The 134,477-nt window shown below is 30.1% G+C and overlaps 13 protein-coding genes and 1 long non-coding RNA gene across 20 annotated transcripts; 5 read left to right on the plus strand and 9 right to left on the minus strand.

Moving 5' to 3' along the window:
* The first annotated feature begins 11,296 nt into the window (after positions 1-11,296).
* On the plus strand, positions 11,297-12,239 carry LOC146883447 (uncharacterized). The gene is made up of 2 exons (XR_014984576.1): positions 11,297-11,639; positions 11,780-12,239. It is a non-coding gene; the product is annotated as an uncharacterized LOC146883447 (long non-coding RNA).
* Positions 12,240-17,555: 5,316 nt separating this feature from the next.
* LOC146883448 (putative defensin-like protein 179) lies at positions 17,556-18,278 on the minus strand. Its single transcript, XM_085666312.1, has 2 exons — positions 18,104-18,278; positions 17,556-17,822 (listed from the first exon to the last, which is right to left on the minus strand). Exons 1-2 carry the CDS (start codon positions 18,162-18,164, stop codon positions 17,617-17,619), a joined length of 267 nt encoding a protein of 88 aa, XP_085522438.1. The 5' UTR covers positions 18,165-18,278; the 3' UTR covers positions 17,556-17,616.
* A 6,591-nt stretch (positions 18,279-24,869) lies between these two features.
* LOC146883449 (uncharacterized) lies at positions 24,870-29,386 on the minus strand. Its single transcript, XM_085666315.1, has 3 exons — positions 29,381-29,386; positions 27,114-27,483; positions 24,870-26,938 (listed from the first exon to the last, which is right to left on the minus strand). Exons 1-3 carry the CDS (start codon positions 29,384-29,386, stop codon positions 24,870-24,872), a joined length of 2,445 nt encoding a protein of 814 aa, XP_085522441.1.
* Positions 29,387-30,747: 1,361 nt separating this feature from the next.
* On the minus strand, positions 30,748-36,607 carry LOC114196009 (glycosyltransferase BC10-like). Of its 2 annotated transcripts, none has more exons than XM_028086487.2 (11): positions 36,287-36,607; positions 34,676-35,191; positions 33,757-33,855; positions 32,889-32,989; positions 32,747-32,818; positions 32,526-32,616; positions 32,099-32,179; positions 31,748-31,807; positions 31,552-31,674; positions 31,321-31,359; positions 30,748-31,236 (listed from the first exon to the last, which is right to left on the minus strand). In XM_028086487.2, exons 2-11 carry the CDS (start codon positions 35,057-35,059, stop codon positions 31,108-31,110), a joined length of 1,179 nt encoding a protein of 392 aa, XP_027942288.1. In that variant the 5' UTR covers positions 35,060-35,191; positions 36,287-36,607; the 3' UTR covers positions 30,748-31,107. The 2 variants fall into 2 exon arrangements, with proteins under 2 accessions (XP_027942288.1, XP_085522243.1); XM_085666117.1 differs by lacking the exon at positions 36,287-36,607 and adding an exon at positions 35,267-35,949.
* A 2,698-nt stretch (positions 36,608-39,305) lies between these two features.
* On the plus strand, positions 39,306-40,725 carry LOC114163144 (aspartic proteinase CDR1-like). The gene has a single exon (XM_028047263.2). It carries the CDS (start codon positions 39,306-39,308, stop codon positions 40,641-40,643), a length of 1,338 nt encoding a protein of 445 aa, XP_027903064.1. The 3' UTR covers positions 40,644-40,725.
* A 541-nt stretch (positions 40,726-41,266) lies between these two features.
* Positions 41,267-48,324, minus strand: LOC114163142 (Pentatricopeptide repeat (PPR) superfamily protein). Of its 3 annotated transcripts, none has more exons than XM_028047262.2 (4): positions 44,846-48,324; positions 43,648-43,797; positions 41,704-41,866; positions 41,267-41,511 (listed from the first exon to the last, which is right to left on the minus strand). In XM_028047262.2, exon 1 carries the CDS (start codon positions 48,128-48,130, stop codon positions 44,936-44,938), a length of 3,195 nt encoding a protein of 1,064 aa, XP_027903063.2. In that variant the 5' UTR covers positions 48,131-48,324; the 3' UTR covers positions 41,267-41,511; positions 41,704-41,866; positions 43,648-43,797; positions 44,846-44,935. The 3 variants fall into 3 exon arrangements, with proteins under 3 accessions (XP_027903063.2, XP_027903062.2, XP_027903061.2); XM_028047261.2 differs by having other exon boundaries at positions 41,267-41,527; XM_028047260.2 differs by having other exon boundaries at positions 41,267-41,866.
* Positions 48,325-50,545: 2,221 nt separating this feature from the next.
* On the minus strand, positions 50,546-53,427 carry LOC146883450 (uncharacterized). The gene is made up of 2 exons (XM_085666317.1): positions 53,370-53,427; positions 50,546-51,213 (listed from the first exon to the last, which is right to left on the minus strand). The coding sequence occupies exons 1-2, from the start codon at positions 53,425-53,427 to the stop codon at positions 50,546-50,548; spliced, it is 726 nt and encodes a 241-aa protein (XP_085522443.1).
* Positions 53,428-55,241: 1,814 nt separating this feature from the next.
* On the plus strand, positions 55,242-56,408 carry LOC114162769 (uncharacterized). Its single transcript, XM_028046744.2, has one exon. It carries the CDS (start codon positions 55,636-55,638, stop codon positions 56,146-56,148), a length of 513 nt encoding a protein of 170 aa, XP_027902545.1. The 5' UTR covers positions 55,242-55,635; the 3' UTR covers positions 56,149-56,408.
* A 2,757-nt stretch (positions 56,409-59,165) lies between these two features.
* LOC114162286 (oxysterol-binding protein-related protein 4C-like) lies at positions 59,166-63,368 on the minus strand. 3 transcript variants are annotated; one of them, XM_085667169.1, is made up of 8 exons: positions 63,182-63,366; positions 62,860-62,911; positions 62,124-62,285; positions 61,333-61,578; positions 61,008-61,104; positions 60,004-60,298; positions 59,591-59,693; positions 59,166-59,477 (listed from the first exon to the last, which is right to left on the minus strand). In XM_085667169.1, the coding sequence occupies exons 3-8, from the start codon at positions 62,277-62,279 to the stop codon at positions 59,229-59,231; spliced, it is 1,146 nt and encodes a 381-aa protein (XP_085523295.1). In that variant the 5' UTR covers positions 62,280-62,285; positions 62,860-62,911; positions 63,182-63,366; the 3' UTR covers positions 59,166-59,228. The 3 variants fall into 3 exon arrangements, with proteins under 3 accessions (XP_085523295.1, XP_085523294.1, XP_085523293.1); XM_085667168.1 differs by lacking the exon at positions 62,860-62,911 and having other exon boundaries at positions 63,182-63,368; XM_085667167.1 differs by lacking the exons at positions 62,860-62,911; positions 63,182-63,366 and having other exon boundaries at positions 62,124-62,294.
* A 9,185-nt stretch (positions 63,369-72,553) lies between these two features.
* LOC114163235 (subtilisin-like protease SBT2.6) lies at positions 72,554-79,495 on the minus strand. The gene is made up of 11 exons (XM_028047415.2): positions 79,230-79,495; positions 78,861-79,098; positions 78,142-78,286; positions 77,635-78,029; positions 77,341-77,436; positions 77,193-77,265; positions 76,593-76,878; positions 75,461-75,786; positions 75,000-75,267; positions 73,883-74,164; positions 72,554-73,192 (listed from the first exon to the last, which is right to left on the minus strand). Exons 2-11 carry the CDS (start codon positions 79,043-79,045, stop codon positions 72,783-72,785), a joined length of 2,466 nt encoding a protein of 821 aa, XP_027903216.2. The 5' UTR covers positions 79,046-79,098; positions 79,230-79,495; the 3' UTR covers positions 72,554-72,782.
* Positions 79,496-92,518: 13,023 nt separating this feature from the next.
* Positions 92,519-96,262, minus strand: LOC114164448 (DNA binding / DNA-directed RNA polymerase). Its single transcript, XM_028049123.2, has 5 exons — positions 96,156-96,262; positions 95,518-95,932; positions 95,290-95,430; positions 93,767-94,081; positions 92,519-93,108 (listed from the first exon to the last, which is right to left on the minus strand). The coding sequence occupies exons 2-5, from the start codon at positions 95,926-95,928 to the stop codon at positions 92,692-92,694; spliced, it is 1,284 nt and encodes a 427-aa protein (XP_027904924.2). The 5' UTR covers positions 95,929-95,932; positions 96,156-96,262; the 3' UTR covers positions 92,519-92,691.
* A 15,026-nt stretch (positions 96,263-111,288) lies between these two features.
* Positions 111,289-116,001, plus strand: LOC114163133 (uncharacterized). Its single transcript, XM_028047249.2, has 5 exons — positions 111,289-111,981; positions 112,300-112,403; positions 112,898-113,074; positions 113,545-115,604; positions 115,734-116,001. The coding sequence occupies exons 1-5, from the start codon at positions 111,776-111,778 to the stop codon at positions 115,833-115,835; spliced, it is 2,649 nt and encodes an 882-aa protein (XP_027903050.2). The 5' UTR covers positions 111,289-111,775; the 3' UTR covers positions 115,836-116,001.
* A 2,859-nt stretch (positions 116,002-118,860) lies between these two features.
* Positions 118,861-122,914, minus strand: LOC114195882 (uncharacterized). Of its 2 annotated transcripts, none has more exons than XM_028086310.2 (5): positions 122,754-122,914; positions 122,040-122,257; positions 119,990-120,223; positions 119,616-119,764; positions 118,861-119,344 (listed from the first exon to the last, which is right to left on the minus strand). In XM_028086310.2, exons 1-5 carry the CDS (start codon positions 122,841-122,843, stop codon positions 119,151-119,153), a joined length of 885 nt encoding a protein of 294 aa, XP_027942111.2. In that variant the 5' UTR covers positions 122,844-122,914; the 3' UTR covers positions 118,861-119,150. The 2 variants fall into 2 exon arrangements, with proteins under 2 accessions (XP_027942111.2, XP_027942110.2); XM_028086309.2 differs by having other exon boundaries at positions 119,990-120,226.
* A 3,386-nt stretch (positions 122,915-126,300) lies between these two features.
* Positions 126,301-128,727, plus strand: LOC114164403 (uncharacterized). Its single transcript, XM_028049072.2, has 3 exons — positions 126,301-126,742; positions 127,935-128,094; positions 128,304-128,727. Exons 1-2 carry the CDS (start codon positions 126,379-126,381, stop codon positions 128,063-128,065), a joined length of 495 nt encoding a protein of 164 aa, XP_027904873.2. The 5' UTR covers positions 126,301-126,378; the 3' UTR covers positions 128,066-128,094; positions 128,304-128,727.
* Positions 128,728-134,477: the final 5,750 nt, after the last annotated feature.

Genomic DNA, 134,477 nt, shown 5'->3' on the forward strand with positions numbered 1-134,477 from the left:
AAATCTTATCACACACTCTTATGATCCACATATTTGGGAGAAGTGATATCAAATTCTCATTGACAATGCCATAACACAAACATGGGTACTATGATTGCACTCTCTTATATTATTCTATTCCCACAACAACAGTACAAATGAGTCAATCAACAAACAGTTTTGAAAAATTAGTGTGGGCAAAGTCAACTTTGGCTTGTTCCTTGCCAATTCATTCACAAAGCTACAAGTAGCATCAAGAATAATGATTCTAGATAACAAAAACGATTTTGGACAAGGAAGAATTTCGGCCTTTGACATTCTCTTCTTATAAATGTAACAAGAGCATAGAGTGAGTTTGAAATATGTAAGTGTAGATAGAAGAGAGTGTGAGTGAAGTTTAATATTGTGTGCTCAAATGACTTGCATGAGGAGGTAGAGAGAGTACGATTTGAGCCAAGGATGACTTGCCGGCATATGGAAAAGCTTGATCTTTCCCAAAACATTGCCGGCGAGATATTCAGGTTCATTTTTACTCTCTCTACTCTCATACGAGTCTTTATAAAGAGCTTGATTTTCTTGTTGCATCATTTCAATTGTTTGTGGCTTGTTCAAATGTATATTATGTATGTATATCGGATCATTTAGGTGAGCCTTTCTGTTTTCTTTCTTCTTTTATAAGGAGAGGATATATGTACTTTCTCTTGCATATCACTATGAAGTGTATTTGTTCATATCTAGACGTCTTTGCTGAGTTTCTATTTTTCTTTTTTTCTGCTGAGCTTCTATTTTTATTTTTTCTGGATAAGCTCAATTACATCACAGAGAAAGACTAATTACAGCAATGCAGTACACTTTTACAAGAAACATCGGTACGATGATGGTTTTGGTGAGGGAAGTGAAGGTGGTCATGAAAATTTTTTTAGGATAGGCCATTTACTTTTGTGTCTATATATAACACACCTCATGTAATATTTTATACACGCTCAATAATATACAATTTTCTTCTTTCTATTTGTTTTCTATAAATTTATGTTAACATTGTCCCGCATAAAATAAACTCCTGCAAACTTATAATATTAACTTCAAAGTCCTTCACATACCTTGGTCATACTATAACACATGCTTTAGTTATGTTTCCAAATATTTTTATTCTTTCAAAATAATTTTTGTGTTGTATTCAAATCATCAAAATGAATTCTAATAACATCACAATTTAAATGACACTAACATTTAAAATTAAATTTATGTTTTCTTAGAATATAAAAATTATGAAGACGATAATGGAATGTTTATAAAAAAGTATAAAAATAATGTGAATATGAATATTATACAAGTATTATGTTATCATCAAATCTTAAATTCTATTCCAAGTCCATATCCTAATAATATCCTTAGGGTCACTAAAACTATACCATATATTGTGTCACTGTACTATGTACACTTGTCTTTTCATTATAGCTTATGATTATTAATCACTATAGTATATATAACTAATTGGTTTTGAAGCAAAGAAACTCCTTCATTACCGAAATATAGCATTAAGTAGATATATAACTACTTCCACACAAGTTATCAGAATCCATTGATAAGAGCCTCTCTATCTTCTCATTTGTATATCTAATATGTTTAATCAAAATTGTTATAAGGTTCCATGCAGTCAAAGTTAAAACAGCAAAACACTTTTTACCAATCTAACAACAAATACGATGGAATAGGTTTCAGATTATTCTAAAGTAATTTAAGAACTGAAGTTTTATATTAATTCAACTTTATAAAATTGAAATGGGGATTTTTATATTTATATATTATAAATTTGTCTGATTTTTAGTTGGTATAAAATTTTTAATTTCACATAAACCTTTATAAATAAAATAATATAGTAAATATTTTGACTCTTTGTTTTATTTGGTTTTAAAATCTAAATTAAATCTTTAAAATCATGTAATCAACTAATGTATTTAAATTAAATATCTATTTACAAAATCCCACTCTAAAGTAAATTATATTATATATATATATATATATATATATATATATATATATATATATATATATATATATGTAGAAATTAAAAAAATAAATAGCTTCCGTCAATGATTTTACATCGGAAAAGATGGAAAAATGATTTTTTATTATTATATTTTGACAACTTTCTCTTATAACTTCAGGTGTCATTTTCTAAGTGGTTTTTCATTTTCTCATTTTTTTATTCTTAATATTCCAAAATCACTTAAAAAATCACACCTCCTGTTATAAAAAAAAGTTGTCAAAATTTAATAGTCAAAATAAAATAAATGGTTTATGAAAATTCTAAAGCAGATCAGAACATATCACAGTAATAGAGAATCTGCATGATGAACTTAGAGCATAATATAAGAGGGACATGATATATATATATATATATATATATATATATATATATATATATATATATATATATATATATATATATATATATATATATATATATATATATATATATATATATATATATATATATATATATCTAGAATAGAAGCAATGAAATTTATACAAATCTTATCAGATACTCTTCTGATCTACTACAATTATGAGAACAAATTCACATCACAACGCCATTCACATAACTACTGTCTCGTTGTCTTCCCTTACACATTATTCTATTCCCACAACAATTATTCAACAATCAGGAAAACAGTTTTGGCCTTTCGGAAGGAAAATAAGCCAAAGTCAACTTTTGCTTCTTCCTGGCTAATAATTTTCAAAGCTACACGTACCAGATTTCAAATTGACTCCATACAATAACAACAGTTTGGATAAGAAACAAGGGTCAATTTCTAGTACATAAAAGTACTTTTTGGGATGTTTCTTTCTCATGCTTATAAATACCCAGGCTACCAACAAAATGTTGTTTGAAGTGTGGATTTGGAAGAGAAGTGTTGTTTGCTCAAAATTCTTGCATGGAGAGATAAGAGAGTGGTTCTGAGCCAAGGATGACTTGCTGGCTAAATTAATAACTATGATTTTGCTGGCGAGACATCTTGGCTCACCGGTGCTCTTTTTTCTTCCATATAAGACCTGTAAAAGAGCTTTCTTCATTAAAACAATAATGTGTCTGGTTGAAATATACTATATTAGCTATACCTAAACAATGTGACTTATAATCATATTTTAAAATGTGGTTGCAGTTTTTTCATCAACTTTTATATATTTGGATGGTTGAGTAATCGAGGGATATTACAGAATGTCCGATAAAGTTTACTAGAATAGACTTTATCTTGATTCTGATATCATGTTAGAAGTGGGTTTTAAGTCTAACTCAACCCTACAAAATCGACTTGTAAAATGAGAGGTTTGCACCTCATTTATATATTATGTGATTATCTTATTTCTAGTCCATGTAGGACTTCCAACACTGTCTTTGGTTCTCTGAGGATATATAACCATTTGATCCACTTGAATTCAGAGAGACCGGGCATGATTGAAACTATTCTACGAATGTATCAGCAGTTTAATGCTTTGTATGGAGAATATGAGCCATGTGAAATGAATATCATTTCATAAATTTGACTGCAAAATTGGTGATCTGTGTCTGCATGATTCTGCAACATAAATTATTCTGAGTTCATATCAAATAGTATTCATTAAACATTAAAAGAGTGGTTCACTGTTAATGAGACAAAAAATAAATAACTGAGAAAATGCACATTAAATAAGCACCAAAAATTATTTCAATTTAGTACACACAGTGTTTTAAAATTTAATTTCTCAGAAAAACAAAATCATGTTAGTTCACTTGGCAACATGCTCCATATGTATTTTGTATTACGTACTGTTTTGCTAATTGAAAAAATAATAACATTAGGATGCTGCCCAAAGTTCATCTTTGACCTCTTATTTCTGTTTTAAATTCCTATTTCTCCATAATGGAACTGCACTTTAAAATTGATGAATAAATCAATAGCTCAAAAATAAAACTTTAAAACTAGTTTCATATATGTGCTTATTATATACACTTTTAGTTATAAATAAGAGTTTTTTTTCTAATTTTTGAATTAAACATGATTTTAATCCTAAATTATAATTCAAAATTGAAATTTATTCATAAATTTGATATATTAATTTTAAAATTTTAAAAATAAATAATTTTTTTAACATATTAAACATGTTATATATTAACTAGCAAAAACAGGCACTGTCGCGTCGGTGTATCCACATTTTTTAATTTTTATAAGATCAATAATATTTATTTTTAAAATATATATAATAAATTTTAAAATAATTATTAAATAAAATAACGGTTAAAAATTATTTTAAAACAACGGTCATTAAAAAAACGGTTAAAAAATAATTATAAAATAAATAATTTTTAAAATAATAATTAAGGATAAAATTGAAAAATAAAAAGTGTATAAAAAAGAGAAATCATTTTATATATCGTTATAGATATTTGAATTATTTATATATTCTTGTTCGAATAAAATTTTAAACTATTCACCTCATTTCAAATAAACGATTACATTTTTCATTAGCTACGTGAGACTATATCCACGTCAAATAAAGTACAATAACACGTTTTCATCAAAATAATCTATTTTCCAATTTAAGTGTAACTGTTAATTTATCTTATCAAATAAAATATAACTCTTACTGCTAAAGCGTAAAAAATAAAATTTAATTGATAAATTTTATTTAAATTTTGAAATTATCGTATAAATATTTTGCAAAACTTTAAATTTAAATGATGAGTCTTCTTGGTATCACAAAATGCTGTGTAATCCTACCCTTAGGAAAAGAAAAGTATAAAACAACTTTTTCTTTTACTTTTTTTTTCCTATATAAAGAGCATTATTCTTTGAATACAGATATCTGTTCTCAATTGACAATGACAAATCAATTGACTATGGAGAATTGAAGAGGGTGTTACAGAAAATTCGTAATGAATATCATATTATAGCACAGTGAATCAGATTTTCTTTATGAGGCCAGCAATGGTGGTGTAACAAAAGTTTTTTGTAGTATAAAGTGATATTTTTGGGATGGATAAGATGCCATAAATGTTATTTACATCGGCATTTTGTGCCTGTAACCTTAAATTTAATATCTGAGTTATAAAAATCACTGCTTTAACCTTTTTTCTCTGGGCAAGATATTATTAAGTGACCTAATACAAGTAATCAACACTGTAATTTAGGTTTAAATATATATATTTGTTCGATATTTTTTTGTTTTTATTTAATTTGTTTTTTATTTTCGTTTTGTGTTCAATTATATTTTCATTTTTGTTATATTTTAGTCAATTTAATTATTTTACTAACGGTATTTAAATAGTTAACGTTTTTGAACAGTATATATCACATGTCAACTCTTCGTTTTTTTTATTTTTATTTTTTTTAATTTTATTTATTTTTTAAAATTTTTTAATTTCAAAAAAATTGTCCATGTGTCAATTTATAATTGTGTCACGTGTCAGTTTGTAGTTGTATTGTTTATTTTTGTTCAATTTAGTCTCAATATTAGTTATTTTTGTTCAATTTAGTCCCAATATTCGTTATTTTTGTTCAATTAAGTCCCTATATTCGTTATTTTTGTTCAATTCAGTCTCTATATTCGTTATTTTTGACCTTTTTTTTTGAAGTCAGTCATTCAATGCAAGAATTGCTTAGATACCTGTAAGTGAAGCTTATTTGAGTCGTGTAATAAATGTCCTAGCTAAACTAATTGACTGACGGTCGATGAGAAATTTCAGCTTCGGAATCTCGATTAATAGAATCTCGCACTCCCGGTATTATTTCAAGACGTTCGGTATATGAGCCTCTCCAAACATGACTTATTACTATTGATTCGATGATCCCCACAGGACGGGGCCAACGAGAATTAATTATTGGAGATAGAGGCAGTAGCCACATATACAATTCTCAATCAACAGGGACAAAGTGTAAACATCCCATTGAATAACAAACAAAATATTAATTAGTAAGTTTAAAAAAATTGTTCAAAAAGTAATATACAGTTCCCCATTCATTTGTTCATTCTCCACTTATGTTAAAATCTGATTTGATCTTTTTTTTTCAAGCCAGTCACCTAGTACAAGAAATAAGGGTTGATTTTTATAACTTATAATCAAATTAGTGGTAGCACTAAAAAGAGAAAACAACAAGTCAAATATAAAATAGTTTCTTTCTTAAAATCTCTCTTTCAAGTAATACTTTCTTGACAAAACAATCCTAATTAACGAGGAAAAAATTATTGCATAACTTAAAAATAATTTCTAATGAATTACTATAATATAATTTTAAAACCTAACAATCATAGAATCTTTTATGAACAAATATTAGATTAAAATAATCTAACATAAAAGAAATGAAATTTATACACGGATCTCTATCATACCGTCATGGAAGTGAATTAAGAGAAAGTCTTATGAGATACTCTTATAATCAACTAAAATTCTGAGATCAAATTCACATGTGACAATGTCGTTACACAGACATGGGTTGCCACCAATCACCACAGCCATCTCCATGCCATGGCTTCTCATATATTATTCTATTCCCATAACTATTATTAACCAATCACCAATAGTTTATAAGGAAAAATTGGCCAAAGTCAACGCTTCTTCTTCCTGGCCAATCTTAAAGCTACATGTAGCAGATTCCAAATTCATTCCAAAACAATTACAAAGGTTCGGATAGGAAACAAGGGTCAATTTCTAGTACCTACAACTTTGATATTTTGCCTTTTTTGTGCCTATAAGTATACACACTCTATCAAACGGTTTGAAATGTGGTAGTGTTATTTGCTCAAATGTCTTGCATGAAGAGGTAAAGGGAGTATTTTTGAGCCAAGGATGACTTGCCGGCACACAATTATGTTTTCATCTTAGAATATTGTCGGCGAGACATCTTGGTTCACTTATGTTCTCTTTCCTCTCATATAAGACTTCCAAATGAGTTTGAACATGAAATATGTAATTATAACATGTTTTTCTTGAAATATTACATTAGGTATTGTTGTATATGAATGTTATTACTTGATCTAGCTATCTATATAAATAATTATCACTACAAAAATATTTATTGCAAATTTCTTATAAAATTTTGCAAGAAAAAATCTTCTTCTTTTTTATTTTTTGTGTTTTAATTGACAGATAATTTATTAGTGGATAATTATTTCTTACAAAATTATAAAGATATCATATATCTTTTGGTTTTAATTTTATTGACAGAGATATCATATATTTTATTTTTCTTTATTATTATCAGATATTTTGTAATATGAAAGTTCTCTTTGAGTTGCTTGTGAGTATTTGAGACTTCTCATGATTTATACATATCTAACATAGTATTAGAGTCATAGGTAAAAAGTCTATCCTAGCAAGATCTATGTTTCTTGGACATATAATTCTAACCGCTATCTCGGGTCGCTATCGGACCATCATTTCTAGTTCTACGTACGGGATGTATATACCTTAGCGTGAGAAGAGTGTGTTGGAAGTTCCACATAAGACAATTTCATAATATATAAGTGAGACACAAACCTCATTTTACAAGTTTGTTTTATGAGATTAAGTTAGACTTAAAATCCACTTTTTATTTCGGTATCAGAACTAATTGTCTTCTGCATTTTCTCCTTTATTTTTTCTCTTATATCATAGAATATTGTATATCTAACAAAGTTACTCAAATTTAAATAAAATTGTATTATTTGTTTAACCAACCTTTATACTCTAATTATCCTATATCAAATTGTCTCCCTCTTACACAAAGATGTTAATTTGTTGTAATCCTTCCTTCATTTTAAATTTAGTACATAATGTCATAGTTAGATCATTCATGAACATTTTCAACATGCCGGAAAACTTCTTAAAAGCACGTCATGGATAGGGATGGCAACGGGACGGGGCGGAGACGGGTTTCACTATCCCATACCTATTCCCGTAAAAAAAATTCATCATCATTTCCATCCCCAAACCCAACGGTTATCAAACTTTTATCTCATCCTCATCCCTACCGGGTAACAGGTATAATCTTGTACCCATACCCGTACCCGTTTTCTTAATACTTTAATATTAATTTTAATTAATTTTTATAAAATAATAAAAAATTACGGTAAAGGAAACATAATATTATCAAATATTCAATATTAGGAGTATGGTTGTTTCTTCGATATCAAATATTTTGAAATAAATTATAATTGTTTACATTTTAGATTAGAATACCAAATAAAATTTAATGAGAACCAAAACATTTTTGCAAACATTAATGAAACCTAGTTGATAAATTTTAAAAATATTTTTTTTAAAATATAAAAGGAAAAAAATATTTAAATTAAAATATATTTGAAATGTTTGTTTACTTCAATTTTTTAAATTATAATGAATCTATTTTTTATACACTAATAAAAGTTATAATACATCACTTGATTAAAATGACACAAAGAACAAATAATAAATATAATAATAAAATTTTAATATAGATCTTGTATCTTTTGAACCACAATATATGTTGGATGGTGGTAAAAAAATATTAATGACAATTACATTAAATTTTTATATTGTAGTAAATAAAAATTATTTATACAATTATAGTGAAAAACTTAAAGTATGATTGTAATGAGTTAGAAAATAAAAAATAATTAGATAAAATTTATCGAAATAGTATTCTACATGATGAAAATAAACAAAAAATAAAAATATTAAAAAATTAACAAATGTGTGTCTTATAAACAATTTGGAGACTATTGGAAGGAATCACACAAAGGAAAACAAATATATAATTAAAAGTATGATAAGATGAAAAATATCTTAGAGATCTAAGAACACTTTTCAAATATCAACATATATACTCAATGGTTGATAAAAAAATGATGCGAAAAACAAATAGTAAACATAATAAAATTTTACCACAGATCTTGTATCTTTTAAACTCCAATATATGTTGGATGGGGATAAAAAAATATTCATGACAATTACATTAAATTTTTATATGGTAGTAAATAAAAATTATTTATACAATTATATTGAAAATATTAAAGTATGATTGTAATGAGTTAGAAAATAAAAAATAATTAGATAAAATTTATCGAAATAGTATTCTATATGATGAAAATAAACAAAAATAAAAATATTAAAAAATTAACAAATATGTGTCTTATAAACAATTTGGAGACTATCGGAAGGAATTGTACAAAGAAAAACAAATGTATAATTAAGGTTATGATAAGACGAAAAACATTTTAGAGATCTAAGAAAACTTTTCAAATATCAACATATATACTCAATGGTTGAGAAATAACAATTTTTTTAACGAAATAAAAGAGTTCTTCAAATGAAACAAAAATTAATAATAATAAGTAAAGATTTTTTTTTATATTACCTAGTAAATGAAATGTTTATGCTATTAAACACTTAAATTGAGAGTATTAAACATTCTCGGGTGAAAGGAAAATATACAATAAATAGAAATATTAAAAATTAATAGAAATATTCAAATGTTAGACATAAATTTTTTTTAATTGACATACATCATTTTAACAAAATTACATAAAGGTTATGATAAGATAAAAAAATATATTAGAAATGCGAATGAGTTTAATGGCAAACAAAATATTTAGAAAAAATAAGAAATAGAAAGAATATATATATATATATATATATATATATATATATATATATATATATATATATATATATATATATATATATAGAGGGTTACTTAATTAATTGTGAATATTTTAATAATTTAAATGAGAATGGAGATATGGCGGGGACGGGTATTATGACGGGATATATTCATCCACATTCCCATACCCAATTGAAAAAATCGGAAATTCTCCATACCCATACTCATACCCAGTCAATGCGGAAATTTTCCGTCAAAACGGGGACGGGTTTAGACAATACTCACGGGACGGGTTTATTTGCCATCTCTAGTCGTGCATCATATTTAAAACATAAAACACACAGATAGAATAACATTTACAACAATATCACTAATCAAACTTTTTAAAAGCAAGTAATCCATTTTATTTAAAGGAAAGCACAGAAATATAAACATAACATTTGATAAACCCTCCACTGACCACCAAATATGCTTATGAAATGCATGAAATAATAGTTTTTTTTTGTCAGTAGAAAAAAATTGAAATATAGAAAGCACTTTCAACACATACAAAGTGAAAAAAAAATTACATTAAAAACAATAAAACAGAGCCTCTTATAAAAGAGTAAACCAATGAAACAAATCAAATAAATTACAGGCATATTTGTCTAAAACTCAGTTAATAAAATAAATTACATGATAAATATTTTTTTGTGGTAGTAATTCTGTATATTTTCACTATTCAATGCATTATTATGAATATAATATTACAAAGTCTGTCTCCATCAACGTAAAAGTAAACATAAAGGTACTCTTACCACACATAAAGAACAATACTGATTCGAGAATAGAACAATTTTTAGCAAACAATCAATCTTTAACACGTTAATCTCTCTTGACCAAAACATTGACAGATTGTTCGATGATGGGATTGACTTCTGTATCACTTCAACAGCTTGCAACTTCTGCTCAATTTTTTAATGGCTGAGACATTATTCCATTACTGTTCCAACATCTTCTTCTTAATTGGAAAATCTCGAAAGTCAAAGGTCGTGTCGTGTCCCATATCATATTCTTCTTTTTCAACCCTTTTCTGCACTATACACCAATTATATTATTCCTTAGCACCTTATGTACTAATAATTAAGATATCATGTGATAATTCATGTCTGACCTTTCATCAATATCAATAAAATACGAATCTAATTTACATATAAAAAATTAATATGACTTTCGATCTAAGATCTTAAAATAATGAATTTATGATCTTTTTTATAAATAATTCATGACTCAGATTTCACGTAACTCTATGTTGTGCCATAACAAAAAAGGGATGGCCATGTAGTGGCACAAATCCTCATTAATTACCCTCTTTTTTATGAAAGATGTTATTCCAAGAAAAAGAAATATAATTAGTCAATTGATTGAAACATGAATGGTTGGTGGAGAACCCCATCAATCTTGATTGTGCTAAAGTGGCCAACCCAAATGCCGAAGGAAGAAGGTCTTGGAAGAAAATGAGATACTTTTTTCAAATGGAATGTTTTTATCAAACAGATAGAATTGTTGGATTGCCCTTTCGGAGTAACACCTATCAATTTTCTCCAAAAGATTATTAAAGTCAAAATGATAATAATGTCCATTGCATGAAAGCATCAACTTTTGCCACTATAGGCCCTACCTTGAGCTTATAAAAGGACACTAACTGAGTAACTATATAGCAACACATAGCTTATGGATCCAAATTCATTAGCCAAGTGAAAACAAGTTTGGAGAAGTTGCTAAGTTTTTGTCTAAAAGTCTTTCATGGAGAGGTTGAAAGTGGAATGAAGCCAAGGATGACTTGCCGGCATTAATTTGCTACCAAACTAGCAATTTAGGTCGTTTCATTTGCTGGTTTTTCCGGCAGGTCATCCTACGGCTATATTTCACTTTTTTTCTCTCATGTCAGACTCTAATGACTTTCTTTTTTGTATAGTTTGAAGATGTTCTTTGATATTATTAGAATTTTATGTTGGAAAAAGATGTGCAAATTTGATTAAGCTGGCCAAAAGAGTCAAATATCTCCATGTTTCAGAAGTTTGTAACATATTCAACATTATAATGCTTTTCTTAATTAAAAGCATTGTTTTTATACTTTTTTTTTTGTGTATTTCACTATTAATTATATTACATATATATGAAGATTATTTGTGAAGAACTGTGTTATGTTCATGCAGGTCTTTTTGAGGTTTTCTGATGGCTATTATATACATCAGGGAGGGGAAGAGCACGAAGAGCACTTGTGTGTTGTAAACAGTGAAATCAATGTGTTAGACTTTGATATGTTGATGAAGTGAGTTTTCTGAGGGTGGTGCTACTCCTTTCTATGCACTTAAGGGTTTATTTCTAGGGTAGGAATGAACATTTCAATAGCATTTGATATCAGAAATCTGCCACATAATTTGGTATGATCCAATATTTTCAGGAAAATGGAAAGACATGTGATAGAGTGGAGATTTCTTACAAGGTGAAAATGCAGACATTTAGAACATAGTTTTACAATTTTTGATAATGTATGAAAGGCTTGTATTGTTTGGGGTCAGTGTTATTGGGAGTGCAGTTAGTAATTATGGGTTGCAGTTAGAAAAAGCCTGAAGAAAGTTATATATTAATGGGACCGCCATCATTTTTTACTTATTGTTAACTCTCTACTTCGATCATCATTAGATTATCTATAATGTAATGTGATATAATGATCTAATGGTGATTGAAGTAGTGAATTAAAAGTAGATCAAAAAATAAATTAAAATATCGTTATCCAAAATTATATATTATCGTGAACAATATCAATGTATCATTGAAGAATTTCACATTCTAATATTTATTTTTCTTCTCTCTTATTTCCTTTTATCTCATCCCATAACATAAAAAGGCTTATAAGTACTAAATTAATAAACTTATAAATAATTTAAGGTTGTTTTTCCAGAGGAAAAGAAAAAATATGAATGTAAATGAGCCAAAGAAAACATGTTCAAGTTATATTTAAGTTAAATTCAAATTTTAAAGTAGTTGTAAAAATAATAGGTCAACTTCTAAACACAGTTAAAATTATTAAGATATGTTCAGATGAAGTTGTCCTTTTTGTAGGATCATATTTTATCTAATGTTAATTAAATGTTCTTTTGCTAAAGATTTTAAAAGAAAAAATTGTTAATGTCTATAAGATTTTCTCACATATATTACTCCTCTTATTTTGTTTAAAGTTGGTCATAACATATTTCGTAATATAGGTGGGAGAAACTCTAAGTCAACCTTGACTGCGATAACTTTTTTTTTTCGTATTAATTTTAAAATATTTTAATTGACATTAGTCCAAAAAGATAAATAATCTTAGTTGATGTAAATCCTGAAAAATCTGTGTCCTTATCAAATTTGCTCAAAAAAGTTACATTATTAATTGAAAAATTGTTAGAAATATTTAATATAATTTAAAAATAAATAAATAATATAACTTTTAATGTCTTGATTTGTATCTTTATATTGAGAAAAACATTTTTTTCAATTTGTTCAGAATTTTCAGTCTAATATATTATTAATATAGATATTAATACAGGTGTTCCATGAGTTCCCATTTAAAAGATATGTCATTAACTCAATCGATTGATTTAAAAATTATAAATTTTGGAGTTAATATGTGTTAATAATAAAAAAAATTACAAAGATTTTGTTATTTTGTCCATAGAATTGCCAGAAGTGTTTCTAATTTTGTTCACAAAATTATACAAGAAGTTTGATAAGAGATTATTCAAACTATTTAATTTTGTAAAATATTAGAAATGAAAATTACGACTTTTTGTTTTAATAGAAGTAATGAATGTATATCTTTATAAATATATTTATTTTTTGTATTATTCCTTAAATAACATCTCCATAGTGTCAATCTATAATGGTATAGTGAAAAATAAAATAAAATATTTTATTTTAAGTGATAAATGTTATATTACATGCTTTAACTCGTCCAAAATATATATGGAGAAACTTTATACTCTATTTGTCATATTCTCACATTGAATTTCTTAAAAAATTTGATAAAATTTCTTAGGAGTTATAAAAGAAATCATATATATATATATATATATATATATATATATATATATATATATATATATATATATATATATATATATAAAATATGTCAAATTATGTGGTGTCTTGCAAAGACTCATATAAGAAGAAGAAAAACTTTTTGATTATTTATTTTGAAATGATTGAAACTTCTTACAATTATTATGAAATGTAGAGATATTTCCTTTAAAAAATAAATTGATTAAATTTGTCTGTGATATCTCTGGTATTGTTTTCTCGTTTAGTCATAATATTATTTGTAATTATTCTATAGTTGATATTCCTAAAATTTTTTGAGATTATTGAAGAAATATTATACGAAATTACTTTGGGGAAAATTTTCAAAAAACAAAATGTGCCATTTTTTCAAAGCACAAATACTCATTCCTTTCATCTGGTTTAAAAAAACAAATATATTCTCTCATTTCCTCCCCATTACATATTTCTACATATATTTTTTTGAAATATTCTATTCCCACCGATAAAAAGGAACTTTTTAGCATTGGGGCAGTGCCAGTTGACCGAAGAAAAAGAGGATGATGCTTTAATCACAGAAAATGTGTGTTTTTTAGCATTTGAAACTTCAAATCCATCATTCATATGTATTAAAAAAAGTTAAAACAAAGGAATTTGAGCTTAAACGTGATCATAAATCTAGGTTTGACTTGATTTGATATAAAGAAAAAGATAGAAACACAGAAATTGGGCTTTCAGAACCCTATGAGATGTTGGAAAGAGAAAAGAGATTAGGGTTTTGGTGAAAGAGTTTTTGATGCATAGGGTTCAAAGATGAACGAATCTGCAACAATGCTAGAAAGAAAGCTTGATTTTCTTCTTCTCATGTAACACTCTTCACACCTTATCACATTCATTTATACACTACACCAACATTTTTAGTAAGGTATATATATTATTTGAAGTTAATTTTATTATAAATTAGTAGTGTAAACACAGTGGTGATAACTTCTATGTATGCATTTTTTAAATTTAAATGATATTATATTAATAGATAATAATAATTTAATGTTATTAAGTTAATACATAAAATAAATATATATTTATTAAAAGTGAAATGAAAAGAATAAAAAAAATAATTGTTGATGATTAAATAAAAGGAAAAAAGATAAACAGTTTTATAGAAAATAGATGAAAGTAACAGTTAATTTTAAAAAGTTTAATAATTATATTATAAAGAGTATAATTGTATTATGAAATGTATACACAAAATAGGAAAAAAAAATTATATATTATTATAGATAAATTATTATGTTCTTCTCGTTCTTATTATTAACTAATGAACGAGTCTTATTCATGCCAGTAGATTTTATCAATGTAGAATGTCATTTGATTTAATAGTATCATATATACGAATTTTATGTTATACTATCATAAATTTAAATTTCGTTGCCATTACTTTTTTATAATTATTTTAACGTAAGAATAACTTCTTAATAAATATAAATTCAGAAAAAATTACACATTTGATATACATATAATTTTATTATTATTAATTTATTAAATTCATTATTTATATTATATTTAATTTATAAATTAAATATATTAATATTATATTTCAGTTCATTATTTATATTTAATAAATTACATTAATGTTTAATTAATAATTTAGTTTTTATATTTAAGTTTATAATCATTATTTTTTTACTCAATTGGGTATCTTTATTTTTAAAATAGAGATAATTTGATTTCATTTATTAAGTGTTTAAATGAATTAGCAAGAGAGTCAACTTTTGTTCTATGATTTTATTTTATTTATCTTTTTTACTCTCTTCTTTCTAAACTATGGATTACAAAGTGAATCACAATCCAAGGGCGTTGATCTGCCCAAAACACGATGGGCTAAGTTAACATTTTCAGTCTATCAATCTATTTTAGTTTAGTCTGTCTACCCATCAAATTGGCGAGCAAAAAGTAGGAAAAAACACTACCATTAACACTAACATTCAATTGTCTGGATTATCATGTTGATAATATGTTATAAAATGAAGAAGAGAATAAGAAGAGAGAATACACACTAATTTTACCTACAGGAAAAATCTCTATTTATAAGATAAAAAGGCAAATGAAATGATACAATTACAATAATTAATACGAACAATTTAAATTACATTAATAATAATCAATTATGAGTTATTGTTAACAAGTGAATGGATATCCATTAATTTCAAAACAATCTTTTAATTTTAACTTATCTTACAAGACTAAAATTTCAGTCATTAAAATTGTAATTATAATAAAGTGAGTATTTGTTAAAAAAGATAAGAGAATGTGAATCATTGTTTAAGAAATAATTAATTTTATTAACTAAAATAATATAAATATATATAACTTAATTTTATAAAGAGAAAAATATTCTTTAAAATTTGTAAACAATAAAAATAATCATTTTAAAAATTCAATTAAATCTCAAATTGATCCTTTAATTATTATTTTTTTAAAATATTTTAGATCTTTAATATTATTTTTGGTTCGTTTTTTTTCTTAATTTAAATTTTTTTATATTTAATTATATTTTAATTTTTAATAACATTAAAATATAGTTATTTTATTATTTAATTATTTTTTAATTTTTATCCGTAAACGTTAAATAAAATATTATAACAATTATATAATATTTATGAGTATTCTTTAAAATAAAATTATATTACTTATGATCCAGTGAGACTTTATTTAATATTTAAAATAAAACTATATTACTTATGATTCAGTGAGATTTTATTTAATATCAAAGTTCATTATGAACTTTTATATATTTTAAGACGTATTAATTATTTTTAATCAATATTCTCGGCACACCAGTTACCAAGACGCAAAATAGTCAATAGTAAATTGTTTCAAAATCACATATTAATTGTTATTGTTAATCTGTGTTAAAAATTAAATTATTACAGACAATAGGGATAGAAGAAGCGTTGTACTAATAAATATATATTTAATGTTATGTTAAAAAGCTCCATGTACATTTAATTTATCTTTAACTAATATACCTGCTGTAACAGTCAGTGGAAAATATAATCATAGAGAGAAACAAAAAGTTTAAAATGTATTTTCAGTTCTAAATTGAGGCATTATTTTATTTTATTTTTTAATTAAAAAATTTCAGATTTTATAGGTCGATATCTCATAAAATGTTAATTTTAATTTTAGTTATTAAGTGTAGGGGTGTTAATAATATTGATGGTGTGACAAATAATGAACATGTTATGTCATAATGTCATGTTATTTGAGTTTAATTGACTGATATTATTTTTAAAATAATTATTAATTTTTTAGAATACCTTTTTAGTCTTTTAATTTGAACATATTTGTTTTTGGGGATTTCTAAATAAAATATTTCATTCTTTAGCTCTCCAAATTTGTAACCATCGTTTATCACATCATCAATATCTTTATTTTCTAATCCCAAAATGTTAAAAATAACATTTTTAAAACTGTAGAACAAACGGATAAAATGTTTGAATTGGTTGAAAAAAAACACAATATTACCCCTTAGAAAGAAGACAAAGCTTCATATTTAACAAAGTTTTTATCTGATTAACCTGTAATGATATTTTCAATAAGGTCAATATAAGTGCGTTCTAAATATTTTTCTTAATTTTTAATATATTTCGTACCTTCGAAAAAAAAAATATTGTCATCATTATAAATTTGTTTAAAAAAAAGTTAAATATATTTTAAACTTGGCAACTAAATATGTTTTAAGACAATAATTTTAATTAATGTGGAGTGAGAAACATTATTTATAATAATAATAAAAAAAACATAATAACACAATAAAAACATAATAAAAAAATAAAAAGAAACCCATTTAAACTAAAATCAATTCAATAACTCCCTGAATTTGTGCAAAAGAAGATTATAAGCAACCACTTTTGAAAAAAAAAAATAGACTTATTTAATAGACAGTGAATATGTAGATATAGAATTTGCCCTAATTTGGTTGACAAGCATATTTACATATACAAAAGTTGTAACCTTTAGCATAGAGTTTACAAGTCCCTACTCCATCTTTGTATTTTGCAGCACATTTTGAATTGCAGCATTCTTCACCACATTCCTCCTTGCAAAGTCCCTGAGAACCATTGCACTGCCTTATAGGATCATCATCATTTGAATCTTCTTTCACTTCTTTTTGCCCTATTATGCACACAAACAAATCAACAAAAATATTCATATCACTTCTTCACAATAATCATATATAATCCTAATTCAGGAAGAAAAACTATAAAGTTAATCTATCAGTAGAATCAGAAAGAAATACGCAAGAGATCGTGGATTCAATTCTCCTAATAATAAAAAATGGAAGATTGATTTAAGAAAGATGTGAAAAGTAAGATATGAGAAATTGTGGATTCAACTTCTCCATTAACGACGACTCACATTTTTTTATCAAAATAATAATTTAGAAAGAGACTAACCTGTAACTAGCATAACAAAAATGGTAAAGAGAAGAAAATGGAAGAAGATGTGCTTCACCATTCTGTGTTTTGGAGTCTCGAAATGATTTTGATGTGATATGCAGTGAAGATCATAGCGCTATAAATAAGAGTTTCTGTGCATTGACTCGAGGCTAGCGAGCAATATTATGATTGTTAAAAGCTGTCTTAATTAAGGTTTTGCTAAAACGTATATATAATATTAGAACTGTTAAAATGGATTGTTTTTAGAAGAAAAATATGAAAAATAAAAAATAAAACCGGTTATGATATGTAGTGCTGAAAAGTTTTAGAAAGGAGTAAGAATAGAGAGGATGTCACCAAATTACTTTATCCTGCAATTATACTTTCATACATGTCACGTGTTGACACGTATATGTATTTAATATTTTAAAATGTTTTACTCATATTTTTTAATGTAGTATTTAATTATATATATATATATATATATTAGTATTTTTATAATAGTAATAATGATTTATAAATTTTATATTAACAATTTTAATATGTATTATTTTAGTTTATATTTATACGATAATAATTATATATTTATTGTAATTTTAGACAATAGTGTACACTTTTTAATATATGTATATCGGTATCATATCTGATACCTTCATCATATTTTTTTTGTACATCATAACTAATTTAAAATCAGTTTCACTTTTGGAAAAACATCATTACATATTTATTTATCATAAATAAATATTTTGATTTATTTAAAGAGGTATTTAAAAACTACATGATGTTAGCAAAACTATTTTAATAAACTATAGAATAAAATTAATGTGCATTAAATTTTACTTTAAATATATTGAATGCTATTTATGAGTGTTAATTCACTAAAGTTTTCTTCTATTAAAAGGCAACTATAAATACTAAATAAATTAGTATTCCTAGAAGATAATGTCTTTGATTTAAAAAAAATGATAACAATAAACACCACATTTTATTTTTAATTATAAAAAAATTAAAATATTTTTTCAATTTCAAACTCTAATAATCCCTCCTTTCGTTTTTCTTATAAATGTCACATTTTTTTAAATACTTTTAGTTAGTTGTCATTTTTAGAGTTTATGTATATACTAATTAGTTTTTTGGTATTTAAAAATGTTCTGGTTCAGAAAAAATATTGGATAATTCTTCACCAAAACAAAAAGAAAGTTTTTATGACTTGTTTAGGCCAAAAAACTGTCGTCCCTTGACCATGGGAGTAACCTTCTTATTTATATCATAATTAGTTACAAAATATTAAATCCTAGATATACAAAATAAAATAATAACCAAAAGGAAATTATTTTCTGCTCCTAACATATCCCTAAATATAATAACAACCCAACAAAAAGGAAATTATCTTTCACTCCTAAAATATCTCCAAATATAATAACAACCTTATTAACTCCTACAAACACCACCAAGCCCAAAACTAACGGGATTAATATTCTCTCCCTCGGTGTTTTACCGAGCCGATACCAAAACCCACTTATTCTCTCGGTTTTTAACCGACTCAATCTTCTGGTCTAGTACATAGCTCTCCAAATTCTGCACGATCTCGCCCTTAAGATGAAGAGAGCAAAATTTGTCTTATCAATACTGCCCTTCACCACTTCCCGTAAAATCATCATTACTCCCTGCATTTACGCCTCCACGTGTAACTTATCTACCGTTACTCCCTGCATTTACGCCTCCACGTGTAATCTATCTAACGGTTACCCCTTCACTCCCTTTTTTGAATACCAAACGACGCTCGTTTCTCCCTTTCACTTTGCCCCATTAACTATTCTCGCACCTCTCACATTTGTCACACTCAAGCTTTTCGACTCCCCAACGTCTTGTTCAACCACCATTTCCTTCTTCCAGGTATTTCTTCTTTTCTCGTTCAAATTCCATACCTGCACTTTCTTGCCTCTTGTATTGGCTTCTTATACATTATCTTTGTTTTCTGCACTGTGTTTTAGCTTGAACTTGTTTTTCCCCTCTTTGATCGCCCCTAACTTATTTTGAGAAAACTTTTCCCTCGACATACCTTCAATCGCCCTCCATGAATGATCACTATAATGCCCTCTATTCCTGGGCCCCTCTGACCTTGCGGAGGGAAACCTCAACCATGACTACCCTTACTAGAGTTAGAGCTTTTAGACGCCACCAAACTTTATGTAAAAGCAATGAATCTGATGTAACCGTAATCGCCTGCGAGGGTGACGAACCTATCTGTAGGGATGGCAATTTATTCCCTATTTCCCCTCAAAAATTTACTTTTATGTACGTTACCTTATTTGAAAAACTAGGTTTGCGTCTTCCCTTTAACACCTTCGAAAAAGAACTCCTCACCATCCTGAATGTCTCTCCTTGCCAACTTCACCCTAACAGCTGGGCCTTCATTCGCGCCTTTCAGATTTTATGCACCCATTTCGGTATTACCCCTTCAAGCAACATGTTTCTCTATTTCTTCGAGTTACGAGCCCCTCACAAACAACTACTAGCATCTCTTAGTGGAGTTAGTGGCCGAGCTCTCCTAACCCTATACAACTCTTCTTACAAGGGTTTCAAAGGTATCTTCATAAAGATAGTCGCCCCCAACCATAGCCCTTCCCTTCTAGAAGGCTTCCCCTTGTATTGGTGCCAATCACCTAACCTCCAATCCCCTCGGCAATTAGAAGACCTGGATCCCTCTGAGAAAAAAAACTGCCTGATGCTGGAACAACTGAATGTTATTTTTTATACCCGAAAACTATTAGAGCTGGAATTCCGAGTGGTGGATCTAAAATTCCACATCGGTACTTACTTTACAACCGTCTTCTTACTATAACATGCTTAATACTGACTCTCTCCTTTTAACCGACTCTATTTATTTTTGCAGAGAACCTGATGGTGATGTCCCACGAAGATATGCTAAAACGAGCTCGCCAACTTAAAAAACAAAAAACCTCCACCCCTGGCGCAAGTCCTTCAGTTCCCCCTCCCCGTATTGAACTCCACGAAGAAACATCCGAGCCTGACCTTGAACCCCTAACCAGAAAATTCAGAGCCCGAGGCAAAAAGGTCCTCGAAGCCACCTCCCAACATTCAACCTCCCAAACTCAATTGGCTCCCCTCCATACCGCAGATGATACTGAGCTAAGCTTCTGGCACCCCCAATTCCTCAATTCCCAACATAGTCGAAAACACAACTACCTCCGCCACGACATCAACCTACTAAGAGCCCAAGATCTCCAAACTCTTCATGAAAGCATCTTAGCCGACCTCCACAAGGCCGAGGCATCTAGTCTCATGCTGATGGACCAATTTAACCTCCAATCCACTCAGAAATCCCTTGACCTAGAGCAGAAAGATCAAGCCTTGATACTTTCCAAAATCGAAACCTCCCGCTTGACCAATGAAGTCACAGAACTAACCAATCAAGTAAAAAGAAAGGATGAATTACTTGCAGATTTACAGCACCAGCTGAGAACCCTTGAAGCCGAGAAGGAAAGCTGGACTCTTAAAGAGAAGGATCTCCTCCACAATTCAGAACTTCTCAAAGATCAGATCGGTTCCTCCTTAAACATGAGATTCCAACTGGCCCTTGAGCAAGTCCGAGTCCTCTACCCAGATGCAGACTTGTCTCCAGCGGATATCTCCAAGTCGGTGATTGACGGACAACTGGTGGATACTGACGACTGAGACTTCTTGCTTAGTTATAGACTTATTTTGCTTGTATCGCCCTTCAAACTTATTTTACCACTTGCTACTTCTATTTCCTTATAATCTGTTCGAATATTATGCCCTATTTTACTATTACTTATTTTCCCTACAATCTATTAACTATCACTTACACTCTGCCACCACCTTCGATCGTGGTTTTAAACTGAACTCTCAAACCTGCGCTCGCAAACAAAAACTTCAAAGCAATTAATAACTCCAAAGCAAGTAATAACTCGCTTATAAATCGAGCTCTCAACCCTGCAAACATCAAAACTCCAAAGTAAGTAATAACTCGTTTATAAACCGAGCTCTCAATCCTGCAAACATCAAAACTCCAAAGCAAGTAATAACTTGTTTATAAACCGAGCTCTCAATCCTGCAAACATCAAAACTCCAAAGTAAATAATAACTCGTTTATAAACCGATCCCTCAATCCTGCAAACATCAAAACTCCAAAGCAAGTAATAACTCATTTATAAACCGAGCTCTCAATCCTGCAACATCAAAACTCCAAAGCAAATAATAACTCGTTTATAAACCGAGCTCTCAATCCTGTAAACATCAAAACTCCAAAGCAAATAATAACTTGTTTATAAATCGATCCCTCAATCCTGCAAACATCAAAACTCCAAAGCAAGTAATAACTCGTTTATAAACCGAGCTCTCAATCCTGCAACATCAAAACTCCAAAGCAAATAATAGCTCGTTTATAAACCGAGCTCTCAATCCTGCAAACATCAAAACTCCAAAGCAAATAATAACTTGTTTATAAACCGAGCTCTCAGGCGCGGAATAGAACTCATAGGTTCTTTTTAACCTCGAGCTCATAGGCTCGGAATAGAACTCATAGGTTCTTTTTAACCTCGAGCTCATAGGCTCGGAATAGAATTCATAGGTTCTTTTTAACCTCGAGCTCATAGGCTCGGAATAGAACTCATAGGTTCTTTTTAACCTCAAGCACATAGGCTCAGAATAGAACTCATAGGTTCTTTTTAACCTCGAGCTCATAGGCTCGGAATAGAACTCATAGGTTCTTTTTAACCTCGAGCTCATAGGCTCGGAATAGAACTCATAGGTTCTTTTTAACCTCGAGCACATAGGCTCGGAATAGAACTCATAGGTCTGAACAATACTTTATTATTAAAAAATCAGGAAGAAAAAAATATCTTTACAAAAAACAAAACAATTTAACCAAAATATCAACTAAAGTAAAAACGCAAATTAGTCGCATTCCATGTTCGTGAGATCTCCTTTCCCTCTAATGTTTCTAATTTATAAGCTCTTTCTCCTAATACTTGTTTAACACGATAAGGCCCAGTCCACTTCGGCGCTAACTTGCTATCCATCTGAATTAACTGTGCTTTCCTTAATACAAGATCTTGTGCCTTGTGCCTGAAAACCCCGAGGTACCACCTTAGTCTTGTAACTTCTCTCTAGCCTCCTTTTCATCGCTTCATTAGAAATCTGAGCCAAATCCCGAACCTCATCTATGACATCAAGGTTTGCTCGCAAGCCCACTTCAGAAATCTCCTCGTCGAACAACCGCACTCTTCCTGTGTAGACGTCTGGGGAGTGGTGTGGTATGCCCACAATACTCGATGTATCTCATTTGGCCATTCTCCCTTTGCTGCCACTAATCTTCGTTTCACACCCCTCAATATCACTTTATTGGCCGCTTCTGCTTGTCCATTCGTCTGAGGATGCTCCACCGAAGAGAAAACTTGTTTAATCCCAACCTCTTCACACAATCGCCTCACTTGTGAACATGCAAACTGAGTTCCATTGTCCGAAATAATTTGGCGTGGAACACCAAATCGACATATTATATTCTTCCAAATAAATTCTCGGACCCGACTACCCGAGATCACAGCAACTGGTTCGGCTTCAATCCACTTTGTAAAATACTCCACAACCACAATCAAAAACTTGAATTGTCTGACCCCTTTAGGGAACGGTCCCAGAATATCTATTCCCCAAGTGTGGAAAGGCCAAGGTGTATTAATAGAGTGCAGGACCTCCAGCGGAGCGCGACTCCAATCGGCATGTTTCTGACACGATTCACATTTCTTGACATACTTCACACAGTCATTCTTCATAGTGGGCCAAAAGAACCCTCCCCGAACTATCCGCAACATCAATGTTCTCCCCCCAACATGACTCCCGCAAATACCCTCATGAAGTTCGGCCATGAGCCGAGACGCCTCCCGCCTTCCTACACAAATCATCAAAGGTCTGGAAAATCCATACCTAAATAAATGACCATCTATCAGCGTATATCGACTTGAATTTTTTTTTATTTTCTGTGCCTCATTAGGATCCTCTGGCAATTTGTTATCTGCAAGATAGCTTCTTAAAGGTGCCATCCAAGATTCTTCAGTCGCCAAAATCTCCAAAACCTGATGCTTCTCTCGTGTATCCACCCGAGGAACTACCAACGTTTCTCTTATCACCGACTTATGTTGCCCCGGTCTCGAACAACTAGCCAACTTGGATAACAAATCGGCTCGGCAATTTTGTTCCCTTGGAACATGCACCAATTCAAAGAGAACAAAATTCTTCGCAAGAGATTGGACGACCTCCAAGTACTTGGCCAACTGCGGATCACGAGCTTGAATTCTCCAGTCACCTGACCTGCTACTAATGCGGAATCACTTTTGACCAACAGCCTAGTGTTACCCATCTCTTTAGCCAAAAGCATCCCCGCTATCAAAGCTTCATATTCTGCCTTATTGTTACTAGCTTTGAAAGCAAACCTCAACAATTGTTCAATTAATACTCCTTCTGGCCCTTCCAAAACTATACCAGCACCACTACCTCTTAAATTAGAGGCCCCATCCACTGATAGGATCCAAGTTATCTCCTTTACAGTCTAATCCGCAACGGGCGGCTTAGATAACTCCACCACAAAATCAGCCAAAAACTGAGCTTTGATCGGTCCTCGCGATTCATACTGTATCCCATACTCCGAGAGCTCTATTGCCCATTTAACCAACCTGCCCGATATATCAGGTTTTTGCAATATGTACCTGATCGGCAGATCCGTCATCACCTTGACACTGTGATTCTAAAAATAATGCCTCAAACGCCGAGCGGACACTACTACAGCCAACGCGGCTTTCTCTATAGTGGGATATCTCACCTCAGCACCATGAAGCACTTTACTTACGAAATACACCGGCTTATGCTCCCTATCGCTGTCTCGGACTAACACCGAGCTGACTGCATGCTCGGTCACCGAAATATACAACGTTAGATCAGCACCTTTTTCAGGCTTGCACAATACAGGTGGTTTGCTTAGATACTCTTTCAATTTTTGGAAAGCTTCTTCACATTGATCGGTCCATTGAAACCTTTCGTTTTTCTTCAAGCATTGGAAGTAGGGAAAACCCCGATCTCCACTTTTAGCAAGAAAACGGGACAAAGCCGCCATCCTCCCCGTCAGTCTTTGTACCTCTTTAACATTACTTGGACTCCTCATATTTATGATGGCCGCACATTTGTCGGGATTAGCTTCTATCCCTCTCTCGGTAAGCAAGAAACCCAGAAACTTTCCTGCTTTAACCCCAAAAACACACTTCTCGGGATTAAGCTTAAGTCTGTACTTGTTGATGGTAACAAATAATTCCTCCAAATCTCCCTTATGCTTCTCCTCTTCTACCGAAGTAACCACCATATCATCCACATATGCATGGACATTTCTTCCCAACATGGACGCCAGAATTCGGTCCATCAACCTTTGATAAGTGGCTCCCGCGTTTTTTAACCCAAATGGCATTACCCGATAACAGTAATTAGTTGTTCCTCCCATAAACGCTGTCTTATCTTCATCTGATGAGTGCATCTTGATCTGATTATAGCCTGAATAAGCATCCAAGAAACTTAGCAAAGCACAGCCCGACGCACTATCAACTAAGGCATCTATATTGGGCAAAGGATACGAATCCTTTGGGCAGGCATTATTCAAATCCGTGAAATCCACACACATCCTCCACTTTCCGTTGGACTTTTTCACCATCACCACATTTGCCAACCAAGTCGGATATTGTATCTCCCGTATATGAGCCGCTCCTAATAGCTTACATATCTCCTCGGTAGCTGCCTGGGCACGATCTCCGCTCAACCGTCTACGCTTTTGAACTTTAGGTTTGACCGAAAGGTCAATGTTAAGCTTGTGACATAAAAAATCGGGATCTATCCCCGTCATATCCGTTACACTCCAGGCAAACGAAGAAAGGTTTTTCTTCAGTACTTGTATGAGTTGTTGCTCTTGTTCTGAACTCAAATCCCCTCCAATTCTTAACTTCTTACCCTCTACAAGCACCTCTTTCACCTCTCTTACAGGTTGCGGTCTTCTTTCAGGGTGTACTAGTCTAGGATCTAACTCGGGATCTATGACCACCTCCGTTGTGCTTACTGAATATGCAACTTTCCTCCTTGACCTTAGACTGTCTTCATAACATTTGCGAGCAACCTCCTGATTCACGAATAAAGTGAGGACCTTCCCACCATCAGAATGAAACTTCATCTTCAGGTGCACCGTTGACACTACTGCTTCCAATTTATTGAGAGAAGGCCTTCCCAATAGTAAGTTGTATGATGAAGGAGCATTGACAACTATATACCATACGAATATAGTTTTTGCGTCTTCTTTGTCCCTAAAGGTCGTTCGAAGATCAACATACCCTTTAACCTCCACCTGATCTCCTGAGAAACTCACAAGCACTCCGTCAAAGGGCTTTAACTGGTCCATCGGTATTTGCAACCCTACGAAGGTGTTCCAAACCATCACATCGGCAGAACTCCCCTGATCAACCAGCACCCTATGAACATTCCTTCCCATCATAATCACAGACACGACTATGGGATCATCTTCATGTGGGACTACTCCTTTTAAATCATCGCTCGAAAATATTATAGCTGGAACTTTCTTCGGCTTGTCAATCTTGGCAGTAGTCATGACACTCCTTACATATCGCTTCCTAGCCGAGCTAGTCTGTCCTCCCCCCGCAAAACCTCCTACTATCATATTAAAATCCCCCAGGACGGGTGTCTCATGCAAATCGGGAACCGTGCGGGTTTTCGATGGTTTCGCATCTGCATCCAATTTCATGAATTTCTCCAGGAGTCCCCTGTCTGCCAAGATAAAAAGCTGATTATTTAAAGCATAACACGAATTTGTGTCATGACCTCTAGCCTAATGAAACTCACACCAAGCCTCCAGTCTACTGCCGAGTGTCCTCCCCGTGATATTATGATAGCGCAAATGCTTTGCTATTTCCGCATCCTCCAGTATTTGGGCGAGAGCCACCCTGAAACTCGGGATATTCTGAACTCCCTGTGAAAGGCGTGATTTTTGGAATTACGAAATTCTGTGGGATTGGCTCCTCCATGATCGAATCTGCTAGAGGACTAGCATCACCGACATCAGGGTTCAACCGACTGGCATATCGGAAACCAACCCTGGTGGCCTCCAATCGGTTTTGCATATCTTCGTTTGCCTTTCGTAGCTGTTCTTGTTGCCGCAGCGCCTCTTCTAATCGTTGATGTGTTTTTTCGGCCTCTTTCCGCAATCTTTCTCTCTCTCCCAAAGCTTCTTCCCGGAGAGCCTGTAAATCTTCCTCTGCCTTCTTACGAGTTTCTTCTCTCTCCCTTTCTAGTTGAACCTGATCAGCCTCTGCCTTCAGTCAGATTTCCTCATTCTGTCGTTGCAGCTCCAGAATGCTCTACATTATCTGCTGCCTGGTAGGCCCTTCACGCGCCATTCCTCTACCTCTATTCATCCTCGAGTTTGTCTCTCTTTTTCTTTTTCTTTTTGTGTGTGTTTATTATCCTAATGGGGTAAGGATCGAGTTTTACCGAACCCCACGGTGGGCGCCAATGTTCTGGTTCAGAAAAAATATTGGATAATTCTTCACCAAAACAAAAAGAAAGTTTTTATGACTTGCTTAGGCCAAAAAACTGTCGTCCCTTGACCATGGGAGTAACCTTCTTATTTATATCATAATTAGTTACAAAATATTAAATCCTAGATATACAAAATAAAATAATAACCAAAAGGAAATTATCTTCTACTCCTAACATATCCCTAAATATAATAACAACCCAACAAAAAGGAAATTATCTTCCACTCCTAAAATATCTCCAAATATAATAACAACCTTATTAACTCCTACAAACATCACCAAGCCCAAAACTAACGGGATTAATATTCTCTCCCTCGATGTTTTACCGAGCCGATACCAAAACCCACTTACTCTCTCGGTTTTTAACCGACTCAATCTTCTGGTCTAGTAAAAAAATATGATTATTTTTCTATTACTTATAATCTTAAACTAAAATCAATCACTCTCAATTTTAAAAAATTATATTTATATAAGTAACTTAGATTAATAGGTTTTATATGTGTATTAATTATTACTCTCCTATGTAAGAATGAACAAGGATCGAATAGATAGTGTTTATCTGTTATTCGATCTATACTAAAAAATATGTATTACTATTCTATTCTGTTATACGTCACCTGTTCGTTTAAAAAATATTTGTGAGTTTCTTTTAAAATTTTCTGACATAAATATTTAAAATAAAATTATTGTTTAATAAGTTTTTAAAATGAGATAAAAAATAATTCAAAAAAATATAAATTCAAATTTTATTATGATCAATTATGCATGTAGTTCGATTATAAATTAAAAAAAAATATTGCTGAAAAATTTATTATGATTAATTATCCATGAAAAATGAAATCAAATTAATTTTGAAACTAATTTGGATACAATTAAAATTTGTATATATTTATTGTATTTAATCATTTTAGATCAATGTAGCAGACTTAATTAATGATCATTCATTTCACAAAAAGATTATTGTAATTGAGAAATGTGACCAAGTTGTAGAAAGTTGAGCAACATAACACTCAATTTGTTGACTCTATATTTAGATTTTAGTTTTAATTACTGTTTCATTGGATAGATGAGTTGTAGAAAGTTGAGCAACATAACACTCAATTTGTTGACTCTATATTTAGATTTTAGTTTTAATTACTGTTTCATTGGATAGATGAGGAGGATGGATAAGAGATTAGAAAAGTTAAACATTAATATGTCAATCATAAACAATCTCCACAACTTGCTATATAAAATCTAAAATACAGCAATTACATGTACAACCTATAAGTGTAGAGGTACTAACAAAGTTAAACTGAATTAATTAAACACTAATCTTTTCTCTCACCCATAAATAAATAGATCAAACAAAACATAGCAGCATGCAATTAAACTGTAAAACAAAGTGAATTTGTAAGAACGGGGAAGAACCTGAGTAGAAATAATGATACAAGATGGTAGCACAAGGATAAGTGAGAAAACAAAAATAAAATAATATCCAAAATCATGAGTGAAAAAAAAGAGGAAAAATCATGGTGGAAAAACTAGATGGGTAGCACCTCTTCTTGGGAAATAATGACATCGAATTCAGCTTTGGATGACTCGATTACACCTTCGGCTCAAACTGACTTGGCTCAACCTTTAGTTATGGTTGACTCAAATCGACTATATGTTTAAGTCGACTTGAGTCTACCTCCATCATGAGCTAACTCAGTTCAACCTTCGTCTCGAGCCAACTCTACTCAACCCTTGCCTAGGGTGATTCGGCTAGACTTTTAGCTCGAACTAACTCGAATCAACCATCGGTTCGGTCTGACTTGACTCAACTATCAACCTGAACTAACTCAGCTCAACCATTAGGCTGGTCTACTCGGCTCAACCAGCGGTTTAGGTCGACTCGACCATTGGCCCAGGCCAACTCAACTTAACCTTCGTCTCGGGCTGACTAAGCTCAACCTTTATAAATGGAGTTAAAAGGAGTAAATTTTAGGGTTGAAAATATGTTTTTTTGTCCCTTAATATTCAATAAAAATTGTAATTAGTCTCTATTTGAAACTTTGGTGCAATTTAGTCTTAGAATTACATAAATTTAGTCTTTTTAACAAAATTTTGTTAAGTTTATTTGACATTTCAAACGTATTTCATGATTGTATTTGAGTTGTTTATACCATTCGACACATTTTTTACTTTAATGTTAGCTTGGAAACGTATTTGAAACATAAAAAACTTAACAAAATTTGATTAAATATATTCAGACATTTCTAAATATGAGGAACTAAATTGGTCTAAATTTTTAAAAATCAACTAATTTTAATTTTTACTAAACGTTAAGAAGTGAAAAACATATTAAATTCAAAATTTTAAATTTCTTATAATTTTGAGGGTATTTGAAATTCTTATATTTTTTTTCATTTGAAACTCCTTTCAAAATTCTTTAGATTTGAGTTTCTTTCTAATTACTTTATCTAAACAAATCATTTTAGTATAAAAAAATTTAAATTCTTCAAATAAAGAAATTACTCTTTTAAATTACATTGTTAAAACATAACATTAAACTTTTTATTGAAAAAAAAGTCATTTAAAAATAATTAAAAGAATAGAAAGGTATAAATTAATTAAAATAACTGCCCTTATTATATTTTTATTCTGATTATTGTTTTAACCATTTGTTATATATTGATTATTATTTCACTATATATATATATATATATATATATATATATATATATATATATATATATATATAAACAAGCTATACTCGTATAAAGTGGTTAAAATGAGAAATTTTATTTAAATACTTTTATAGAAAAGACTTGATATCTTGCAGGACATAAGATGCAAAATTTTAGTTATACAAACCAGAGATGTGGTCATCACAAGTTTCTTAGCTCATTGAATCAGGAAGTACAATTACAAGTATATAAAACTTTTACTTCTGAAGCTATATCAATAAGATTAAAATTACAGATCTTCATGCTAAATCTAAAACCCCTACTTTAACACCATAAGCCTCATCAAGTGGCTATGAAGATTGCATCAAGGAGTAAAGTGATGCATAAATTTCTAGAACGAATGGTAACATTTGTATTTTAACTAAACATTTTGCATTTGCAGAGTTTTACAAAGATGAGCAACCACAAAATGAGATGATTTGATTCCCCCAAAATCAGTCATGCAATGAGAAAACTTACACAACCCAAAATGAAAAATAAGGGGCAGAGGGGGATGAATCAAGCTATTGATCCCTATCCCTAAGGAAGCAACACTAAAATGTTAGCCACAGTGACTGTGATGCCAATAGACTTTGCACTCAGTGTAGATAAAAATGATGTAATTTACAACTGCTACCCTATGAGAGACCAAGAACTAGGTCGAAAGCAACAGCTACTCCGACCAAAGAATGGATCAAAAATTTCTGGCTCAAGGTGCTGAATAATTAGAAAAAAGCTGCAACAAAGTGCTCAGTGTTCCAGGATTGAATTTCCTAGCAAATAGATAACATGGCTTCTGAATCCCATTCCATAAGCAAGGCCAACTTTGTACTTGTCTCTGTAGCAATACGTGATAACTTGTTAAGTCACTCAATGCATTCTCAATAAATCAAGGATATGATGAAAGCTTTCAGATGCATACCTTCTCATCACTGGAGACATGCACACTAACATCAATGGACTGCGAGTATGATTATGGAGTAATGAATATTCATGATCTCAGTTAGAAAATATATTGAAAGAGCAGTTGAATGAAAAAAAACTATTCTTTGGATTTCAAGGAAAACATGGTTCATAAGATTGGATATTCTCTTTACATTCACATCACTGGTGACTTTCTGTATTGAAAAATAAATTTATCAGAGCACTATACCGTAATATTCTTCAAAAGCTCATATGAAACATCTCGAACCCTGTATGATTTTGGATGCCACTTTCTCTCAGACCAGTCAACATGAGTTGTTGACCAATTTGCAATTCCACCAGGATCAACAATCTAAAACAGAATCGTATTAGTTAACAGTTTGAAACTGTTAGAGCAGGCCAGGATTACAGATAGAAATTCTCACCTGGAAGAATGTAGGTAAGTAATGCTCATCGGCAATGCAATTTTTCCCTTCAAAACCAGGCTGTAATATCATAATATTCACGTTAATAATTGAGCACAGTCAAATACGGATCATGATGAGAAGGAAGGAACTTACGGCAGACTACATATGTTGTATTGAAAGAAATTTCATGTAAATCATATGCCAAAGGCAAATAATCAACAAGCGTGTATTTGACCCTAAAAGTGAAATACTTACACTTGTTTGGTCTGATGACCATGCCAGTTCAAAGCAAATTACTAAAATATTCAATAATGATAAATAAAAGAAATTGCTCAAAATTTTAATGCAAACAGTATATAAGAACTGCACCTGACAGTATGCCTTAAATTTTGAGTAATACAGGTTGTCAGCCATAACTATGACAGCATGCTGGCGCTTCATTGAAAACCACTGCATCAGGAATCTAACAATTAGCCAGAGACATCTAAACAGATGACATAATTGTGCTCCTCCACATCATGTGTGGAGATATTAAAGCACAATAGGATGCAAATAGGACTACAGAAAAGTAAAAAGAAAAAGGGGGCGATTTCAGGCAAGAACAAAGAATTCTTCTGTTATTGAGAATCTATTCACCCCTATGTTTTAAGCCAAAAGACTGAACTTGATGCTTTAGTAAGCCTATTGACATAAATCATGGCCAAATCCATTTATTCAATCAATATCCTTTGAAAAGGGAAATTGCAAAATACTATTTGAAATGCAGAATTTCCAGCATGCAGCTTATTTAATATACCTGTGCACCCTTTCTAAAGTTCTTCATCTCAATTTCAGGTAACATGCGTTTTGAATACCTGCCATTGCCATGAGGACCAGGATCCGTAAAGCTAACAAGAAAAAGAAAAGGTTGGGTCAGTTGAGGACACCAAATTGGTGGCAGAAAACAGAAATTAGAAGAACAACCCACTCTACAAATGAGCACACGGGTAGGTATACTCTATGTAAAGCATGACATACCAATCAACAAAGCTGACGTTTGTGTACATCAGATAATCAAAAATATAGTCAAAGGTATACAATGGCACACAGCTGCAAAACCAGTACGAAAGGGTTAGAAACTAAGAATATAACTAAAAGTTATATCATGGCACATATTTACCTATCAGAAAGTAAAACAAATTGCTGGTTATCAGGATCTTGTAAAGCATTCGCCAGTAGTCGTCGTTCTGCATTAACCATAGATATTTTACCCCACACCACCTGCAATAAAGTAACCAACTATTAACACAGCTGCTAACTACAAAACAAGATTATCAGAAACAACTGATAATTACACTAGCTACCATAATAGCCACTTTTAGAGCAGATAGTTTAACGTCAAATTAAATTCATAGCTTATTATAAAAAAATTTAAAAAAATCTAACTAATGAAAGTGAAATATGTTGCTAAGGCACCCTCAAAAATAGTAAGTCACAGAAGTAAAACTAGACTAAACTTCATAGCCTATATATAATGTTATGTTATCCTAGACTTCTAACATAATTCAAATAAGCAAATACATGTACATTATAGTCTATTAACAGGAAGTAAAGTGTGAAATTGGAAGCTTATGTTATCAATGCAAAATATTGTCATTTCAGACAACCAGGCTGACAGAGTCAACACTACATTCCTATGCATGTCTATTAAATAGTTATAGCATCAGTTAATCTCTCAAGTTGATAATAAGTCCAAAGGACATTTTGGTTTCATATATTTGGGTACTCCAAAGTAGGAGATTCGTTTTGATCACTACATTAACAAAAGCCGACTCATGTAAAGAGGGTAAGTTAAAGGAAACTGAAAAAGAAAAACAAGTAACAACATTAAACAACGATTTAAATTAAATACATAAAAATGAACAAAACAATTGATAGGTGATAGGAATCAGACAATCATGAGACTAGTCACACACATGGTCACTATGTATATCTTGATTAATAAAATAACAGATGATAGTAAACAGAACAAGACACTAGTTACACACCTGAGCACTTCGTATATCCCGATTAACAAAATAACGGCTCACGTGAATTGGTTTAGTCTTAGATGCATGCACATATACTGAGAATTTCCCTTCATGTCCCTACCAAAAAGGAGAAAAGTATTCTTCCAGGTGAGCACACACTGAATTAGCATGGTTCAGAAGCAAAGACAATTAACCAACAGAATTACAACTACAAACTATGACAATTCATTCTCCCATATGCATATATCAAGAATTTATGAACCAAGCATATTTTACATCTTGTGTAGTACATTTATTCAAAATTATTAGTTAAGGCCCAAACACTCAACCTAAATATAAACCCATTATTTACCGCATTCTGTTAGGACCAGAAAGACCATTAGCAAATTTCATGCAAAGCACTTGTTCAGTACTCAGTTAAGTGTACAACAAACCAGTGCCCTAGTTTGTCACCGTTCCAACAGAAGGAATAAATTTTCCAAATTCTATTAAATCGAGATATCCTGCTGCTTCTCCCTCATCCTAGCACTATTAAAACAAGAATAATAAAAGATGAACGAGTTTCATAATCAATGGAATTGTTAGCGCCATTGGAGAGAACAGCAGGTTATTTCTCTAACTCGTCAAAGTAAAGACTAAACTAAACATCGACTATACTATTACAGACTGCTATATTCTCAAGGATCATATGTTTTAGAAGTATCACAAATGTTTTAAAAAGAAAGTACTAAGTGTAATTTAGAAAGGAAAACACATTAGTTGATTTAGTAAGAGAGAAATAAGATCTTGCACATCCTAACTCATGTATAGCTTGACTGGCTCACATTTGTTTGTAAAAGAAATCATTTACAAATAAGATATGTGTACATGAACTAATACAATACATCAAAATAATAAAAATATAATCAGTTACAGATAACACGTAACAATTCCTTACTTGGAAAAATTTATCCCATAATCTTTCAAATGGTAGAGAACCAGGTGACAGAAACATGAAGGCGATTTTTGGATTCTTTGAAAGAACTACAGGTGTTTTCAAAATATCCCTAATAACAGCTCGTGATGCAATCTCTTCATCTGTGTATTCCCTTGCAGGAACTGGTGGAAGCCAATCAGTAATTGACCGGCAATTTCCAGAAGAAAAGATGTAACAAGCAGAACTGCTTTTTGGTGGGTAGATATAAGCACATACTAGAAACACGCACACGAATAAAACCAAGACAATAATCCACATTGGCTTCTTCATAGGAGGACGATGTCGTGACCCAGGCAGGATCTGCACATCGCCCATGCCTAGGCGCAAATCTTTTACTGTCTTCATCTATGCACTTGAGTCACAATTTTCACCACTTCCAACCAATTTCCTTTTCATTCATATTCCGCACCACTCTAAAATAATAAATCAAGATAAATGGCCAAAAAGAAGTCTTCAACAGGTTGATGCAGAAAAAATCTGAAATAAAAACAGAACAAAGATACATTAGCAAACAACTCGGCCAATTAAATCCACTAAGGTTCAGAAACCAACATCTGGGCCCGAAATAATATGCACAGTGCATGCTAAGATTCGCCACAGAACTGACTGCAACAGCTCAAAATATGATCAAAAGCAAACTTTTGACACATTTTTGAACCCCACATAGTATTTTACTGTCCAGTGAAAATAACTCGGTCACAAATTCCAAACTTGAAGAAACGGATGATGTCGAAATCAAAATATCTTAATATATGTTAAAGAGTAGACAATCCTAACTGAATAACCAAGAAATTGTGAGGAAGAGGAAGGAACTAATATGTGTAAGGTTGAGCACAAAGTCAAAAGCAATTTTCTTTAGCCACTTTAAAAGTGAAAACAGAAAATATTAACATAACCCACACACTCCAATCTGATCCCACAAAGTCCCAGTTCCTCAATCATAGGAGTGATTACGTAAATATACAACAAAACCCACGATCGGGTAGGAAAGGGATGTTTCTCTAAAAATCTAAAATCATAAAACAAATCTATTTCCATTCCACCACACCTTTCTAGTATAACCAAACACGATAATAACATTAAGGAATCAGAAAAAGACATCGTCCCAGAAAAAAAAAAAACACACGGCGTTAAAAGTATGAGCATTTATTACATCTAATAAGTTTACACAACCAATCAATTCAACGTTTTATTATTTCCAATTCAAAGGGACACTCCTACAAGTAATACAAAAGTATCCATCCACTCATACAAACACCACGTGAAAATTCAAACACAAAAACACATCGAAGAAAAAAGAAAACCTTACACGTTAAAATCGAATTATCTTGCAAAACACTACATGATTTCATTAATTAATTTACCACAAAAACACCAAAGAACCTTAGAGATTGAAACTGAATTATCCAGAAAAACACTACACAATCCCATTAATTAATTCACCAAAACAAAAACCATTCCCTTCACTCCTTCACTGTTTCCAAATCTTCCACACCCAACATCCCAAAACGCTTCAAAACAAAAACTTTCTCTCTCTCACGCAGTGAGAATGTAAAAAAAAAGTGTCGATACCTGCGACGTGAGGAAGACGAAAAAATTCACATCACACGTCAAACGAAAGATCGCAGAGAAAAATGAGCGTGAAAGATCTACCGCTGTAGACAGGTGAAAATCTCAAGGAACCATGCACGATCAGAAAGCACATACGCTAGAAGAGTAAGAAAGAAACACAGTGTGAGTGCCTCTATTTGGTTGTGATGGCTTCTTCAAAACGCTAATCGTTTCGCTTTCTTGCTTTCTTATGTTTCTGCGTTTTGCTTTTTCTCTCTGAAAAACCAAAAGGGTCCTTGCTTTGGTTTGGTTTGGCAGTGGCACACACTAAGACACAAAAAAACAAACAATACCTTGGTTTAGAAAAAGAATCATTAATTAATCAATACTACTTATAATACATATTTAAGGTAATTAGTGGAAAATTCATTAATGTGTTTGCAATTGAATGAGAAACTAAGTCATATACATCTCTGATAAATATGTAAATTAATTAAAAAGCAAGTGAAAACAGGAATATAAAGCATGAATAAATATCTTAAACTTAGAAAATTAGAATTAAAAAATAAACATCTTTAGAAAGTACTACTCTAAAAAAAAAACATTAAGGTGTGTGTTGCAATGGAGCAATGAGAAAGTTGGGGTTGACTAGGAATCATAAGGTCCTTCATCAATAATAGTGTGTTTTTCTTCACTTTAGTGTTTGTTGACAAAGAAATTTGGTATTTTTGTGGCGACTCTGTTGTCACATTTGCAGCTTTTGGAAATGAATTGCAGTTTCTGCTGCTTTATTCATCACTCATTACGAAAATCCAAGTTGGGGTGTCAAACTAAAAATGGAATATTAGCAATGAGAAAAGAAAAGAAAGAAGAAAGAAAAAATGTATAAGGAACTAAATTACATCTGTTAAATTTCACTTAATATTATACTGTTAATATATTTTTATTGATTTTCTTTTAAATGTATTGTTGGATTGAAAGCTCATTTCACATTATATTTATATATATATATATTAATTTAAAACCATTTGATATCTCAGAAAAAATTAGCATAGTGTATATATTTTTTAAAATGTATTAAAACATAAATGAGCTGAGGTTTTGCTTTTGCCGTTCAATTTGTATAATTTTAGTGTATATATTTTTTGAAGTATATTAAAATATAAATAAGCTGAGGTTTTGCTTTTATCGTTCAATTTGTATAATTCTGATATTGATGATGGCGATAATAAGGAATCATAGATTAGTCGTTAAATTGATAAAAATCTCGTTTTTTATACAAAGTTATTGATAGTCTAAAATTTCATGAAACTTTCCAATTTTTTTTAATTAGATTTTTTTAAAAAAATTCATATGGATTATATGTAATATTTTATATTAATTTAGAATAATTGGTATATCAAAATGTGGTTTTTGAAATTTATTAAAATATTATTTATAATTTAATGGTTAGATTAACGAAAAATTACCTATAAAGTTACTAATTATGTAATATGTAATAGTAAAAATTACAGCACACATATTATATGGTATAACTTTTATAAAATGTTACATTATTAAGTATCTTTCAATTAAATTATATTTTTGAAACTCATTAATTTTTTTTAATAAATTATATATACAAATTTCACATCAATGTAAATTATTTGATGTCTCATTTATGTTGATTAAAATTTATGTAATATATTTAAAAAAAATATATATTAAAACATAAATAATTTGATTACATATTATTGTTATTATATTTTTATAAAATTTAATATAAATAATTATAATAATATGAAATTATAATTTAAAAATTACAGGTATAAATCAATCTCATTATATAAAGTTATTTCCTTTGTAACATAGGTTAAAAGTTATGTTTATATTTATACAAGAGGAAAGTCAATTTTTAAACTCAAAGTCTTTATATTTTTATTATTTATAATAAGATTCGATAATTAATATTTATAATACAAAATTAGAGTCACTTTGTGTTTGTATTTCTTTCTCTAATTTCAGCATTATTATAAGCATATGTGTGGTGATTTTTTTACTCTAACTTTTATTTTATTTTTACATTAAATATGACTTATATTATTATACTAATCGTGTTTTTAGTTCCTTCAATCCTTCCTAGTTTTTATCCTATAAAATTTTCAAGGCTTTTATTTTTATTGTTTGCTCTGAGTTTTGGTTAAGAATTTACCAGGGCGAATGACTATATGAATATGATATATCTAAAACAATTAATAAAGAGATTGTTTTAACTATTTGTCTCATACATAATCTTTCATTATTTCAATCTTAATATTTGTTACAAGAAACCACTTATGGTGAGATGCTGTGATGAAAGATTATAATATTTTTATTGTATAACTATAACAATTAATAAAAGTAAGTTATTTTTGTAACTAATTTTCTATATACTTATTATAATTTTATTTTTCATGTTTTGTTATTTACTTTTTACTATAATAAGGGTTAATTATGAAAATGTGCAGTAGAAATGTAAGGATGGATTGAAGAGCTGTTAATGTATGTACTGAGGTGCAGGAAAATTTGCAGGGGTTATGTAAGTCAGTAGGGATTGAGGAGTTCTTCATGTTACAAGGGTTGGGGATAACCTTGCTAAAAAAAATAAAAAATGTTTTGGCTAAACAGAAAAAGAATCACCAGCAATTAGAAAGACACAGACATTTATCAGTTGATTTTCCCAAAATAAACATTATCAAATCATAACAAAAGTTGGTGCTCATTTTCTAGATTGATTCTTGGTAGAGAATGTAAATATGGTCCTAGTAGAAAAAAAAGACATACAACTTTCATGTGGCTGGTGCCTCTTAAGGGGGCAATTTACTTTTTCATTCCTTGTCATAAAATTTTCTTTTGTATATACAAATCATACCTTCCACCAGGTGAATCAATCAATATATATGTGTGTGTGCAAAGCCTAAAGGTTAGTTTATCACTATATATAACTATCTTGAATGTCTTGGAAGCAATATATAACTACAATCTACCTAACAAACTCAATAACAAAGAAGATCAATATTCAATGGCATTTGCATATGAACAATTTCTTCTTCTGTTGATGGCTTTTTCAACATGTTTCTCATCAACTAGCAGCAATTCATCTGTTAAACCTCAAAGACTGGTGTCCAGACTCATTCACCCTGGCTCAATTCACCATCCCCACTACAAGCCACATGCAACAGCACAAGACCGAATTCAACTTGATATCCAACACTCAGCAGCACGTTTAGCCTACATACAAGCAAGGATAGAAGGTTCTTTGGCCTCTAACAATGACTACAAAGCTAGTGTTTCTCCCTCTTTAACTGGTAGAACAATACTGGCCAATATCTCAATAGGCCAACCCCCTATCCCACAACTAGTTGTTATAGACACTGCCAGTGACATCTTCTGGATCATGTGCTCCCCTTGCACAAATTGTGACAACCATTTAGGTCCACTCTTTGACCCCTCAAAGTCTTCCACCTTTCTCCCACACTGTAAAGTACAATGTCTCTTCAAGGGTTGCAAATGTGACCCTGTTCCATTTTATGCCTCTTATGCAGATAGCTCCATGGCTTCAGGAACATATGGTCGTGATACTGTTGTGTTTGAGACAACTGATGAAGGTACCTCTCAGATAATAGATGTACTATTTGGATGTGGCCACTACATTGGATACAGTTCAGATCCAGGACACAATGGAATACTAGGACTAAACAGTGCAGCTGAATCTTTGGCAACAAAAATTGGTAGAAAGTTTTCTTACTGCATAGGCAACCTGGCTGACCCTCATTACAATTACAACCAACTAATATTAGGTGAAGGGGCAGATCTTGAAGGTTTTTCCACCCCTTTTGAAGTCCACAATGGCTTTTATTATGTCACCATGGAAGGCATAAGTATAGGGGAGAAAAGGCTTGACATAGCTCCAGGAACTTTTGAGATAAAAGAGAATGGCTCAGGAGGAGTCATCATCGACACAGGCAGCACTATCAGCTACCTAGTTGATGATGTGCATAAACTAATATACAAAGAAGTTAGAAATCTAATTGGTTGGTCCTTTAGAGGAGCAATGATTGAAAATTCCCCATGGATGTTGTGTTATTATGGTAGTATCAGCAAAGATCTAGCTGGGTTTCCAGTGGTTACATTCCATTTCGCTGAAGGAGCTGATTTGGCTTTGGATTCTGGAAGCTTTTTTAGCCAAATCAGTAATGACATATTCTGCATGACTATAGGTCCAGCCAGTAACATCGACATTAAAAGTAAGCCTTCAGTTGTTGGATTGTTAGCCCAACAGAGCTACAACGTGGGATATGACCTTGTTAATAAGTATGTTTACTTCCAAAGAATTGATTGTGAACTTCTTAGTGGTTGATGATTGTGAATGCAATTCACAAATCACAACTCTTGAACTTCAATTTGATCAAGTCCACAACAAAAACATTATTTGTACACTAACAAGGTAAAGTAAATAGCAATGCATTGCTCGCAAAGCATATATGGCTTTAATTATTTTTAATTTAGAAACAAGACATTATAACAACTCTTATATTCTGATCCTCCAAACTCAAATATAAGCAAAAACAAATTATTCACACTAAGACATGTTTAATAAATATCATTACTAAAAATCATATGATACATGTTCTTTCAATTTAACAAACACATACAGTAATTAGTCTCTAAACTTACTTTTATAACCAATATGATTTTCATAATCCGGCGACATATCTTATTAGTACACTTATCAAAAGAAACTTAATATATGCTATTTGTCAACACTATAAATTGTATGACATGTGCTCAACTTAACTATCATGTAAACTCGAGAACTCACACAAGTAATAGAAGAGACTTAAACTAAAACATTTTTACTCAGAAACAAAAAACAAATATTTACATTAAGTACTCAAAACAAAAATTAACCACATATTAAAACTATAAACCTTATTTAAGCCATAAATGAATAATGTAAGTAGTTTAGGTAGGTGACTGGACTGACAGAAGTAAATTTGAACTATATATGAATACATCATAATTGTTCTTACATAATATTAATTTTCAATCACCAACAAAAGAAAAATTCAAACCTTCCAATAATGTTATAGTTCTATTTTTGGTGACATTACACAATCATTCTTCCAGATAGGCATTTTTCAACGTCTAACTCCAGTTTTCTCCACAGTCCAGCCATCTCTGTCAAAGGCTCAAGACACAGCCAGTTTGCAATTACATGCAACTGGCTGAGAAATACTTAACCTTAATAGAAAAAACACTCAAGATCTATAAGGCCAGAGAGAATAAAGTAAAATTTAATGTCTACAAATCAAGCATCATTCAGTTGAAAGAGGGGAAGAAAGGCAGAAAATCAAAGAACAATAATCCAACTCAATATGCTTATTTATTATAACATGAACAGAAAGAAAAACACTTACATTCAATAGCCACAAAGAGAGGGAGTAAGACTTTGGTCGATCCAGGCTTAAAGCAGAAATTAGCATGCAGTTTATCCCCTTTCTTCAAGAATTACAACAACATTATTACAGCTCTTGTATTCTGAGTATTGTGTTAGCAGCCATCCGACGTGTATACCATGAGCTGTATATCATAAGAGTAGAACCAATCTCAGATGGAAAAAACACTACAAAATGGTGGAAACTCTGTTCAAATCGGTAATGTGTAATGTTCAACACATTGTAAAACCTTTACTGCTCTTGGCAGCTACAGAAAGTCATTTTATTTTCCATACAGTTTATAGTTAGTACACGCACACACACGCACACATACTGTTAGAAATATAAGAAATATCTTCAGATACTACCTTAGAATATTATATAGTATCTTAGATGATCTCTTAGGACTTGTTCGTCTTTTATATGTTGATTTATTTTCTTATTTAATTAGGATCTTTATAATTATAAGAATATCTTATTAGAATATCATTTATAGGCATATCATAATATTAGGTATGTAAAAATAAAATATCCTATAATTATTTGTATTTATCGTCATCAATCTGTATAAAATGGACTTTGCTGTGTAGTCCATATCCATACACAGTTTTTAGCATCTCTTCCATCTACATCTCTCTCTTTCATCTCTTCCATCCTTAAGTTTAAATCATTTGTCAAAAAATTGTCAGCACAACCCACAACCATCGTTCAAGTGTTGCTTCAAAACACATTACTTTTTGAAAATTTGAATTTAGTTGCCCCGAGGAGTTCACAGGTGTAGTTCATCAAAATGCTATGCTTCAAGAAAAATAAAGTTAAACAGTATTTTGTTTTTTTTTATCGTGAAAGATAAAAAAGAAAACCAGTTTTCTCTACATGTGTTCAAAATCCCAGAACATAACTTCCATGCATAACATTTTTACAGAGTAAACTGAGACGTGACTATATGTAATCTTAGTCAAAGGTTCATTTCTTCCAAGTCAAGCCAAGAACCTTTCAGATTCAAGGCTCTTAAAACAAATATATGAAAGGACAAGAAATTAGAAAGTATCATAATCAAAACAAGAATCTTCAAGTCAATGAAAATTGAAAAGTAGAATAAAATAACAATTCAGTTGGCAGTGTATCAGAAAACTTCAAAGTTTCTGTTTCACTCACCAAAATGCGGATTAGCCTTTCTTCCATCAGTTCAAAATTTATATACATTAAAAAGAAAGAAAACATAGAGATGCAACTTTTGAGTTTATGAAAAGAAAAAAGAAGTCTAGGCAGTGTGTATACAATGTGTCTTCTCTAATTTTTCCAGGTATTTGGGTTTCCTTGTCTGCTTTCCTTAACTAATAAAATTTTATTTCTTTTTCCTGTTTAACAAAGCCTATTTTATGAGGATGTTATGATTCTTGAGTCCATATAATTTATTTTATGAACAAAAGGTGACAAATAAACAACAGTTAGACAGAAAATGCAATCATGACATGAGATACTCTCACAAAAAGGTAGTTATCTTCTACTAGAAGAACTACTCAACACAAATTAAAGAAAAGTGTTTCAGCCTGTTCATTTTGAGCCTAAGAAAAAATATTTCTTTTAATGTTTTTGGTATACAAGTACTTTATTAGCCAGCATAAATGAAAACCACATATAATTGAAAACAGAAAACAAATAGAGTATGAAACTAATTTCATTACCTATCCAGTGTAAGTATATACAGTTTAATAAAGTGAAAAAAAAATGTAAAAATAAAATAAAAAAATTGTATAGTTGTAGGGAAAACCAAAGGAATTAAAAAAAAAAAAAGATTCAATTTTATCTTCAACAAGATGTACATTACCAGAATCATAGCTGCAGCTAAATCCCTTTACTGGAAAGAACTATAATTGAAGCAACAAACCCAAATTAGATGAGAAAGGTGTATATATATATTACCATTTCTATATTGGCTCAGTGTTGAGTCCAGCAGGTTCCTTGGTAATCACTTTATGGATGACAGTGCCGAACAGGAGCAAGGACAGACAGTAGTTCATCAACCATGTTACATAACTGCCTTTTCAAAAAGGATCCAGCATTGATCCAGTCCTGTGACTCAAAGCATGGCACAAATAATCAGAAATAAAATGGACATGTCAAATGTCAATAATACCTTGAATGAGTTTTCACTGTCCCGTGCGTCATAGTAAAGATTATGATAAGGTTATAAAAATTAAAAAAAAATATGATTATTTCTGCAATGTATTTTAGGCTGATATTGTTTCCCCTCCCATAGACATTTGTCCCTTTCAGATTGGTGATTGTAGCAAAAAGGAAGACAGAGGGCTACAAAATTACTTCTCTGGTTATAACTACAATGGAAACTGGAAATCTTATTCGTTTATACAATAGTAAGGAAATGTAAAGGAGAAAGAGACCATTGCCGGAAATTGCCTTTGGGTTGTGTAAAAACCTCGAACAGCAACCACCCTTCATAGTCCAGAACATTGAACATGACCGAAATTTCTCATTTTTTATTATTATACACACATTACTATTATGCATTATAGAAAGGTTTAACCCTTTAAGGAAAATCACAAAGGGTGCCACATTCATTGACTTCCAGGAACTGATTTACCTGAAGCACGGACACACAGATCAAGGTTGATGGTATGCTTTAAGGTTGAGGGCTAGGCAAGGAGAAAGAGTGAAAGGCAGCTTCTGGCAGCGAAAGCATGTATTGTATTGCAATACCGTAAACTAATACCCCCCATTTACTTAGTAACAAAATTAGATCCAGTATAAGTGCAGGCCCAAGTCTTTGGGGACTGGGAACAGCAGAGTCAAAACCAGATTGACCAAATAAAATTGAAAGACAAAGGGTAAAAGCACTCAAACCAATAGACACTAGCAATGACACGCAATAAATGTAGTAGTGCAGAGGACAATAAACATGATTACAAGAATGGAAATTGTAAAGAACATAGATGCCGTGCCAAAATTGTCTAACAAAGAAGTTAAGAATTTACACAATTTAAAAGGTGGCATTAAGCTTTCAGGTAAGTTTCAATAAATTATTTTAAGTACCAAAGAAATGGTAACCCATTATACATGTATAGACACTTTAGAAGCTTAACTATAATGAAAAATTATGTACCTGTAGGTGTCATCCGTGTGCTCTCTTTGCCAGCAGCACACGGGGAGCAGTTCAAGCACTAAAAGAATTCTCCTTATTTACCCCACACGTTCAGTTCATGGACTCTGTCAGATCAGAAAGCATTTCTTTCGCTGATTGATTTGCTTTCTGAAGTTCCCCTTTGGCACAAAGTGCAGCAATTCTAGAATAATAGAAGTCAAAACCATGTATCTGGGATCTTGTCATACAATCACTATTATGTGTTGCAAGATTATTTACATCTTTGTCATCACAAGATCCAAGATTCCAACCACTTCTGCAAGAGGAAGGTAGAATGCTTGAGCATTTTGAACCAAAATCCTTCCATTCATAAATCTTTTGTCGTTTATAAGTGGACAACTTTTGAACAGGAAAGAGTATACAGGCAATTTCATTGAGAACTGTAACAGCTTCTTGAACCCTTCCTTGCTCACACAAAGTGGCAAGGAAATCACTTATTGACTCACTATCAACCTCCTTGTTGACTATGTTTATCAATTCTGCCACATGCTTGGATTGGAGCATTTCTCTCAAGACACTCCTGGCTTCTTCCATCCTTCCCTTGGAACAAAGACCTCTTATCAAATATAAGAAGCCAAAAAAATCAGGTGATACAGATTTAATCTTGAACTTATAGTAGAATTCAAGGGCTCCTTGCATGTCACCCTTTTGGCAATAGCAATTAATTGCAGCACTTATCGTCAAACTGTCAGGCTCGATATATTTTGTCTCCATATCAATAAGAAGCTCAAATGCCTTTTCTAATCGTCCAAGCTTAGAAAATCCATCAAGTAATGAGTTGTAAACTTGTACTTTAGGCTGAAAGCCCTTGAGGACCATTTTCCTGAAAATATGCTCTGCATCTAGCAAAAACCCCTCTCTACATAGAGCATAAACTACTGTAGCGTAAGTTATTTCAGAGGGTACCAAATTAAGTTTCTCTAACGAATCCAACAGCCGAAATGCCTCAATAAGACATCCCTCATGGCACAATCCATTTATGATTGAATTATATATGACTATGTTCAAATTCATCCCCTTCCTTTCAAGAAAGGCACAGAGATCCAATGCTTTATTGAGATATCCACCCTTGCACAAACCATCAATAACAATGGCATAATCAACATATGTGACTGGTAAATTATCTTGAGTCTCTGTGACAAGCTTATATGCATCTAAAGATCTACCCTCCTTTATGAGAATCTTAAGAATAGAGGCAGGGAAAATGTCGGCAAAAGAGTTATCCACCATTTTTCCAAGATATTGAAGGGCACGGTTGACATCTTTCAGACAGAGGTAGCATGCAAGTATACTTTGTACCATTGGTTCAACTAGACCATATTCTTTCAGGAAGCTATTCAAAAGGGGCAGAATTTTCTCCCTGTTCCCATTACTAAGATACCCTCTCAAAATTGAGTAATAAGACTTGCCCGTGACAGGTTGACCTCTCTTTTTCAGCATCATGTACATATGATTTGCATCATCAAGTAATCCTCTTTGACATAATAAAAAGATAGAATCATTACATACTGCACTATATATGTCTGGTCCCAAACCATCCATTCTGTAAACAAAATCTAAAGCCTCTTTTGTATTGTTTTCTTCAAAAATTGTATTCATTAACATCCTAAATGTACCTATATTCAACTCGAGACCTGAGTTATGGAGTTCAAGAAATGCGTCAATGGCCATTTCTGCCATACCATTCTTGCAAAGGCCATTAATAATACTATTGTAGCACGCCTGTGACAAGATTGAAGTCTTTCTAAATTCATCAAATACCTCTAGTGCCTCGTCAAGTCTACCTATCTTGCAATACCCATCAATCATTGTGCAGTAAGTCACTGAATTTGGAACCAGGTCCATTTCAGACATTCCTCTGTAAAGTGCATAAACATCTTCAAAAGCCCCCATCATGAACAGTGCTTTGATCAGTACATTACACATGACAACATCCATAGCTATCCCAGCTTCTTCTATTCGCTTCTTTGTCTGCAAAATCCCGGGAATGTTCTCTTCTTCAGTATACCCATGCAAAAGTGTGCTGTATGTAATCACATCTGCAGCAACATTTTTCGATAACTCATCCGCCTCTACTGTCCTCCCATGCTTGGATAAACCATTCATAACAGCATTGTATGCAATAACACTAGGGCTGATCTCGCTCCTCTCCATTTCATCAAACAGACTAAACACCTTATTGAAATCCCCTCTCCTTCCAAACCCATCAATCAAAATCACATACACATATTCATCCATTTCAATTCCTAATTCTTTCATGATTTCGAAAACAGCAAACGCTTCCTCCACCTTACCCTTCTTACAATAAGCAGACATGATTGCACTGTAAGTGACTTTATTAGGTCTATGTCCTTCTTTTATCATCTTGGCCAAGAAAGTAAACGACTTCTCCACATCACCTAGCTTGGAGAACCCATCTATAAGCACAGTATAACTTACACAATCATGGTCTATACCCTTCTCCTCCATTTCCCTCATCCTCCTTAAAACCTCAACCAAAATCCTCTCCTCAACATACCCACAAGCCCAAGCACTATACAAAACAACATCCAATCCCAACCCTTCCTTTTCCATCCACTGCACCAAATCACATACTTCTCCAACCCTCCCCATCTTGCAAAGAGCCCCCACAAGAGCCGTGCAAGTCACCACATTGGGCCTAAACCCACCAAAATCAGTGACTCTCTTAAAAAAATCCACCCCAAGTTCCGGTTTTCCAACCCTACAAAACCCAGAAATCACGGAACTACACACAAAATCATCAAAAGGGTACCTGACTCCATCCTCAGCCATCAACTCCAGCACCTCAACGGCCATACCCATCAGCCCCTTTGAGCTCAATTCATGAACTATAAAACAAAAGGTGAAAGAAGAAGGTACTACAGCACGGTCCCTCACACAACGCCGCAAAACGGAGAGAGCTTTCTCAGGGTCGTGGCGTTGGGCACAGAGGCCTTGGATGAGGGTGTCCCACATGAAGGGGTGAGTGATTTTCAAGTGAGTGTGCATGAATTGTTCTGCTTGTTCGAATTTGTGGGATTTGAGGAGTGCCCATGTGAAGAGGGAGAGGGTTCGGGGGTTGGTGGGGGTGCTGTTGGTTTGCAGCTGAGAGAAGAAGTGGGTTATTAGGTTGAACTTTTGGAGGTGGAAGAGGAAAAGGAGGAAGCGGTTGATGGGTTTGGGAGTGGGGGTGAAGCCACGCTTGAGCAAGGTTTGGAGGGACAAGGGTCGTGGGTGGAACAACATAGAAGGGAAAAGACAATGCTTGGATTTCAAAAACAACGTAGTTGTTGTTCCAACATTGGATGAAAATTGAAATGCTACTTCCTTCGGTTAGATTCTCTTCGGTTCGAGACTGAATCGGAGCAGAGAGAGTGACATGATCAGAGAGGTGCTCCCTCCCACTTTAATTGGGCCTGGCCAATCACTGGATCCAAAATCGCTGCATGCAGTCCAACATGTACAATTGGGCTACATATACTCTTTGGGGGCTTCTCCCAACATCTCCAACCATCTCTCCTGTATCCAAAATTAAATTTATTTTTATATTTGTCCATGATAAAAAATAAAAGTTACTATCTCTTTTTCACCGCATACCCTTCCACCCCAAAACCGCCCTCAACCTCTGCACCCCAAAATGCCCTCACCCTCATTCTCGCACACAGTCTCCACAGACTCTTTTTCTCTGGAGCGTTCACACACTGTTCTTCTTCCTAGCATCTACGGCCTCCCTTTTCTTGTTTTCTCCTTTCGCGCAACTCCAGAGACCCTCATCTTCTCCATTTGCCCAGTTAAGTAATGTTATTATATTTTAATTGATTTTAGGAATGGTTGTTTGTATATTTTAAATGATTTTAGCAATAGATTACAAGATCTGTTTCATCAAAATTGAGAAACGGTCTTCGTTTTAAGAGTGCACCAAAACGGCTTTCCAAATTCATTTCAAACATGCGTGAAACGGAACACACATTCCGTTTAGTTTATTTTTTTTTTTGTCCGAAACGGAATATGAAATCCATTTCGCAGAAAGCTGAAACGGAATACACAATCAGTTTCTTTTTTCTTTCTTTTTTTTTACTGAAATGGATTTTATGTAATCCGTTTTGGTTTTTTTTAATGCATCATTCTGTTACTCCTTTTGTAATGCATCATTCTGTTACTCCAGAAAGGCCTTCAGGGGGTCATTAGGGTCAATATCAGCAATAAGTGGGAGATCAACCGGTATAGATTCCAGACTCAACCCTTCGTCTCTCAGCTTTTTTATTACTTCCTCAAAAACAACTTCATTGCCACTTTCAGTGAGATGCAAACCATCACTACATTTCAATCACCAAAACCAAACATATAATCACACGTCACTCTTCGCTTCATAATTGTACAAAACAAAAATCTAATACTTTTCTCAGACCTTAGATAATCTTTTTTCCGGTGTTGCATTTTGTTCCAGAGATCAACCACAGGTATTCCACATTCTCCGGCCACCGCAATGCATGCTCTAGCATACTCACCGGCTGCTTCATTTGTCCTCCCAGAAAGACCCTGTGGATTTTCTACATACGAATGTCTACAATAGATATATATAAATTAACTTATTCATGTTTAACCTCTATTCTATACTGTACTCTAACTAAATCATATAAACGGAGAAAATCAAATACTACCAGCGACAACATGAAGAACAAAGGACCAATAAAACATTACCTACAACGTAATTCCTCATCAATTGGAGGAGGAGTTATGAGGAGCACCAAAGTTGTGGGCCATCGCTTCTGGGCCATCGCTTCTGCATTTCAAAGGAAAACTTGTAGGGGGCTTCTCCCTACACCTCCAATAATATCTTCAGTACCGCCAAAACTAATTTTATTCCCATGTTTGCCCATGGTAAAAATGAAGAGTAACTGGATGTCTTTTTTTACCGCGTCTCTGCACCCCAAAAGCACACACTCTCGCCCTCTGCACCCCCAAAACGTACCCCAATAAAGTAAAGAGGAATCAGATTCCCTGCACCCCCAACAGAGAATCTTGACCTAGGTGCGCGTAACACTCTCGCCCTCTTCTCCCTGGTCTTCTCCCACGCAGACACAGTCTTCATCGTTCTTCTTCGTCTTCTCCCAGACAGCCTCCACACCATTGTTCTCCCCAGCCAGCATTATTTTCTCCTCCAAACCGTTCTTGTTTCGAAGCTGCGCAGCACCCTTTTCTCCTCCACGCAGCCTTCTTCTCCCCTTCTCCGGCAGGTCCCTTTTCTCCTTTGGCGGAAGTCCTCTTCTCCATCTTTTACAGGTAAGTAATGTTATTTTAATATTACTACAGTGCATGCATGTGTAACTAATTGATTTAATTGATTTTACCAATAGATTAGAAGATCGTGTTGGTTTGAATATTTATTTTCCAGATTTTCCACGAGCATGCCTGAAACGGAATTCAAACCCTTTTTTTTTAAGGAAACGGAATTTGGAATCCGTTTCCCACATAGCTGAAACGGAATTCCAAATCCGTTTCTGTATTTTTTTTTAAAGGAAACGGAATTTGGAATCCGTTTCCCAGAAAGCTGAAACGGAATTCCAAATCCGTTTCTGTTTTTTTTTTTTTTTATTGAAACGGAATATGTATTCCGTTTGGTGTTTTTTTTGGTTTTTCTGAAACTCGTTTTAGCGTGTTTTAAATTGGTTGGAGAGGTGGAGCGTGTTTTAAAGTGATTGGAGCTCGTTTCAAGGCTTCTTGAACCAGACCATCTTTATACAGACCATCGAGCATAGCCACAGCATTAGGGATAAGGTCAGTCTCCTTCATCTTCTTGAATATCTCATCAGCATCTTGTGGCACAGGCTCTTGAGCATTTGGATTGGAATCTGACCACTTTGCTTCTTCAGATTGCTTGCTTGCAGCAGCCTCTGACTGATTAACTGCTTTATCATCAAAAGCAAGCTTGAATTTGTCAAGGAAATTGTCTCCTGATTGCCCCAAATCCTTATTTGTTTCTGCCACATTCATGCCCTGAAATGCAAGATCAATTTTGGAAGATTTATTTGAGTTGTCCAAAGCACCAGGCGCACCATGGCTGTCATCAAATCTTGGAGGAAAGGAACCTCTACCAGATTCTCGGAAACGTGGAGGAGGCTGATTAATTGGCTTCCCACCTCTCAAAGGCCTACTTGGAATTGAATCTGACAATCCCTGTTCAACATTATATGCCTCATGGATTCGCTTGCCACCATTGTCTTCAAAACTTGAGTCCGACTGTTGACGAAGAAAATCATCACGTTCCCCAGTAGAATGTTTGCTTCTGCCACTAAAATCATCGGTAAAGCTAAAACGGAATTCAAACCCTTTTTTTTTTTAAGGAAACGGAATTTGGAATCCGTTTCCCACAGACCTGAAACGGAATTCCAAATCCGTTTCTGTATTTTTTTTTTTTAAAGGAAACGGAATTTGGAATCCGTTTCCCACAAAGCTGAAATGGAATTCCAAATCCGTTTCTTTTTTTTTTTATTGAAACGGAATATGTATTCCGTTTGGTGCTTTTTTTGGTTTTCCATTGGAGAGGTGGAGAGAAGAGTATTAATGATTGAATTTGAATTGGTAAAGGAACACATAGTGGGGTGTGTGCATGATTGATGGTTTAGGGTTTGTGCATGGGAGAGAGAGATTTGGGAGACGGAAGACACATTCCGTTTCATTTTTATTTATTTTTAGGGAAACGGATTGTGTACTCCGTGTCGGAGGAAGGTGAAGTCTATATATCAGAAACAGCATACAGTTTCCATTTCATAAATTTGTGAATACGATTCGGAAACGGCATACACTTTCCATTTCAAAAATTGTGAAAAGGATTCCTCTTCCCAGAGAAAAAGAAAATCCTTATTAAATTAACAAAGGTAGCATCCCAGAACCAGCTACGAACATGAGAGTAAGGTTTAAAATTAATGGGGTGGGGTGTAATTTTAGCATGGAAAAATCAAAATGCATGTGAAACGGATTACAGAATACGTTTCATAGTATTATGAAACGGAATCTGTATTCCGTTTCAAAAAAATTGCAATTTTTTTTATGAAACGGATTACAGATTCCGTTTCATAATACTGTGAAACGGATTCTGTAATCCGTTTCATAAAAAAATTTGCAAATTTTTTTATGAAACGGAATACAGATTCCGTTTCACAGGTTTATGAAACGGAATCTGTATTCCATTTCGCATACATTATGATTTTTTTATGAAACGGCTTTTGTATTTCACAGAAGCATGCAAACAGAAAAACAAAAAATTTAACCTGGAAGGCTAACCTGATGATGGAAACTACCACTTAGAGAAGATAACGGAGTTCCTTGCAACCACCTTCCTTCAAAGAACGACACAACCTTCGATCACAAGAAGCACAAAAGTAAAGACAGTGAGTGAAGAGAGTGAGTCAAAGAATAAATAACATTCCTTAAAAAAGAATAAAGGAAAGTCATACAAACCAGGACCACGAACCAGAGACAATGAAGGAATGACAGAGAAATTATAAGGGACCACGAAGCACAAAACTTTGAGGGACCACGAAGTACAGAGAATGAGAGAAAAATTTTAAATGAATGTCGGGGTGGAGAAGAAACGAAACGGAGCCGAAGAAATAACGTTTGGGGGTGCAGAAGTTGGTGACACAGTAAATGAAATTTACTGCGTCGAACGCACTTTCACCCACTCTCTCACTGCTAATCAATAAGGGTATAAGAGACATTTTGGGGGTACAGAAGAATCTTTTGGGGTGCAGGGAGAAGGCCCCAAACTTGTATTATTTATTCATGTTTCCAACATTGAATTGAAAAAAAAAAAAAATTAGGCAGGCTTATTTTGAAGTAATTTTGTTCCTTTAAAATTAGAGATGCATAAAGCAAAAACCCATAGGCACTCTCACACGTAATTTGGATTAAAAATGCCTCTTCTAGTTCAATGTGCTGAAAACACCTCTCATTTCTCGATTCTCATTCAATTCCGAAATCCTACACACACACACACACACACACACATATATATATATATATATATATATATATATATATATATATATATATAATATATTTAATCACATATTACAAAAAAGTACATGGAACTTGGTGAAACGGAATTCAAATTTCATTTCATATCTTTACGAAACGAATTACGTAATCCGTTTCAGAAAAAAATTGAAAATTTTTGGGAAACGGAATTCGTATTCCGTTTCCAAAAAATTTTCAATTTTTTTCCGAAGCGGATTACGTAATCCATTTCAAAATGGTGTGAAACGGATGCTAGCATGTGTTTCATAAAGATTTCATGTTGTTTGTTTGGGGTGCAGAGGAGTTGGCGATGCAGTAAATACCTACTTTCACCTGTATATTAATGAAAGACATAATAGTAAATTTTGGGATGGAGAAAAGGTCTTGGAGATGCAGGGAGAAGCGCATTTTGGAAGAATATTGCTTCCTACACCTCCCCAATTAGTAACTACACCTCAAAACTAACAGATAAAAGGACCAAAATACCCTTCCTCACTGATTCCCAACTTCATCTTTTCAACCATGACACTTTAATTCGATATTATCTTTAACTATTTATGTAGACAAAATTATTTTAACTAAGAAAAAAAAAATATTTTCAGCTCGCACAAGAATAATCATACGATACATATAAATAGAGAAAATTAAAAGGAAATAATATTTCCTAATTTTGAATGAGAAATCAAATATTATAAAATAACATCTCCAACTTTTTATTAATCCAAAACAAATTGGAAACTTTATCGTATCAAGTAACTTATAAAGTAATTAAACAAGTTTAAATCACATTGGAAGATACGTAGAAACTAAGAGACGTAGATCAAAAGCCAAAAACAAAAGGACAACCGTACATTATTATTTTTTATTATACATAAGAAATTATCTCAATTGTGCCAATAAACAAAAGAAAAAATAATCATTATGAAGATCTCTAATTTGTAGTACATAGAACGGATTTGGTAAATTGAATTACATAATTTAGATTAGTTTTTATTTTTGATTTTGAAATTAAGATGTTTATTACACATTATATCTGTTTAATTTATTTATTAATTCATTTATAATGTGTACAAGATAATATAAGTTTTAGTGTCTTACATGATACACACATTACTTCTTAATAAATTGATAAGTAAATAAATATTTAAAGTTAAGCTGTAAATGAGTGAAAGTAGACTAATTTATGAAGATTGTTTTATTAAATATGAACTTTTAATTAAGAGGTTTATATAAATTAATGTGTGACAAAGTTTTCTTCCTTGACACAAGTCATTGTCTCAAAATTTATCCATCAAGAAAAAGTCAGGATCAAGGAAAAGTCAAAGAAACCAAACCTTGCTTTTTCTTTTCTCTCTTAAAAGGAAATTAAATAACATTCAAAAAAAGTGAGAATCACTAATTTCAAGATAGCATTTCAATTTTCTATTTTACGTGATTATTAAAAATATTATTATAATTTACAACCACATTTTCTCAAAATATATTATATTTATAAAATAAATAAGAATAAGTCATGAATATCATAAATCATTATAATTTTATTTTTAAAAGACACACAAGAATATAAAAAAATAAATGATATTTAAACTGTTTTAGATCTTAACTTCTATAAAATTTATTCTTTAAAGTTAATATAAAGAATGAGAATAGAAAGAGATATTTAAATTATTCAAGATCTCAAGAACTCAACTTCTAAATAATACATAAGACTATTCGGTGCGGAAAGATAGTAAATCTTAGAACATAATACTTGTGGATCTTAATTTTTCTTAAATATTAACTTTTAACTCGTATTTAGATTCTTGTCATATATTTTTGAAACAGTCTAAAATTTTCTCCCAATAAATGCATGCACAATAAGATTATACACCACACAAATCAGAGAGCATGAACATGGCACAAAACAAAAGGTAGCACTCCAACATGAAGTTAAGTAGCATGAAACCAAAAGAGTCAGAGTCATGCACTGTAAAATCACAACGAAAAGTTAGCGTTTCCAACACTTCAGTCAAGACCTCGTGTTCTAAGTCCACTCTCTTCTGTTGAATTTATATTTCCCTCAAACAAAAGGGACCCACCAACACATTTTCTGAGAGCTATCATTGGTAATGCTCCTCACCCTAACCTCACGTACAAGATACATCCATTTCATCCAAATCTAAAATCAAAAACCAATGCTAATTATACCATTAAAGTCTTTTCATTCTTGAGTTTACTTCTCATTGCATGATTACAGTCACTAATTTGGCTCTGCTTTGAATGTTTCAACGCTTGAAGATAGCATTTTGCAGGTCTATCTGGTCAATTACCCCGTTTCATACGGTTGGGTTAGAAATTATGGTGTTTGAAAAAATGCCACTGAGAGTTTCTCACTTAAACTAACATGTATAAATGCCTTTATTGTCCACATGAGGCTTCAGCTTGTGTTTTCATGCAGAAGCACTTTTATTAAATGGCCACCCTTTTGAGTCCTTGAATGAAGTTGAAGATAAACACAAGGAATCAGTCAGAAAATTCACTGCTTAGGTTACCGATAACCGTCTATTTCATTTTATGAAAAGGCTGCTTAGGCAAAAAAATACTAGAAATTTATCCCTCCACGCATCAATAATCAAACCCCAGTTGTGTATACTATATAGTAAATTAACATTAGTCATACATAATAAGTACAAACTTAGTAGTTAGCTTTACCCTTTCATTCTTCATCATCATCTACCAAGAAAGAGTCACATATGGGAGCCTGTTTTTCTTCCAAACCATCCTCCACAACCAACAATGTCCGTTTGGTTCATCTCAGTGGATATGTGGAGGATTTTGAGAACCCAATTTCTGTGAGCCAACTCACTGGCACCTGTCCAAAGCACTTTGTTTGTACCTCACTTCAGCTTCTTTCACCTTGTTCAAAACCATTGAATGGAGACACAGAACTTCAACCTGGGAATGTCTACTTCATGCTACCGTACTCAATCCTTCAAGCTGATGTTTCTCCTGTGGATTTGGCTTCCCTTGCAAAGAGGCTCACTGCAATAGCAAAAACCAGCAAAGGGTCTTCTCTCAAAGATGGTCCTTTCTCAAGCCAACAAGGGTTGAACAATGTTTGGAATTCGCCTTCAAGGAGTCCTGGGAGGCTTGGTGTGGTTGAGCGAAGTCCGTGTAGAGTGCAGCCTTGGAAACCTATCTTGGACACCATCAGAGAGAAGTCTTTCAATCGGAGAAGTGAGTCAGATTTGCAAGAACATATTTGATGTTTGAAAGACCTTGAATTGAGGTAAAATTAGGAAGGAAGAAGACACATGTTAGGTGGTTTGATTATCTTTTGACAAGGGAAAAAATTGAAATTTGAGACAGTTACACTTGATATTTTCTTGTGTATAATTCTTCTTTGTATTTATGATCCAAATGATTAAGCACTTGATATTTCAGTTTGCAGAATTCATGAACAATCTTTGATTACTGAAAATGTGTCTTGCAATTAAAATTAATGGAGCAATCAGATGAAGAGAAATCTCTGGTAGTGGATTGCAAATTAGGATACAATACACAACACAACACAAACAATTTATAACTTTTTTAGCAACTGATACGATAATTTGGTTGTCTGATTGAAGGGAAAGAAAAAGGATCAAACTCAATTTTTGTTGATTCAGGTAGAAAAACTTGTATCATAGGCATAATTTCTTCCTTCTGAACACCAAATCCAATAAGGAGTGTGCAATATCAGATAGACTTTTCTTTGTTCTTTTTTTAATGATGACTTTGGCAAAAACTCTCACATGGCTACTTTTATAAAATAGTAGTTATAATGTAGTAGTGGGACTAGTGGCTAATATAAACAAAACGGCAAATTACAAGGTTACAAGGAGATGAAGGGGCCCACTTTTGAATAGGTAAAACAGTCCCAGACCACTTCTTTGCATTGAGACAGAATCAAATGTTAAGGAACATAAGTTTCTCACTCTCTCAATAGCTCCCTTTGTCTTTCCTCCACAGCTTTCTTTGATTCTCTTGTTTTTTTTCCCAGTCTTTTCTTTGGATGGCTTGGCTCAATTCACTACATATAAGAGCTGATTCAGTTGGCCACACACTCTGATTAAATATACACAACAAGATCTTGGGTTGAACTCAAGAACACCTGCCAACTCATGCATTTTGTTCTTGTTATTGAGCTGACATATGCATGAAAATAAAACCTCATGATTTCGCCTACTACTTTTCATTTTGAACTCTTTCATGTTTTAATTGGAACTAGAGCAATCAAAAGTTGGTTTGATTGGTTTAAAGTAACATTTCTTTTACAATAACGTGCTGGGATTTCTGCAAGAACTTAAAGTGTGCCATGAAAATACCTTCTTTAAGTGAGAATGAGAAGGATACATAAGCATTGGAAAGGGATACGGGAACCAAATGATTTCTATGTTTTCTTTCTCATCAGTTGCTTCAGGGCAGACAAACGAGGGTAGTGTGAAACCTGAAAACAAGTAAATTCAGAACAATACTCACTGAAAAGTATCTGTCCATTACACAAGACATGAGAGGCTTAAGCTTAAAGGTTATGAGAATGTAACGATTGATCAAATGTGATAATTTTGTGACCACATTGAGCTTGTAACAGAATGCAAAAGCATGTGCTGCTCTAGTAAGACATTATGATTTCCTTTGGAAACATGTGTCTCTCCAAGAGTGGGGTTGTAGGGGGCAACTCCAAAAAATTGCGGGATGTGGTGGATATGTGTTAGGAATCTAAGTGTGAGTCTAAGTTCCATATTGGCTAGAAATGAAAAAATAGAATACTATATAAAAATAAAGACCCATAAACTCATCGCCTTAAAGTTTTGGATTAAGAGTGGTGTCAATGTCTTATGTGGTTGGGCCTAGATCTCATTGGTGTTTGTATCTCCCCAACGATACCCCTCCTTACAAACTTAACAATATGCTTCATGCTACAACTCACATGAGTACTGCAAGTGGACTCTGTCCAGTGTAGCACCTTCTTAGCATGTCTGAAGTTGTGGAATATAGAGATTCACCATAGCACTGAATTGGGACTCTGGAAAGGTGAATATAGCTGAATATAGATTTATTTTTTATATATGATAAAATTTAAGATTTGGTATTGTATAAATTATTTTTTAGCTAATTTTAATAATTTCTCAACATGTATCTATGTATAATCTACATTTTTCACATGCTTTGGTCAGTGGTTACTTGTCTCTGAAGTGTTCTATTATGGCAGAAGGGAAATGACTCAGGTTCCAAGGCTATTGAAGAAGTGTTCCATCTTTTGGAAAGAGATGTCATTGATATGAAAGTGACGAGTAGTTCGTGAGCTAATGTGTTGAGGAATTCATATTTTTCTTTGAAATGGTCACAACAATTAATAATGGACCAAAATTTATAAACCACCCTATTTCTGAGTTCTCTTGGATGAACCTAAAAGAAGTGTTGAAAAGGATATAGTTCTTGTCAAAGAAAAATGATTTCATCTAGGATTATCTAATATCTATTGTTTTGGGATCGATGGAAAAACTTCATGCACATGTTATTCCTTAAAAAAACCCACTTTACAACTTATTTTTAATAATATAGAACTGTATTTATGAATATCTTAGCTTAAAAATAAAAATATAATTAAGATACTAATATATTGAAGTGTTAAATGGTTCTTTTTATTGGTAGGTGTAAAAACATAATTTCCCATTGCAGAAAACATAAAATTGTTATGAAAAAAAAAATATGTATAGAAAATAAAGTAATTATAAATTAATAATTAATCAATTACAAATCACTACTGGTGTGATTTTTAAACTATCTTCCATAAAATGTAACAAGTTTAGCATAAAAGGTGATTTGTTATTAAACACCATCATAAAACTTTACACTATACAAACAGAGTCTTTTTTTTAATGTGCAAACGACTAAAATTTGTTTGATTTGTCATAAATATTTCTTGAAAGATTTATATAAGTTTCTTGAGAATTTAAAAGTAATGTGATAGATTTTACAAAAATAAATATTCTTTATCATATTAAATTATCTAATAATAAGAAAATCATATTACTTTTATCTATTAATTATTTAAAAATTTGAAAAAAATATATATATATTCTTATCTCTTTCATTCGAACAATTCTCTGAAAAACTCAATTTAAAACATAGATAACTAACATTTTAAATCTTGGATTCCCAAAGATCTAATTTTTTTTTAATCAAATTCTCCCTTATCAGGTAACTTACTAGGCAAGAACTTAATTCAACAATTAAATTCTTCAATGAACATTCTCTTCTAAAATGTATTTCATTGCTTTTGAGTACGGAACAGTAACAATTATTGTGCTGTGATGGGGGCAGCTGGTACAGTCTTATGAATAGGTGAACACTCCCACCCTTCTTTGTTGTTAGATACTACAAAATGTTTAGAAACCCATGTTTCTCCTTTTGAGTCTCTTTCTCTCAAGAGCTTCCTTTGTCTTTCCTCAATTTCTAGCTTTGCTTCTCTTGCTTTCTCCCAGTCCTTCTTCACTATGGCTTCACTCAGTTCTCCCCAAACATGAGCTGATTCAGTTGGCCATACACTCTGATCAACATAAAATCTCATGTCACAATCAGGAAAACATGACACAAAACACAATCACTATTTGAACATAAAGTTTGATTATTTGATGTGCATACACATTGAGTTTTTAGTACCTCCGAATCCTTGAGTTTTGGTGTTTCTAGACCTGACAGAACTTCCTGTGCATCATATATTACTCTTACTTCCTTATTATTTGTATCCTTCAATTTTACAATCCTGCATAACAAAAGCCATAAGAACATGCACCTTGGTTGAAAAATACCATTCTTGAAAATAACACAGCCATGTAACTGCTGAATAAGTTAACCAATTGTTGAAAGTAATCGATTAGAAATAAAATCAATTTACAGTATATAAATGTATATAAATGGATGCAAATTTTACCGTACAAGTTTTGTAAATTTGAGTTAAACTTAAATTTCCTTCTTATATTGTTCTCTGCTACTATGCACTTTATGTGCTTATACTAGATACGATGTGAAAAACAAGTGAAAGTTCTAAGATGTGTTTAGAAGGAAAATAATACCTATCCCAATGACCATCAACTTCATACAAAACTTTTAGTGATGAAGAGTCAAGGATTTTTCCTTTGATCATTCTATGGTTCCCTCCAATTCCTAGAAAGGAACTACTTGATCTGTAGGATAACTCAGCCACTAGGCCTGTCTCTTGGCACCGGATGGTAACTGTGCCAGACCAATCAGCCGAAGCAACTGGAAAAATTTTAAGTAAAAGGTGAGGGCAATTCATTTCATATGTTTCACCATGATTGAGTAGCTTCAGCTGCCGTATACCATGCACTTTAGCTTCAATTGATCTGCCTGTATGTTTAATTTGCAGCACAGACATAAAAATGTGTAAGTCTTTGCTGTCAGAGGCTACATTTAGAACATGAAAGTTGAAACTGACTTGCTCAGGTATATGTCTAAATAATCTTTTCCCCCACAAATTAAAGCCAAAGCATGTTCCTCATCTTATTGATGAGATGTCAAACAAAAATGTTGAAATTTTAAGTTTGAGAAAGTTTGATTTTTTTTCTTTATTTTCTAAAAGTACTTGTTGAAAAGTTTATTCAATTTGGACCTTATTTTTATTATCCTTTGTGAAGAATTTAAGAAATCCAAGAATTCAAATTGTGATGCACATTTCTGGTTTTAAAATCAGAAAGATCTTTAAAAGATTAGATAAATACTGACACTGAGTTCCTAATAATTTTGTCAACATGGAAGTTTCCTTGGTACTAGATATTATCAATTGCAGTGTTTGATACAAAGGATTGCTAATAAGTGTGTCTAGAACACTGATTCTTAGATTTCCCCTGTTGATATCTGATTGATGATATGAAAAATATGTCCTCAGTAATGATTCTTTGTTGATTATCTGGTCACAGTTTTATTTAATCAATTAATCAGTGTCACAAATCTTTGCAGCACCAACCACACGTAGATGAAACTTTTTTTTGAGCAAACATTTGAAAGTTGATTTTTGAAATGGATAATAGTCTAGAAAAGGATGAATATAGTGAAATACCATTAAACTTTGGATCAGGCCGCTGGCACCATATCATTTCAATGTTTTCCTTCTCATCAGTTGCATGGAGAGCAGCTACTGGAGGGTGATGTGAAATCTGCATACAAAAAATAAACCAATAATGTGATTACATAGGAAGATATCAAGGAAAAAGTAACTAAGCCAAAATCCACGTTTCAAGTTTCAATAAACAAACAAAAAAGTATACAATTGATGGTTGATATCATCAAAAAGGTAAAAAACTGATGCAGAATTTATGAATAACATTACTTCATAAAAATTCAGAATGAGGCCATGTGGAAATGTGGAAATGAGAAGCATGTACCTGCTCCAATAACACATTAAGATTTCCCTTTGAAACATGGTGTGTCTCGCCAAGAATTGGATTATAAGGAGCAACCCCAAAATTCACAGGGCGAGTGGTAGATATGCTCCATGCTACAACAGATATGAACCTGTCAATTGGACTCTCTCCATTGTTGCACATGCTTAGCAAGTCTGATCCTGTGCAATACACTGATTCACCATAGCACTGAAGTTGTGACTTTGGTAAGTTGAATAGTGGTGGCAGCTACAATCATGGTAAAAGATTTTCATCATTCTCTATAACATGCTGGCTCAAATGACACCAGTTAATAGACCAATCAAATGTAATTCTTCCTAACCTTTCTTTAAAAAATGAGTTAACTTTCACAAAACCTATTAGTTGCCATGTGGGGACATTATTTGGTCCAGAGGGTGTGGCTCAGGCTCTTGTAAGCCATAAATGCACATAAACTTTAATATCACAAATTTATCAAATTTCCAATTTGATACATATGCACTTCCTATTAAACTATAATATTTAAATAGATAAAACCTTACCTTATAAATTGATTCTATAAGATGGAGTTAAAGTTAAACTAGAATGCTATTGGAGCTTATCAAACTCTATCCTAAATACATATCGTGTTAAGGACCATCGAGCTTCCTCTTTATTCTCATCATCGATGTGTCTAATCCTCATTATAAGCATAAGGGTATTTCGAATTGTGAAATTGGGTGAGACTTTCTGTTAAAAAAATTTAAGTTCATACCTGAAAGAAGAAAAAGACGTGAAAGAAAGTGAAGTAGTACCTGAAAGCGTGTGAGGTCAGAACCGGGGCGTACATTCTTGAATAAACTTAGTATTCGTTGCATAAGATTAGGGGCTTTATACGCGTCTGAATCAGATTCACTGTCTATTGTTAATGGCTTCGTCAGCACAATTTTCCTCTCGTTTTCCTCTTTCATCTTAACCTGCACCATTTTTTCACATTCTTATTTTCCACAACCCCGAAAGGGTTACAACAAATTGCCATAAACATGTGTTTGTTTGTGCATTGCACGAATATTCTTAGTTTATGCAAAGTAAAAGCAACGATGACCACAATGCAGTCTGGGCCTGCAAATTGCAAACACAGTCCAAATCTAAGTCTACAAAGTTTGACCCGACAACTAGTATTCTAAAATTTCGATTTTGTTTTATGGTAAGGTCTAAGGTGTAAACATTGTTCTGCAAACATATCGAACTTGTTTTTTGAGGTTTCGCAAAAGCAATAGAATTCTTGAGCCAATCAAAACACTCTCAACCAAAGGGTTGTTGCCAACTCGAAATTGACAGGTTCCAAGGCACTACTTTGCCCGTGAACTAAGGAACAATAAATTAAACAGTTTCAACTTTTTGTTTCCCTTTTTTCTCATTCACATGCATGCTTGAAAAGAGAATCATTATACTATTGTAAAATATATATTCTGTCCACACAAGCAACTGTTACATTAATTTTCCAAAACAAGAAACTGAGAATGTGTGATTAGCTGTAAAATTGCATGCCTCGGAATACCACTCATCTGACCCTTCAAACACTAAAACCACCTTCAGAATCCTAAAAGCAGAAACATCAGAGAGATTTTCACCCTTAGATCATTCACACTTGTGAAGAACAAAGAAACTAATCATGCAGAAAGTAGAAAGTATAATCTATGTCGGTTCTGAAACTGGTATAAGAAAACTTTATCTGGTGAAAAAAAAAACTTATGCAGAAAAGAAAACAAATGAAAAAAAAGGAAGGTAATCCATAGAAAAACATATATATAACAGAGAGAAACTTATGCTTATGAGAACACAAACTAAAGCAAGAGATTAGAGAACATACCATGTTTATGTTGAAGAAGAAAGGCTTAATTAGTGAAGAATAATGGCGAAAGGATGTGATGAGAAAGTGAGGGTAGATTTGAAGAATTGAGAAATGAGATGTTAAAGGAGAGTGTGAAGTGCTTTGGTTTTTGTGTAGAAATCAAGAAAAAAAAATGGTGTTTATAGAGAGAGCCAATGGAACATGGAATGGGTGGGGTGAGGTATATATATGTGTGCAAAGGTTGTTTTTTTTTTCTGTTTTTTATATATATATATAAAATGTTTGCAATATCAATTCACACATGATGCATACATTATTTGTCTTTACTTATTTTCCTTTTCTAGGATTTGTCTTTACTTTAAATACTTTATTTGGTTTTAACAATTATAACAATTATGCATCTTTTTAGTGAATTAGTTTAGTATATCCTCATAATTATTAATTTATCTAAGAGTAAAATGATGTTTTTGGAGAGTTTCTTAATGGGATTTATCATTGCCTTTTTAACAAAAAACACCACTAAAGATAATTTAGAAAATCAAGTTTGGTATCATGTGATTTGTGTCATGGTTTTCTTTCTCTTTTTTTTCTTTTTCTTGGTTTTTACATTTTTATATGGAGTGAGTGGTAACAATGGAAAGTGACATCAAATAAAATAAAAGAAAATTCTTGTAAATTGATGACAAGCTTGAGAAGGTGCAAATGATTGATCCATCATACACGGAGAAAAAAATAAAGAAAAAGAAAACTTTGGATGCATTTTATACGAAAAGTAGTGTAAAGTACTTTTATGAATATTTAAAACATGGAAAGTCAAAAGAATTCTACGCGTTATATTGTCATATATATCACGAAATGAACCTTCTAAGCTAATAATATTACGTGGGGAAAGAACTTTGACCTAAACACATGACTGAATAGTTAAAGCATATGAAATGAATTACGTTCTTAAAAAAAGTTAATAAATAAAAGAGAAAAATGAGAGTGTTTCTAGCAAACTTTTTTTTTAATAATTAGTAAGAATAATGAAAGAGATGTGGATGCAATTATATCAAACAAATAATGTTCATAAAGTTAAACTAAAATAAATGGTACTATTAATATTCGTTTTGCACACGTTGAGAATGTCAATATTAAAAATTAAGTGCACCATAGATATTAGTAGTAATACGTCAACAAACACGTCACAATATTTTGTGTACATATTATATTAGTTGATAAAGTCCTATTTCATTTGAAAATTTTAAAGCTTTTGGTAAATTTTCATTTTATTTTATCATATGAATTTAAAAGTTTCATTTTCTTGATTTTATTGTCTTTTGTGATGAGTATTTATTTAGGAAAGGTGTTATTGGAGATTCAACATTAATACAACAAAGTTCAAAAAAATCAACTTTAACTTTAAATTTTAGACAATAAATTTATGAGTCTTATTTTTTATAAAGTGTTCAATTTTTTTATATTTATCAAATATGAGACATAAACTCACAATTAAATTTTCAACAATCTTTTCTCAAACTTCTTTGAAAGTTGAATTTTTTTACATTTATACACTCCCTTCAAGTAAAAGCATTTCTATGTATACATAAATAATAACATTTTTATATCGTCATTATATTATAATAATAATAGAATACAGATGACAAAACAGGCCAACTTAATATGTTTTAACCTAATTTATCATTTGTTTGTCAAAGACAGGTCGACTGGGTTAGTCTGCTACAACAAAATAGATTAGAATTTATAACTCACTATGTTGAAAGGTGGGTTGGTCCTCCAATTTTTTTTTAATTTAATTCCTTAATTTTTAATATTTGTTTATATATTGAAAACATGTTTAATCATTAAATATTTTTTAGATTTTTAATTGACTAATTAATGTTTTTAATTGGATAAATTAAAATAATTATTACATTTTAAAATGTTATATTATAATTCATAATTAAAACATAATTGTAATTGTGATAATTTAAAATTTATATTAACATTGAATATTTGGTAGTTTCATGTTTCTTTTTTGTGATATTTATTTTATCAAAACTACTTAATTGATATGAGAATGGGACAAAATTACCCTTAGGATGACAATTGGTATAAATTTTTACTTCAGGGACAAGGATCGGATAATAAAACTCACCTTCGTCATTCTTAAATATAGAAAATTTAAATTTTGCATTACTTTTTTATTTTAATTTAAAAAATTAAAAAAAATGGATCAATCCGTCTTATGTGGCCTTTAATCTACTAATTGGATGGTTTAGGTGCATAGAAACATTAGAATGTCACTGAAAAAAAAAAATCATATAACTTTTCTTCTACATATAATCTTTGAGGGAAAACCACAAGAAGAAGGTAAGATTATGTTATTGCAAGTATTTTTTATTTTATTTTGAGAAATTCATAGAGAAATAGCAATACTTAGACTTGGGTCAAATTCACATAAAAAATAATATTATCTCTAATTTAGAATTTTAAGGTAATAAATTCATGCATCTTTTTCTTTATATGTTAGTCAAAAAAATTTATTTTTATTCAATGTATATCCCAAACTTATATTTAAATTTTAAAAAAAATATATAAATAAAATTGGGTGACTGGAATGAATGCCCAGTGGGTGTTTGAGAAAAGTCCTCAGAAAAATTAGTGAATATGTATATAGGACCACAAATGAACCACCCAATTTTTGCCATATTCGCATCATTTATGTCAGTGGTTCCAAATTAGTTTATTATATCTTGTGCAAGTAAATTGATGGTGATCCATTCATTTAGATATTAATCTTTATCATAGAACCTCGTGCACATAAATACTTCAACTTTCCCTTATCTTCAGCTCAACTTAATTCTATTTTTTTTTTCTCTTGCAAGTTAATGTTTCCCAGAAGGCATTTAATGAGAAAGAAAGACAATTTTATGGGGAAACAAAGATTTGAAATTCTAAATATAGATTCTTTTATAATTTGGATTCTCTACTAATGGCTTAATCAGTGTGATTTATATTTGTTTAATGAACAATCAATATGATTAAATATTAACAAAACAGTTAAAATATAGTTAATGGTTGGATTAGATTAGTATAAAATGAAACTTTAGAGGTGTGTTCGTAAAAGGATAATACTTCAGGTTACCCAAAAAAGTTTAATGCTTTAATGTAAAACAATGGTTTTATTAATTTGTTCCGGTCAACAAAGATTTTTTTTATTTTTATTAAAATGTGTAGTTTAAACATCTTATTTGAATGCGATGGAACTTATGATGGCCTAATATTTCAATTTGAATCATGTATATCTACTCTTGATATATATTTATATTTTAGGATATTTTATAAATTCAAATAATTAGAATTTATTAATAAAGTATCTAATTTATAAAGTTGTAGTACATTATAAAAAAAAATTGAATAATTTTAGTGACAATAAATAATTAGTCACTATACAATGATCAATTTAGATATCCATTTAAAAAAAATATTGGCAATTAAAATAGTTTCAAAAAAATATGATTGGTCTCTAAACTGATAATTAAAATAATTTTTATTATAAATTGGTTTCTACATTAGTCACTAAAATTAGATATCAAAGTTTTGACTACCAAAATAATTGATTTCTAAATTGGTCAATAACATTAATTACCAAGATTTTCACTACCAAAATAATTAGTCTCCAATAAAAAAATTGGTCTCTCTAACATTATTTAAGAGTTTTCTTATAGTGGTACTTTTATGATGACAATAATTTATATTTTTTATGTTTACAACTTTTGTACATACAATTTTAATTTGGATTTACACAATAACAATCATATATTTATTTATGTTTTTAAGAATTATTATGTATTTTTCAATATTCATATATCATGTATCTATCTCGTATCGTATCATATTATTTTTAAAATAAACATATTGACGTATCGAATATGTGTCATATCTGATACACGTATTGTATACGTTCATCATAGGATGGGACTAATATAAGATAGTTTTGTATAGAAAAATTACACAGAAATCAATTTAAACCAATGAAAAACCTTATTTCATTTGTTAAAAAATACGGAAGAAGTTCATCAAAAACATTTTAAAGTATTTTTATTATGTGATGATATACATTTTTTTTTATTTTCACTATATTACACTCTTTTAAGATATATTATTGTTTTAAAAAAAAATATAATATTTTAATAAATTTTAAAATGAAAAGGAAATAAAGTTTATAAATTAAAATTAGATGCCACATTAAAATCTTCGGTTTTAGATTTTTTTTTAATTTAAATATTATTTGTGAAATTTTGATCAAATCAAGATTTTGAGAAATTAGTGAATTAAAGAAAGTTTTAAATATTAAAGTTAGTTTTGGTAAGTAAAATTAATTTTATTTATAAGTTTTAGTTTTTCTTTTCTTTTCTTATTGGAGGTAAGGTTAAGAGTTCAAATTCTCTTATGAGTTTATGGAATTTTTCTATCTCTAAAATATACTAATTTTAATATTTTAATAAAGTTTTAAATATATTTTAAACTATGAAAACTCAAAGTATTTTGAAAGTATAAGATATAGAACACACAAAAAAATGTTTAGTTGAATCGATTGTTTTTGGATATCACTAAAGTTAAGTGTGGTTGATTTGATAAGATCCAAGGAAATACTAAATGGTACATGGATTATCTAAGCATTGTATTACATGTTCATACAAGATGTCACTTGGCACAAACATTTTAAACACTTAAGTATGTTAAGACAGATGTCTTGTATGTTTAAATTTAATTCTTAAATTTGATATGACACTATAAATTTTTCAAATTTACCAACTACCAGTTTAAATTTAATTCTTAAATTTGATATGACACTTTAAATTCTTTAAATTTACCAATCATCATGGGGACGCTTTTATCAAAGTTGTGCCAAAACTTACCATTGGCTTTAAACTCGAGTGATTTATATGTCAAAAAATAGTTTCAACACTGTAGTTTTACTGTTTTCTTTCTTTATAGTCTTTCTTTGATTTTTATTTAGAACATTAATGATGTGTTTGGATTTAGGGAAATATTGTTTAAGGCGACCGAAAAGCGAATGTCAATTGTATTTGGTTTAGCAAATTTGCATTGATTTGTGAGCGAGAATTTGCGAGTAACCCTCATCTGATGACACTTGCTGAAATGAAGAGAAATAGACGGAAAACCACGTCACTCAACTCAAATTACTTCTTTCTCCCTCTAATTTACTGTATTTATGGGTAACGTAAGTAAAGGAGGAAAGTGGTTTTGTGATTCAATTTGACTTGAAGAAAAGCTTAAAAAGAAAAGGTAATGAAGATGAAGTGTGATAATTGTTTCTTGAAATGAGAACGTCAATTCTCTCATGTAAAACATTAAAAAAAATACACAACCGAATGGGTTATGAGAGATAAGAGAATTAATTTTCTGATTCTTTGTACAAACATACATATACACACACACACACACACATATATATATATATATATATATATATATATATATATATATATATATATATAATAATTAATTATTAATAATAATAATTAACTATAATAAGAATGATAGTTAATTTTAATAATAATAATTGTTGACAAGGGAGCTTATCATCCTATTCATGTGGTGTTTTTCATGATGCTAGTCAAGAGTAGTGTCCTAGCTCTGTCACTAACACTTGTTTGAAATAATTCATGTATAGAATAGGATAGATCTTGAAATCAACCAATCTAATTGCTTTGAACACTAACATAATTGATTATGATAAGTTTGAAGTATGAAAATACTTTTCTATAACTCAATAGTTGATTAGCCTACTTATTTAATCGATTAAGTTATTCACTGGAGTCACTAGACTCAAAATCTAAACCTGATAATTGATTAGATTACTTCTCTAATCAATTAATCGTAGCAGCAGTGTCGCCTTTTTAAACCAACCTTGATTCACATTTTGAGATACAACTGTTTTTGAAATTTGAGGCAATTAAGATATTGAGAAAGAAGAATTCTTGAGTTCTTGGAGATCACACAACTAGGTTTTCTAAGATGGCTTGGCACTAGGATTGATTGTAATTTCTGCACACAAGGATCACAAGGATGTGATTTTATAGTGTCTTCACTATGTAGTTAATAATTGATTTCAATTGTACGTAGCATTGCAATTGGGGATAGTTCTTGATAAATGTATTAAGTTCTTAGTTCATTAGAATAAAAAAAATATTTAGGCGTACTTGTCCTTCTTTAAACTCTATTGAAATAGTGGAAATCTTTTAAGCTTGGGTTGCTTAGAAGAAAACTATATGTAGATTCAATTTGAATCGAACTAGTATAAAATTGTTGTTCTCTTATTTTTGCTTTTATTACTTTCCTTGACTAGTTTAAAGGTAATCCATGAAAGCATGCATCTTAGCATAATTTGTTAATCGATTAGAGTTTCTGTTAAAGGTTGAAAAACTAGTTCAAAATTGCTTAAAAGATTAAATTTTTGAAAAACCAATTCACTCCTCTTGGTGTGTGTGTATATTGGCTATATTTGTTTTAACAATAATAATTTTATTTTAATATAATTAACAATAATTTTATTTTATTTTCAATTGTTTTTATGACTAAGTGGAGAAATACTAATCTTTTACTTTTGTCAATTAAAATATTTTTTAATCTATTAAACTTATCACAATCATGTACTAATTTTCATAAACTTTTATTTCAAATCTCTTCATCTTTTCCTTAATTCAAACAACCTCACCACATTCACCTTTTTTTCTGTCAAATCCATTTTGAAATCCATACATACTTCAAAAGAATTTTCATTTCTCCTTTACTAGGTCGTCTCTAAATTTTGATAACATTGTATTGGGTATTTATTCTGAAACCTCTATACTTTCTTCCTGCACCTATATAAGTAAAGTGAAGTGGGCAAATTTGTTCTTATCTTTTTTCCTTCATCCCCTTCCTCCTCCAACACTGCACTGCCATACTTTCTTCCACCTCTACTAGCACCCATTTACCCCCTCCACCTCCACCCTATTTTCTTCTTTTACCTCCACCTCTACCTCTTGCAAAGTCCTTTCCACAACCAACATTCCCTTTTTCCTCCACCTCCACCAAAGTCATTTCCTCCACTTTCAGCAAAATCCTCACTCACTACAAGAAAATCCCTTAACAATGATCAATTATAGTGACAAAAAATAATTATTCACTATAGTGACCAATTAAAATACCAATTTATAAACAAAAAATTATTAGTAACTAAAATAGTTTCTAAATTGGTCACTATAGTAAATTGGTCTCTAAATGTTTCACTAATATTAGTTATCAAGGTTTTAACTACTAAGGGAATTGATATCTAAATTGGTCTCTAATAGTGACTAATTTAGAAACCATTCCTTTGGTAGTCAAAACCTTGATAATTAATGTTAGTAACCTATCCATTGATAAGTTGTGAGGAGTTCAACCACAGATAACCTCTTATTCATCTCATCAAATAGGTAGAAGATGCATTAGATTGTGAAATATTACCCTCTCATAGTGAAATATGTTTCCAATGCCAATAAAAGTAACCCATCCAATGGTATTTAACATTTAGAAAACTACCAAATAAAATATCTCCCAAGCAAAAATATCACAAGTTTCGTCTCGTCCCAGATCATCACAAGGTGACATATTCATTATAATTACCAATTTAGAGACTAATTTAAAAATTGTTCTAGTTCCAATAATTTTGAATTTATAAATTGGTATTTAAATTGATCATTATAGTAACTAATTATTTTTTTTCATTAAAATTTGTCATTGTTTAAGGATGTTCTTGTAGTCACTCATCTCTTTCTTCTATGTCCACATACCTCTTCCCCACTCTTCCTATTTTCACCTTTATTTTTGTATTCTAAATTTTGTATTCTAAATTGTACAATTTAAAATATAAAACTTGTATTCTGAATTGTATAATTCAAAATGTAAAATAAAAAATACATTACAGATCGTAGAATCCACAAATCCCGAATGTAAAATAAACAAATGTATTTTGGATTGTACAACTTAGAATATAAATTTTGTATTTCAAATTCTAAAATGTATTTTTTGTTTTGCTTTCTGGATTGTACATTATAAAATACAAATTTTACATTCCGGATGGCATATTTCAAAATATTTTCATATTGTATATTTCATAATTAAAAAAGAAAAAAGGGTAAAAATTAGAATTTTAAAGTGTATAGAGGTGCATGAAGAAACACCCACATTGGTATTTAGTTGGTGGATCCAAAATCTACTTAATGGATTATAGCTTGCTTGTGCTTTCTTTGGATCAAAGGTGGAAGAAAATGGTAACTGCTTCCTACATCCTATTAATTTCTTTCTGCACCCTTTCATTTTTTAATTCCATTTCTACCATTTTGTGTTTTATTTGAGGCTTTCTCTTTCTTGAGACCTTTGCTTGTCTCCGATGAACTGTTGGTGAGGTCCCATGGAGGAACATGAGGTGTTGTGGGAGGTGAATATGGATATTTTTCTAATGCATTTTGGGTTAAATGTCGAAGGTAACATAAAACGAATTCCAGAAGAAAAACTTCAGGAAAATATATATTATTTTCCAAATTATTGTTTCCGGAATTGTAGCATATATTTTCGAAAAATTAAATCCGTAAATTGAGTTGAATGTACTGTAGAAAGAAAATTACAGAATGGGTTTTTGTGAACCAGAAAGTAAAATCTCGAAGTGAAAGTGTGCATTCCGGAAATACAATTTCGGAAATTTTCATGATGTTCACTTTATTTTTTCCACTTCATAGTCCTCATGACATCAATATCCTTTATTCATGATTTTCCTCTATAAACAAGATGTGTACAATTTCTGAAAAGGCATGGTAACAATGTATCATCCATGATGACTTTTGATCAATCAATTTCTCAACGATATTTACACTGTAGTCCCACTTCCTCCTCTACAATGCACCAAAGGTGTGCAACTTGAGTTGAAGGCAGAAGCACACTGCGCACCCCTGGGTTGAAGCCACAACCAGACGCACATTACCAAGGAATAACCAGAGCAGCCGCAGGGTGAAGAAGGTGAGTGAAAAAATTAGCGTTAACTAAATAACCCATAAGGTTACTGTTAGAATTTCACATCAATGATGGGGTTAATGAAGAAATTTGAGAGGGTGCATGAAGCAATTCCCGAAGAAATTAGGGATGAAGTTTTTGGTTGGCGAGTTGGTAATGAACCACTCCCATGTTAAATATTATCTCCTCCTCAAAACTGAACCAAATTGTTTAAAAGAAACCAGCAAACATTAACACAGTACTGTCCCTTCATGACTTAGATGATATGTCATACTCTAACTATTTTCTTGAGTTGCAACCTGCTATAAGAAATTTGATATGAACAGAAGAAAAAGGGGGCAGATACACGTAAAACCTTCAGAAGAAGAAGCATTCCAATAAATAACAAGATGTTATTTGCAAAACTTTAAATGTGGAATAAAATAAACCAGGAGTGTTCCCCTTACACCTGCTTACCTTTACATCTATTCAACACCATATTATATTTTCTGAATAAATCTAAAGCCGTACATACCTTATTTCCACAAGTTACAAAGAATATTACACGCATAACTTTTCTTTGCTGACCAGACTAAAGCTATCTTGAGTATCCATTGGCAAGAACAGGGATCCTCACCTTGTGCCCTCTGCTTCCTTTCAATAACACCTCTCCAAAACTATAGGTTCCTGTCACTGAGCGAACAGTGAGTGTCACAGTAAACTTACGTGATGCACCTGCTCTAATGGTCATTGCTGGAGGATTCACGTCAATGGCAACTGCTGGTTGCATCCTGGCTGTGATCACGTAGGTTTCTTCGTCATCAGCAACATTCGTGACAGTGCGTGTGACAATTTGAGTTCTTACAAGATGGGAAATTGTAATGGATGGAGTGTTTAAATTTGATGGGTGGCCCAGGCTGTTGTTACATGGCGAGTTTGTGTAGTTCTTTATCTCATGAACATCAATGCCAGGTGTTGTGCACAAGAACCCTAGATAATCCTCATATCCTGCAAAATCAATGGAAAAATTACGTAAACAGTTCTTTGCTGTTTTTATTTTGTTGCTGTACATATTGATACTAAAACGGATTACAGGGACGCATTGTCTTTTTTAAATTTAAAATACATGCAGAAAACTGAAATGATAACTTCCGGACCTTCAGAAAGATATATTTAAGTACATATTTTAATAAGAGAAGATTCTAAAAAAAGTCTTGGTACAATATTTTCCCGCAATATCTTACAATAACTATGTATTTAAGTACATAGTTTAGTAAGAGAAGATTCCGAAAGAAGTCTTGGCACAACACTTTTCCATAAAGGAACAACAATATCTTAGAATAACTATTTGAATCCTTTTGTAAATGACTTCTCTTTAATGGTACCGTTTAATTACATCTCCTACCTCTCCGCTAATGCGATTGGTTGCAATTGCTGTCCTGGTCATTGAAACCTCAAAAAAACTTGACTTTATTGCCACAATGGCAGTTTTGAATCGCTTTTAAAAACTTGTTCGCATCGATTTAAGTAATTTGTTATAGAAAAAGGTTGCACCCAATGCCAATTTCTTGTCACAGAAATTCCTGAATTTTACTTTACCTTAAATTCTCACATACAAGTGAATTCAAGTTTATTGGTCAACTCAGAACACAAACGTGCCAGTAGAGGAGTACATTAGAGAGGGAGAGGTGAACAAACCTGCGTCAAAGACTAGGCCAGGGTCCAAGGCAGCTCTTGGATTAACGTGTCCACTCCCATAATCAAAAGGAGTGGCTCTGACCAGGTTCATAGCTTCTGATTCAGAATATTGCTGTGCTAGAATAGGATTTCCTGCTCTGTCTAGTGTTGTAGATGTTGTCATCAAGGCTGATTTAATGGCAGCAGGACTCCAATGTGGATGTTTTTGCTTTATAAGAGCAGCAATTCCAGCTATATGTGGTGCAGCCATACTGGTCCCAGATATCATGGCAAATCCCTCTCCTGCTCAAGAAAAAACTGCTTAAATAAATCAATTTCTATAATATATTGACGATATGTCTTATTTCATGTTTTTCTTCTCTTTCGTACTTAATAGTGCAACAATTCTTCCAAAAATGCTACGAAATCCTGCCACATGCGTAGGGTCCGAAATTCTTTCAAAGAAGTAGATCTATGAGAAAAATTGAAGACTCATTTTTCTGGATATTGCAGACTGCACCCATCTCCCTAATAAATTTTCCAGTGTCATATCACAAAACTAAGCATTGTTTAACTTCTAAAATAATTATATGCCGACTTATGATTAGATGATGATCTGAAACAAAAATTCTTAAAAAACACTAATTGACGCTTATTGAGAAAAATAATAAGCATTATTTAATTGTACCAACATTTAAAGATAAACTTTTTATTAAACTACTTTTTCTTAAAACTACGTCTCAGTAAAACTGAGTTATGGGAAATAAAATCTCAAATTATGAAAGGCATTTTAGGATAGGACAAGGGATAATGATATTTTAACAAACTTTTTTTTTACCCACTTTTAACTCACCACTCCGATCACTCTTCAATTATCTATTTTGATTTTTTTTAGAGGTATAATGTGATGATCTAAGAGTGATTGGAATAGTGAGTTAAAATTGAGTTAAAAAAAGTGGATCAAAATATCATTATCTTTTAGGATAGTCTCGCTAAATTATTTGAGATTTGTTTACACGTAAGACAAGAACTTTTTATATATTTGGATGAAAGGGAGTAATTGTTTGAATAAAGACAAAAAAATAAAAATAAAAATCCAACGACAGTTAAAAGGCAACTTAGTCAAACCATTACTTACCAACATAATTTGGCTCATCAGTTCCATTTAGAGACCAAGCAGCCCAAATCAAAGAACCCGGAGCTAATATATCTGGTTTGAGAAGATCTGCCTCTTGGAAGCTAAAGTCCTTTATATTTGGTCCTCTGGCAGAAAAAACTGCTACTTGTGGTGCAGATTTGTGGAGAATAGGCATCAAACCGTCCTCAATTTTACCTGTACCTGTGAAAGTCTTCACCCTTCCAGTCCAGTCTCTTGGTGTGGAAATATTATAATAATCTATCAGTTCCTGAAGATAAGATTTTGCATGTTCCAAATAATTATATATCGCACACTTTGTGATAAAAAAAAAGTAGTGATAAAAACATACAAAAAGGATATTAAGACAGTAGATGAAGTAGGCTGTGGAGTACATAATTGGGTACAAGAAAACAGATGGAAACAGTTAGCATTCATCATCCATCTATATGTGATTCAAGTACCTTTGATTTACTGGTATCTGTGATAAGAATCCCGGGAATGCCAACGGGGACCGGATCAAATTTTGCTCCAGGAGAAACATTTTCAACACACAGAACAAATCCAACTGCTCCAAGGGCCTTTGCTGTTTCTGAGACCTGTTTTATTGATGCAGAACCAACAACAAAATTGTAAGAATAGCCACAGAGAAGAATATTTCCCTTTATTAAGTTCTTGTTAAAAACTTCTGGCCTCTGACAATCAGTGGGGCTGTACTTCGTAACAGAAGAATCAAGAAGCGCATCATTTGCGGCAACCAATGTGTATGTTTGGTTTATACGTGTAGAAGCTGCAAAAGCCAATACCAACAAAAGTAAATGAATTGTGGACAACCATAAATATGCTTTGGCACATAAGCATGAAGTTTGTTGAACACTAAAATGACTAATTAATTGCTAGAAACAACTCATGAATTTGCATTCCCACCGGCTGACATTTATACCCTAATTAACTGAAAGAAACCTTACGAATTTAAGTCCATAATAGCGACTTGTAAAGAGTGCATTAAAGAGTATGTTACTATGATTTATCTTTTCACATAATAACTTATATAATCAAAATACTTGGACAACAAGAGATGAATAGGATTCAATAATTCTGTAATTTTTTTGATAAATTAAACATGAATAAGGGAATAACAATACTCATACTTTTTTCTTCAATATCTTTAAACCTATCACAACTTGATACAATTAAATCTAGTATATGCTTTTCGTCAATTATTGTAAAGAAAAATACAGAAGATTATTTGGCGAAGGCATTTATCCAAGGCTTTTCGTCAAAGTGATACACATGTACACTCAGAACTAACTGATTTTATTTGCAAAAGAAAAGATTATGACTCTTACTATCTTTTCCATTTTCTTCTTGTCACGTATGAGAACGATGCTAAAATAATCTATTGAGTAAAGAAGTAAAATGAAAAGAGACTACCTTTCCTTTACAATGTCGTTTTCTTTTTAACTTTTTTATTCTTTCCTTCACCAATTATAAGTTAGATTTACAGAACAATCATCAACAATGTGTCTCCAAACATCCGTCCATGATTAAGAAAATTACATCTTAAGAAAAATAGTAGGAAGTTTGAGAACTCACGTGACAATCCAATTCCAGCTAAGATTTTTCCATTTCCAAGGATCAAATGGTTTTTGTATCTACGATCATCAATTGCAGCAGCCACTGTTGCTATCCATGGACTGTATGAAACTAATGACTTGGGAAAAGGACCACCATTTCCAGCAGCCTGTGCGACAAACACACCAGCTTTCACAGCTCCAAGAAGTGTAGCATCAAAAGGATTCAAAAACGTAGTTTTGGTGTTTGATGGAGGACTATTTGGTCCAACTGATAGGCTAATTATATCCACCCCATCATGCACAGCCTGTTCACTTTCAAATTTAAATAATTAGACATCTTGAGATACAATGCTTAAAAGGTTAAGTGTATAAGTGATTGTTTAATTTTATGTTGAACTTCAATGTTGAGTTAGACTTTTTCATCCGAAAATAAGAAAACTGAGGAATCATTTCTTCACAAGCAATTTAGAACATTGCCTCAAGATTAGTGAAGTAAAACATAAGATATTTTCGTGCAGATTCTTCGAGCTAAAAAGAAATTTTTGTCATTAATTTGTTGCAAGGTCAACAGAACATTTGAGATAAAACAACATCATAAACATACAGCAAAGTTGCATACCTGATCAATTGCAGCAACTACATCTGCAACAAATCCTCCAAAAAGTCTATAAAGTGCTTTATACACAGCAATCCTGAAGACACAAAACATCAAGTAGTTCCCGGTTTTAAAGAAAAAGGTGATCAATTGGGGAGGCGTCATTCCTCACCTGGCACGGGGAGCCATTCCGCTTGCTTTCCCGAATTCATGCCCGTACATCCTCACTGGAATTCCATTTCTTCCGGCTGCAATAGAGGCTGTATGACTGCCAGATGAACATGCAAGAAGAATAGGGAATTGTTAAAAGAACAGCTGTTATCAAATTGGTATTATCCATTTCCTTTGTTTATGAGACACATAAATAGTTTTCTTTTAACCAAAGTACAGGATCCCTTATGAGAGCATCAGAAGAATTCCTACTTCCAACTGAAGAAATCAATAAAGAAGGGGAATAGGACCTGACCTCCCATGCCCATCTCCATCGAGAGGTGAATCAAAATCAATTGAAGGGTTAAATGCCCCCGCCGCTATTGCAGCTTGCGCAAAATGTTGTGCTCCGATAATTTTCCCATTACAAAAACTTCTTTTAGTTCCAGGATCAACCTCACATTTTCCTTTATATCTCGAAACAGGCCCATAGGGTTCAGTGTTATAAGTGGTAAAGCTTGGATGGTGAGGGTAGATTCCAGAGTCCACAAATCCAATCACAATGTCTTCTCCAGCCCTCTCATAGCCACCACCTGTTGGCCACACCCCAGTTGGAAGCCCCAAAAATTGTGGGGTATGTGTCGTGAGCCTCTTCACCTTCCAGTCCCTCTCAACAGATTTAACCCCAGGAGCATGTCGAAGAGTTTCTGCCTACTAATATAAGAGGATAGGCAACACATGCTCAGATGAAGCTCAAAAACTCAACATATGATTATTAACATATAAACCACATGGTAAAAAAGATATCAACACAAGACATCACCTGTTCGGGGGAAAGATGAACAGCAAACCCATTTATAAGATGTCGATAGCTATAGAGTTTCTCATACGTCCCACGCTCAAACAGCAACCCCAGAAGCAAGTCGTGTCTCTTTTCAAGGTGACGAGCATAAGAAACCACCACCTCACTAAAACAAGATTAAAACAGCACAAAAATTAAGCAAAAAATCACTAGTCAGTCCTTAATCAACAACGCACTTAGCATTAATTCACGTAAAAGAAAAACATCTAAAAAACAGAGTGACGCGAGGAATAACAAACAAAAAAAGAAATGGCCGAAGTCATGGGTCACCATAAAGGAATATCATCACTTTATTATATTTAGAAAATTATTTATATTATTATGTTATCCATTAAACAGAATTTTACAACACTATTTTTAAAAATTTCTAACCATTAACATAAATAATTTTATTTTACACTTCCCTCTCGTCTCAACCCACATCTCTCATTGTATTAAATTTTGTACAAAAAAAAAATAGTATCAAAACAATTTCTCTTAAAAGAATACCTTATCGGACTAATGGTTGACAAAAATTTTCCACAATCACGTTCTATTCTGGGAATTTAATTTAAAAACAAGGTAAAATAACAAATTCAACACGCGATTTCTATACTCGGTAAGAATAACAATAATAGAACACTAAATAATAATATCAATAATAATAAAGTATAGAAGAATATTGTGATTAAACATTACACCTCGTGGAGTCAAGCTTGTGATCATCATCATCAGATTCCACCGCAGTGGCTTCAAAGCCATCGACACCACCCCTGTAACTTATAACAGGCTCTCCTTCAACAGTCACTATGTAAATCTCTGCCTTCCCGAATTTCGCAAGGCCAAACAGAATTATCATAAATACACACACGAACTCCAACCTCATTTCTCACCAATGCAGTCACAATCTCAATAAATAAATCACTGCAAGCTTTAGATCTGTTTCATCACACAGCACGGAGTTAGAGAAGTAAAACAGCATAACATTAATTGAGGAAAGTGAAATTGGTGAAGAGAGTGAAAACAGAGTAAGCAGCATTGAGAGTGGAAGTTAGTTAACGATAACGAACCTGCGTGAACGAGAGTGCGATCGGAGAAGAGCAAAGCGCGTGGAGAAGACGATGGAGAGAATAAAGGAGCGAAGCGAAAAGTGAAAGCGAAGAAAGAATCGTGCTCGAGAAGAAAAAGAAGAAGGTTGAAAGAATGAATGAATGATTGATTCAGATACACGCCATTCCAACGGTGATCGGAGAATGAGATCTAACGGTCACCGTTCGTTGTTGAGCATAGTGAAAGAGTGAGTGAGTGAGGTTGCTGTGTGAGGAAGGAGCATGGACACTCCATATATGGAAACTTTTTTTTATGGTGTTGATATTTTTTTAATATTAATAAATTGGTTAGGTGGTGTTATTAAGCTTTTTAACCTTTAATATTAATAGATAAATAAATAAATAAAAATGTTGGTTTGCTTTTCAATTTTCACGGTCAAATGAAATGGAATAATGGTTCTTCTTCTTCGCTTTTCTGTGAAGCAGCGCCGGCGCAAATTTATTGTTTTTTTTTTACAGGTTTCTTTTAAAAAAAAAAATCACACACTTGTCCTACACTCATAATTAATTAAAAGGTTAAACATGTTTTTTTTAAGTTTAAGTAAATTTTAGAATTAGTATATTTTTAAAACTTTAAACCAATTTAATCATTCATTTTTTGAAATGCATGAATTTAGTCTTTCTTACCAATTTTTGTTAAATTTATTTGATATTTTAAATGTATTTTATAATAATATTTAAGTTAATATTGAAACGAAAATACACTTGAAATTAGATAAACTTAACAAAATTTGGTTAAAATGACTAAATTCATGCATTTTTAAAGATGAATGACTAAATTAACATAAAACTTCAAAAAGGAACTAATTTCAAATTTCACCGAAATTTGAGGGACAAAAACATATTTAGCCCTTTAAGTTATGTTATTTTTTAAAATTTATATTATCTTTTTAAAATTAATATAAGTTATTATAATTAAAAAAAATTAAAATATATTTTTATCTATTTTCTCTGTTTTTGGATAATATAAGAGAGATTGATTACTAAAAGAAAAAATAAGTTAGAAGTTGTGTAGATAGAAGAAATAGTCATGAAACTATTAACAATTAAAGTTATATATAGTTTAATGTTATATACTATATTTATCCGATAAAATAATATAAAATTTTAAGAAAATAAACTCTAAAAAGTAAGCTAATTTTTTTATTGAAAATAACATTAAAAATACTTAAAGTAGTGCAACTGAATTTCGTCAAATATTAAAACTGAATATTACTAATTAATACAACTTTAATATCACCTTTTGAAAATAAAAACAAAGAAGTTGTTTAATTACGTTAATTACTAAGACTTTTAGAAAATTTTCCAACATGAAATTGACTTTAGGAAGATTATGTTCCCGACACATGAAATTGACTTTAGTAGCACATTATGTATTAGCAATATAAATTTTATATTAATCCTACTAAAGAAAGAGTATATGTATTATGGCAATAAACTTTATATAAAAGTCATTTAATAGTAAAAATTAAGGTATAAAATTGTAATGAGAGTGTCTTAATCGTAATTAATTGTTAATAAAGGTAAGGCACAAGTTTTGATTATTCTACTGCAACTTGATCTAATTGAGAAGCTATCCATAATTAATTACTATAATAATATAAAGTATCCTAGCATATGAAAACCTATTATTGGTTATTAGCAGTAGTATTACATAAGCAATTTTCCATCTTGGGATTTGTTACTCTTTTAAAGATTCGACAATACTTTTTTACTGTTGTGTATCTTTTGGGTTAGCTAGTTAAAGGTTCACAAAATTAACAACTAATTATGTAATTAAAAGAAGATACCAAATATTTATCAGAAAATGTAGAAATACATTTCCTATAAATAAATACACTTTATAATTCTACTTTTGATTTTATATCAGACTATGTAAATGTCATATTTTTTAATACATTTCAATCTATAAGAATGTATCCCAATTTTTTTGTTTTAATTCAACCTTTAGCTTTTCTGAATATTCGTTTATTAATTTCTTCAAGAAAAAAATATTATACTCACTTTTGAGATCTTACAAAATAATACAAAGGTCCATTTAATTTAAAAATAAATATTTGTCTGCTTTTATAGTTTTAATAAAGTGGTACATGTGTTGACTACAATTTAAAAAAAATAAATTAAAAAATAAAATATTTTTTAAATAATATTTTACTTTAATATATCATTTTTACAGTTAATTTCTTAATTTAAAAAATAAATAAAGATAATATGTTTCTTTTTCAACATCCTTATATAACTTTTTATATGAAACTAATTTTATTTTTTTAAGGTGGTAAACCATTGACTTTTTTAATACATTTTATTAAGTTGTTGTGATTTAAGTATAATCAGTCCATTTTTAACTGTGGCAACAAACATTGAGTTGGATTTTTTATGTATAAATTATTTTTTCTAATTATAAAAAGAGTTTTTATTTCCTTTCTTCATTTTGTCTATTTAAAATAAGGTACAATATAAATATATATATATATATATATATATATATATATATATATTATTCATTATTATATTGAAAAATAACCATAAAAAAATATTATTAAATGTCAAAGATTTTAAACATGTATATACAATACAATGATATTAGACTCTTCTTATTCTATTTGCATACACTTTTCTAATTTGCACCATATTACAATCTCAATATTAATTATCAGAAAATTAGATATAAATTACAATTTTCATACTGAATGTAAATGATCAAGATGAGCTATAAGAAAAAGACTTACAAAAATATTATTTCAATATTTTAAATTAATTACAATGTTTTCATTTTTAGTATAATTTCTTCATTAAGTAAATTTATTATTCATGAGGAAATATTTCAATTTTCAAATGTATTTGTGAGAATTTCGAGTTTTTGATATAAGTATTTTGAATGGATTTGTGCATAAAAAAAACATGTGATATGAAAAAAAAAAGTGAAAAACTTACATTTAAGAAATACTTTTTATTTTTTTGACTAATTATTTTGATAAAAAAATATTTATATTATTTTCCCTTTAAAAAAATGTATTAACATTATTTAATTCAGCCAAATCAATAACCCATACGAATAAAATTTTTATTCTAATCTATCATATTTTCATTAAATCATCAAATTATTTTATTTTCTCTTCCAATCCCTTCAAATTAAACCTCAACAATTCACTCCTTTAAAATTAAAATTAAAGTAAAAAGAAAAAAAAATGTGTGTAATAAAGAAAAGCATAATGAATGTGATTAAAATTAGAAGCAACATTGTTGAGAAATTAAATGCAAGATTAGAGAGTGAAATGTGACCTCACCTTTATTGATTGATACATTTGTTGACCTTTTGATGAGTTTGTAGTTTGTGGGCATGTTCATGAATTTGTTGAATGTGACATCCACTAATTCATTTCTTATAAATGGGACAACACCATTGTCATGTGGGAGAAAGGTACAATCTAATCAAACACAAACTTTTACTACCATTTTCATGAATTCTTGAGATGTGGTGGTGTTAATTATCAATGGTATATAACACTCTTGGTATCTCCATTTTTTTTTTCATTTGCAATTTTATTATTATTCTTTCTAAACATAATTCCTAGACTTGTTTAGACTTTAGAATGCAACTTTTTCAAAAGAATATAAATCCGTTTAAGATAGATTATGAAAAAAAAAAAATACAAGTCATATTAATTCATCCTTGTTTCTTTATTTACATTTAGTACTTTTTGAAAAACTCTTAATGAACTCTACTAATAAAAAAGTTAATTACATTTCAAACATATAAATTTTTCTTCATTATCACATATCACAAATGCACGAATGATTCGTGATTATTTTTTCTTTAATTTTATATTGAGAAGAATTATAATTATTGAAATATTTTATGAAAAAATATATTCTTTGGATAAGAAATTTTTGAATAAATTGAAATTCTAAAATTTTATTAAAGTGGTTAAATTATTTAAAATTAAATGAATTTCAAATTTTATTAGAATCATTTCGCCGAACTGAACTTAAACAAACTTGACTTGATATTAATTTAATCAAACTTGGCTGAACATGATTCTATCTTGACCTGAAATGTTTGGAGTCGAGTCGACTCAACTCAACATGGGATTCGGTTGACTTGGCTTAACTAAGCTTGGGTCAGACCAATTCGATTAGGTTTGGGCCCTAACCAACTTAGATCAACTTAAGTTAAGTTTAATTGATTTTGATTGTTTAGACTTGACCTGGTCTAGATCAAACTATATGATGACAAAAATACTCGTGTCCGTGAGTATTCACATATAAAATTTGTGAGGAATAGTTAGTATCCGTGGGTATTTATTACTCTCGGGTAACATGTATTTTAATATCCGTTTATAAACGAGTCGGATGCAGATATCATACTATCCATAATCACGAGTATCCGATACCCACAAAAAATTAAATTTTAAATTAATTTATTGGATAACGAGATGGGTAGCGGGTGGATTTTCTGATGCGGGTGTGCCCGAGCCGTTGTTATCCGTATGTTCAACTTAATTAAATATGGATTGTTTCAACTCAATTTAACCTAAGTTTAGACCGACTTAACTCTATATGTATTTGAACCCACTCAACTTGATTTGAGTCTTTGGCTAATTAACTCTAATGACTTTAAATACTATTCCACTTTAACGCTATTTTTAATGTTTTAAATTATAATCCTTATGACTTATGATTATTATATGACAAATATTAGTATTTCGTTTTGTATATCAGTATTAGCCGAATGATTTCATGCCTTGTCAAAACAAAATTAAATATGCATTATATATATATATATATATATATATATATATATATATATATATATATATATATATATATATATACGATATTAAGACTTGGAATCTTCTACACTAAATAGAAACATCTAATAAGTAAAGTACTGTAATAAATATTCTCTTTCAATTTCAAATCCCAAAAATAGATATTAAAACATTTTAAAATACTATATGTTTTTTCTCCCCGTTTAAGTTTGATTAAGTTTTTTATTCCTTATAATTTATTTTTATTATTATTATTTTATCTTATAATTTTATTTTGAAATTATCCATGTAAATTTCATACGCTTCTAGTTTTAATTTTTATCAAAAGTTCATGCTAGACATAATATGTCCATGCTAATTAAGCATAATATGTCCTTTAATATCTTCATCATGCTAACACTAAAAAAAACATTTATTATTTATCATGAAAAATATTATTAAAATAAAAAGAAAAATCATGGGCCAAATCAAATTCATAATCAAATTATACATGACAACCTTTAGACTAAAACTAAGCTCCTTTCTATATTGAAAGTTGATATGTAGTATGAAAAAAAAAATTAATATTAAAAAATAAAACTAATATTAGAAAATAAAACAAAATATCATTTAAAATTTTCTCTATTTACCAAAGCTTATGTATTAGTCAACTTATAAGTATTTCTTTCCCTAAAAATATAAGAAATTTGAAATTCTCTTCATATATTTATAAAAAGTCAGACATTTATTTCGTTATCTTTATGAGTCCATGGACTATATTTTGAGTATTCAAAATTTTATACACCACAACTTAGTCACATTCAAACCATAGACATGAGAACTTCTCTTTCTAAATATACTTGATCGATATAATTTTCATAAGTTTATCGTAAAGAAAATTTTACAAATCCAAAAAAGAAAAAGAAAAACTATTAATAAATTATTCTTTACTACCTATAAAAATACAACCACGACAATCGTGTACAAAAATGTTAAAACCTATGTCATGCTGATGTAATGAGAAGTTAGGAATGTATCAAATCGATAATTGTTGCTTTTTTTCACATAATATTTTGCATAGGATAATGATATTTTAATTTGTTTATTTATTTATTTTTAACTCATTATTTTAATTTTTTTAAAATCATTATATCATATTATTATAAAAAAATTAAAATAAATAATCTAAAAATAATGAGAATAATAAGTTAAAAATGAGTTAAAAAAAAAAGTTAAAATATCTTTATCTTTTTGTTTTGCATATATGTTATTTCTCATTCAGTCTGTATAAACAATTATTTTTTGTCCATTTCTACGTTGGCACTGTTTTATCATAACTTGAATGGATGAGGATGGCTGCACTATTCAGAACTACAAAATCAAATTCGACAAAGTAACAAGTATGTTTGTGGGTCCATTTACTTGGTGATTATTAATAATTGTGACTCTCAAAATACAAGTAACATCAATTAAAGTCTGGCTCTAAAATCTTATCCTAACATAACCTCATTTAACATGCTAAGATACAAAAATTCGATATTAATTCGATATTAGCAAAGACAAATAAACATGAAAATGTAGATTAGACGTAGATTGATTGATTAGTACTTTCAGAAAAATATGGTTGAAGGTTGGGGTTGATGTTATATAAATTAATTAATGTTAGATTAAATATCAAGGAATATTTTTTTAGTTCTAATTAGTCAAATGGTACCTATCTTCATTTATATGTATTAGATTGGTATCTGTTTTTAAAAATGTGTCAATTGAGTTTAAACTTTTGAAAAAATACTTCATTAGGTCACTTTCAGCAAAAAAATTATTAATACTGTTAATGATATTAATATTTAAGATGACTTAGAAAATTAAGTATTGATATTTATATCAAAATTTAGTGGTAAAAGTCATGAATTAAATTAACAGCTTTAGTAATTTTTGTTTGAAAGAAACCTTATCAATACATTTTTTCAAGAGTTACGACTAAATTAACACATTTTTAAAAATGGGTATCAAATTGATACATCTAAACAAAAATAGGTATTATCGGACTAATTTCAACTTTTAAAAAAAAAATTAGATATTTGAAAGCGTTTGCATGTGACATGGCCCACTACTTACACTGCTGTGGGAAATATCTCAATATATTTTGGATACGAAACACTTTTACTTTGAAGGTTGTTGATATTTATATCACTAATTTATTACACCTTAATTAAGAAAAATGATGACATGCTTGTTTGATTCTTCTTAATTAATTTCGATTTTCTGCACCATGTTTACGTGTTTATTTAATTAGTTGAGACAGTTTTGGTATAACTTTTTTTTCTTTCTAATTTATCCTTTTAACGGGAAAGTTATACTGAATATTATACATTAGTATAATAAAAATTAAACTTTTGAACAAAGTAACTTTTGTATAAAAAATCAGTACTTATTAAAAAAAAGCATAAAATAGTATTTAGAGAAAAAGATACGAGACACTGGATAATTTATATAATTTATATATTATTACTTCTTTATATTTTATATCTGTATCACATTAATTATTTATTATTCTTTTCTTTCTCTTGTCTGTACAATATATGTAACACGTTTTAAAAATTATTTTTTTGCCCCATTAATTTTTCTTCTATCTTTTCTATACTTTCACTGCGCAAGAAAAAAAAAATTGAAGGCGTGAAAGTACGAGTTATTATTCATGTTTATAATTAATCATTTGCGTGGTTTGCCAAAACGGAGAAAGGAAGGGATGAGGGAGTCTTCATTACTAAAAAAACTTCAATTACCAACAAAATTTCCTGCAAAAGAAAATTTCATAAAAAATACTTGCGAAAATACTTGCAATTTTTTTTGTAAAAGATTATTTACAGAAAATACATGTGAAAGTTGTTGCCTTAATAATAATATTATTTATTTGTTTCTATGAATAAAAATTTACAAAACAAAACCCTTTAATTTGTGTAAAATTATTTGTAAGAAAAACAAGGGTTAAATATGTTTTTGTTCCCTCAAGTTTCAGCGAAATTTGGAATTAGTCTCTCATAACAAATTTTGACCAATTTAGTCCTTCATCTTTCAAAATGCATGAATTTAGTCTTTTTAACCAAATTTGGTTAAGTTTATCTGATGTTTCAAGCGCATCTCATGATAGTATTTAAATTATTTACACTGTTTGACACATTTTTGCTTCAATATTAACTTAAATACTATTATGAAATGTGTTTGAAACGTTATATAAACTTAACAAAATTTAGTTAAAAGGACTAAATTCACGCATTTTGAAAGATAAAGGACTAAATTGGTATAAAATTTTAATGAGGGACTAATTTTAAAATTCACTGAAATTTGAGGGACCAAAAACATATTTAACCGGAAAAACAATATTAATACCCGTCATTTTTTTGCCGTCAATATTATATTTTTTATTTAGTGTCTCATTCAAAAAGTACATTTTCTTTTTGTTTTTGACGTGTAAGACCTAGCTTTTGAAACGTTGAAGGTGAGAGTGGTGAACCTGAAGTCTGGCTAATCTTTGATATCGATCTTGTTACTGACATTGATTTCTTTCCATGATAGTCATCGCCTTTTTGGCAAGGATCTTGCCTGTCGTAACTTAAATCAGACGAGACACCAAACCAAAAAGAAATTTGTTTAGAAATTGTTACACTTAAATGTGAACTGAAATGTATAGAAAAAAAAAGATAAAATAATATGTCAAATATATTTTTACATAATAGTGTAAATTATATTTATTTTATAATTAATTGATTGAGTTTTATTAAGTAACACTACATTATACAACATAAGTATTGTTTCTATTCACAGTCATTTTTAACTAATTTGTACTAGTACTATTTTTTTAATATATTTCCTTTTGACTAACTTGTAAAGTATTTTTTAACATGTTATTTCAGGCTTAAAATCGAGTATTGTTTAACCCAATCACTTCTAACTAAGATAGAGAAATTGTCTAGGATTTGATCAAAATATCAAAAGTTTGCTCATTTACGTCTTTTGACATCTACAAATTTAATAACTTTCTTCTACTTTACTACATGAACACAATGTTCTTACAAAATTATTGGGGTACAAAAAGATTTTGACTATGTTTTAACATTTCACAAGTTATGTCTCAAATTCTTATTCTTCTCTTCAATATAACTTTATATAGGCATTGAAAAGAAATGTCATGAAAAACCTTTTTCTAGTTGTTGAGAATCTTCAAACTCATCACTTGAATGTCTTCCTTTATGGATGACAATGCATGGCGGACGGTAGGGCCGGTTCACAGCTCGTAAGAAAAAAGTGAATTGAGCTGAGTTTATGAGTCTGGTTGTCTAATTTGACCCATTTCGCATAACTCACTACCTTTGCGAGCAAATGACAGAGCAGAGTGGGCCAACCCACATAGCTCGCATAATTTTGAATTGTAAAAATAATTTTATTTTTTTAATATTAAATGGAAAGACAAGTACCGCATGATGCAACTGACACTACTCTCAACCCAAAACTTTAAGGCAATGGGTTTATGGGCCTTGATCCTGAGATCTGAGTCTAACCACATAAGACACTGACACCACTCTCAACCCAAAACCTTAAGCCAATGGGTTTATGGGTCTTGATCCTTATATGGTGCTCTACTTTCTCAATTGTGGTCAATGTGAGACTTAGACTCACACTTGGATTCCTAACATTAATTTAGCATTCTTTTATATATATATATATATATATATATATATATATATATATATATATATATATATATATATATTTCCTGCTTTCAAATCCTTTTGTGATTATTAATACTTTCAACTTTTCTTTATCTAGTTTTGTTTAGAGATTTAACAACATATTTTTACTGCCAATCAAATATAATTCTTCGTCAACTAAAATTTCACTTTTATCTTAGTTAGCTGAGATTTGATTCTACTCGTCTCCTTTATATATATATGGTGAAGTTATATATAGTTATTTAATCATCAATTAACTCTAAATTTCTTGTTCAATTAACTTAAGCTTTAATTTTACACAAAAAAAAAAAGACTATTCAATTTAACGTATTATTTATAATACCAGATACACCAAATGAAAAACAAGTATAACCCAAAATAATTATATATATATACCATATGTGAAACTATGTGTATACATTCAATTTTACACATGTATTTGCTACTCTCTACGTTTTTTATATACTCTAAATTTTGTATGACAACTAAGTACATTAAATTATAACTTAAAAAAATCATGTAAAAAATATGTTTTATGGAAAGTTTATCATCATGCAAAGCTTGATTTAAACAAAGCAAAAAGTTGACTAAGCGATACAATGAAAAGATGAGGATATATTGATCTAAATTTTTTAAAATAATGTATAGAATAAATTAAAACTTAAAATAGTTTTGTTGCCATTAAATAATGACATATTACAATCATAACATTTTAGATATGTTTTTCGTTCATTATCGCATATTAATTTTTTTGTCGTTTTTTAATGAATTACTGAAATTTTTAACATAATCATGAGCTAATTTATAAAAAATTGAATTCATAAAAAAATGAAATACAAAGATTTATTAAACAAAGGGACATACAAAGTGAGTACATAACTTTTTCATAAGTGGATGGGTTAAAACGTATTTAAATCTTTACGTTAAATCAGTTAACTATAGTATTAAATTAGACCAGGTTAAAAAAATTATTCTTTTGCAATAAATAAAAAATTGGACTTGACTCACTTACAAACTAATTTATTTTGGTGGATAAAAATGAAAAAGAGATCACGTAATTATAAAAATAATATAAAATTGAAATCTTAGTTCTTTAATTACTTGTGTATTACATAAAAACTTGAAATTAGAGAGAAATTTATAATTTTTTAACCTATCATGAAATTTGTATTATATGTAATCTTTACGTACTTATTATGAAAGTTTTAATTTTTACATATACTATACTATACTTTGTTATATATATATATATATATATATATATATATATATATATATATATATATATATATATATATATATATATATATATTAAATTGGACTAACTTGCTTAACTCAATGGATTAAACCTAAAAAGCGTTTAAGATATTGTACGTTAAGAAAGTTTAAATTGATTCATTTATAAGATAGATTAGATAGCTCAGATCCACAGGTCAGAACGACCACTTTTTTATTTTTATATTTCTAAACAAAAATAAATTACTTATATCACATCTTACTTGATAAATGTCAATAAAATTTGTAAGGGTTATTTTATTTTTCGATTTTTAACTTCGAAGAACTCAGGTTTCTTTTATTATGTTAACATTATAAGTTTTCATTTTTTTCAGTAATTTTTTTTTTTGTAATATTTTCACAGATATTAAGATTAATAAAGTTTCGGAATTTTACAAAATTAATCATTTAAATAAAATTGGTAAAATCAGAAATTAAAATAAAGACAAACAAAGGACTAAAATTGGCATCAGAGACAACACATGGTGTCATAAACATGAAGGCAAGGGTGGTGGGTCTGCCCTACATGTGCAGGAAACAGCATCTTATAATAATATCCTATTTCATTATTCCAAAATAAATAGCAAAAATAAAAATAAATATGCTTCTCTTTGTCTTATCCCATGATCATAGCATATTAGTGGACCATATGATTAAGTTGCATTTGACTGTTTAATTACTGAAAATGACTTTGCATAAGGCCTTTTTAATTTCTTATCCAAAAGGCCATTTCATGAAAGTGTATGTGCACTATTTCTTTCATTGATTAAAAGTAAATTATAAAACATCTGTTGTTATATGTGTTATTTAATTAAACATCGGTCATTAAAGTAATCTTCAAAAAAATTTAAATATTTCTCTATTACTTTTTCAAGAAAATAATATTTAAACTTTTATTTGTGTGATCAACTACTTCCATTTTTTTATTTTTATAATGTATATGTATATAAATATAAATATATGTATGGATGTATATATGTATATGTATATAATTGGTCCCAAACTCACTTATATCGACTTGGGTTCGTCTTGACTTAATCTTTATCAAACTAAATCCAACTTGATTTTGATTGAATTAGGACCTACTTAAGCCAACCCAACTCGGATGAGTATAGATTAGCCTCAACTCAAAAGAATGTGGATCTATTTTGACTCGGCTTGACCTGAGTCCAAACTAACTTAACTCAACTTAGGCTCAAGTTAACTTGACTCGACATGGATCTGAGTAAAGTAGGCTTGACCTAGTCAACCAACCTAGGCTTAGCCATATTCGAGAGAACATGGGTTGGTATTGAATGAACTTGGACTCATTCAACTAAATGTGGATTGTCTCGACTTGACTCAACTTAGACCCTAAGATCGCAGTAGGTCTAGGCCGACTTGTTCGGACTCGAACTAATATTGATGACCAAGACCCAAGCTTACTTAGTTCAACTTAAGTCCAAACCAACTCAATCTAATTGAACTTAGGTTGACTAGGCTTTACTCTAACTTGAATTTACTTAACTCAACCTTACATGAGTATGACTTGGTACTATCTGATTTATGCATTTCATAATTTGAAAATAGTCAAAGTCTCTACTTAAATTGAGAAAAAAAAATTGCTAATATAAAATGAACAAATTCTGAAAACTAAAAAAAACATAAATCAAATAAACTACAAAAGATTATCAATATTTATATTTTTTAATTTTTAATAATTATTTAAAGATTAAATATTTTTTAAATTTGATAATAATTGAATTATTTTATTCAAATAACAAAAATAAATTTTACTCAATTTGAATAGTCTTGTCCAGACAAAACATTTGAAAAATAAAACAAGTTAAAATAATTCTCAAATTCAATATATTTGACTCTTAGAAATTATGAAATTTTTTATCCAAATACAAATTCAAGTAATACTTTCTGGATAATATTCTCTTAAATATGTAAGGGAATTTCAAAAGACATTTTTGTCTACTAAATATACTCATAGGATATACGAAGAATAGTACCAGATGGAGGAAGAAAAAATGCCTTTGCTGGAGAGATAAGTGCAACATTAGCTTATGATCGATCTTTATAAGGTTCACTAGGTTTCGACACGCAAATTCAAGTCATTCCAGGCGATATGGATCTGAAATTCCAAGTTTATCTTGCTATAAAATTCGTTGTGAGGTTGCTTGTGAGATCAAGAAAATGGCAGTGGCCAGTTAACGGGGAGTGTATAGTGTCGATGTCCTCTCAGTACAAAGAATGGTGTTTTCTCCCATGCCACGGATCAAAGAGCTTGCACAAGATCACGGTTTGCTAATTGTTGAGGCTATAAGATCTTTTGAGACTTCATTGTTTGCTATTAAACAAAGACGTTCTGCATTAAGGATCCAAACATCCTTTTTTGTTCTCATAAATTGAGGTTTGGGTTTACAATCCTTTTAACCAAAAAGTCCTCCCAACAGTTTGTTCAACAGCAGTACAGAACTAGATTCTATTTTTATCAACATAATTAGAGTATGCTAATTTCAAAATTGCTTCTTCAAAATACTAAAACGGCAAACACGGTTCAGATGTATGCAGATAGAAATAATAACAAATATCCTATCAGAAGAGGTGTTGGATAACAATGTTTTAACATCACAGGATTTGTAACAGTCAATGACCTAAAAAGAGACTCAAGTGATGCATCTACCTCTTCCTCTTTCTTTGCGTTAACTCAGGGAATTTAAGAGGGACAGGAAGCGTAGCACGCAAACCGTTAAAAGCGCTTTTCTGGCGGGTAAATTTGCAACCCAATTGCTCATAGACTTGTCTCACCGCCATAACATTCATGCTCAGATCCTTTGCTATATCGGTGCAGTCAGTTAGGAAGTCATCAGCGAAAAGTGTAAGCACCAGCACATAACTTACGAGAAGAGAAATTTTTTCAGGGGGCAGCCTTCTTAATTCAGAAACAGCAAACATATTTGTAAATTTATGTCGCAGGATGTTGGGGATTTTATGGCTCTTTGCAGAGAAAACATCAAAGGAATGCTGATCTTTGAACTTTATCAGATGATTGATGTATGAGAGTATGCAGGAAAGCTTCCTCTGTTCTGACTCATCCTGTAAATATAAACAATAGATCACACAGATATTTTAGTTGGAAAAGACAAAAATCAAACCTTGAAGAGTATTTCGATTAAAAACGGATTTTGTACTGAAATAACAGACATCTCATCAAACATTTGCAAAAGAAAATAAAAAGGTAAAAATAAATGAAAATTCTCTCATACGTTAACAAAAACTTATGTACCTAAACTACTTAGATTCTTGTGTTCTCAAAAAATTGAAGTGCATAACTTGATTTTGATCTGTGGAAGTTCAATTCCTTTTACCTCCCTATTTCTTCTTCTACAAGTGTTGACAAGTTAATCCAAACAACATTGGGGTAATCATACTAACTAACTGCTTACAAATCCCCCATCAAAGAATTCTAGAACGTTTATGGAAAATAAATTCTTCAATTATTGATGTAGCACAAGTCTAAGCATTTCTCATCGTTCTACAATGTAGCCAGTTGTAGAGTATAACTAGTACGGCTGGACATTTTCTTTCTATAACCCAAACTGTTCTGATGATAAATAACAAAAAACTCTGAAGTTACTACTTTAAGCCAGTGCCTTGTCTTTTTTTGTAAGCACAACAGTGTAGGTTGAATACACTATGTTCCATCCATCTAATTTGTTCAAGTTAAGCAAAAGGGTTATATTTGTATCAATACCTTAATTTTTCTTAATCTCTCTACCCTGTTGCGAACAAATGTTGGATAAGAACTGAAGTCCGCCTTTTCTTCCTGATGCATATTTTTATAGATGTCTTGAAGATAATCCCATTCTCCTGTAAGGATGATTTTGTCCAATACATATGCCTCCTGAGGTGTAGTTGCAGAAGTATCATATGGTGGTATGTTGCGAGAAATATGAGATTCTGTACTTTCAAGAGCGCTTTTGTTTACAGAAACATTTTTCAGTTTCACATCCAGATTCCTTTGAGAATTAGGATCTTCATCTTGCTTGAGAGCTAGCTTCTTTTTAGCCTGCAAAACGATACAGATTCCAAGATTAGTTAAAAATAATTGCAGTAAAGTCAGCTAAATATAGTTGAGTGAAAAATAATATAAGACATTCTTCACATATTATCCCAAAGCTGACAACCAAAGACTAATTTGTCCATGGACCAATAAGAAAAAACAAAATGGAAGACACTTAAATGCAAGCATTTTGAGGATGTAGTAATGATCGAGGAAGCAAAAAGAGGAGGTTAACTCTAAGCTTGAGCTTTGGAGACAAACTTTGAAACCAAACCATTTTTGCTTAGTACGTGCATTGGAATTTTAGGAAGAAATGAGAGGAAAATAATTTAGATGAAGGTAAAAATTAGAGATGCCATACTACAAGCTTCTAAGTTAAGTACTGATATCACAATTACAAAATACAAGCTGAGTGCTTAAAATGGAAAAATGCATTAAGGGTTATTGCAACTGCAAAATACCCATAAAACATAAGTTTTATCATATGGCTAAATGACCAGTTATCTTTTATTGTAGATAATGTTTGAAAGTAAAAGAATAACACCAGAATGAAAAAACAAATAGTAGTAGCAAAAATGAGGATGCTAAGGATGTGTCATCAAACAAGAAAGGCCATGATATAGAATGATTATATACAAACAGGGAACTTGATCACCACTAAGGCCAGGACATGACAGAAAACGGGTTCAGGCAATTTAGACATGTTTAGAGGAGGCCACTAAGGGCGCCAATGAGGGGCTAGATCGCAGAAATTTTAGACAAATGAAAAGGAGTAGAACGACTTTCGAAGCAATAATTAAAAGGAATCTCAAGGTGAATAATATCTGGGAATTCAGATTTTGACAAAACCCAATGATGTTGCATGATTCGTGTAGTTGACCTCACTCAGTGAGATAAAAAATACCACTTGTTGTATCCTTGCCTATTAATTCAACCATTGCTAAATAAATTTTATTATGAGAAAGGTGAGCAGTGTTTGCTCTACACAGTATCAGTAACCAGTGAAAGCACCTAGAGCATACAACTTAACAGATCTTACTATGTTAACAAATACATAATCCCTTTTTACATCTATTGCCGCTTAAACTAACAGTATCTAGCCACTGCAAATCTGTAAACATCCACACATTAATATCAACTTTTCATTGTGAATACAAATTTACTAGTTGCTATTAGCATAGCTAGCAAAAAGGGTAAATGAATAAAAAAAATACCTTCTCTATATCCCTCTTTGTTCCCCATATAGAAGTCGTCTCTGCAATCTTCTGCTGCGGAGTCATCTCTTCCAATGTTGAGTTCGCAGGCTCATTGTCAGCAGCTTCCATACCTTTAATCTTTGGCTCCAATCTGAATATCTGAACAGCATCCACTAATTAACACAATACACACTGACTTGTTCGACAGCAAGGCAAATGAAACTGTTATTCCCTTTCACATTTTACCTTATTACCAGCAATGGGAACAATCTTTAGGGTCCCAGCTTCCTTATCAAGGACTCCAAGCGCGAACATGGCCCGGTGCCCAGCCGCAGCCTCGCCAGAAAAACTAGATCCAACAAATTCCACCGAAGACCCAGGAGGGCGAACAACAAGCTGCATCCTCTTCGACATGTTCCTGTGCCTGTAAAGTTGAAATTCAGAGGGTCCGGAACCACTTGCATAATTCTTAACCGGATCAAAACCCGAAGGAAAATAACCAACAACAGGAGCTGTTTTATTGGGGTGCTCATGGACAACCTCCACCGCAACCTCAATTCGATCAGGTTGAGGGGGAACATCTTTTTGCTTCTTGTTCTTCTTTATCTTCTCCTTTTTGGGAGTTTTGGATTTTGGTGCATTAGTGTCCGAATCCATTACACTGTTTCAGTTAACAATTCTCAGATTTCACGCAAAGAACAAATAGAGATGTCGGCAAAAATTCTTCATGCACACAAATCATAGGCACAGTACAATTCACAGATTTTGAAATAAAAAAGTGTCCTTTGGAATGCAAAATTCAAATAAAATACACAAATTAATAGAAAGAGAAACCATGAAGCCAACGAGAAAATCAAATAACAAAGGGTTAGCGGTAAACGCACCTTTACAAAGTGTTCACCCCTATGCGGATAGTGTCTGCTACCGAACAGAGAGAACCCTAAACCCCAACTGAACCCAGAACTGTATAAAATAGAACACTTGGTCTTTATTCTAACAATATTATTTTTACATGTATTATTATCTATAATTATTAATACACAGAAATCTTGTATAAGATTTAATAACTTTTTTTAATGCACATAGTTTACTATTAATTTTACTTTAATTAATATTATTATTTTTATTATTTTTTATAATTTTAATAACATATTTTATTTTAATAACTATGGTAAAAAAAATTGTTATCATAAGAAAAAAAGGAATACACGTATTACTAATTATTATTATTATACACTAACTTTTCAAAATGTGATTGTTACAAGTTAGATTTTTCAATTCCTAAAACCTAAATGTAAAGTAGAAAATTATGTTATTTTAAAATGTTTAATAACTATTACGAAAAAAGATTTATCTTTGTAATCCCAATATACAAAATTCATTATTGATTCTATGCTCATTTATATAGTTTATTTTATTATTTTATTCTTTAGATTTTCTAATTTTACTTTAATTCAATTAACTATCTATAAAAAAATACCTGTGATAAAAATTATTTATTTTCTATCTAGGTGTTTCCATTAATTATTATTATATTTTTTGAACCTTAAATTATTATTATTAGCGTGCTTTTTTATCATTATACACTACTTTTTTTAAAATGTGATTATTTGAAGATATAATTCTCAATTGCTAAAGCCTAAAATTATACTAGAAAATTATATGTTGTTTTAAAACATTTAAACTAAATTAGTCTTATGATAGAGACATTTTTCCTCTTGAAATGAAAAATTAAAAGATTTATTTGGACAATAAAACATAAATTTGATTTCTAAGAGATTAATTTGGTAAATAAAAATATTTTAATATTTTTTAAATATAAATAAGGTTCAAAATATATGTTACAAATATTCTTTTATATGATATATAATAAAAGAGCTAGAGAATAATTGTTTAAATTGTTTATGGGGCATATCTTAGGTGGTTTAAATTATTTACACGATTTTTTTAGGGTTTGACATTTCATTTTTGTCGAAAACAAGATATATGAAGGTATAGAGAATTTTGGGAACTTTATGTAGTGCATAAAGGAATATGTGGGGTTGTAGGAAGTAATCCATAAATTGATCCATACTAGGTAGTATTTTGAACACATGTTTCTAATTAATTTTGGACTATGCAGATTAAGCCTTCATTGTTTAAACATTCATTCTCATAAATAAACTTCAAAATTCCAAATTTACTTTTTAGTTTACTATTTTTATTTTTAGTTTTATATTGTTTAATTTAGAGACATTTTGAAATGTGCATTTCAGAATACATATGTTGTATTCTATATTATATCTTTCGAAATATAAAATAAAAAACATATCTCGCACCATCCATAATATAAAATTTATATACTAGATTATGAAATTCAAAATAAAAAAACTTATTTTAAATTTTAAATTGTACAATTTAAAATGTAAAAATCATATTGAGTCAAAATGTATACAATTGAGTAAAAATATATAACCACATTGACACATAAATCTATATATCGAAACCAAATTACTAACAAAGTTTTTTATTGAATTAATACGTGATCAAATTTCAAACACCAACATTCGCTAGTAGAATTTTTAATATTTCGTGAGGTTTTTTTTTATATAATTTTACAAAAAAATATTTATGTTTTCTACTTTTCTACGAATTTTAATCAATAGTAAAATTTATAAGTGTCTCTTACAAATCTTCTAAAAAAATGTTTTGTGCAAAATATTTTACAAAAAAAATTGATAGCAAATTTTTGTAAACAAGTATTCATAACAAAATTTGCAATTATTTTTTAAAAAAAATAAAAAAATATTAACAGGAAATATATATATATATATATATATATATATATATATATATATATATATTAGTAGTGACTGATTTAACTAAAATGATCACATTCATCTAACAAAAAATGAGATTCAATTAAGTAAAAGAATAATGTAAGAACAAAAACTAATAAATATAAATACATTAACAAAATTGCGAATTAAGCTTACATTAACTTTTTCACATATTAATACTCTTAAAAATATTTGAAAAATATACTTAATCAAAATATTTTTAAAATTAAATAGAAACTGCTGCCATTAATAACACCTTTGATATAGTTCCAAATTTACCTTTAATATCATAGTATTTTTTTAAATGTAATAAAGCTTTAAATTCTTAATACATATCCAACTTTTTTTAAATTATTGTTTAATTTATGCATATATAAAAATATAGTAAGTATATATAATATCGTTAAATAATTTTATTGTATTCAACTTAAAAATGTTCTTAACAAATAATACTGATTTTACCCCTTATTGTTGTTAAATCAATTTATGCACTACTCCTAATGAATCACTATAATTTATCAACAATTATCTCTATTCTAGATATTGAAAATGATTTGCACGAGACAGTATGTGTAATTATGCATTATATTTATTTTTTAATTAGCAAAGGACAACTTTAATTAATTTTGACATTCAAAAGTTAACAGTTATGATAATTGATCAATCTAAGAACTATGAGATACCATATATCGGATACGACACGTATTTGATATGTAAATATTTTTATTTTTAAAATATTAGGATACGAGACGTGATAAATACGTGATATATAAATAATGAAAAATGTATAATAATTCTTACAAACATAATAAATATATGATTATTAATGTGTGAATCCAAATTTTGTAATTAAAGACCAATTATTTTGGTAGTCAAAACCTTGTAGCTAATGTTAGTGACCAATTTAAAAAATAATTCATCATTAAAACTATTTTAATTATCAATTTAGAAACCGATTATAATTTCTTAAAACTATTTTAGTTTTCAATTTGGTCACTATATAGTGACTAATTATTTTTTGTTACTAAAATTGGTCATTATTCAAATATTTTATTTTAGTGTATTACTACTTTATAAATTAGATATTTCATTGATAAGTGACGTTAAAGTATCCTAAAGTATCGAATACAATACGTGTCGGATACGGATATATGACCCAAGTTGAAGTATCGGTGCATCATAGATCAAGAACAATTGAATTTTATAGCATTTGAGAAATGACGAGAGAAATTTAACTCCGAAAAAGTATATAAAGTAATATTTAATTAAGTCCGCATTTTGAATGAAAAACTTAATACAAACTTAATTAGAATGCAGACTTATGAAAATTTAAGAGTCATATAATTATAAGATAAAACATTAAAGTCATAATTACAGTCCAAAATATTAGAAGTGTTAAAAAATTTTGGGATTATGAAAATATGAAAAATATAAAATATACGTTATATAGAGAAATTATTTATTATATATATATATAATAAATTATAAATATAAAATATTTACAATATTTCAATCAAAAATTTAAAATAATATATATTTTCTAAAATTGAAATATATTTTTCAAAAATTTAACAAAATATAACATATACAATATTTACAATATTTTAATCTTGATTTTATACTTCTAAAATAATAATTAATTTTTCTAAAAGATATTTTTCAAAAATTTAACAAAATATAACATATACAATATTTACAATATTTTAATCTTGATTTTATACTTCTAAATTAATAATTAATTTATAAAATTGAAAGATATTTTTAAGGAAAGAAATATTTTTAAAAAACTAATTTAAATAAAAAAATATTAAATAAATATTATTAACAATGAGTCATATAATAAATTCTATATTTTAAAGATGAATTATTTTCCTTCATTCTATTTTACAAAATAATCAATCGACAATCATATAAATAAATCGAAAATAGTTGTCCAATAACTTTATGTATTTTTTTTTCTGAAAATAAAATCAAAATTATTAATTCAAGAATTATCTTTCCCAAATATAAATTTAGACAAGTTTCAGACTTAAAGAATTGTGTACTATATCAAACGATTTTGTTTTATCTAAATGTATATGATATTCCTAACGAAATTGTTTCTCTTCTCAAAAAAGTTTCATAATTTAATTACCTAAATTTTACAAGATAATTTGCATTAATCGATGATCTTTTATTATGATGAAAATTTAAAACTTTTATTATAAAAATTTAATAAACAAAATTTGCATTTAAAAACTTAAAATGATTATATAAAAATTGATCATTTATATTATTTTAAATTTTTAAAATGAAATCGTCTTATATACATATTTTCTATGTTACACATATCCATCCATTACATCCAATTAAAAAACTAGAATATTTATTATCTTTTCTTAAAACTTTTTCTCAACCTTTTGAATTATATAGACAATTGTTATATACTTTGTTTTCATCCTTTCTAAAGGTTAATATGCATATTTAAGTACAGTTACAATTATGCATTACTTTTTAGTACATATTAAAAATAATTATATGTATATTTAATTTGGTCTGAATTAATTTCAAGTTTCTCATTATTATAAATATATATTGGAGAAGGTTTTAGCCGGTTGCCATATAATTTTGATATTCTTAATTTTGATATATTGGAGAAGGGTTTCTTTATTTGGTTTCCTAGATTTTTTTAGCCAGTTGCTATTATTATCTCTTTGATATTCTTAATTTTTATTTTATATTTTAAAAACTTGCACATCACAAAAATAAGTATTGTTTTTAGACACATAAATAAGCCCTTAAAACTCATACAAATTCACACATTTTCTAAAGTTGACGTTTCTGGTGATCTTTAATTAAAGCTCTTAAAAAATATCGTATGAGAGAAGAAAAAAAAGTGATTAAATTGATTCCAAATATAAAACACTTTTGTCATGGCTTAGAACTTCACTTAATTATTAATATTTTGTGAAAATCTTGATTAGAAAAATCAACATCTGTTATATATATGTCACTGCCAAATTTATCAAATATCGTAGAAAGATGAAAAAATTTCCACATAATCTTTGCTGCAATCTTAGGTCTTATTTTTTTCTGAAATCTGAAGCCTATAGAGACACTGATATTGACCAATAATTAAAATATTATGATAATGACAACCATATAAGGACATAAGTTAATTAATTAATACACAATAATGACTTGATTGATAAGGCTATGTATGCCCATATATGTCATCATCATGTATGTCATATTTTTCTTCTTTTTCTTTCCTTAAACCCTAACCCTAGTTTCTGCTACCCACTCTCTTCAACCTCAACAACACCATTATGGAAGAACATGTTCCTCGTTCTCTCTACAAAATCACTGTTACCTTCATGCACAAACCTGTCTCAAACCATCATGTTTTATCAATGCAAGCTGAGTTTCATAATGTTAAAAAATTACCATTTTTGACAAATTATTATTTTCCACTTTTGGCTAAACTTTAGTTATAAAAATTAGTTTTTCCATGATGTTTTAGATGCTAACAACAAATATTTGATTCAATCACACAACAAGAATTAATTTTTGTTTACTTGTGAATAGATAATCATGGTGGTATATATGTCATTATCATGAGTGGCTGAAGACAACTAAAACACTCATAAGAATAAAAAAAAATGTGCATTAGAGAAGAAGACATATACAAATGGGCAACTGAATTATTTATACATAATATATGCAAATGATTTGGTAAACACCAAATCAAAGCATAACCTAATTAATATTTTGAGATGGAAGCACCGACTTCTAAAATGTATCATGCAAATTTAATATTATCTCTAAGATCAATGCAACAAACCCTAATTCTAACTTCCCTTTAAATTTCAATAATTTACTTCTAATTTATGTCAAAGTGATAATGAAACTTTCCGACCAATAGTTCCAATTATAAAGATTGATTTTTTTATTGTCTAGGTGCTTAGACAACCACATATTTTTTCATGGTGGTAGTTTTAACTAGGGTTCCACATTCTATCTTTTATATATACATCAACATTCAAAGTCAAACCAAATACTAGAGTCAAACTATATATTGTTTTATAAAATAAAAGATTAACTCTGCTTTTTCAGGAGATTATAATGTTTTTGTGAATGTTGATTGACTTAATATTATAAGAATATTTTTCAACAATTAGATATATTTTTTTGTGATTAGTTTGATACTAGTAGAATAAAATAGTATTTATATGGAATCTAAACTATTTTCTTTTATCACAAGATAATTTTTAAAGTGTGATGTAATTGTTTCGAATACTTAAGAAGGAGGTCTAGTAAAGAAGAATACTTAAGTATAATAAGTGATTTAATATGGATCGGAAAATTTCATATTTAAATCCTATAGTCGGATTATTATTATTTTTTATTTGAAAATAGATACAATTAAGGAGGATATATTGAGTTAATAAAAGAATGACATTGTAGGAATGATAAAGAATGTGAGTCCAACCCATTTTTGTCTGTTTCGTAATTCAAAAACGAATTTATTTCTCTGGTTCGCCCTGTCCTGTAGGTTGGTCTGCGGTCCGTGAGCTGGTCCACATTTGTGATGGATAAAATAAAAACTTTTTTATTTATTTTTTCAATTGGTATTCATTTTTTATCAAAATAATTTCAATTAGTTTAACTAATAAAAAACAATAAATAATAGTAGCGAAGATAGCTAAAATACAATAGCAACATGTTACCTTACAAGACACGTACAAATTTATTAACCTAAAAATGCATAAAAAAATATTTTACATTCGGAAACTAAAATCATTATCTTATATACAATAATTATACATAATAACAATAATAATAATAAAGGAACTTACAAAAACAACATGATGAATGATATGAGGATTAAAAAAAAAGAATATTTAATATTATAAATGGGTCAGCAGGTTAGCCCGCCTCACTTTTAATTCGTGTGGACATTGGACCTGTGCGGGGCAGGCCTATGCAAACTAGCGGGTTCGACATCCCAATCTATTTCGTTGCGAGAAATTAAAACAAGTTATGATTTTCAAACCAAGTAACTAAAAAAATAAAATTTAAATTTGAAAAAAAAAATCTATATAAATTTCTTTGAATGATTTAGCTTAAAAACAGTTGGTTTTTAAAGTTTTAGTATTTTCTTATAAAGAACAATTGTTTCCTAAAAGCCCAATAAAAAACACACATGAAGAAAAGTTAATTGTGGAGAAGGTAAAGGTGCACTTTTTCTTGGCTTCATATGCACCACCCCAGTGGCGTAGCATTATAATTGCAAGCTTTGCATTCCAACCACACTTTCTGGTCCACCTTTTGTTGTGTTAATCTGAAAATTTATTACTAAAATATTATGTGGAAAAATGAGTACATACAAAAAGAGAAATAAATTAATAATGGTTTTGGAAAATATGAGAAGGACACAGAAAGGGCCACACACTGTCCTAATCTGCTTCATAAGGCCATTCACTATTTTCAGATCCCTTCTGTCAAAATATTTTTTATTTATTTTTTCTTCTCTTCTTTTTCATGCATAATATTCTTTCCACTTTTATTAGATTTTCTTTTCTGATTTATGCAGAAAGCAAAAAAAATTGCCTCCACCTGTGTGCTAATAAATCCAATGCATGACATGTAAAATTATAAAAATATTAATGAATCATCGACATTATAGAGCCACCCATTTTGTAGTGTTTTTTCATCCATGTAATAATACGGCTATTTTGGATTTTTATGCATATTTAGTTTACCTTAATTTGACGGTGTTATTTATTTTTTAATATTTTATAATTTGATTATTCTTATCCTTATTGTAGATAAAGTTTTAAATTTACACAGTATAAATGTTTTAATTATAACAATAATATCACTTTTAAATCAAATTTTAAAATTAACAAATTAAAATATATGATATTCTAATTAAACTTATCATGAATTTATTTTAATTCATTTTTAAAACAAGGTAAAGTAATTAGGATTTTTAAAAAAACATATATATAAAATGAAAAAAAATTACATATTACAGTAGCTCCATATTTTTTATATCTCTAACGATGTTTTTATATCCAAAATATTTCTTAAGCATTCGTGAACTAATAGAAAATCCTTAAATACAACTGGAGAATATGATTGAACCAATTCTATTTAATTATTCATAGTTTTTATTTTATATATAAGTAATTTACAGATATAAAATGACATCATTATCCTCTGTAAAAGAACAGTAACGCATGCAAAATCTTAAAACAAAACCGTGAGTCTCGATTGTCTCTTTTCAAAAGAATTAAACACATCAGAAAAATTAGCTTATAATAAATGTATCTTCACTAGGGAAAATTAAACACATCAGAAAAATTAAACTTATTATAAATGTGTCTCCGTAGGGTGTCCAATCTTAATCACAATTATAATAATTAGCGAATTAATAGAGAATCTAGAATAAAAAATAAGGTGAATTGTTATAATATGTGTTTTCATTAAGATTTTTTTACTTCTATATAATTGATTGAGAATATTTTAATGAGTAAGACATTTAAACATCATATAGAAAGAAAATAAGGACTTATTTACTTTAAGATAAAGTGAAATTACTTATTTTTAATATTTTTTTATTTAATATATATATATATATATATATATATATATATAATAAAGTAATTTATTTTTCTTAATATATGCTAAAAGTAGAGATGGAAGACAATAAAACATAAAAAATTTTGAAAAGATGCTATTCGTATTTCCTTCTTTGTACTCTCTAGTTTTTATTCCCTCTTATTATATTTATTTATTCGCATCTCATATTTTTTTTCTAAGGTTAAATATATTTTTGTAAGTTAATTTACATTGAAAATTGAAATTAGTCATTCTTTAAAGTTTTTGACCAATTTAGTTTTTCATCTTTAGAAATTCGTAGATTTAGTTTTTTTAACCAAATTTTGTTAAGTTTATTTGACGTTTCAAACACGTTTTTCAACTAATATTAAAGCGAAAATGTGTCAAACGATGTAAACAACTCAAGGGTTATAATGAAACGTGTTCGAAGCGTTAAATAAACTTAACAAGATTTAGTTAAAAGGACTAAACTCACACATTTATAAAGTTAAATGACTAAATTTGGCCAAATTTCAAAAAGGGATTAGTTTCAATTTTCACTAAGGGACCAAAACTATAAAATTATTTTTTTCTTACAAGTCCTAATATTGTGACTATGACCAAAAGAGGAATTAGTTTGCTATATAAAATTATTTTTTATCTTACAAAGTCCTAATGTTGACTATGTTTTCCACATTCATAACATGTTAATACGCAAACACTCAATAGTTTAGATATTTACTATATACCATTTACAATCTTCTAAGATCTATTCATAATTTACATATATACATATAATCCTATATACATAATTCTATAATGGTTTTCTCAAACTTTTACCCAACAAGATCCTAAGGTCCCATCCAACACCTTTACAGGATTAAGAATCTGATATGCATATCAAATTGGTACATTGGATCTATTTAAGTTATTTTACTTTTATTTTATAAAAAATGAGTCTAAATAAGTTAAAAATGTACTCAAATAGTACTAATAAATTAATTTGATACATAATACCCATTTTGATACTTTTACCTAGTTCCACTTTTATCAAACAATTCAACCAGCATGTCTACTCTACAAGCAAGTTCAATTTCCACCCATTTATCACACTTTCATCGTCTTCATCATAAATTTGATTCAACACTAAAAATTATTTTACAAATATAATTCAATGTCCCATGCAATTATCATCATTACCATAAATTAGAAATAATAGTATTCTAAATTTTTTCTAGTTTCTCTTAGAATAATTATCCCTTAAACAAGATAAAAATTTAGTATAATGTAAATTAAGGTGAAAGAACCACTTCTCTAAGTTATTTCTACAGATGGCTAAAACACTACAAAACTAAGAGATGAAGGATATTATGAGAATATATATATATATATATATATATATATATATATATATATATATATATATATATATATATATATATATATATATATAAACTTACAGTATTTAGAAATTTAATAAATTTAAAAGTTTCTTTAACTCTCCAATTTCTCAATTAATTGATTTTAAAAGGAATGAAAATTGAAGGTGAAAATGAGTGAAAAAGAGGAAGAGGAATATAACTTAGAAAGACACTTGGAAGAATAGAGAAAGCAAGAGATAAAAACTTATCTCTTTCTTCTTCTACTTATTATCCCATTATTATATTATATTATTGTTTCATTATTATGAATTACTTGATATTTTATTTCTACCAATGACCTATCAAAGTGATATTTTAAGTCTACTCTAAATCTACGATTTTAAACCACATTTTTTTTTTATTGTGATATACTTGGATGTTCAAGAATCCGATGTGACTCTTCACCAATATATTCCAATGTGGAATATAAATATCTATTTTAAAAAAAAATTGATCTCAAAAAAAAAGTTTTCAACAATATAAAAATTGGTAATTGAATAAAAACACATGTAATGTTCCTCCTATTACTAGTAGTAAAAACCAACATAAAAATTTAGTTATCAGTCAACAAACAAAAATACAAGCAGTAAACTGAAACCCGAGTTTTCTCTCCAAACACGTTACTTTTTTATTGAATCAGTCACACGCATCCCAACAATTAATCTTAAAAAAAACAAACCCTAGTGAATAATAAATCCATGAAAAAAAACATTACTTAATCTAAACCTTTGCATACTATAATGTTATCTAATGAATAACGAATCCTCATGTAACGGTGATGTACGTAATCTATTTCAATTGTTTAATTAGTTTTTTATTTTTCCAAAATCTTTAAAATATTAAGTACAAAAAAATGTTCGTGTATAAATTTAAATCTTACATTAGATAAAAATAAAAATAAGAAAGTAAAATATTGTATAAGAATGAATACCCATAAATTTATTATTTTAAAATTTTAAATTGAAAATTGTATTGATGTTTTATGTGATTGACTTTATTAGTAATATATTTCCTTTTAAAAAATAAAATAAGAAAAATTAGATAGGATATGGATGGTGGGTGAAGATGAAGATTTGGTTCAATTCTATTGTACGAAATAATAATGGAAAATGTTTATTTGTTTCCTGGTAGGTTCTTCTATGTTTCCTTGCTTTTACCAAATCAAATTGAGTAACACAAAATGATCGTGAAAAGAATAACACGTATGCACCACGTCAATCAAACAAATGATTGTGCCAACACAGTCATCACCATCATCATCAATGCAATGCAAATTGGTATATATAAATTTAATGGCTATGCATGACTTTCACTTTATCCTCTCCCTTCTTCAAATTCTATTCACTTACGTCTTCCCAACAAAAAAAAAACGTATGAAAAACGTTTTACTTGTCAAATTCCAAATTACCTAATTTCAACTCAGATGTTTAATTCAGTGATTGGTTAAGATTATTTTTAAAATAAAATTGTGGATAAACCAGACTTGAATAAATTTAATTAATTTTTATCTCCTACCATACGCAATCCACAATTTAGTCATCTTCTATTTTTTTTTTCTAAAAAGTTCATTTTAATTCATTTCTCAATTTTCTTTTTATTTCGTCCGATCATCAAGCCATGAATATAATAACATGGTCAATTAAGGTATCACTAACATTAATCTAATTAATATAAATTAGAAAATTTCAAAACAAAATATTGTTTTAGTGGTAAAAAGTAAATTTTAAATTTAACTCAATTTCACAAAACTGACTTGTAAGATAAGATTTGTACCTCACTCATATATTATAAAATTGACTTATTTTTAATCGAGACGAGAGTTCTAACATTTAGAAATAGATGAAATGCATTTATTTTAAAATGAGATGTCAAAAATCAAGTATTGAACTAATATATATGCATGATATTATATGATGATTTTATATATTAAAATCATATAACATGTTTTCAAATGAAACTATAATTTTTCGTGGACATTGTTTATATAAAAAATGTGATTTTTAAAGTAATTGTGTTACACTCTAATTTCCTAAAATGATGAATAATTTTTCATGTGAATAGTAGGTTAAATTTTTATGTGTTTTGGGTTCCATTTTTCATTGAAAGAAACTCTCGTGAAACTCATCACCATCAAAAATGTCAAGTGGAAAGTGCATAATGAGAAGAAGGAAAGCACAAAAAAAAGAATATGCCCCCACCATAACTCTCACTTTCTAACATATTACAAGAAATTCATAATCTTCCATTTTGAATTTTATGTACCTTTTTCAAAATTTATATACAAAAATCTAATATCAATTATTAAAACTATGGAATCATTAAAATGCTCAAGATTTATCATTCTAATAATCTTGAAACCTTAATTCAATAATAATAATAATAATAATAATAATAAAACTAAACTACCTACATTAAAATATAGACATATCAACCAATTAACCAACTCTAGTCAACAACTTCAAGTGATTGATAACTTAGAATTGAATTAAAAGGGACTAAGAATTAGTGCAAATTTAACATGGATGCTTAAGAAACTCAAGGTGTTATTCATATATAACAATACAAAGGTAGTTGTAAACACTATTTGATTAAAGTCAAAGTGTTTGGTGAAATTAATCACATAAATCAATTAGAAAATGAAAACAGCACAAAACACTACTAGAATTCCTTATAATACATGGAATTTTTATTGCAAATTTGTTACAAATTTTGCAAGAATTTTTTTTTGTCATTTTTTCTAAGAATATTAGTTGATAGGTAATTCTTTCCTACAAAATTATAAAATTCGTAATTATTTTTTATATAATTTATTGTGAAAAGTGTTTTAAACAAAATATTTTTGTAAAAAAATTGGTAACAATTCTTTGCAAATTTTTTTTCACAACAAAATTTGTAAGTATTTCCTACCAAATTTTTTTTTAAAACAAAATTTGCAAAAAAATATGAATTTTTTTAAAAGTGACATGTTTAAATTATTTTTAAAATTTATCAAAAGATATTTAAAATATATTAGTCAGATAATAATATATAATTTTAATACATTATAAAAGCAATATAGTGAGGTAGTAAATTGTTATTATTTATATAATTGAAAAAGGAAAATCACAAAGATATGCTGTAAAATATTCACACTTTTCTTTATTTAAAGTTGTGAGTCGAGAAATAATATATCTAATTTATAACTTTTTGAAATCTAAATATTTGAACAAAAAAATATTAAATTATCCAATAATATAAAAAATAGTCCGGTATAATTAAAAAAAATGTATTTTTCTCTTAAACTCTCATGCATCATAAACTTGAATTTCAAAGAAGAAAATAACTCTCTTGTATTAGAATTTAGAAGCTATTGCATGGATCATTAATATATAGTTATTAGAAAGGAAGTGAAATAAATGCAAAAGCATCAAAATTTTGAATTTCATCAATTAAATATGCACCCATTTAAATTTTTTTTATATCATATTAAAATTTTAAATATGTATTTCAAAAAAATCAACTGTAAAGTAACACTATTAATTATTTTTCTGTTTCTCTTCTGTGATGAAATAATTACTGTTCAAAGATCATAGGAGGATATAAAAAGATACTAAATAATCTCAAGTTTTTTAAATATTTGCCTATTTAATCACACTATTCCATCTCTTTATCAATATTTGAAATCTTTTATATCATTAAATAATTTAAAATAAAATTTATTATAAATAAAATAATAAATTAAAAAAGTATGTACTCTTCTATCAATCACTTAATATTTATATTTGATTTTAATTTTCTTATACAAAAACGTGTACTCTCCCAAAAATTCAACATCTTTCTAAAGAAGTATCTAAGACAATTGTATCCTAAGGTTCCATCATTTGAAAATAAAAACTGGGGACAATATTTATAACATTATTTTAGACATATTTTCTCTTATTGTTTTGTATTTTATCGAAAAATAAAATATAAATTTGAGATTCACCTCTTATTTAATTATTATCCCTCTTTGATTTGTAGTTTTCGATTAAGTTGTAACAAAAAAGGTTAAAAGAGTATCTTAGCACTTTTTTTATTCAAATTCAAAGCAATATTTTTTTGAAACAAAACAATTTCGTGTCAATTTATTTCCAATAAAAGTGTCAAAGTCGCTCAACTATAAGATTAACACACTACTGTAGATATAGTGAGTTTATATTCAACTATATATCTTATTAAATAATAAAATCATCTTAATAAATAAAAAATCAAATAAAATAATTAAAACTGACACAAAAAAAAAAACAATAAACAAATAATACCACCTTTGTTAAACATTCATGTGTTGTTCACAAAATAACATTTAAAGAGATGAATGCATATATATTTTATTTTATATTGTATTGTGAACTATGATATTTTACACAAGATGAAATCATATAATTACAATGTAACATAAGATAAACTTATATGTAATTTTTTTCTTTGAATAAAATTTTCAAGTAATAATTTATTTTTATCATTTATAATATTCAAAGAATAAAAAATCAATTATGTTTGGTTATCTTGTTTGTATAAAATAATAAACATATTACTGAATTATGGAACAATTAATAAGTTAATTATATAAAAGATAAATAGATTGAAAAAAACTGAATTAGTTTTGCAACTAAAATCAAGTAAGATTATATTTGCAAGTTGTTAAAACGTATCTAAATAAGATCTCTATAACTAAAATGAGTCACAATTTTGTAATTGAGCCCAAACATCCAATTATTATTCGCGTAAAAATAAATAAGTCACACACAGATATACTTAAAATACAGCATAAATATATGTTTTATTTAATAATTTTTTATTTTATTTTCTTTAGTAAAATAAAGTATACAGATTTTTTTCTTTATATGGTTCGTTAACAAACAACTTATTATTTAAAAAATATCAAATAAACAACAGAAGATTTTATGTTAATAACTGAAACGGAAACGAATAAAATGTTATCTAAAATGAAATAAAATAAAAAAAATACATTTACAGATTTATAAGATAATTGACGGTGCATTTTATAATATAATAATGTTTTGGTGAAGAAAGAGAGAGAGAGAAAAACAGAAAGTGACAAAAAGTTGGCGATTTTGAGCAGCGATTGGCATGTGATTTATATATTACAAATTCTCTGAATTTCTGAATTTATTTGAGACAAAGAAAAAGAAGAGAACACAACACACACAACACAAAATGATGGAAATTTTTCTGTGAATAAGACAACTCACCATACCTTCCATTCCAATAGGTCAAGCACAATCACACCATCACACAATTTCACCATTGCTTTTTTCTCTTTCCCTTCTTCTCCGACCCAACCTTTTTCTCTCTGCAAAAACAAACTTATTATTCTCTCTATCTCTCTCCCAACCGACCAATTCATAATACACTCACACAACAAATGCAACTGTGTGAGTAATTCTGTTTCTCTGAGCAGAATCCTTCTACCCCAGTTGTTTTTATGCTTAAATTTTCCTTCTTATTGACTCTACCAACTCAATTTGCTGAGCTTCTCTCTATGGATGAACTGGGTTTTTTTTCCTTTTGACTTTGGGCTTTTCTTTTGACTCCCTGAGTCTGAGGTGAGGTTGGTCTCTGTTATCTAGAAAGTCCTAGTCTTTTGGGGGTTTTCTTTGTGTTTTGCCATCTGGGGTTGTGGGGACTTGCTGCACGGTCATGCCACCGGCGCTGTCTGATCCGTTGTCAGCGATTACGGCCACCTCCGACGCCGTTTTGAAGCCATCAAAGCCATCTGCACCGGAGAATCGGCGATTCCGGGATCTTAGAGGGTTGCAGTGGCGGATAAATCTTGGCGTGTTGCCGTGTTCGACTTCGACTTCAATTGATGATTTTCGTCGAGTCACGGCCAATTGTAGAAGAAGGTAAATCCTCAGCTACATTTTATGTTTTTAGTTTTATTTTTTGGTGTTTAATTTTGATGATAATGTATTTTTGTGTGTGTGACTTGTGATTATGGTGGAGATAAATTCGTGGAAGTAAAGAATTTTCCATCGCTTTGAATTTGGGATGTATTCATTAGGTTAAGGGGAACACTATGGGTAGATTATTACATCGACAATTTCACTGGTGGAAAATTTAAATGATTAATCTGTTCTTTCTCTGGTAGTGAGGATTTCTTGCTGCGTGTTTGATGAATTCTGTGTTTGCTTGCATTTTGATAAATTTTTTTTTCTTGTTAGGTATGCTAGCTTGAGAAGGCGCCTTCTGGTTGAACCACATGTTCCAAAGAATGGGACTAATTCAGCCAATCTTGTCATTGACAATCCACTTTCACTAAATCCAGGTACATCTAAGTTTTTCGTACTGTATTTCAGTACCTTACTTGGAGTTAAATCTTTAACCAAATTACGGATCCCTGATTCAGCCAATCTAGTTTTCAGCATGTTTGATATCTATGCTGCCAATGTACACTTTATTGAAACTTTTCTCAGCTGCCTAAACCAGAGCCTCATAATGTACTCTATATTCAGTCTATTTCTTCTTTAAAGATAAGTAAATGAATGCTTATGTTGTTATGACGGAGTATATCCATGTCGCCTGCTTATTTTATGCAAATTCAATTCGTGTAAAGATTAAGATGAGAATTAGTGCATAGTGGCAATCAATCACTGGTTATGGTAAATGGCAATAATGGATTTAAAAGAAGAAAATTGTCCTATATTGTGTTGTAGTGTTCATGGAATTCTGTCATGTGAATCGCTAATGATTACTCATCTGTCACTTTTTAGTATAATATATACAATTGAACCTGACCTGTAAATTGGCCTTTATATGCAGATAGTACATGGAGTCGTTTTTTCCGCAATGCAGAGCTGGAGAAAATGGTTGATCAGGATTTATCACGACTATACCCAGAACATGGCAGTTATTTCCAAGCACCAGGATGCCAAAGCATGTTGAGACGAATTTTGTTGCTGTGGTGTCTCAGGCACCCAGAATGTGGTTATAGACAAGGTAAAATTATCTGGGTCAGGCAATGGAGCAATGGTGTCTAACAATTCATCAGCATTAATTAAATTTATAGCCATTTTTAGTATGCTTCTAATTTTCATGTGCTGTATTTTCCTTCTAACTCCAAATAAATATTTCTATTCTAGCTATTATTCCTTTATGTTATGTATGCTTTCTCATTCTGTGATGCTCGACAAATTTTTTCCTTACAATTTCCAACCTGGCATAATTGATAGTAGAGCATGAAAATGCGTTTTGTTACATTAGCCAGAAGAATGTGATGAGATGTTACACTAAAATAATACTTAAAGACCTCTGCAGTGGGGTTTAGTTTATAACTTTTGTTTCATAAATTCTTTACTGTCAGCAAGTGCTTAATTGCTTTTACATTGCCTGCTGCCCCAAAATCTGTAAAGAATTTGATCACAAATTTGTCTATGAACTTATTGACAGTTCATTCACTTACTTGATAGGTATGCATGAGTTACTTGCTCCTCTGCTTTATGTACTGCAAGCTGATTTGGAGCGTCTCTCAGAGGTTCGGAAGCTTTACGAAGATCACTTTACAGATAGATTTGATGGCCTTTTAGGTCAAGAGAATGATCTTTCTTACAGCTTTGAATTTAGAAAGTCTCGAGAATTGATGGAGGATGGATTTGATTCCCATGGAAATTCTGTTAAAGTCAATAGTCTTGATGAACTTGATCCTGAGATACAGACCATTGTATTACTAAGTGATGCATATGGAGCTGAAGGTGAACTGGGCATTGTTTTATCTGAGAAATTCATGGAACATGATGCATACTGTATGTTTGATGCTTTAATGAACGGGGCTCATGGTTCGGTTGCAATGGCTGATTTCTTCTCTTCCTCTCCTATATCCGGGTCCCATAGTGGCCTTCCTCCCGTGATTGAAGCTTCTACTGCATTGTATTATTTGTTGTCTCAAGTAGATTCATCTCTTCATAGCCATCTTTTTGATCTTGGAGTTGAACCCCAGTACTTTTCTCTTCGATGGCTGCGAGTTTTATTTGGACGAGAATTTTCACTTGACAACCTTTTGATCATCTGGGATGAGATATTTGCATCCGAGAATAACAGCAATGGAAAAGGTTCTGATGACTGTGAGTTCAGAATCTTAAGTTCACCCCGTGGAGCATTTATCTCAGCTATGGCAGTAGCAATGTTACTTCATTTGAGATCTTCACTGCTTGCAACCGAAAACCCTACAAGGTGTCTCCAGAGATTATTAAACTTCCCTGAAGACATTAATATCCAAAAACTACTGGAGAAAGCCAGATCCTTGCAGGCTCTTGCTCTAAGTGTTGATATTTCATCCTCGTCACTTTTGTATATCGGCTTCCATTACCAAAGTAAATCGAAGTATAGTAGATCTGTGACCCTTCCATCTGAATCTCTATCTCCGAAAACTCCTCTGGGTTTGGAACCTGATAGCTACTGGGAAGAAAAGTGGAGAGTTGCCCAGAAGGCTGAAGAACACAGGCAAGATGGTCTAGAAAAACAGGTTCCCACTCGGAAAAAGGGATGGACAGAAAAAGTAAAATTCAGTTTGAGAAGAGCAGAATCTGGCCCTCCTAGGTCAAGAGTTCAGAGTGGAAAAAATTTTAGGCGCAGTTTGTTGCAAGATCTGCGCAAGGCACTTGGCTCAGATGATGATGCAGAGAAAATGCAGCCAGATGAAACCATATGCCAGAATGAGAATCCTTCTGAAGCAGTTCAAGTACAAGAAGACAGTAGCTGCAATGGTGACAACAATTACTCATCTGATGATAGATCTCCAGGTGTACCTTTTGGCAGTGAGGAAGACTTGTCTATATATTCTGACCCAACTAGCCCCCCTAATGAGGCCAATGATCATGAAATAATCTCAGGGAAAACTAGTGTTGCATCTAATTCATCCCTGGACGAACGCTATGAAACATCAGGTATTAGTTCGCCATTGCCAATGCCATATCCTCTTGAGAACATTTCTCAGACATCATTCTGCAATACAGGAATTTCTGAATGCAATGAAACTTCTGATAGCAGTCCCAATGATCAACCCCGTCCAATCTCTGATCTTCCTGAGAACATTTCTCAGACATCAATCTGCAATACACGAAATTCTGAACACAATGATTCACCCCTTCCCATCTCTTATTCTCCTAAGAACATTTATCAGACTTCATTCTTTGATACACAAAATTCTGAATGCAATGAAGCTTCAAATACCAGTCCCAATGATCCACCACTAACCTCAGGGTGCAACAACAGTAATGCTGAAAATAAAGCCACACCTCCTAAAGAGAAAAAGCATAGTAAGTTGCAGTGGCTTTGGCCCTTTGGACGGAATACTGTTGAGGCTGTATCTGAGAAAGCTAGTGGTAGCACTCAAAATAATGCTCCACAAGCCACCTCATCCACAACTAATGACCATGGTGGTTGTTCTGTTAGCTCCAGAGGAGAATCGGTGGACCAGAATGTTATGGGCACTCTGAAGAATATTGGGCAGTCTATGCTTGACCATATTCAGGTAGAGCTCTTTTCCACTATCACACTTCAATGACAAGGTTTTAGTAAGATATGCTTAGTTTGAGTGCTTTTCTATTCTCAGTATGAAAACATTTTATGAATGAAATTTGGTGTTTCCCTTGTGGTGCAGGTAATTGAATCTGTTTTCCAACAAGACAGCAAAGGCCAGGTTACTGCCATGACAGCTCTCAAAGAGCTTCGGAAAATTAGCAATCTTTTGTCAGAGATGTAGATGTGTATATATATATTATATATATAAATAATGTGATTACAATTCATTAGGGCCAACGGAATTAAGTTCTTCTGCTTCTTTCTGAACTCCACCAAAATTTTGCAGAGATGAATTTGTAAATATATTTATTCGGGTTTCATAATAAACAGACTTGCATTTATGAATATGTTCTGCTTTCTTGCATTCTAGAACAGTTTTTTGGTTTTGTTACTGTCTTCTCTTCCTGCATCCTAAAAATTCAGGCTAAACTCTTAATCCTTTATATAAAGGTTAATTTGGAATGTAAAATCCTCTTTTCAGATTGAAAGATGCCCCTTGTAAATTTACCTTATTGTTTATTTTTTTCAAATAAAATATGTAGACTGAATTTTATAGGGTGCAAGTAAAGGTTTTGTCACTAGTTTCTGAACAGTGATGATTTTATGTTGTAAGTTTGATCAGTGAGTTGTTGACAACAAAATCAAAGGCAATAGGGATAAGGATCTCTTAATATATGATAAATATTATTTTGCTTAAATAAAAAATCAAATATGTCACAGTTGTTGTTGACACCTGTTATCAGATCGTTTTATTAATTTGGTAGGTAGCTGGTGAGACAGAGTACATGAATTAAAAATACACTATCAACCACTGCTGCATGTTACTTTAATGTCTTTTACAAAAGAGTTATTTAAGATTAAAAATATGAGTTCTTTAGATTTTTCTTTTAACACTTCCAGGTAACTAGATGGAATTCATAATCAACTTTTGTTTGTATGAAACTATATCTTAGTGAATAAAAAAAATTGCGAGCTTCAGTAATGAGTTTTTATTTATTTATGTTTTTTATTTTGATACAAGTTCTTTATTTTAAGGATTTTTGCTATTATGTGTTAAATATAATATTTAGGTGGCCATGACAAGAATGGGGTATCACTATAAATTAATAGAAACACAAGTTAAAACAAAATTAATTATAGTGATAGGTTTGTTTAATATATATTAGTATAGAAACATTAAAATATATTAATTTAATTTTATTGTTATTCTTTTTAAATTATTGATTCAGTGTTGTATTTGTTTATTATTATTTTAGTTATTCAATTATTTATTTTATTTTAGTGAAATATTGTTTTATTAAGAAATGATAACTATGTCAAATTACAATGAAAAATGAGTATTACACGAATATTACTAATGAATATTTTTATTAAAAATTTAGATTACATAAGTTAAAATAACTTAAAAACTATAAATTTAAAATTATAAAACATATATAATTGTCTAAGATTAAAATTGGATTTAATAATTGATTATATTCTTATATATTATTTTACAACATTGCTAATTAGATCATTTATGCAATACTTTTAGTGTAACTTTTCAACTTTATAGTTTTTTCCACTCAACTATTTTTTTATTTAATCTTGCCAAATATTACTTGAATAAAATTGCTACTGTAAATATTGATGGTTTAAATATTTGTTAATATACTATTAACGTTGTATATTATTTTCATAACATTTTAATAATTGTTGACCCATTAAAGTATATATATATATATATATATATATATATATATATATATATATATATATATATATATATATATATATATATATATATATATATATATATATATATATTATATTGTTTTTTTTTTCAATTAATCATCTTCCAATATATTATGTTTTTATAAATTAGTAGCTTATTTTTAAACGGTTCTTACATAATTATAAATATACGATACGTGTATCGGATACGACACGTTTCCGATATACGTTGATACGTTTGTTTTGAAATAATAGATACATGATATATATGAATATTAAAAATTAAGTACAATAATTCTTAAAAATATAATAAATATATGGTTGTTATTGTGTTAATCAAAATTATGTACTAAAGTTATTAATATAAAAGTACCACTGTAGGAAAACTCTTAAATAATGATTAATTTTAGTAATCAAAAATATGTTAGAGACAATTTTCTAATTAGAGACCAATTTATAGACTAATTATTTTGGTAGTCAAAACCATAATAGCTAGAGTTAGTGACCAGAGTGAGTTATTTTGGTAGTCAAAACCTTGGTAGCTAATGTTAGTGACCAATTATTTTAGTAGTAAAAATCTTAGTAACTAATGTTAGTGACAAATTTAGAAATTAATTCATAATAAAAATTATTTTAATTATCAATTTAGAGACTAATAATAATTTTTTGAAATTATTTAGTTGCCAATAATTTTTAGTTTTTAAATTGATATTTAAATTGGTGACTATATAGTGACTAATTATTTTTGTTACTAAAATTGATCATTATTCAAAGATTTTCTTGTACTGTACTACGACTTTGTAAATTAGATACTCCACTATCGATAAGATATCCTAAAGGATCGGATACGGATACGTGTCGATCCAAGTTGAAATACCAGTGCATCATAGAGAAAAACTCTTTTTTAAGTATCTTTATATTTTTTATGAGAAGTTATTCTAAAAAATAGAAAATTACTTTTTTATTTTTTTTTAAATAACTTTACATAAATATGTTAACAACTATAGTAAGTAATTGTTTTATTGATTTGTTTTTCCTAAAAAGGTTTAATAGTCCAATGAAGTTAATATTTTAGTTGATGGGTTTCTTTAATTTTTTGGATTCAAACAAATCATGTTGATTTGTAGATCAGATTTCTCAACTATTTATTTAATATATCACCATATATTTTTGCCCAAACTAGTAAAGAATACAAATGAATATTTATCATAGCTACCGTCAAATTTTGACACTAGATAATTATCGATGGAATTTTCCTAATTATCAATCAAATTTACTACGAACATTTTATCGAAGAATTTTTACCACCGATAATTTTAATTTACTAACAAATTTAATCTATTGGAAAATCTATTCATTTATTTCTTTAGAGTGGTAGTTAGAAATGTATTTTCCACCTTCACTTTTTGAGATCATGTTCGATTCACGTTCAACTAAAGACTAGTTTGGAGTAATTGGAAACAGAATTAGTCACTAAGAAACATCATACAAAGTTAGAAAAGAAAAAAAATCACCATGCACTTGCAATAGAAAACAGTACAGAAAATAAATAAAAATCTAACGTCCCTACTATGGAAGCTGTTTTATGAACAAACCAACTAATGATACAAAAACGGCACCCTATAGTCGCACCATATCTTCCTCTGGATTATAGTAGCACCTAACTATGTATGTATTAGATATGACGCCTGGAACTTCTGATGCTATACATTTTTATTTCAGGGCATGGTCACAGAGACCATATATGTCGATTTCACAAACCTTGTAAGCTACAAAATATGGTTCAATCCATATGGTTGTGGAACCCAGGGAGAAGGGAAGTGATAAATCCAAAGACAATCATCTGGATCTCCTTTACAATGCCCCACCACTGATTCCCACCATTTACTCCTCCAACTTCTGCAACATTTTCATTCTCAACTGCCCGCTCTCCTTCATTTGCAGGCTGGTTCCCAATCTCGGCTTCAGGTTGACCCTCTTCCAATAGATAAGAGGCAAAGGTAAGCATGTGTCAATGGGTGATCAAAACTTCAATTGATACTTATTCCATACAAGACCAGTACAAGTATTCGGAAAATTAAATTTAACCTAAAGAAAATTAATGAATAAAGTATAACAAAATATAATGAACCTCGCAAGCTTTCAAGTAAAGACTTCCATATTATATTATAAATCACATAAGCTATATCACTAGTGATTCCAAAAAAATGCACACGTAAATCCCATGGATAAAATGTACAAATCATACCTGCTGGAGCAACATTATCACCCTCTTGCCTGGGTGGAGGAACATTTTCAGCTCTAGCTGCAGGTCTTGCTGGATGAGGAGGTGCTGCTGCTCTCTGCATACCTCGTGAAAGCCATCTTATTATTGGTGTCAAGGCTCCAGTTTGGTATCTGCCACACATGTACATTGATAAATACGACAGCTTCCATTCGCAACCCAAACAATATTAGTAGACTTATATTATATGAAGAATTGGACGACAAAAAGGTTAGATCGGGAGCTGGAGGATTTATATACGAAGCATTCCGTGGGTTTGATGAGTACAGCAAAACTTGTACGCATAGACATATTTAAAAAATTGCAAAAAAAGAAAAATGATAGATAGTTGTACTCACAAATATACAATAGCAGCAAAGAACACAAGGACAATAAGCCTCTGCCTTGATCCATCTTGGTTAAATAAAAAGATCACAGCTGCCAGCTTCAACATAAGCAATAAATCAATTTGAAATGCAATTTGAAATCTCCTAACAACAACTTGTCTTTGAGGTGCAGGCTGCTGCTGTTGAGGTTGTTGCCCTGCTTGCCCCTGATTTTCACTGGCAGCAGCAGCATCAGAACTTGGCCTACTGCTGATGGTGTCCATTCAGTTACAGAAACCATTAATTAACATTAATAAACATATTTGCTCACAAAAACAAATAAAACTAAAATAGAATTTTCATCAATTTTACACTTGCTACTATCTTTTTCTGAAATATAAATAAACACTAAATGAAATTGGTATGAAAGAAAAACATAGCATCAATAACCAGATATATTGAAAAAACATTGAAAGCACAAAGGACATCCAAAACAGATGCAGGAACAAAAAAGAAAATCCAACAGCAAGTGTAGTTCATGGTGCTAGTGAATCAGAATCAGCTCTAATTTTCCTTGAATGTTTCGGTCATAATTCAGTTTTTGGCATATTTTTTATCATATAAGTGTACTCCTCTTTACCCCTTATACTGAATAAAAAATATCAATGATTATCTTTTAGCTTCTCTATAGCTTTAATGGTAGTTTTAGGTTAACTTATAGTATAGCCATTAGCATCCTATAATGTGGTACAAACCCAAGAAGTGTTGTGCATGTTATCAAATGTCAAGAATGCAGAGCTGGGACCAAGTTTCCTTGAAGATGACCTATGAGTGCTTGCTAGAACTTTTCGAAGCTGTGTGCATGTCTAGTTTCAGATGAACCTGGTTGCTTGTAAGTGTTTATATAAACTTTTCAATAAGTATTTAAAAATAAAGATACAAGGAATCAAAGTTCCCCAGGTGTTAAAATTATTTAATGCACACCAGTTTTGCTAAAGAATCCTATCATCTAAATTCTCTAAAAGTTGAGGAGAATATATTAATTTTATCTTACAGGAGAAATTTGAATCCTCAAACCTCCTATTTTCTTCTCTTATGAGTGTTTGTTGAGAAGTTTTTAAATTGAGCACCCTAATATAAAACCATTCATGTGTCTTCACAACACAGTTTAAGCTTTCGCAATAGTTGGCTTTGCCCAGGACATGGCATCAAAACCTACTTATCGAGTTTGAAATCCTATGAGACTCAAAATCAATGCTTCCTTTCAGTTCATTGACTGGATTGTAAGATTGCGGAAAATTGTTAATAACTTGGCAGGCTGACACAAGCACAAGATGTGAAGAGGCTTTCTTCTTGTTATAAGCTACAATTCTTTTTTCTTTGATTGGTTCATTCCCTACAGATAATTTTCTTGGTAGAGTAGCAGACTGTCTTAAAAATCCACCCCAATCAAATTCTTAATTGTTTCTTGCTTGAGTTATCTCAACCTACCAACCCCAAATCCTTAACTGTAATTTTACTTCCAGCTACCAAAATCCCCACACCTTTACAGATAATAATAACCCTTAAGCCAATCGACCTTTGATTCCCCACACAAAAGTAAAAGGCAGATTAGATTAAATCAAGAAAAAATAGTTATCAAAGAGGAAACTCATGCTCAGTCATTCTTATACCTCTAAAAAATCATCCATGCCGAGCGTTCGTTGCCTACTTAGTGTAAATTTAATAACAATTTTACATCAAAGTCATTCCTCATATTGCTAGCAGTTACAACTTCACCCCTTCTGTAGATAATTTCATTTAAACAATTTTTTGTCTTTTATTTAGCAATGGAAGAAATTATTGGTCTTCTATATCACCAATCACTGTGACCAAGTTGAGAATGCAAGTCAGTAGAAACATTAAAGATTGCCAAAGGTTCTACGGAAAAACAAAGCATGAAAAGGTATAAAACGTAGTCTTTCATTTCCAAAATGTCGATGTAGAAAGTTATGCTTAAATATCAGACTAAAAATATAATTGTGTAATAACTAAGCTTCACATCCCTCACAACATCATCATAACAAAATAACCTGCCACTTACGTGGGTATGCGGTAAGTCAGCGGAATCAGGGTGTTGCATGGAAGTCCAGTAACTTGTCTATCAAAGGAGTTAACAGGAACAGCATATATGCCAGCTCCGCGGTTCCCATGTTCCTCATGTTGCGGCAGAGTTAACCCTGGAACTAGTGCAGGGTACATACCAGGAATCATTTGATAATATCCACCCAAATACGGCGGAAAATTCGAAAATGCAGGGACCTGTGACAACAACATCAACACAAAACCATTACCAAGATGCAGGTAGATGTGTTTAAAACAACATTTCAGGCCACATTTTCTTTCACATGTGTGTTCACGCAGCAAGCTAAAAATCGGTACATATTAAACCACAGATTTGAGCTAATTAGGTTGTTACGACAAAAGGCCTAACGAATCTCATCTTAACATTAACTATTCCGCTCCAAATTCTGTTCCTTAGCTCGTGTTTGAAAAAAAAACAACAACTAAAACAGGGGGGAAATAACACGGATTTGATGCCCGAAAAGCATCGTAAGCCGATTAGGTTGTAGGGAGAATGGTTCTGGTCTATTAGCTACAGAAATCAAACAATTACGGACTTGAAATTAAAAATAAAACAAACAATAATTATAATAACCCTAGCTTGAGTTCCAATTATATGGAAAAGGGGTTTTCGCGCATTAGAGGAAAACGAAGAATACGAAAAGGGAAGTGAAACTGAAGTAGATTATGGAACCTGAGGAGAATCTTGAGGCAATTTCTGAGACGAAGAAGACGAAGAAGGTTGTGAGCTAGACGGCACCGTTTCGGAAGGGTTTTCCGCCATTGTTGATCACGCTCGGTTCAGTGTGTTTGCGTCTCAGAACCTGAAAATGAATAAAATGAAAATTTGAGATTTTAATATTTTATTTTAGTCCACATGAGTTGTGTCATAAGCAAATATTATTGCGTGGTGTAAACCAATCACCGAATGACACGTACCTACCTTCCATGTGTTTATGCTTGATTAGTGTTTTGTTTATATGTTAAAGTAAGAAGGAAAAAGAAAATAAAAGTAAAAGAGAGAGAGTGATAGATAGAATATGCACTAATTTGGATGAATATAAGGAAAAATTAATTAATCAATCTTATTTTCAACATTGTAAATTCTGTAAAATAATTTGTATATTTAAGAACCCTTTTTAAGTTCGTAAATTTTCATAATGTCAATTATATTAGTTTTTATCTTCAAATCAGGGTTTTGTAACATATAACATATGCCATAGCTTTTTATTACCGTATCTTAAAAGTTATCATAAACAAATTCTTGTGTTGATAAAAGTAATTACATTTCATATTGAAAAATTATATTAAGATATAAGATCATTTTAATTACTAATTGTTTTTAAATATTTAATTAATTTAACAATGAAAATTAAATAGTATATTAAACAATTAAAAAATAAAATATATATACAAAAGATAAAAAAAAATTCTAGAAAAAAAAATACAAAGGGAAGCAAAAACTAGGAGTGACAATTAGGGCCTGGCCCACGGTCCGTGCAGGCCAGCCCGCATAAAAAAGATTTACATTTGTGTATATTAGTTATTTTTTTTATGGACTCTTGCATTAACATTCCAAATTCTTGTATAACTGGAAAAGACAAGTATTATATATTCTTTAATGTGCTAAAATTTAAAGAATGCATTGTGTATGTCATAGTATGAATATGAATATGATGAAAATGTTGAATTATCAATTTATCATCCAACTCTCCAAAGTTTTATTTAATTTTGTGAATTTCTTAAAGTTTCTCAATTTTTAAACATTGAAAGTTTTACCATAAGAATTAAAAAAAAATAAAAAAATGACCAGTATGTGGGCCAAGTGATGTGCAGGACGTGACGAGCCAGCGAATGGACCTTATGTGGGCTGGGCCTAAACGGGTTTGACCGACCCGCATTGCTATCCCTAGCAAAAATTACACATTTTTACATTTTAAACGAATTCCTAGTAAAGTCTTCTTGGACAAATTACGGAGGATCCTTCCAAATTTTCGTTGTAATCTTATTTATGTGTTTCATTTTAGGTTTCCAATACATCTATAAATCTAAAATCAAAATGTTTATGAATCAAGGCAATAAAATATGCAATTTTTTCTCACATGAAAATGAAAAATGGTTTTACTTGCACAACATGTACAGTGGCACCTCATCAGTTTAGGAAAACCCACCACAAATGATCCATCGGTTTAGAAGATATAACAATATGTTATCATTTGACATCACTCGGTGAGAAGAGTGAGTTCAAACATTCGTTAATGATACAAGTGGTTCACCATAGTTTATTCTTAATGGTAAAATAATCACCACATTGAAAGTTTTTTACTACTTCGTGATGTACTACTCTCAAGTTTATACAATTTTGGTTTAATTAATATAAAGTTTATCATTCAATTTCTTTTAGTCTCAATTTAATTACGGCTTATAAAAATTGATGTAATTTAGTTTTGATTTTTAAAAAATTGATATAATTTGATATTTTTCGTTAAATTTCTTGAAATAGATACAAGAGTTATTTCATTGAATTATATTAATTACACCAACAGAATAAAACGTCATTATTAACCAATGTCAATTTTGATGAAACAAATCTTTGATCCATTTCAAAATATTTAATAGGAAGGACCAAACTACATAAATTATTTACAAATCAAGACCAAACTACATCATTTTTCACACATCGAGATCAGATCGAGAATAAATAAGTTAGAGGACTAACTTAACATTTTTGTATGAAAACAGACCAAATCAATTATTAAACCTACAATTTTATATTTATGATAGTTAAAATAAAGAAATATAACTTTTTCACTTTAGAATTTGTTATGTATTGACAAATATATCAAAGTGTATAAATAGTACAAATATATCAAAGTGTATAAACCCTTTGATGTTGACTTTAGCATCCACATGTACCAAATAAGGTGTTGTTTTAGTTTATTATTAAGAAAGAGCTAGAGATTTAAATTTATCATCAAACTATTGCCTATTATCTTCTAATAACTAATAACAACAAAAACACAACATTAAAGATAAAATGATATAAATGCCATAGATAAGATACGATTAGAATAAAAGAAGAAAAAATATTGATCACGTGGAACATTTTTTTTTTTACCTACCTCATATAATAACTTTTTAAGCAATCGCCACATCATACATTTAAATAAGATAGAAAGATTTATCGGCATAACTTTCATATATCATCAAAGTAAATATTTGAAATTATCAACGAATTAAAAAGTAATGCATAACAATTTCTAAAATAACCTTTTTTTTTAATAATTTCATTTTACTAATGTTCCTATAAAATATTAAATAAAATACATACATATTCAATGTTTTAAAAAGATGATACACAATACTTTTCATAGAAGTAGAAAATCAATGCGAACTTATTTTAGAACTATTCCATATAAAACTTTTATATGACTAACGCATGTAAATTAAACTAATACTTTGTTCGTTAGCATGGGAAAAGTAAACAATTAAATTGAAAGGGTACAGTAAAAAGAAAAATACACCATACCTATAGTTTCTTTACAACTGAATTAGAAAAAGAATAATACAATGAATACGTAATATATTTTTTTTTCTGAGATTTTAATATTGTTTTTATAATTTTAGAATATATTAAAAACCATTTGATAAGTATAAAAATTAATATATGTTAAAAATAACCAAAAGAAACGCAAAGATATTTAATAAAGAATCCAGATTCAGAAAGAAGCGAATCTGGTCGGAAATAATATTCACTTCCATTTATGCGTAAAATATACTTTTTTTTTTAAAATTTCTGTAAGGATATTTGTTAAGCAAACTTAATTTAGAAAAAAAATTAAATATTCCATAATTCAAATAGATAAAATTGTCAAAAGGAAACTTCAATTAGTGGAAATAATCAGGTCAACCAAAAAAATTAATGACTTAAATCAAACTACTTTTTTACCTGTTTAATCTATAATCTAAGTCAACCTGAAAATGTTTTACTAATCTCATTTTATTAAAAAAAATCTACATTGCCCTTAAAAAAAAATGAAAATTTTTGTTAATCTTATTTTTTCTGGTTTATCTTTTATCTCATTGACCTTTGAAGTTGTCTCAACCAAATTGACGCGCTTGTGCGGTTAAAAAGTATTGAACAGGATGGATGGCAGCTAATTAATTAAGTAATTAATTAAATTATTAAATAAGATGTTTGTGAATTTTTGGTGCTATATTTGTATCCATCAGCTGCTAGAAACAGCTTTTCATCATTCATTCTCAACCCAACCGAACCAAACCCTCATTTTCTCTCTTTTTTCTTGTCTGTGTCAAACATGACGATGATGGCGGGTTTCCTGTGGAGGGCAAAGACTGTGGGCCGAATCCCGTCGCTGGCGGTGGCGATGCGGCGGAGGTCAAGCAAGGCGGGGGCGTCGCAGGTGGTGGAGGTTGACATGGCGGAGTACGACGTGGCTCTGAAGCACTTCGATGACCTAATCCACCGGATCCTAGTGAAGAAGGCCACACCGGACTGGCTACCCTTCGTGCCCGGTTCCTCCTTCTGGGTCCCGCCGCGACCATCGCCCACCAACGTCGTCGACCTCGTTCACAAACTCACCCGCGAAGACGACCGTCCCCATGATTCCCCTCTCCTCTCCACCCTCCGCGGTTGGCCCTCATCGAATTTCTTCATCAATGGTCACTATCCTCTCTCAAAATCTCGTTTTTTGCCCTTTTGTCCAACTGGGTCTGTAGATAAACTATAAAAATTGGTGCTTTTTTGTTTATCGCTTTTTGGTTGTGTTTGTGGATTTGGCGGAAATTGAAAATAGGCGTGGGTTTCTGGGTGTTTTTTCCTTGTTGATTGATTTCGTGATTTGGGGATGGTGTTTGTTTCGGATTTAGAAAAACTGAGGTATTAACAACCTGTTCACTGCCTCAATTTCGACTTTGATGTCGAGGTCTTTGAATGTCGGTGGTAGTAATTGTGTATTAATTGCATTTGTCTGCATTTGCAAGGTTATAAAATTCTTTCCACCACCGCAATTTCGACCGTAATTTCGAGGTTTTTGAATGTTTGTAATTGCGAATGTGGTTACGTCAGTCGCATTTCTCTGCAGTTTTTTGCAATTTCTAGAAACCCGTTCAGACTGTGGCTGTGACCTTGACTATGATTTAAAGCTTTGTTTTGAACTTGCAATTTTGTACCAGTGCTGAAGTTGGGTCTGTTTTATTGGTTGATTTGTGTCCTTTTCATTGCCATATGCTTGAACCTTTTGCATTGACAATAATGTTTTTAATCCTCCTCTTTTGGTTATGGCTGGATGGGGGATTGCCTGAATTCGAAAAAAAAAATGTTGTTTTCACTTGATTTATGCGTAAATTTTGGTTGGAAAGGCACAAACTAATGCTGATTGATCATTTCAGCTTATTTTTAGTGCATCTCATTCCAATTGAACTTTTGTATGGCTTTCATTCTGCTGCATCTTGTTGGTGTAAGTAGGTGTAAAAATTGACATGTATATGTTTGTTAATGGAGAATAGTTGTTGCTGCTAGTTTTGTTTTTAGTTTTTATTGGCTGGGGATTGACTTGTTAAAAGTGTGAAACTGGGTGTTCCGTATTAGCGGCATCTTATTATGTACTTATGAGAGGGAGTAGTTCTGTCTATGAATTCTAACGGGCATTGCTAACAAGTAAGTGAACCTTTGATGAGGAGGATATTAATTTATTTTTGATGTTCATGAGTTTCTTCTGCAAAATGTTGTTCATAAGTATTATACATCGAAGGGTGTAAGTGTTGTTTCTTTTGTTTTTGCATTTTGGGTTGGGTGAAAATAGTGTGATTTACAAGCTCAAACAATTCCATGTGGTTGTCTTTTTGACTGCAGAGAATGAATCTAGTGATGATGATGATACTGAGATGGAGGTAAGTAGCACAGATGGGAGAGAGAGGACTGTGAAAGTGAAGGTTTTGACATTTTCAGAAAATGTAGCTCACTCAGAAGATGAAGACAGTTAATTCATAATTGAGCTGAGCCAGTTGCTGCGGTGAGCTAGCTTCTTTCTTAGCTTGGAACTTTCTTCTATGCTTGTGTCTTTATTTATGGACAATGTAATACTGTGCACATCAACTTTTTCTGCATATCATGTAAAAAAGATCATTCTTTAATTCACACCTTTTGCTGCACAAACATATTTTTCAACATCTGTATATTGTTTGTGGAGATAACAATACTATGTTGAACTGTTATTTGTAGGATTTTCGTGATGCAAACTAAGGTTGTTGTTGTTGTTGAGAAGTCCAAAAAAAAACATGGGAGAAAGCACAGACTGTGAATACTGAAAAGGACAATGCGTTGAAATTGAAATTCCTTAAGGCGCAGAACTGGTGGTTCTTTTGGGATTAAACTCATCTCACTCTACTTGGCTCAACATTGATCTGTTTATGCTGAATATTTGCAATGTTAGGTTGAATCCTTGCAGGCTGAATGTATATATTTATCAAACTAATAAAAAATAGACCTTTAGAACATTTCCCCCTCTAAACCTGCAAGGAAATGCTCTATTTAGTGCACATATATATTATTATGTTGATTATGCTAATGTGTATATATCTGTAATAGACCTTTCTTTGTGGTACAAAATTGCAATAGACTTCATGGGGAACACTTAAAAGCTTCATTGAATTTCAGCATTAAATTATGTTATATTTTCCTGTCAATCGTTTATTTGTATTTGAAGAAATAGTTTCCCAGGGAAAGGCCACAATGCAAGCAAACCACTGAACAATGAGCACACCTTTCCATGTTTTATTTCAAGTTTTGATCTCTTTTCTACCAAATCTTTTTATGAAAAATAACTTCGATATGTTTCTAGAGAAAAGGTAGAAAATAACTTGTTGTTCTGTTTTTCCTTCTGAAAAAGTGTAGCCAAAACATATTAAAGATTATAACAAATTAACAATTCATTCAAATATCACTTTTATTTTCTGAAGTTTGAACAACGGACCGTTTATAATATTATGGGATAAAGCACTTAAAATGATATATAACTTTTATAACTTGCAATGTGTCAAAAGTTGTTTAGTTATGAACAAGAGAAGCTCTTAAAAAGATATATGAACTAATCACTTATTGTACTAGAGATTATAATTTTACAAAAGTGAAGTATTTACAAATAAAGTTATCACATTATCCTTTTCGTTTATGAAAAACACTATATTTAGCATAAAGATTAGGATGACAACCGGATGAGTTTCTCTGTTTCGTATTCTCAAAGAAAAAATTTATTCTTATATACAAATTCAACTGTATAAATTTTTTGTCACATTTGGTAACAACTATACACTTGTATAATTGCTCATACTTTTACCTATCTTTTTATTGTTTCAATCTCAACTAATTATTCTTTTATAAAATAAAATAATTATAAAGTATAATATCAAATATTCAATATAAAAATTATGTATTTATTTAAAATATTTAGAAAAAAATTATAATTGTATACACTTTAAGCTAGAAAACTAAATAAATTTTTACGAGACCATAACATTTATTAAGTTTTGCAAAGCTAATGAAACCAAGTTAATAAAAATTAAAAATATTTTTAAATATTACAAAAAGAAAACAGATTATCAAATTTAAAAATATTTTAAATATTTTTTTACTCCCATTGTTTACATTCTAATGAAATATATTTTTTTATGCACTAATAAAAATTATAATACTGAAATCACACAAAGAACAAATATTAAACTAATAATAATTGAAATTTAGCATAAATCTTTCATTTTTTGAAATTTGATATATCTTGGATGAAGATAAACAAGATTCATGAGAATAACATTAAATTATTATATTATAGTAAATGATTTTTTTTATATAATTCTAATAAGAAAAATGATATTTTAACCCACTTTTTTTTACCTACTTTTAATCCATTACTTTAATCACCATTAGATCATCTTTTTTGATTCTTTTTAGTGATGTGATGTGATGATCTAATGGTAATTGAAATGGTGAGTTAAAAGTGGGTCAAAAAAAGTGGGTTAAAGTATCATTGCCCATCTAATAATAGAAGAACACTTATGACAATAATTTAGAAAATAAAAATAATTATATAAAAAATAATATTCTACATAATAAAAATAAACAACAAATAAAAATACTAAAAAGAAGTCAAATGTGTGTCTTAGAAATAATTTGATACATAATTGAATGAAATCACGCAAATAAAAATAAATGTATAAGAACGATATGATAAAATGAAATATCTTAAACATCTAAAAAAAATTTAGATATCAAACTAGTCAAAAATAATAAAAATTGTTTTAACAAAACAAAAAGTGTACTTCAAAAGAAATAAAAATTATGAATAAAAGAATAAAAAAGACTAATTTTTATATTACCTAATAAATAAATATTTTATCTATTGAACAATTAAATTGAAAGTTAAACATTTTCATGTGAAAAAAATAAACAATAAATAAAAATATTAAAAAATAAAAAACATACAAATTTAAAATAAAAAAATATTTGATTTATATATATATATATATATATATATATATATATATATTGAAAATAACTTCACAAAAATTCTAATAAAAATTCTAATAAGAGAAATAATATCTTGAAGATATGAATTCATCTAATGCTAAGGCAAAAGATAAGAAAAGAGAAAAAAAAAAACATGTAACTAAACGGTATTTATTATTAAAACTATATATTACAATAATCTCCTGGTTTTCTATAGAAATTAAGTCATGTGAGTCATTAAGCATTTGTGTTTTGTTTTCTCTTATTCTATGTGCTGCAAAAATGAGAGGCGAACCTTGAAATATCAACATTATTCGAATGTCATGATTTATATGAATATACAATTTTATTATAAAAGTGATTAAAAAATATTTTATGACAATTGTTTATGATGAAGAATATTTTACGAAAATAGTTTACTTTAATTATGGAAAAAGAACTATAATTTTTGAATAAATTATTTTATCATTGTGGTTATTTATGTATATGTTTTGTTAACCTTTTGTCTTTATATATATATATATATATATATATATATATATATATATATATATATATATATATATATATATAATTTTAAGTTAAATTTTTTAGAAAAATATACTTGTTGTGTTTATTAAATTATATAAAAAATACATTAAATAATTGTGATTCAACAATTTATTTATCTAATCACCCAAATTAAAATGGTTAACTTTATTTTCTAAGCATATTTCAAATCAAATACAAATAATTAAAATTAAGAGAATTTATTGATGTTTGAACTTTTACATGAAAAGTTGTTTTTAAGATAAATTAATAAAAATAATTATTTTGAAAGTATTACATCAAAGTAACACATTTTATTTTCTACAACAGCAAGTGTCACCACCGACAAAAGGAATGCAATCACCACCACTCTTAAAACCAATGAACAAACAATATTTTTGACAACCATCTTCTTTTATACATATTCCTCCTCCTTCTCTACACACTAATCCAGAAGATGTTTCTATGAATATGCTTTCACCTGAGATATATACATGCAAAATCTTGTTACAAGTTATATCTAAATCAAACTTTTTTTTCATATAAAGTGTTAGGATGAAAAAACTTAATTACAACTAAAACACATGCTAAACAAAAACATAAATGAGTTGATTACCTGAAGTTAAGAGAAGAGCAATACAAAAAAATTGGAAGAATAACATCTTCATACTCATTCTTAGAATTATGTTTCAGTTTCTTTAGCTTTTGAGATATAGATTTGTATGTATTTGAATGCAAGAGAAGAGAGCGTGTATATATATACACATAAATACATGAATGTTAAACCCTATAATATTATTTTATTTGCTTAAAGTAGAAAATAATATATTTAAGAAATATATAGTGTGATTTTAACATTCAAAATACATCACTTTCACTAACATTATTAAACCTAATTATATATTACCTTTAAATAACTTTCATTTCACTAACCAATTTATTTTGAAAAATAGGTATTAGTTCTAAAGAAGAAAATATTTATATTTATAGTAAATAGCATATTTGTATTTATATATTGTTAATTATCATTTAAATACATAACTATTACGTAATATTTTAGACAATATTCAAATAAGTTTGTGTATAAGTAATTTAAAAGAAATAAAACAAGATAAAAAATTAGAATTCATTTTTCCATAAATTTAATCTCTCTTTCTTTCTCTCTCTCTCCCTCTCTCTATATATAAGTAGTTAAATTGTTGTTTGAGTGCTAATAAATTAAGAAAAAAAAAAACTCTAAAAGTAACTTTATTCTCTCCGTTTCATAATGAAAAATAGTTTTTGCTTAACTCAATGGATTTTTTTTTTATAATTTTATTCATAAAAAATATGTAAGAAAATTGAGACAGAAATATGTTATCTAAATTGATCTTGATTTTAATTTTTGAGCAACGTGAGAGTATTAACTATATAGAAAGAAAAATATTAATTAATTTTTTTTGGTATTAATTTAGTTTTTATTAGTAATTATAGTTATTTCATCGTCAATATAGCTAACAAAAAAAATCAAGATAATAAATATATTCAAATTGAGGTAATTATATATATATATATATACTTTAAATTTACATTTTTTTTGTTAATATATATATGAATGATGATTTTATTGCTGTTATATATTGAAGCACTTCGAAAAAGATTAAAAAGAAGTTAAATGTGTGTCTTAAAAATAATTTGATACATAATTGAACGAAATCGTATAAATAAAAAAATATATATAAGTAAGGATATAATAAAATTAAATATACTAAATATCTAAAAAAAATTTAGATATCAAACTAATCGAAATAATGAAAATTGTTTTAACAAAATAAAAAAGTGTATTTCAAAAGAAATAAAAATTATGAATAAAAGAATAAAATAGATAAATTTTTATATTACATAATAAATAAATATTTTAATCTATTAAACAATTAAATTGAAAGTTAAACGTTTTTATGTGAAAAATAAACAATAAATAAAAATATTAAAAAAATGAAAAATATTCAAATTTAAAACATAAAAAATATTTAATTTACATATATTTTTTATATCTTTTGAAAATAACTTCACAAAGATTCTAATAAGAGAAGTAATATCTTTTGAAAATAACTTCACAAAGGTTCTAATATGAGAAATAATATCTTTTTGAAAATAACTTCGCAAACGTTCTAATAAGAGAAATAATATCTCTTAAAGATATGAATTCATTTCATGCTAAGGCAAACGATTAGAAAAGGAGAAAAAAAACGTGTAACTAAACATTATTTATTATTAAAACTATATATTACAATAATCTTTTGGTCTTTCTATAAAGATTAAGTCATGTGAGTCTTTAAGCATTTGTTTTTTGTTTTCTATTATTTTATGTGCTGCAAAAATGAGAGACGAACCTTGAAGTATCCACATTATTCGAATGTCATGATTTATATGGATATAAAATTTTATTATAAAAATGATTAAAAAATATTTTATGAAAATTTTTTATGATTAAGAATATTTTACGGAAATAGTTTACTTTAATTATGGTAAAAGAAATATAATTTTTGAATAAATTATTTTATCATTGTGGTTATTTATGTATATGTTTTGTTAACTTTTTGTCTTATATATATATATATATATATATATATATATATATATATATATATATATATAATATGATATTTGTTATATATATTTCAAAAGATTTAGACTAATCGAAAGTTTTGACTGCTTTATGTGTCTGCAAAATGTACTTTACATTGTTATTAATTGAATGACTACTTATCTTTTTTTTTTTTTGCAAAATGTACTTTACATTGGTGCAGCAGGTGAGGATGAGTTTGGAGGTGGAGGTGAGGATGACTTGGGTGATCCAGCAGGGGATGTAGTGTTTGAAACTGAGGTGAATATTGAGGCAAAGGTTCACAGTTGGGATGAATCGGAGACTGAAGATGAGGAATTTGTTGATATTCTTGTGAATGTAATGGGGGACAACAATAATTCTGATAATGATGTGGGTTCTGTGGCAGTTGAAATGGGTATAAGTGAAGAAGAGAATCAAAGCGACAGTGAACACAGGGGAAAGGTGCGAAAAGACATAGATAGAGGGCTTTCTGATGATCAGTGGTTGTCAGATGAATTATTGAGTGGTGCAGAATCTGATTGTGAATCAGAGGATGATGATAACAGTGGAGATGTTTTTGGGATGTTTGTGATGCCAAAATCCATGGCAGACTACAAGTGGGAAGTGGGAACATATTTCCTTGACAAATAACACTTTAGAGATGCTGTTAGGACGTATGCAATTCATAGTGGAAGAAATATAAGATTTGTTAAAAATGAAAAGCGTAGAATTAGGGTGAGATGTGTGAGGGCCCAAGGAAACTGCCCCTGGTTAGCTTA

The sequence above is a fragment of the Vigna unguiculata genome, chromosome 9 (genome assembly GCF_037176805.1).
Source record: "Vigna unguiculata cultivar grain cowpea cultivar isolate G323 ecotype 2 chromosome 9, ASM3717680v1, whole genome shotgun sequence".
Classification (NCBI taxonomy): Eukaryota; Viridiplantae; Streptophyta; class Magnoliopsida; order Fabales; family Fabaceae; genus Vigna; species Vigna unguiculata.

Bases quoted from the DNA above. Each gene is read 5' to 3' on its own strand.
- LOC114195882 (XM_028086309.2), bottom strand. From the start codon at position 122,843: ATGGCGGAAAACCCTTCCGAAACGGTGCCGTCTAGCTCACAACCTTCT. The intron at 120,227-122,039 runs GTAAGTGGCAGG...GGACACCATCAG, and splicing joins CTGACTTACCGCATACCCAC to CAGTAGGCCAAGTTCTGATG. The intron at 119,345-119,615 runs GTATGATTTGTA...ATCTATTGGAAG, and splicing joins TGATAATGTTGCTCCAGCAG to AGGGTCAACCTGAAGCCGAG.
- LOC114164403 (XM_028049072.2), top strand. From the start codon at position 126,379: ATGACGATGATGGCGGGTTTCCTGTGGAGGGCAAAGACTGTGGGCCGA. The intron at 126,743-127,934 runs GTCACTATCCTC...TTTTGACTGCAG, and splicing joins ATCGAATTTCTTCATCAATG to AGAATGAATCTAGTGATGAT.
- LOC146883448 (XM_085666312.1), bottom strand. From the start codon at position 18,164: ATGGTGAAGCACATCTTCTTCCATTTTCTTCTCTTTACCATTTTTGTT. The intron at 17,823-18,103 runs GTTAGTCTCTTT...TGTGCATAATAG, and splicing joins TTTTGTTATGCTAGTTACAG to GGCAAAAAGAAGTGAAAGAA.
- LOC146883450 (XM_085666317.1), bottom strand. From the start codon at position 53,427: ATGGTTGAAAAGATGAAGTTGGGAATCAGTGAGGAAGGGTATTTTGGT. The intron at 51,214-53,369 runs GTTAGTTTTGAG...AAAAAAAAAAAG, and splicing joins GTATTTTGGTCCTTTTATCT to GGTTTGAATTCCGTTTTAGC.
- LOC114163133 (XM_028047249.2), top strand. From the start codon at position 111,776: ATGCCACCGGCGCTGTCTGATCCGTTGTCAGCGATTACGGCCACCTCC. The intron at 112,404-112,897 runs GTACATCTAAGT...CTTTATATGCAG, and splicing joins TCCACTTTCACTAAATCCAG to ATAGTACATGGAGTCGTTTT. The intron at 115,605-115,733 runs GTAGAGCTCTTT...CTTGTGGTGCAG, and splicing joins CTATGCTTGACCATATTCAG to GTAATTGAATCTGTTTTCCA.
- LOC114196009 (XM_028086487.2), bottom strand. From the start codon at position 35,059: ATGAAGACAGTAAAAGATTTGCGCCTAGGCATGGGCGATGTGCAGATC. The intron at 32,180-32,525 runs GTATATTAAATA...TTCCTGATGCAG, and splicing joins ACTTTAGAAAGGGTGCACAG to TGGTTTTCAATGAAGCGCCA. The intron at 31,237-31,320 runs GTATGCATCTGA...GTATTGCTACAG, and splicing joins ATGTCTCCAGTGATGAGAAG to AGACAAGTACAAAGTTGGCC.
- LOC114162769 (XM_028046744.2), top strand. From the start codon at position 55,636: ATGGGAGCCTGTTTTTCTTCCAAACCATCCTCCACAACCAACAATGTC.
- LOC114163235 (XM_028047415.2), bottom strand. From the start codon at position 79,045: ATGAGGTTGGAGTTCGTGTGTGTATTTATGATAATTCTGTTTGGCCTT. The intron at 77,266-77,340 runs GTGAGGAATGAC...TTGTGTCTTCAG, and splicing joins GGAATGGCTCCCCGTGCCAG to GATTGCTGTGTATAAAGCAC. The intron at 75,787-76,592 runs GTGAGTTCTCAA...TGGCTTTTGCAG, and splicing joins AGCTGGAATTGGATTGTCAC to CTTCTACACGTATAAACCAA.
- LOC114163144 (XM_028047263.2), top strand. From the start codon at position 39,306: ATGGCATTTGCATATGAACAATTTCTTCTTCTGTTGATGGCTTTTTCA.
- LOC114164448 (XM_028049123.2), bottom strand. From the start codon at position 95,928: ATGGATTCGGACACTAATGCACCAAAATCCAAAACTCCCAAAAAGGAG. The intron at 94,082-95,289 runs GTATTTTTTTTA...ATCGTTTTGCAG, and splicing joins CAAAGAGGGATATAGAGAAG to GCTAAAAAGAAGCTAGCTCT. The intron at 93,109-93,766 runs GTATTGATACAA...TTATATTTACAG, and splicing joins AGAGATTAAGAAAAATTAAG to GATGAGTCAGAACAGAGGAA.
- LOC114163142 (XM_028047262.2), bottom strand. From the start codon at position 48,130: ATGTTGTTCCACCCACGACCCTTGTCCCTCCAAACCTTGCTCAAGCGT.
- LOC114162286 (XM_085667167.1), bottom strand. From the start codon at position 62,294: ATGGTGCAGGTTAAGATGAAAGAGGAAAACGAGAGGAAAATTGTGCTG. The intron at 61,579-62,123 runs GTACTACTTCAC...CCATGATTGTAG, and splicing joins CTGACCTCACACGCTTTCAG to CTGCCACCACTATTCAACTT. The intron at 59,478-59,590 runs GTACTAAAAACT...TATGTTGATCAG, and splicing joins CAAAACTCAAGGATTCGGAG to AGTGTATGGCCAACTGAATC.
- LOC146883449 (XM_085666315.1), bottom strand. The intron at 26,939-27,113 runs GTGGCTCTCGCC...TTATCTTGGCAG, and splicing joins AGAATATCCCGAGTTTCAGG to ACAGGGGACTCCTGGAGAAA.